At 35.3% G+C, this 144,179-nt stretch overlaps 11 protein-coding genes and 2 long non-coding RNA genes across 17 annotated transcripts; 5 read left to right on the top strand and 8 right to left on the bottom strand.

Moving 5' to 3' along the window:
- Positions 1–2,742: 2,742 nt before the first annotated feature.
- LOC115951961 lies at positions 2,743–4,163 on the bottom strand. Its single transcript, XM_031069069.1, has 4 exons — positions 3,642–4,163; positions 3,333–3,473; positions 3,024–3,254; positions 2,743–2,823 (listed from the first exon to the last, which is right to left on the bottom strand). Exons 1-4 carry the CDS (start codon positions 4,161–4,163, stop codon positions 2,743–2,745), a joined length of 975 nt encoding a protein of 324 aa, XP_030924929.1.
- Positions 4,164–28,941: 24,778 nt separating this feature from the next.
- On the bottom strand, positions 28,942–34,736 carry LOC115951361 (phosphoinositide phosphatase SAC8). 4 transcript variants are annotated; one of them, XM_031068578.1, is made up of 20 exons: positions 34,395–34,736; positions 34,222–34,299; positions 33,564–33,691; positions 33,381–33,472; positions 33,171–33,228; positions 32,834–32,890; positions 32,580–32,639; positions 32,347–32,410; positions 32,150–32,256; positions 31,877–31,963; positions 31,695–31,772; positions 31,239–31,303; positions 30,967–31,065; positions 30,755–30,854; positions 30,483–30,591; positions 30,305–30,377; positions 30,119–30,212; positions 29,934–30,020; positions 29,326–29,392; positions 28,942–29,196 (listed from the first exon to the last, which is right to left on the bottom strand). In XM_031068578.1, exons 1-20 carry the CDS (start codon positions 34,555–34,557, stop codon positions 29,069–29,071), a joined length of 1,794 nt encoding a protein of 597 aa, XP_030924438.1. In that variant the 5' UTR covers positions 34,558–34,736; the 3' UTR covers positions 28,942–29,068. The 4 variants fall into 4 exon arrangements, with proteins under 4 accessions (XP_030924438.1, XP_030924435.1, XP_030924436.1 ...); XM_031068575.1 differs by having other exon boundaries at positions 32,347–32,427; positions 32,606–32,639; XM_031068576.1 differs by lacking the exon at positions 30,967–31,065 and having other exon boundaries at positions 32,347–32,427; positions 32,606–32,639.
- Positions 34,737–36,633: 1,897 nt separating this feature from the next.
- LOC115951360 (bifunctional monothiol glutaredoxin-S16, chloroplastic) lies at positions 36,634–40,794 on the bottom strand. Its single transcript, XM_031068574.1, has 2 exons — positions 40,259–40,794; positions 36,634–37,357 (listed from the first exon to the last, which is right to left on the bottom strand). The coding sequence occupies exons 1-2, from the start codon at positions 40,658–40,660 to the stop codon at positions 36,854–36,856; spliced, it is 906 nt and encodes a 301-aa protein (XP_030924434.1). The 5' UTR covers positions 40,661–40,794; the 3' UTR covers positions 36,634–36,853.
- A 3,271-nt stretch (positions 40,795–44,065) lies between these two features.
- On the top strand, positions 44,066–47,227 carry LOC115951359 (protein trichome birefringence-like 3). Its single transcript, XM_031068572.1, has 6 exons — positions 44,066–44,349; positions 44,533–44,770; positions 45,408–45,579; positions 45,731–45,930; positions 46,052–46,210; positions 46,706–47,227. The coding sequence occupies exons 1-6, from the start codon at positions 44,157–44,159 to the stop codon at positions 47,037–47,039; spliced, it is 1,296 nt and encodes a 431-aa protein (XP_030924432.1). The 5' UTR covers positions 44,066–44,156; the 3' UTR covers positions 47,040–47,227.
- Positions 47,228–49,275: 2,048 nt separating this feature from the next.
- LOC115951358 lies at positions 49,276–52,080 on the top strand. Its single transcript, XR_004083271.1, has 5 exons — positions 49,276–49,364; positions 49,572–49,672; positions 51,433–51,494; positions 51,586–51,644; positions 51,735–52,080. It is a non-coding gene; the product is annotated as an uncharacterized LOC115951358 (long non-coding RNA).
- A 1,131-nt stretch (positions 52,081–53,211) lies between these two features.
- LOC115951357 lies at positions 53,212–56,696 on the bottom strand. The gene is made up of 4 exons (XR_004083270.1): positions 56,540–56,696; positions 55,443–55,671; positions 53,359–53,812; positions 53,212–53,226 (listed from the first exon to the last, which is right to left on the bottom strand). It is a non-coding gene; the product is annotated as an uncharacterized LOC115951357 (long non-coding RNA).
- A 2,789-nt stretch (positions 56,697–59,485) lies between these two features.
- LOC115951356 (AMP deaminase) lies at positions 59,486–70,949 on the bottom strand. Its single transcript, XM_031068571.1, has 20 exons — positions 70,343–70,949; positions 68,407–68,588; positions 68,111–68,318; positions 67,332–67,510; positions 67,173–67,224; positions 66,952–67,079; positions 66,657–66,836; positions 66,356–66,423; positions 66,080–66,222; positions 65,125–65,186; positions 63,966–64,079; positions 63,652–63,792; positions 62,825–62,977; positions 61,927–61,980; positions 61,741–61,851; positions 61,489–61,662; positions 61,311–61,391; positions 60,618–60,716; positions 60,098–60,219; positions 59,486–59,987 (listed from the first exon to the last, which is right to left on the bottom strand). The coding sequence occupies exons 1-19, from the start codon at positions 70,734–70,736 to the stop codon at positions 60,151–60,153; spliced, it is 2,592 nt and encodes an 863-aa protein (XP_030924431.1). The 5' UTR covers positions 70,737–70,949; the 3' UTR covers positions 59,486–59,987; positions 60,098–60,150.
- A 23,453-nt stretch (positions 70,950–94,402) lies between these two features.
- LOC115953950 (chlorophyll synthase, chloroplastic) lies at positions 94,403–99,918 on the top strand. Of its 2 annotated transcripts, none has more exons than XM_031071784.1 (15): positions 94,403–94,658; positions 94,850–94,894; positions 95,016–95,107; positions 95,804–95,891; positions 96,504–96,589; positions 96,688–96,774; positions 96,888–96,953; positions 97,041–97,124; positions 97,238–97,299; positions 97,864–97,939; positions 98,026–98,088; positions 98,208–98,289; positions 98,427–98,503; positions 99,017–99,064; positions 99,434–99,918. In XM_031071784.1, the coding sequence occupies exons 1-15, from the start codon at positions 94,550–94,552 to the stop codon at positions 99,494–99,496; spliced, it is 1,128 nt and encodes a 375-aa protein (XP_030927644.1). In that variant the 5' UTR covers positions 94,403–94,549; the 3' UTR covers positions 99,497–99,918. The 2 variants fall into 2 exon arrangements, with proteins under 2 accessions (XP_030927644.1, XP_030927646.1); XM_031071786.1 differs by having other exon boundaries at positions 94,404–94,658; positions 95,019–95,107.
- Positions 99,919–101,057: 1,139 nt separating this feature from the next.
- LOC115953898 (protein SLE1-like) lies at positions 101,058–102,878 on the bottom strand. The gene is made up of 2 exons (XM_031071719.1): positions 102,663–102,878; positions 101,058–101,482 (listed from the first exon to the last, which is right to left on the bottom strand). Exons 1-2 carry the CDS (start codon positions 102,803–102,805, stop codon positions 101,257–101,259), a joined length of 369 nt encoding a protein of 122 aa, XP_030927579.1. The 5' UTR covers positions 102,806–102,878; the 3' UTR covers positions 101,058–101,256.
- Positions 102,879–106,739: 3,861 nt separating this feature from the next.
- On the bottom strand, positions 106,740–108,141 carry LOC115954181 (protein SLE1-like). Its single transcript, XM_031072087.1, has 2 exons — positions 107,923–108,141; positions 106,740–107,347 (listed from the first exon to the last, which is right to left on the bottom strand). Exons 1-2 carry the CDS (start codon positions 108,035–108,037, stop codon positions 107,121–107,123), a joined length of 342 nt encoding a protein of 113 aa, XP_030927947.1. The 5' UTR covers positions 108,038–108,141; the 3' UTR covers positions 106,740–107,120.
- Positions 108,142–110,981: 2,840 nt separating this feature from the next.
- On the top strand, positions 110,982–111,566 carry LOC115951960. Its single transcript, XM_031069068.1, has one exon. The coding sequence runs from the start codon at positions 110,982–110,984 to the stop codon at positions 111,564–111,566; it is 585 nt and encodes a 194-aa protein (XP_030924928.1).
- An 18,422-nt stretch (positions 111,567–129,988) lies between these two features.
- On the bottom strand, positions 129,989–131,041 carry LOC115951958. Its single transcript, XM_031069067.1, has one exon. The coding sequence runs from the start codon at positions 131,039–131,041 to the stop codon at positions 129,989–129,991; it is 1,053 nt and encodes a 350-aa protein (XP_030924927.1).
- A 7,990-nt stretch (positions 131,042–139,031) lies between these two features.
- On the top strand, positions 139,032–141,939 carry LOC115951265 (mitochondrial succinate-fumarate transporter 1). Its single transcript, XM_031068450.1, has 2 exons — positions 139,032–139,599; positions 141,137–141,939. The coding sequence occupies exons 1-2, from the start codon at positions 139,189–139,191 to the stop codon at positions 141,671–141,673; spliced, it is 948 nt and encodes a 315-aa protein (XP_030924310.1). The 5' UTR covers positions 139,032–139,188; the 3' UTR covers positions 141,674–141,939.
- Positions 141,940–144,179: the final 2,240 nt, after the last annotated feature.

Raw genomic sequence — 144,179 nt, 5'->3', positions numbered from 1 at the left:
GTCTTTCAAGTGCAAGGCAACATTAGATCTCTCCTCCTTCATGTTTTTTGGGCTTATGACACTACTTGATCCTTCCTTCCACTAGTCTTTCAAGTTCAAGGTAATATATGATCCCTCCTTCCTCATGTTTGTTAGGCTTTTGATCCCACTTGATCTCTCTTTTGACTAGTTTCCGGGCTTATTGTGCCTTTAAAATCTTCATTAAGCCCTAACTGTTTTAAAGAAATATATTTGCACATGATTACGCCCCCAATAGAAAATATTGAAATAATTCATTTTAAAAGCGCACGCGCACACTCACACGTACATATCAACATGCTGAAATCTAGGAATTAAATAATTCTCAAATGCTCGTAAAGAAAACTATGGATTATACGAAAGCAATATCAATCCATTCGGTTCTATTTTCAGTTCTCTCTCAAACTGATTGATAGAATTTGAAATCAGTATTCTCTCTATTATGAAAATGGTCCATTGACAGAAAATTGCACTTTTACCCAAAATACATATTGGAAAAAAGAATCGATTGCAAATGATTCCAGCCACAATAATGAAATAGTATGATTGTATTTGCTGCTGTTTCCACATTCTTACATTCTGCCTTTTTATTGTAAAAAACTAAAGGTGCCGCACAATTCCTAATTCCATAGAGGCTTCTATAACAGATTTTGGAAGAGCTATGAACATTAATAAAAAATAATAAAAATAATCATAGGATTCAATGAAGAATTATTATCCTATTGCAGACTTACAGAAGGCGCATACATTTTTCAAATTTTAATCTCAAGCAATGCAACAATAGCAGCAGAGAAAGAAGTAGATTGAACATACCAATCCAACCAGGCATCCTAATCCATGATGCATTGGCCATGAGGAGCAAGTGTATGCTTTTGCAGTGGCAGCCATCCCAGTTTGTTTGATTCCTGAAAACAAAATCACCTACTGAAATGCTAATAATTGGTATTTAATTTTATTATAACGAGTTCTTGTATATGTGAATAATCCATTCGTAATAAATTTCAAAAAATTAAATTTTTTGTCGAATTTCAAACTACTACAATACTCTACCTTTTTTAAGACTTAAAAACAATCTTGAGCAATATGACTCAAAGCACTTAAACAGACAAAGATAAAATTTTGACTGAAAGAAAAAAAAAAAATCTCAAATAAAAAGATACAAATGGCACTAAAATTTATGGGGCAATAAACACTTGCCATTCAATTGTAATTATATATGTTTTTGAAAGGCGAAAAGCTTCTAGTAAATCATTGATCCGATTTAGTAGTCTCCATGCCTCCTCAAAAATCTTTCTCATACTTTGATGAAATGGAGAGAATTGGGAAGGAAAGTGGGTTTGTTGGCTTGGCAACATGAGTATTGATGATGGAGATGAAATATGAAACATTGAGAACTGCAGAAACACATATTATGGAGGCATATTTATATCCAAAAGCACTAGACAAAAATTCTGGACTAGCAGATAAGAATAGCATATTGCAATTTATTATGTAGCCTATATAAGAGAGGTGTTCTTTCATATTGCAATAAATTTCGATGGACATGTCTTACATGCCAAATGCATTGAATTTGGCATGTAGAAACTATTCAATTAAATTTGTAGCCTTATATGGCAAGAAATTTTATACTCCAACCAAGCAAGGTATTTTCCCGTTTGCACTTTCTTTCCAAATAAACCTTGGAGTCTCAGGTTCCCTTAACTTCATTCTCAAAAAAAAAAAGAAAAAAAAAAGAAAAAGAAAGGTTCCCTGAACTTAATTGGTCATATTTGGTCATCAAATGTTAATACTTAAATCTGCTTAAGGGAAAGAGTCTAATCTCAAGCGTAGGATGAGCTCAGTGCTCAACTGTCAACCATTGATCTATTTATTACCTACCCAAAAAACAAAAATTACTGAACAAATATTATCTTGTGAAAAACTTGGAGGACAACCAGATACAAATTGATAAAATTTGGTTCAATATTCTTAAAAGTACAAATTAAAATTTTAAAAATTCTCATATATGTCTACTCAACTAGCACAAAAAAATCTGTAATTTTTTCTACTTACACTGAGGCTTCAATAACAAAACTGGAAGGTACATAAAATTGATATCATCATGTTCATCATTCATAGATACATCCTTAAATTAATACTTTATATATTTTTTCTTAGTGTAAATGAGGGGATTCGACACCTAACTAATCCCTACAAGAAGAAGGCAGATTCCATTATTTGTGGCATGCTTCCATTATATATGTGATCCTATTCTCTATGCATCTGATCCAACCATAACTCTTCAGTTACGCTTCCTATTCTCCAGATTCATTTTCATCTTCCTCATTGTTAGCTTCCACTATTCTTTCAAGTTCAAGGCAACATTTGATCTCTCCTCCTACATGTTTTTTGGGCTCATAACACTACTTGATCCTTCCTTCCACTAGTCGTTCAAGTTCAAGGCAACATTTTATCTCTCCTCCTTTGTGTTTTTTGGGCTCATGACCCTACTTGATCCTTCTTTCCACTAGTCTTTCAAGTTCAAGGAAAAATTCGATCTCTCCTCTTTTGTGTTTTTTGGGCTTATGACACTACTTGATCCTTCCTTCCACTTGTCTTTCTAGTCTAGAGCAACATTAGATCTCTCCTCCTTCGTGTTTCTTGGGCTTATGACACTACTTAATCCTTCCTTCCACTAGTGTTTCAAGTTCAAGGCAACATATGATCCCTCCTTCCTCATGTTTGTTAGGCTTTTGATGCTACCTGATCCCTCTTTTCACTTGTTTCCAAGCTTATTGCACCTTTAAAATCTTCAGTAAGTCCTTGCTGTTTTAGAGAAATATATGTGCAAAAGTTGTCTTCTCCTGATCTTCCAAAGCTAAAGGTATTTGACGGTACCCTTGAAAGGCGTCCAGGAAGCTCATCTGAGGATGGCCTACAATGGCATCAACCAACTGGTCTATTCAAGACATGGGAAAAGGGTCTTTGGGGCAAGCTTTATTTAGATCTGTAAAGTCCACACATACCTGCCACTTCTCATTCTTCTTCTTCACTACCACTATATTGGCCAACCACTCAGGGTAGAAAACTTCCTTAATAGCCCCAGAATGCTTAAGCTTGTTCACCTTCTCCTTAATAGCGTCAGAATGCTTTTTAGATGAGCGTCGAGGTGGTTGCTTCCTCGAGAGGACAGCTGGGTTAACATTCAGATGATGACAAATGAAGTATGGATCCACCCCTGGAGCTTCATAAGTATTCTATGCGAACACATCAATATTCCTCCTCAAAAATGCTAACAATTCTTCCTTCTCCCAAAGAGGCAACTGAGTTCTGACCTGAAAAAACTTCTCCGGATTACCATCTATAGCAATTTCCTCCAACCTCTCACACTTTGCCTCTTCCGATACTGCATCAATATTCCTCCTCAGAAACGCTAATAGTTCTTCCTTCTCCAAAGGAGGCAATTGAGCTCCGACCTGAAAAAACTTCTCTGGATTACCATTTATAACAATTTCCTCCAACCTCTCACACTTTACCTCTGCCAACACCGCATCCGCAGATAGGACCGAAATTCTTGATTGCTATAAGCCCCCCTCAGTAGAGGCCGAGGACTCAGCCTCAGGCTGATGTGTGATTTAAGCCACCAAGCACTGCCTAGCCATGGATTGACTCCCCATAAACTCTTCAATCTGGTCCCTTGACAGATATTTCACCTTCAAATGCAAAGTTGAAGAAATAGCTCCTAGGGCATAAAGCCAGGGTCTAGCCACAATGGCCGTGTAAGGAGAATAAACATCCACTACAATAAAGTCCACCTCCATTACCTCTAAACCTACTTGCACAGGAAATCTAATCTGATCTATTAGGATGACAACTTTCCCATCAAAGCTTACCAAATGTGAATCATAGGCTGTCAAATCCTCGAGCTTTAAGTTAAACCCTTTATACAAGTCAAGGAATATAATCTCTGCACCACTGCCCTGGTCTATTAATATCCTCTTCACATCATACCCTCCTATCCTGAGGGTGACCACTAAAGCATCATCATGTGGCCATATGGTTCCAATCTTGTTCTCGTCCGAAAAACTCAACGATGGTCGAATCTCCATTCTAGCCTTTTTCGGCTCATGATTAGAGTCTTCGGTGAGTAGCCGAGCTATAGACATCACCTTAGAGGGGTGAGAACTAGTTCTCCTAGAAGCAGTAAAGATGACATTAATTGTGCCTAAAGGAGGCCTCGAAGAAGCGTTCCCTTGAGCCCCTGACCTAGCTTGGTCTCCTTACCCATTGGGCCGATACAAAAACTGTTGTAATCTCCCATCTTTGACCAGTAGCTCCAAATGATTCCACAAAGTTCTATAGTCCTCGATGGTATGCCCTCATTCTTGGTGGTACTGGCAATGAAGACTTTGGTTATGCCTCATGGGGTCCCCTCCCATCTTATTTGGTCATTTGAAGTATGGCTCATTCTTGATCTTCTCCAAGACTTGATGTACTAGCTCTTAAAACACCATGTTAACCACCTAAGGAGCTGTAGACCTAGATTGCCTAGCAAAATCCCTTTGGGGCCTGTTATTATTGTATTTGTCCGACCTAAAATCCCTCCTATCCTGAGGGATAACCTTAGCCTTTCCCTTCCCTTGCTGCTGGTCTTCCTCAACCCGTTTGTATTCATCAATGTGATCCATAAGTCAACGCACACTCCTTACCGACTTCTTGGTCAAGGACTTTTTCAAATTATGCTCGACAAGTAGGCCGATCTTAAAATTCCTTATAGCCATGTCGTCAAAGTCCCCATCAATCTCATTGAACATCTCCCAGTATCTGTTCGAGTACTTTTTCAGGGTCTCTGTTTCTCACATGAACATGGACAACAGGGAGTCCAAGGGCCGAGAAACCCTACTGCACATAATAAAACGAGATCTAAGTGCCCGATTGAGCTCCTTAAAGGAATCAATGGAAATTGCACCTAGGCCATCAAACCACCTTATCGCCACATGCCCGAAACTGGATGGGAATACCTTACACATCAAGGTCTCATTCTTGGAGTGCATGACCATTCTTTGGTTGAAGTGGTTTACATGTTCCACAGGGTCTGTTCGACCATTATACATGGTGAATGTGGGCTGAGTGAACCACTGAGGAAGTCTCCCTCCCTCAATTTTGTGCGTGAAAGGTGACTTGTAAATTTGGTTGAGCACTCTACTCATCGTATCATTTCCCAAGCCTTCAGAAGATAAGTCCTTGCTTCTGCACTCATGGTGGTAGTCATCATCATACGAGGAAGACTCGTTGGGAGGAGTCCTTGATCTAGGTCTATAACTATCATCCTCTTCATTGTTAGAAGAGAAGTCAAAATTGGAGGGAGTTTGCCTTCAACGTTCATGGCGTAACTTCCTCTTTAAATGATCAATCTCTAGCTGCATGTTCCTAGCATTCTCCTCATGAGAGGTGTGACTCCTAGTTCGAGATTGACTTCTACTAGTATGAGTAGTATGCACACTTCCCTCCCAGTCCCTTCTTTGTTCAGGATGAAGGAAATGATCTTGACATCGAGACCTCATAGATTCCTCCTGGTGTGGACCTGAACCCACCATATTTAAATGTTAAACTCACCTTAACACCAGAAGTTCCCACAAACGGCGCCAATTGTAAGGTCACAATTTGGCTCCCAAGCCCAAAAGATGTATGAACTTAGGCCCAAAAAGCCCAATACAATGAATTTGTAAAGAATGAGTTGGAAAATTGGGTTTTAATGAGTCAAATGACAAGTAAAGTGGATTCAGATGACAAGAAAATGAAAGTAGACTGGTTGAATCTAAAGAAAATCGTCATGGGCACAGTCCGAGAAGATCAGTTCTTATATATTGATTTTCAAGTTTGATTACAAGTTCCACTCTTGATTGCTACAATCTTTTTCTCTCAATTTCTCGATCTCCTCTCTTCAGGGTCTTCTTTCCGTTTTATACTATCTTCATTCTTTCCTCTTTACCCTTTAAGTGTAGGGCAAATTGCTGGTATTGATCTTTGTTCCATTAACACCTTCGTGAAGACTCTAGTAGTAGTTTTAAGGTTAAAAATTACTGTTTAGGTATCACCTCCACATTAATGCGGCCAGTTGGGTAGGTGCAGAGCATTCAATGTGGTGGTAGTAGTTTTTTCTTTAAATATTTTAGGACTTCCCTCTATTCTGTGCTTCTGCGATGCTTATCCATATCAATAGAATCTCCTGGAACGTTGCCCTCGATGGTAGACCACCACTTTGGACCTTGGCTTTGATTAGCCAATGAGGCATTCATCCTCGGACCGCTCTTATGAACCCTTATGATCAAAATTAACTTACTCACTAACACAGACTCCTCTGATAATGTTCACCCCTCCTTGGACTACTTCATGTCCTCGGATTAGGCCCCAGTAAATCATAAAGAAGATTTTAAAATATTCACATGGCTTATAAATCATTATATGTGATTTACAAAAATATATATTCACTTATATTATTTTCTTTAATATTTAAAACAAAAATCTCAAAATAAGAACATAAAATAGGCCTAAACAGATAAATATTTGTTGAGAGAGTGGGGAAAACAAGTCGGGTTCAAGTCCGAAGATTCGAATAAGAAGGGAATGAATGGAAGTTAAAAACAAGTAGCACTAATGGTTCTTCTTAAGTCTGCCCGAGGGCAATTTTCTTACACAAGGATATACATTACACTCTCTCTTTCTCCCTATTATTCTTGTTCTAATCTCTTTTCCTTCATTTTTTTTAAGGATCCCCTCATCTGGAAGTTCTCTTCCTTTATATACTCCTATGCTTCTTGCATCCTAGCCCTCTATTTGCATCCCTTTAGGTTCTCCATAGGACACTTGTCCTATTAGACTCCTGCTGAAGGTGGTAAAAGGAGCTACTTAGCTGTGAATCTACTGTTCAAGTTTCATTTCCTCATCAATGCAGCTAATAAAGCTATTGCCAATCATTTAATGCGGAGGTAGTAAGTAAGCTTTCACAAGAATCTTCTTTCAAATACCTTGACTTTCTCCTTCAACGCCATTCTCTCCACTTAGGTTTACAGGTGATATTTTGTCCCTTCCCACCTTCTTTGTGAACAAACCCACTCTTCGGGTTTAAAGTGCTTCCACCTAATGAATGAATAATGGTCATAGCAATCTTAGTCTTTCTCGGTCCTCGGGTCCCCATAGAATCATTTAAATAATTCTAAAAATAATAATAATGATGACATCACATACTTTTATTTATAAGTACATTGATATATCAATGGATGAAAGTTGTGTGATTAAAAGAAATCATAAATTAAATGATTTTGATTAAAACGATTTTTTTTAGATAGTTTCAACCTATGGCGTCCGCTTCTGATGATAGCTCTTTATATCAGACCAAGACACCAATCAATTTTTGGTGTATGTGGGGATTGAATCTTAAATCTCTTATTCAGCTATCAGAGATTTTGCTCATTGAGTTAACTAGAACCACATTAAAATATTAGAAGCATGGGGTGTGATTAAAAAATAATCAACGTGGCAATAAAATATGTATATTTTATTTCTTTTTTAATATATTATAACCACCTTTTTTTTTTTGAGAAAATATATTAACCACTTCAATATTACTCCATACAAAGAGATTGTTTTCCAAGAATAAGAATATACATTGTGAATAGTTTAACGGAACAATATGTCATAGTTCAAAATGATTTTTTTTTAAATGAATTTTATTTTGAGAATAGTTATCTTTTAATGTTGTTGAAAGTTCAATTAGTGTATAAAACACCTTAAACGTTTAGACCCCCAATTTCCAAATTATCAATTCAAGCTTATTATCAAACAATTAATGTGCGGAATATGAATATAAGCATAATACAGAATTGATAAACAATCTAAACCAAATAAAATCACATTCATAGCAGAAATTAAATGGCAAAGATTAAGGGAAGAGAGATGCAAACATAAGGACAACACACGATGTGTTATCGAAGAGGAAACCGAAGCTCTCGACGTAAAACCTCTCTACCGCCCTCCAAGCGGTAAATAATCCACTAAAGAATGTAGTTGGGATACATGAATTGTAGAATACCTTCCAAGCCTAATTTACCCAGTATACCTAAGTCTAAGCTCCTACTCCAACGAGGTTACGCCAAACTTATTTCTTCTTTAACTTACCGGATTCCGCTATAAACCATAGCATCAACCAGTATGAAATCGGCCCCTTCCTAACTACTTCCTAAACACCAAATCGCCTTCTCACAGATGTGGGTATGGTAAGAAAAGGTTTTGGTAATGAACCTCTCAAGGATGTAACAATGGAGAGGGTGAAAGTAGAGGAATTTGAAGAGTCTTTTTGTGAAGATTGTGGACGAGTCAATCTTGTTTTTCTCTAGAGTTTTTCTCTCAAAATTCTCTTTAGAAGCTCTCTACATTTTGTGGGTATAAGGGGTATATATACTAGGGTAAGAGGAGTGGAATGAGAAGAGCCAGTTTTTCAAAATAAAGATGGCTGGCTGCTTAGCCTCGCAACTTGACTGAGCCGCGAGTTCCAGCCGCGAGGTAACTTAATAGCTAGACTGGACTTTTTATCCTGTAGTGCTACAGTTGGCATGATGGTTTAGTTTCTCTGCATGCTTGGCACGTGTGCAACTTTTGAAGGCTTGCACGCCGCGAGCTACCCGCGAGATCCAATCACGAGTCCCTGCTTCTTTGCACAATCTTGAGCATTTCTTCATACTCTCTCACACACTACCCTTACATGATTTCCACCTAAATACAGGGTTACTAATTACTAAAATACAAGTGAATTTGGCACGGAATAAAGTCAACAAGATGGTTGATAAAATTCAACCTTACAGTTGTGATATTTATTCCTTTTAGATGTAGAGTTATAATTAAATTCTATTTATATATATAAAATAAAAATTAAGAAGTAATATATTCATTTCTTTTTTTTAGAAGAACTTGAATTTTTTTATTAAGTAATAGGCAAATCTACCTGATAAGCTGCAAAAATTTGGATTGGAACATCCTCTATCCAAGCTAAAAAACTAGTGTACATGACATGTATGTCTAGCTAGGTTGTGTGCAACATAATTTCCATCCCTACCAGCATGTTGAAAACTAATACTAATAAACAAGTCTACCAACAAATGAGCATCACGAATTAAAAGACCATATAAGGCTACAGAAGGAGAGAAGTCCCTTAAAGCATTCATGACAATCAGCAAGTCTCCCTAAAGAATTGCTTTGTTTAAGCCTAGTTCTAGGGAGAGCTCAAATGCTCTACATGCTGCCAAAGTTTCCAAGTTCACGACTGAATGTGGGAGTGAAATATTTTGAGATAATGAAGCCATGACCATGCCCCGACTATCTTGAACAACCACTCCAATACCAGCGCTGTCTTCATCCTTAAACACTGCTCCATCAAAATTAATCTTACCTTACCCATGGTGGTGCTACTGCTGTCAACATCCTTGGTTGGATTGTTTGAAACTCCAAGAGTGAATGAAAGGCTTGCTGCACTATCTGATTCAGAGGCAAACCTGATGGAGCAATCCTCACATTGTTCCACCTAAACAAGATAGTCCAAGTAAGCATTGCGAAAAATTCACTACTACAACCTGAATCTAGTACATGAAGGAGCAATTGTGGGAAAGTTTGGAACCGTATGTTGCTCCTAAAGTTCCATTGCGGATTATCCTCTCAAACCTATGTTAAACCTGGACATGACCACAAAGAATGCAGAACGTCTTCGGGGTGTTGTGAGCAGAGGGGGTAAGTTGGATCATCAATAATACATCGACGATTGGTGAACCATGTTTGATTTTGTTGGGATAGCATTTTGGCATGCTCTTCACACAAAATTCCTCACCTTACATGGGACTGCCAACTGCCATATATTTTTCCACATTGATTTTTTCTAATTAATAACTTGGTGCCTTGGTGAAGATGAGCTTCGCACTTCAAATTTTAGGAAGTAATATCCTGATTTGGCAGAATATTGGCTGAACTGCACAAATGGCCAAAAAAGAGCATCATCACATGGATTTCGGCTGAGAGGGATTTTCTAAATTTAAGTAATATATTCATATAGATTTTAACATACAAGGAAAATTACTAATTATAAATGCATTTGTAAGGTTGAATTTATTCAATCATGTGTTGGCTTTATTCAGTGTCAAATTTGCTTGTAATTCAGCATGTAGAAACCCTATATTTAGGTGGGAATTATGTAAGGGTTGTGTGTGTGAGAGTGAGAAGAAAACTCAAGTTGTGTGCATTCAAGAAGAGTCTCACAACTGACTCGCAATTAGCAAGTCGCCAAAGTGACACACATGTGAAGCATGTAGGGAGCTAAAGGGTCACAATAGTTGGAGCACTATAGGACAAAAATTAGATTCTGGCCTGAAAGTTATCTCGCTACTCAAACTCGCAACTCATTCCAGTCGCGAGGCTAAGTCACCAAAATGCCCTGTTTGGATGAAAACTGACTTTTCACATTCCATCTCATACTCTACTATAAATAACCTTATTCCTATGATATGTAGTGTGGTTATTTAGAGAGAAAAACTCTAAGAGAAGTTTCTACAACACACCCACCTCATTAGAGAGAGAGCTACTCATTCTTAGAGAAAAATCTTTGTAGTCTCTTCTCATTCTCTCTCCTATTATTATATCCATTAAGAGGATATTTTTACCCAAATACTACCCACACCCATTTAGAGTGTTGAGTGTTTTTGGAGTTTTGGGAAGCATTGGAAGATGCCAATGATGGCGGATGCAATATGGGCTTATTGCGAGATCCGGTAAGCTTGAAAAGATAAGGTTTGGCGTAATCCTATTGGAGCAAGAAGCTTGGAGGGCTTAGGTGCACTAGGTAGATTAGGCTTGGAGGGTCTTTTGCTATTCATGTATCCTAACTTTATTCTCAAGTGGATTATTGACCGCTTGAAGGGCAGCGGAGAGGTTTTTTGCCGAGTACTTCGGTTTCCTCTTCAATAACACATTGCTACGTTATCTTTGTGTTTGCATCTCTCTTTCCTTTCTTTCTACCTTTTAATTGCTGTTATGTTTGTAATTAATTATGGTTTAGAGTGAGTTACCAATTTGGATATAGCTTTTATTCATCATTTCGCACATATATTGTTTGATTATAAGCTTGTGTTGGTATTTTGTAATTGGGGGTCTACACATTCATTGGTGTTTTACAAACTATTTGAACTTTTAGTATTATACTCCAAAATGACTAGTCTAGTCATGATCGAGACTTATTGTTGTTGTTTATAAAGCCCAAATTAACCCAATTATACCTGATGTGGGACTCAACACACACCCAAATATCACACACTTAACTAATTCAATTTCAAAATGGTATATCACATTATTATTCGTTAGGATTTTTTAATTTAACAAAATATTCATTACCTAAGTTTCAAGAAATTAAAAATTCTAGTCCAACTAAAATTCTATTAATCTTTGTCTCTAGAAAAAATCAATTTTTATCATTTATTGTTAGTTTTATTTAGGTTGAACTATGATATTTATGTTTCAAAAAAAATATTTTACAAATTATAACTGTCATAATAATTAGTGAACCACTTGAAACTCTAAATTTATTATCATGATACATTACATATATTGAGTCACTTGAAGCACAGACAATATGTAATGTCCAAAATTTATAATATTAAAATACAAAATTTTGATAAATTATTAAAAAAATATATTAAATATTAATTTAGATTTGTTGAAATATTTTATAATAAATTTTGAATTGGAATGAAATTTTTTTTTATATAAAATTTTCAATTAATCCATGTATCGTATGGAAATACTACTAATATTTAACCATGTACCAAAATGGTAGCACTCAAAATTTTCCAATGAAATTTTGTTTTACAAAGACTAATAAATTCAAAAAATTCTCATTCTCAAAAAAAAAAAAAAAAAAAAAAAAAAATCAACAATTCAAGTCAAGGTTTTTATGATTTTCTCCTATTGTCCTTTTCTCTTTCAATGAATCTTGTTCTTTTTCCTTCAAAATGAAAGATGTAAGGGCATGGTTTTGGTTCCTAAGCCCAAAGGGTAGAAGGATTCAGGCTCAAAAAGCCCAACACAATAAATTTGTAGAGAGTGGGCTTAAAAGTTAGGCCTCAATGGATCAGGCCACAGGTACAATGGATCAAAGATATTAAGAAATCAAAGGAGACAAGTTTAAAGCACGGAAATCCTTCCACAGTGAATTCCGAGGAGAATGATTGTTGAATTTAGTTCTTTCAAACTTGGATACAATATCAGTTCTTGTTGCTACAGTGTGTTCTACATATTTTTCGATCTCTTCTTCCTAGAGGGTCTCTTACATTATATAGCTCCCTTTAGATGATCCTGGCCCTCCATCTGTTAATCGTTCAGGCCACTACTTGAGTGCTTGTCCCATCAAACACATTCCCAAGTCCCTTGTGAGTTGGGACAGCCAAGACAGCACTATTTAGGGGTCTTCTCCACATAAATGTAGCCAGGAGGTTTGGTGGGATGCATTAAATGTGGTGGTAGCCATCATCCCTTCAGTCATGTCAGGGCTAACCCCCTTCTCGAAGCTCTTTCTTTACAGTATGACCTCCTCTGGTAACGTGCCACTGACGTGGCCTTATTGTCCAAGTGTGTGACCTCCTCAGCACGATAATGGACTCCTTGGCCATGGATATGACATGTGGCACAAGTACCTTATTTAAATTTTTGTGCCCCACAAAAGATATCTTTTCCTTGCATACCATTCAAATGTTATGCTTCTTTATACACACACACACACACACACACACACACACATTAAATTACATTTTGTATCATTAAAATTGAAATGGTATATTATGATTTTAATGGCTTGTTTGGATAGAGAGGGGAAGGAGGGGGAGTGGAGAGAAGTAGAGTAGAGTTGACTAAAAATAAGCTAATTTTGTACTAAATGTACTCTACTCTACTCTACTCTACTCTACTCCCCCTCCCTCCCCCTTAATCCAAACAAACCATAAATAGTAAAACAATAAAGCCAGCCATATATTGATAACCAATACAATTTTAGGCCCTTAGGAGCTGTATTTTTTTTATAAAATAAGCATATTCAACTTTCAACCAATCAAGTGGGTTTCAGTTAACTCAACTGAAAATATCTCTTGTTGTTAAATAAAAGATCTAGGATTCAATCCATGTGTATACCAAAAACCAATAGAATTTGTATTTAAAATCTTGAAAACCAACACTCTAGCTTCATAATCAAATTTTTTTGTCCCATTCTCCCTACTTCACCCTAATGACAAACTTACATGGGTTCCAAATTGCAATCGTATTGATACTCAAAATTTGCCCAATAAATTAGGTTGCTTTGAAAAATAAACTAAAATAAATAATAATAATAATAACCTTATTATAATATAAACAAATTAAATTCATAGATAAAAAAAATTCATTAAATTTTTAAGGGTAAAATTCAAGTACATTTTTTTTGGGTGATAATTTGATAGTTGGGAGATGAGAGATTTAAACTTTAAATGCCTTCGTTAAAAATACTAGGAGGTGTAATTTGAATTAAAAAACTCTTGATTCAACTACAATTCTGTAAGTAATATATCTTAGATTTCCAATTAACTTCAACTACGTGGTTGTATTCATATTTAATTTTTTAGTGGAAATTGTAAAATTAGTATTGTTATATATATCAACACAATTTTTAATAAGCTTTAAAAAAAAACAAAACACAAAAAAGTAAAGATAAAACTCTGGTAAAATCTATTGCCACTAAATAAGAAATTTGGGGTTATTAACTCCTTGCTCAATAATGCAAATTCTCCTCTTAGTATTTCAAACAACATCTCTATGTCTCGGATACAACTCTAGCAATTTTGAAGTATTTAGATATCTCATGTTCAATGCAATAGAAACAAAGTAGTTCATGTTTTAGCACAATATGCTAGTGACATTTACTATTTTGTCACTTTTTTTTTAGAAAGACCATTTTGTAACTTAGATAAAAGAAACTCCACTTATTATTAAGTGTATGGTTACTCAAGATGTATTGTCTTTTATTCTCATTATATGAAAATTTTTAGTTTCTTATAAATGATAAAAAAAAAAAAAAAAATTGAAGCTCATTTCTTAGCTATACAAAAAATTAATCGACACGGATATTAAAATTACTATCTCCGGAAAAAAAACAAAAACAATGATCAATATGTATAACACCTAAACTAAGGTACAAAAGAGTCTCCCAAACTCAGCAAAAAAAATAAAAAGGGAGATTCCCAAAGTTTTTGAACATAATTTTTTTTGTCCTTTTTTTGTCGTTGTTCTGTCCTTGTAGAGTGTGTTGATAAGTATAATAATACCACTGTATAGATTTCCAAAGGACTAAACCCATTATTGTACTTTTGGTCCCAAACAAGTCTGTAATATAAACCTCTCTCCATAGAAACCAGAAAGTATTCTCTTCCTCTTCCAATAAGAAAAAAGAAGTGAGTGCCCCTTTTCTACTCTTCTATAATTCTATCTTCACCGTTCTTCCTTCAAATCCCCTTTATTTTCTCTTGGGGTTGACTGTTGACTTTATACTTCGTCTGAGGATTCGGGTCTAGATCTGGTATGGGCGTGGATATGTTATATATAAGGTTGTTTTAGCTAATATTTTTCTAATGCTATTTGAATCTTTCTTTATCTCTCAAAAAAAAATTCCCTGGTTTCATTACTTTGCGTTTTATGCTTTGGATTATTAATATTAATTCTATTGTTTTATCATACCTTGTCTTTGTGACTTTATTTGCTTTAAAGGGTTTTCTTTTCTTGGATTTCTTGTAGTTTTTTTGTTAATTTGTCTGGGTTTTTTTTATCAGTATTTCAAAAAATGTTGGAGTTAAAGCACAAGGAAGCCATATAAAAAGATGTGGGGGGTTTTGGTTTGGTTTAAAATGTTTGTTTTTTCTATTAGTATTAAAGGAGCCATTTGCATGTCTCAATGGTTAATTTGCCCAGGAATCTTACTTTGAAAAGGTCAGATTTTTTTTCTTGAAAAAACAAATTGCTTTGATTTGTCTATTAATCTCTCTCTTCACAACAACAAAAGACAAACTTTAAGATCTCTTTGGGCTTTATTATGGAACACCGTTTTTTTTTTTTTTGGTATACTTAAAATGAATCCTTTATTTTTTTGGTTGCAAAATCTTTAGATTTTTGAAGAGTTGGTAAGTATACTCTTTTATGCAATATGGGCATCATTTTTTACCTTGTTTTTGAGTTTATTATGCGGTTCATGGAATGAATTGGTACTGATTTGGTGGTTGGTTTTTTTATGATGATTTACTTTAGTTGGAGGCTTGTATTCGGTTAAGATGGAGTCCAGTCTTTTTTGGTTGTTTCTATTTTTGGTAGTTTTGGTTATTTAGTGTTCAAGATGTACTCCTAGTTTGGACTTTCAAGGTTTTTGGTTAAGGTTTAAGGGTTTAATTGCATGTGATACTTCTTTGTACATGTTTGTGGCTTAGTGTTAGAAGGATCTTGTTTTTGTTGTTGAGAATGGAATACTAGCGTGGGATAAAGTCTAGGGTAAGAAGTGTTCAGATTATGACCCTCCAAACAAAAATTTCAGTCTTTAATCTTTGAAGTTGAAACTTAAAATAAGTTGATTTTTACTTGAGTTTGGCATTATAACATAGTTAGAACATCAGGCTTAGAAATGATCGGTTCTTGATGTATGAAAGTAAATAATTCAGTACGTAGTTGAAGGGAAGAGTTATCAAAGTGGAACAAAGGGAAGAAACATTAAAAGCCAACACTGGGAAGAGAAAAGAAAACCTTGTAAGTTATAGGATATGAATAAGTTTAGGGATATATTGAGATGCTTGGAGTTTGTAAATTGGATAAGGTTTGAATAGTTTAAAACATGAAAGAGTAGCTGGGGACTTGAGGGAATAAGTTGATGACAAAGAAAGTTATACTTATGGCTGGGTTAAAAGAGTCAGTTAACTGCTATAGGTTGTAAATTTTGTAGGCTTAGGGCGTTAGAGGTTTACTAAGTGGAAAGGAACACTCAAATGATCATTGCTTTAAACTTCAATTTAGAACATCCAAAATTTAATAGTCTAATAATGTTTGAAAAATATTACTTGCACTTTTTCATGTGTAGTAGCTTCCACATTAATAGCTAGCTAGACTCCCAATGTTCTAAACAAAGAAAGAAAAATTGTGCTAGACTCCAATAAATTTTGGTTTGCTAAGGAAATTTCTTGAAATGGTGAAGACGAGAGATTCACACACTTAATTACTATTAGAAGTGGAACATACGTTAGTCAAATAGATTTGGTCTTTACTTGAAAAGTTAATAGTAGATATTGTAAAGATTATGAGTTGATTTTATGAGAGAGAATAACCACAACACAAATTTGTGGTACTAGACATTTGTAGTATAACGTGGAAAATAGTAGATGTTAGAGGAACTTAGGATTTAGGTGGTGGGATTTGAAGGGAGAGAAACAAGTGTTTATAGATTTTTAGTTAAAGAAGGCAAGTGGAGTCTAGACAAAGGTGTTGATAAGAAAATAATGAATGAATAGCATTAAAAGGGGGCTGAAGAAGCACTTGGCGAAAGAAAAATATGTAGCCAGCTGATTAAGGAGACTTGGTGGTGGAATGAGGTGGTTTAAGTAGTTGTTAGATGAGAGAGAGAGAGAGAGAGAGAGAGAGAGAGAGATAGTGACCCACTTGTGAATATTATGAAGTGGCAAAGAAGCAAAGAAAGTTGTCAAAACGGCTAGATTTAAGGCTTATTATGGATTATAAAGCAAGTTAGTGACGAAGGATGTAGAAAAGAATATAGACTTGTTAAGACAAGGGAATGAAAGCAAGTGACTTGAATGTGTTCAATGCATTAGAAATGAAGATCAAAGTGTGTTAGTAGGAATAAGAGATTAAAGAGAGATGGGAGAATTATTTTGATATATTGTTTAATGGAAGCCACACAAAAGATTAGAGCACACCAAGTTTTACCCAACTAGGGATAGAAATCATAGGTTTGTTTAAAGAATTAGGATGATTGGGTAAAGGACGCATTAAGGACGATGGAAACAGGAAGAATTGTGGACCTAATGAATTAACCATTGTTGTTTGGAAGTGCTTGGGTAATGAGATGAAAAGATCTTTAAGGGATAACAAAATGTCTAGTGAGTGGAGAAAAACTCTCAAATATCCATTTACAAGAATAAGGAAAATATTCAAAATTGTACAAATTAATGTGCAACTACGCTTATGAGTCACACTATGAACTTTTGGGATAAAACAATATTGGAGATTTATTATGATTTTATTCCAAGGCAATCTATCATAGAAGTTATTTTATTATATGTCTAATGTAAAAATAGAGAAAATGTAGAGAAGCCCATAAAGATCTTTATATGGGTTTTATTGACCTAGAGGAAGCGAATAATAGAGTACCTATGAGATTTTTTGTGGTGTGTTTTAAAATAGAAATGAGTTCCTTTAGAGTAAATTAAATTGATTAAGACCAAGGAATTAATAAAGTTTTTATGTTTGACGTAGGTTAAACTAGCTATCTCATTGGATGAATTCAATATGAAGTCTTTTGGTGTATGCCTTTTGTAGATGATATAGTTATAGTTGATGAAATTTGAGATGGAGTTAATGTCAAGATAGAAACTCGTAGAGATGCTTTACAATCTAATGGCTTTTAGCTAAGTATAACTTAGTCAGATTACATGGAACATACATGTCTATTTGTTTTTAGAGTAGATATCTTCCACTGTCCCTTATTTTCTTAGTAAAAATGCCATAATAGTTGGATCTATTTTGTCTATAGTCATTTTTGATGCATTGCTATTATATGTTCTCTCTTATCTTTTGCAGATTTCTTCAAGCTTTGACATATAATTGTTTGACAATGAGAGAGAGCACGCTTGTAAGTATTCATGAAACGGTCGTGATTGTGTACATGCGTGCTCTTTCTCATTGTCATGCAATTTCCCAACTGCAGCAGGTTTCTTTGGTATGTATACTTGTTATTGGGTATTTGGGTAGCAGGTTGTTTTGATCTTTTATGTACACAAATTCAAAATATCGAATACTTATAACTCTAGGTCTATAGAACCTATATGGAAATTAAGAATGTTTGTGTGAATATAAAAATTCAAAAAATATAATACTTATAATTTTATATCTATAATGCCTATATGACAATTAAGTATGTGTATATGCATGTGTTAAGTTCAAGTTATACCTAGTGTTAGCTTAGTTAATATTAAATTACTTTTTATTGTATGTTGTTTTTGAAAAAAAAAAAAAAAAATCCATCATTGGATTACACTGTTTTCTTATACACTTATGCTTGCAAAATATTACAAAGTTTCAAGATGATTAAATACTAATTACTATTTCATCTATAACATTTAAAAAAAAAAAATCATACACAAATAATAAGTTAATATATGCTAACTAACCAAACTCTCTCTCTCTCTCTCTCTCTCTCTCTCTCTCTCTCATATATTATTTTAAACTTATAAAAAAATGAGGTTATATATTAGATAGTAAATACTATTTGATTACCTTATAATTTTTGGTGTACATGTTAAACATGTAATCCAATAGTGGGATTTGAAAAATATCTATTCAATTTAAGTGGTGTAACATTGTTAGGATGTTACTTTGGTGTAATTTGATCTTTACCATATACATATGGGCTTATGTAAGATCACTCACACCCAAGTGGGATTGATCGAACCCGCTGCCAAAGATGAAATCCCATTTTGGGCTACAGCTTGTTAATTGGCTTGAATTTTTATAAATATTAATGTGCATTTTGTAATTTATTTTGTTATTTTATTAATTTCATAGCTTTTGAATTGCAAACAACTTTTTTTGTTGTTCATAGCCTTTTTATATTTTTGAATAGGCAGAAAAAGTATTTTACCTGGTGATCCTTTTAAGAAAGATCGATGGATGATTTTTTAACACCAACCCCCCCCCCCCCCCAAAAAAAAAATCCATTTTTACTTGTTCTTGTGGTGGGTTGGAATTTAGGTAATTTATGGTTTAGAACTTCAAAAAGAATATTTGATAGAAGCTTTAAAGGGCTCTGATATCTCTTGGGTTTTGCCTTAATAGTTGGACTTCATAGAGGACAAACACACATTCTCTCTAGCCATGCAATGGTTGTGTCATTATAATGTCTAACTACTCTATAAAACATTAGAGGGGCTCTGTACAGTTTACAAACACAAGGTAGTTTTTTTTATTTTTTATTTTTATTATTAAGGGTTTAATAAGAAAGTGCAATTGGGGAGGGCACAACCCATGAAGTTCAGGTAAATTTGAAAAAGACTATTGTCTTGTGGCCTTCATCTAGATAAGGATCTGAGGAATAATATCAGGTCTGAAATTGGTATTTTATCACATTGTTTGAAGTTCTGAGTGTTTCCTTCCCTCCAAATAACCACATGAGACAATGAGGGATTGCAAACAATGAGAAGCTTGTAAGTTTCGTCCTGCCTATAGGGTTCTCTATGGAGATAAGGCTTTGTTTGCCCATATCCTAATATTTACTACCAGACTGCCACTATTGTTATATTGATTTTTTTTTCCATGTTTGTGCCTGTCATAGAATTGTTTATGGACAAATCTTTCAATGTTTAAATTTCTTTTCTTTTTTCCTTTGTTTCTGCTAGGGCATATACGTGTTATATTAAATATTTGTTTTCAAAGTTTGGGTGTTGGGGGCAAGAAACAACAATTTCGAAGGGGAAAATACAAGCTAGTCATGTTGAAAATGGTTATGCTTGAGATTTAAATACTAGTATTAAAACTTTGGGGAAGACTGGGGGTGGCACATCCCCTAAACTTGCCATTGTAACTGTTGTTGGTTTTAGTCTTTTAGATCATATTAGGTTTGTTATTTAATATCTAGAAATCTATCCTTTTCATCTCATTTCCAAAGTCCTAGTGTGTAAGAACTATTTCTTTCTAAGTTGGTTGACAAAACCTTGTAGATAGCTCTAAGTAGTGGTGCTGGTCACTGTGACTCATTTGCATCATGGCCACCCAACGTCCTCAGCCAAGCCCAAGGCCCAACATATAATTTTGGACCCCTTATCCCTACAGGTTTCTTTTATTGAAATTTTTTACAATTCTTTGAATTGTTTAAGAAGCTAGGGGAGATATCTTTGTAATCATTCTCAAACTTATGCTTTATATGCTTATGTTACATCTACTTTGCTGTAGAAGATTATCTGGAATCATTATTTATCCTTTATTTTGGCTAGGATGGGTTAATTAATTGTAGAAATAAGGTAGTGTTTAGTTATCACCATTTCGTAATATCTGAAAGCAAGTTTCTTAAGCCAAATCCGGCTTAGCTTTTGTGTATCGAGTAAAAATGGCCAATGGAAGAATGTTGTGCTTGTTTAAAACAATATAAAATAAAATAAGAAAAAGAATCATAGGGGAGAAAGATGGAAATGCAATCCATATAATTACAACTAATGGAACAAGAACCTTTATCATGGGGTTTGTTTTATTGTCCGTTTGGAAACAGTTTATTTAGTTTTTTGCTGAAAGTGTGTTAAAATATACTTGTATTTTGGAAAATTTTGAAAAAAAAATGTAAGAAAAAGTGAGATTTTAAAATATTATACATAAAAGTTAGAAGCTGCTTATAAACTGATGCCAATAAAAGCTCATAACCAATTTAAAATTTTTAATTAATTTGAATTATTTCAAACAGATATTCGTATAGAGCAAACAACAATAAAGCCAAGAACGTCTAATTTGAGATTGAAATAAATAATTAACCTTATAAATTTGAACATTTTAACCTTCTCTCTTCTAGAATTTTTAATTTAAATTATTTTAAACAAATATTTTCGTAGCATAAACAACAATAAAACCAAGAACATCTCATCTGAGTTTGAGATTGAGGTTGAAATAAATAATTAAACTTAGAAATTTGAACATTTTAACCTTCTCTCTCTCATATTTGTTTGTGTTTGTGTTTATGTTTATAATGCTTATTATGTTTATAATGCTTATGCGTTTGAATTGTGATACTGTTTATGTTTTTATATTTTCTATATTATCATTTTTCATATTACCGTTCGCATTTATTTTTTGTGTTTGTATTTATGTTTACTTTTATGTTTTTATTTTTTATATTGCCTCTATACTTGTGTTCTGGTGCTAATTAATTATATTTTCAGTATTTTTCTTTTTTTGTACTCCCTACGTGTGCATGAACTATTCCACTATCATTGCCATCAATGTACATTAGTAAGGAAAAAGAAAACTTATAAGTGGTAACCGAGTGGACAAATTAGTATATATAAACCTGAACGGAAAAATAGCTAAATAGCCTTAAATTTTAAACTATGTAACCAAACAACCCTCATTTCAAAAAAAACTAGGAGATTTTTATCTGTCATCATTTGAACAATTATCTGGGTAAAATTTTGCATTGCTAACTGCAATTCCAAAATATGTAAGATACTTATAACTAAGCTTATATACTTAAAATTTTATAAAAGCTTACTTTTTTTCACACAGAGAGATTTTGAAAGGTTCATTGTTTGTTTTAAAGCTAATGTCTGGAACATACTTCAACCAAACATAAAACCCCTTAAGACCAAAATAAAGGGCAAAAACAAACCTTGTATTTACTGTTTATTGATATTTGTGTATTAATTTAGTTGTTTTATATTAAATCTTAACATTTGTGCTTACACAAGCCAACACATACTCTTTCAATGCATAGGTGATTATAACAATTTTCTAACAAAACCTAATTAAACTTCTTGATATTTCATCATGTATATACAAGCCTTTAAAAAATATTTAATTATAACCTTTATTTCATTTTTGGATCACAGATGTAGGAAATTATCTTTACTTTTCAACTATTTTCCACTGATAATATTTTAATGTATAAATATATGTGTATTTGTATGTTTAGGGTTAAAATTATATTATATATTTATCGTTTTGTTATCAATTCTTTTGAGTTCACTGTTTTAGTTCTTATTACTTTTCAAGCAAAATGTAAGTCTATGGCAAAAAAAACTATTAATCCAAAAGAACTAAGATTTAGGTTACTAAGTTATAAATTGGGATGATGCTGGTCAACTGCCCTAATAGCAATGGCTATTAGGCAAGATTTGACTTCAAAATGGGAAAAATGTATAACTAACGCACATATATCTTCATAAACATATATATTGTGCACGCTTTATATAACACTTAACATCAATTTGGACAATAAAACGTCACTCATGTAAATATTGAATAGTATTTTTATATTATAAACTCATTAAAAAAATTAACACATCAATTATATTATGCTCATTTGTTTAGATTTTTTAATCTACAAATACATGGTGTTTATCTTTTTCATAATAATATTCCCACTTATAAGTTAAGGCTGTGATTTTTAATAATTATGAGGGGTAAAATGCCTTGACATCTCCTGAACTTTGAAGTCGTCGTATTTAAAAAAAAAAAAAAATTTAACTAAGGGCTTTATAGCTGAATCAGCATCTCCCTACATACTAAGTATTTGGGGGTTCAGGGGAGAGGGAAATGGTTCAAGGTGCCAATTTTAAACCATAGACATAGAGTAATCATTTGTTTGTCTGGACCTTTTAAGGATAACTTAAAAATAATATCAAAATTATGGATTTATTATACAATTAATTTCAAATTTTATTAATTATATATTCATTTTTATGAAAATTAACAAAATGATATATAAAGAATTTAAGCTCTTAACACTTTTTAAAATCAATCATAAAATGTAACAGTATACTTTCTTTTTTTTGGTTAAAACTTTTGCTTTTTTATTTTCCTTTTGATTTTTTTTTTTTTTTTGGGTGCCTATCCTTTTTTAACTTTCAAAAATTAAAGAACACTGATAAGATAGGAAATATTCTTTATAATTTTTTTTGATGAAACTTTGTATGTAAAATAAACATATAAAAATAAATTTAAAAAATATAAAAAATAAAATACAAAGGAAATTTTCGTGGGACAAGGGGAAATTGTCCCCCACAGTCCCTACTCCGCCATTATTTATTGGTCAATATAGTTCATTTACTCATCCAAATCATATATTAAATATAATATTACTATAAATTGCAAAAAGAAACAACCAAAACAATGGAACAGTGACGTATACTACACATCACACACGAAGAGCGTTGTAGCTGAATTAGCATGTGTTTGGGATAAGCTAAATTTTCAGTTTATCTCCACTTTCAACTTATTTTTACTACTATTCATGGGTCTCACTGTACTTTTTGATACTATTCATGAGTCTCACTACACTATTTAGCTAACTTTTACCTTTATCTACAGTACTTTCAGCAAAAAGTTTTCAGTTTTAACTAAATAAGCTATTCTCAAACGGATACTTAGTGTCCCTTTGGCATGATTAATTTCGCCAACTTATTTTGTTATTTAGCTTATGTTTACTACTATTCATGGGTCCCACTATACTTTTTGGTACTATTCATGAGTCCTACTATACTATTTCAATTAACATTTACCTTTATTTATAGTACTTTCAACAAAAAATTTTCAATTTCAATAAAATAAGCAGATCTCAAACAGACCCTTAGTATGCATTTCTTGAAATTTTCGATAGGAACATCCAGGATTTGAATCCTCCCTTCTCATTGTAACTATTGAATTATTAAAAAAAAATGGAAATTAAATAGACAAAACATAATAGGAAGAATATTGAAATTAGATTCTAAATTAAGTTAACACATACTTTAAGTAAGAATTAGATGCAAAAATCTTGAAATGTATGAAATGCATGAACAAGCGATGATTTAAAAATGAATTAACATAGGATAATAAGAGAGTGTTTCAATATGTATTATGTAATAATGGATGATGCTTAAGCATGTGACAATATGTTAATGCATAAATTATAAGAAAAATGGCTTTTAGTGACAAAACCTTTTTGAGGATTGCATAACACCCTTGCAAATATATATTTAGATAAATTACAAATTACATATTAAAGTTTGAGAGTGTTTGGATTTTACACCCTGAAATTTCAAATTTTAGATTTTATTCCCTGAAATTTGGAGTCTCAGGTTCCTAAACTTAATTGGTCATATTTGGTCATCAAATGTTAATACTTAATCTGCTCAAGGGAAAGAGTCTAATCTCAAGTGTAGGATGAGCTCAGTGCTCAACTGTCAACCATTGATCTCACTATTACCTATCCAAAAAAAAAAATTACTGAACAAATATTTTCTTGCGAAACACTTGGAGGACAACTAGATACAAATTGACAGAATTTGGTTCAATTTTCTTGAAAGTACAAATTAAAATTTTAAACATACCCATATATGTCTATTCAACTAGCATAAAAAAAATCTGTAATTTTGTCTACTTACACTCAGGCTTCAATAACAAAACTGGAAGGTACATAAAATTGATATCATCATGTTCATCATTCATAGATACATCCTTAAATTAATACTTTATATATTTTTTCTTAGTGTAAATGAGGGGATTCGACAACTAACTAATCCCTACAAGAAGAAGGTAGATTCCATTATTTGTGGCATTCTTCCATTATATTTGTGATCCTATTCTCTATGCATCTGATCCAACCATAACTCCGCAGTTACGCTTCCTATTCTCTAGATCCATTTTCATCTTCCTCATTGTTCTCTCAAATCAAATATGACTGGAATTCCTATATTTTTCTTCTTTTGGGGGGGAAGGGGAAGGACAACTTCGGTTTGTCCATTAAAAATTTAATCAGAGACAATTCCAAAAAAAAATTGACATGGTTTTTAAACATCTGAAAACCAATGTAATAAGGCCAACTAAGCTAGACTAGGCCAGAATTTATGTTTTTTTTTTTTAGTGAAGATTCAACCAAAAAAAATTTATCATTTTGCAAACAGTTTTGATTAAGATAAAAAAAGGCAATATAGTTAGTGTTACCCAAAATTATCATGATAACTTCTTGAAAAAACATTATATATTTTAGGTCATTTGGTAAAAGCTAAATAGGAACACTTATCCCAAATTTGGGTAAAATTATTCAGTACAAATAATGTATGACACATTCCTCTAACACAAAAGTGAATCCTAATGTGGGACCGGTAGATGAGATTCACATTTATTTGAGAGAATGTCTAGTATATCGGTAGTACTGAAATATTAAGTAGGAAAGCAATTGGTGCAAGTTTCCTATCTAACATTTTTTTTCTTCTTTTATTTGGCAAGAATAATTTATGCACAATTGATTATGTTGGTTTGCCTGGGTTTAACCACAACCGAAAATCCAATTTACCTTTACACCAAACCCTGCCAAGGTGGTGGAGGTCCAAGGCAACAAGATAAAACACTCAATCATATAAAAAAACGAGGCTCAAACTCAAAGACAAATGATAAGAATTTTCAATCCAATTATTAACACACATACAATTAATAATCTCTAAACATAAAATTGCCCACCAAAGAGAGAGAGAGAGGTAGTAATTTACATAACACTACAATTAAAGATTATGTTATCAGTTATCACATGAAAAATTACATTGATATTGCATATATATTAATTAAGCATAAAAAAGCTAATTAATACTAAGCACGAATAAATCAATACCTGAAGCCAGTAGACCTAGCTAATATATTTGTAGAGATACAATGGATGGTATTATCATAGTTAATAAAATACGGTACTAGTACAATATGGTAAGTATATGGACAGATACAATTTGGTATATTTAAGAAAAATACGTTTCAAATATTTGGCAGAAAAATATGGAAACGGAGAAATAACGGTACATGTATAGTACGTGTATAATATGTTTATAATTTAAAATTTCACTACAAAAAATATGGAAATATTTACCATATATTTTTATGAAGATAAATACAATAATCCAACATACTCCTAGAAGTAATCTCACTTTCCAACCCCACACACACACACATATATATATAGAGAGAGAGCGAGAGATACATTGGATGTTACATATGTTGTATTCTAATCTTCCATACATAACTAAACATATAAATTTGTTAACAATGATGATGGCTCATCACAAGGAAATTATGCTTTGGGATACTTCATACTCATGCTGGATTTGTGAGGTTGATATTTTTTGGGCTTATGACACTACTTGATCCTTCCTTCCACTATTCTTTCAAGTTCAAGGCAACATTTAATCTCTCCTCCTTCGTGTTTTTTGGGCTCATGACACTACTTGATCCTTCCTTCCACTAGTCTTTCAAGTTCAAGGCAACATTTTATCTCTCCTCGTTTGTGTTTTTTGGGTTCATGACACTACTTGATCCTTCTTTCCACTAGTCTTTCAAGTTCAAGGCAAAATTTGATCTCTCCTCTTTTGTGTTTTTGGGCTTATGACACTACTTGATCCTTCCTTCCACTTGTCCTTCTAGTCCAGAGCAACATTAGATCTCTCCTCCTTCGTGTTTCTTGGGCTTATGACACTACTTAATCCTTCCTTCCACTAGTGACTAGTGTTTCAAGTTCAAGGTAACATATGATCCCTCCTTCCTCATGTCTTTTAGGCTTTTGATGCTACCTGATCCCTCTTTTCACTTGTTTCCGGGCTTATTGCGCCTTTAAAATCTTCAATAAGTCCTTGCTGTTTTAGAGAAATATATGTGCATGATTGATTATGCCCCAAAGGAAAATATTGAATTAATTCATTTTAAGAGAGCACGCACTATCAACTTGCTGAAATCTGAGAATTAAATAATTCTCAGATGCTTATAAAGAAAACTATGGATTATATGAAAGCAATATCAACCCATTCGGTTCTATTTTCAGTTCTCTCTCAAAGACCTTGATAGAATTTGAATCAGTATTCTCTCTACTATGAAAATGGTCCATCAACGGAAAATGGCACTGTTTACCCAAAATACGGATTGGAAAAAAGCAATTATTGCAAATGATTCCAGCCACAATAATAAATTTGTATGTTTGTATATGCTGTTGTTTCTACATTCGTATGTTCTTTTTTATTGTAAATAACTAAAGGTGCCGCACAATTCCTAATTCCATAGAGGATTCTATAACTGGAAGAGATATCAACATTAATAAATAAATAAATAAATCATAGGATTTAATGAAGAAGTATTAACCTGTTGCAGACTTACAGAAGATGCATACATTTTTCAAATTTTAATCTCAATAGTAGCGATGAAAGAAGTAGATTGAACATACCAATCCAACCAGGCATCCTTCACCATGATGCATTGGCTATGAGGAGCAAGTGTATGCTTCTACAATGGCAGCTATCCCAGTTTGTCTGATGGCTGAAAAGAAAATAACCTACTGAAATGTTAATAAATTGTTGTTTATGTTTTTATAACAACAACAACTTGTAATTTGTAAATGTGAATAATTCATTTGTAATAAAATGAAGAAATTAATTTTGTGTTGGCTTTCAAACTGCTAGAATACTCAAACCTTTTTTAAGGCTTTAAAACAATCATGAGCAATATATCACTCAAATCACTTAGACAATTCAAATTTTGACTTTGGGAAGGGGAAAAAAAATTTCAAATAAAAAAGATACAAATGCCACTAAAATTTATAGGACAATAAGTACTTGCCATTCAACGTTAACTATATATATGAAATTAATATGAAAATCTTCTGGTAAGTCATTGATCCGATTTAGTAGTCTCCATGTCTCCTCAAAAATCTCTCTCATACTTTGATGATAGGGAGAGAATTGGGAAGGAAAGTGGGGTTGTTGGCTGGGCAACATGAGTACTGATGATGGAGACGATATATCAAACATTAAGAACCGCAGAAACACATATTATGGAGGCATATTTATACCTACAAGCACTAGAAAAAAAAAATGAATCAATCACATTACTTCCGAGGCAATTTTGGAAACATCTAAGGTGTGAATTTCCAATTCTGGACTAGCAGATAAGAAGCATATTGGAATTTATTATGTAGCCTATATAAGAGGGGTGTCCTTTCATTTTGCGTTCAGACAACGAATATCTCATGACCATCACAAATAAATTTTCGATGGACATGTTTTACATGCCAAATGCATTGAATTTGGCATGTAGGAACTATTCAATTCAATTTATAGTCCTTATATGACAAGCGATTTTATACTCCAACCAAGCAAGGTTTTTTCACGTTTGCACTTCCTTTCCAAATAAACCTTGGAATCTCAGGTTCCCTGAACTTAATTGGTCAATTTAGGGGACAACCAGCTACCATCTTGTGAAAAACTTGGAGGACGACCAGATTGAAATTGACAGAATTTGGTTCAATTTTCTTAGAAAGTACAAACTAAAATTTTAAATATTCCCTCATATATGTGTTTACTCAACTACTAGTACCTCCACCCAAAAAAAATAAAAACTGTAATTTTGTCTACTCACAAGCAGGCTTTAATAACAACACTAAATGGTACATAAAATTGATATTATCGTTCACCATTCATGGATACATCCTTAAATCAATACTTAATTTTTTTTTTTCTTAGTGTAAATGAGGGGATTCTAGTCATTCGACACCTATGAAATCCCTACAAGGAGGCAGATGCCACCATATTATAAGGTTAGTGGCATTCTTCCATAAATATATGATCCTGTTCTCTATGCATCTGATCCCAACATAAATCCGGAGTTATGCTTCCTATCTTTAGATCCATTTCTGTCTTCCACATTGTTTTCCCGAGTCCAACATGACTGGAATTATTATATTTTCTTCTTTTGGGGGAACGGGAACAAAAACTTTTGAGTACATGGAATAAACTTCAATCACAATTTATGTTAAAGGTTGGCTAAAACTCATCTGGCAAGCAAACCATGCAAACACCACACCAACTCATCTAAAAAAAAACCATTAAGATTACCTAATTTGAAAACAAGTTGCTCGCGATCAACCAACAGAACATATTCAGCATTAATTATAATAACTTAGAAGGTTGGAACATTATCAAGCTAGTATACAATCTGTACCATTTGCAAACCACAAATGGGACTAGTTAAGAACAATTTACAGAAGACCACACAATCGAGGCCTAGAACAGAACTGCCTTCCATTAGCTTTAACCACTGCCATAACTCCAGCAGTTACTCCAGCCCAGATTACCGAAGACATAAATTGCTGTGCACTTCGCCCAACTATATCACAGACAATAAAATTAAATATCTTAGTGAATATCATATAGGAAGGATATATATAGAGAGAGAGACACACACACACGCATGTATAAGTCCCTTGTAGTACACTGAATATAATATAAATGATACCATTCTGAAGTGTGAACGATGTCAGCGTCAAGCCTCCAACTATCAAAGCTGATGCCGCTGGGAGATACTGCAATTTTTCAGTTTGTCCAAAAAACATGTAATCAGAGACAACTCCAAAAATTAACATGGATTTCCAACATCTGAAAACTAATGTAATCAGGCCAACTGAGCTGGACTAGGCCAGAATTGATGTTTTCTTTTTGGTGAAGATTTAACCAATATTTTTATTATTTCAGAGACAGTTTTGACTAAGATTATAAAAATAAAAAAATAAAATTTTAAAATGTCATTAGTGTTACCCAAAATTATCACGATGACCAAACCAACTAATACATTATTTTCACAGGGTCAAAGTAACAGGTTCTCTGAACTAAAATCACCTAATGTAGAATTTTTTTTGATAAGTAAAATCACCTAATGTAGAATTACTAGCACAATTGAGAGGATCCTGAAATGTATGTTCCCCCTTCCCCACCTGGCCCCCCCCCCCCCCCCCACCTTCTCCCAATTAACGGTAATTTGAATCTATTGCCACTTTTCTTGATGGTAGAAGGCAGCAAGTAACGAAAATATCATATTTAAGCTATAAAGACACTTATATTACTTACAGAGAGTGACTCAAATCCATTTAGCCGGAATGGTGAAGGACTATTTCTATTGACAGTATAGTGACCACTTATAAGATCCATTGCATCCTGAGAAAACATAAAATTCATTAAAGCATATTAGCAATACTGGTTTCTTTCTTAAAGAGTGGTATTCATAATCGAAAACCCAAAAATAGGCAGCTTGCCTGCCGAACCCCATCGTGAAAATTATTCAAATAATATCTTGAAATAGCACTCATTCCATCTTTGATTAGTCCTGCTACAGTCTGCTTTCCATATCTGCAGTATTTTGGATCCAAGATGTATTATACACAATATGGTGAACACTTGACATTGATTTTTGAAAATCATATATTGAAATTAGATTTTACCTAACCAGGTCCCCTTTCAGGGCATTAGTCCCAGCATATTCAAGACTGATCTCATCACCTTGCTCAGCCCACACTAAATCAGCAAAATGAAGTTTAGAATGAAACTGAAAACACAATTTCACAGGAAAATTCTGACTCAGAGAGGAAGATAGAAGCAGTAATATTAAGAATTCCATACATGTTCTAAATTTTCCATATTCTTCGGGAAACATAGAAATACCCTCTGAAGATGTAAGCACTCCAATCCTTTGCAACTGTATGTTTAATGACTTCTCAGCCAGAAAACTCTGTTAAGAATACATGGAGGGAGCTCAGAAAACTCTACACTAAAAAACATATCATTCTTAATTACTGCAGATACGATCTACTATAAGATGACAAGGGCGTATCAAGGAAATGTAACAGAACGAGAGATAAGAATCAAATATACTAAATACTGTTTCTGCAAACCTGGGTGACATTTGTTCGATCAAGGCAATCAATGCAGTTATTTCTAATAACTCCTTTCTGCTCCTCTAGTATGTTTCCTTCCATGTCTACAAGGAAGTATCTGCTCAGCTGGAACAGTAATGATTAAAAAACAGAATTATGGATAGCCTACATACCTAGATTGTAGAACAGTAGTAGCAGTTTATATGTAATATTCCATATGTTTAGATTACCCTTGTTTTTCAAAATCCTCTGAGATTTGGTCATACAGAACATTAAGGTTATCAAAGTTTGCGTTGCCATTATAGCGATGAAAGTCAAACGACACATATCTGCAATAAATTGTGAAAACAAAATTAAGTTTTCCTCTGAAGAACCTTAGTTCCTGAGGAAATATACAAAGCTAAAACAAAGCTAGAATCGAAGTCCATAGAGAAAGGTTTTAGCATTTTATAATACAGAGTTAAGTCAAAATGAACAAATACCATAAAGTCTAAAATGTCACCTTACATCTCGCAGCTTTTGCATTTCAGCAGCATATGCCGCACTTAGTTCACCTTCATCACCATGCTACAAAAGTTAAACATACAAAATATCCATTAGTTATAAATAAAAAACTTTCCATTGAACAGAAAAGCTTAAAACTTGTGTACTAAGGACAAAATTAAAGAATCCAATCATTTCACTAGCCAACTATGCACTAAGAACCAGCCAATCAGAATTAATATGCCATTTTTCTGGCAACATTCTGATCAATCAGTTCAGTGATGTTGCCCATATAAATAGATGTCAAAAGAAACAATTTGCTAATATTTTCTTCTTCTTTTTTTTTTTTAAATACACAATTTGCTAATATATTTTGTTCACCAAATTCTGCAAGTTCCAGAACTGCTTACAAGAAGAAAGTTTATAGGCCAGAATTATAATTTAGTACAAAAGAAAAGAGGGAAGAGACCCTTACTTTATCAGTTAGGTCAACTGCTACTATTTCTCCATATCTTTGTAAAAGATCATGGAAATGGCGCTCCACAACATTTGACTGGAGGTAGAATGCCAAATACACAAACATAAACAGGCACTCATTACAATAAAACTCAAGTACTCATCATGGAAAGAGCTCACATCCTGGTGTAGAAACAATACCGTCTGCTCATGGTTTATGATCCTAACTCGCGGTTTATAGCTTAGGTCAACAATCTGCTCCCAAAGAAGTGGAATTGAGCCTCGAATCTGAATTACATAACATTAACAAGTTTTGCTTCTTAAGTTGATACCCTTTTTGTGACTAACATGCATAATGAAACATAAAGAAACACCATGCAAAGATATCTAGTCTTATACTTATTGAGTTGTAAGTTAATGTGCATTTCAAGCACACAATTACTTCTCAACCCCCATCAGATACAGTAAAGATACCTGCAATAATGAGGATCTGAAACCTTCAAGCTCAAGCAATTGTTCAGTTTCAATAAAATTTGCTGTGTCTCCTTCAAGGTTAGCCCCTCTTCTCCACATCCTTGTCCCTAAATCAAATCCAATCTCAAAACTTCAAATCTGCTTGCAGATAGTTAAATAACAAATCATAAGAACCTATCATCTCCACAATGTTATACCTAGACGCCGTGTACACCTCCTTGAAAGTAATGTGATCGTCACATGTGAACTTTTTAAGTTCAGCTGTACAGACTGAAAGCTTAATCAACAGTTAAATGAAAACACTTGTTTTTGAATGGAATATAATGAATGAACTTATTCCAGCGTCTTATTCTCTCACATGCACATGACAAACACAGAGAAAGAAAAAAGAGGAAGAGGGAGGGATAGAGAATGATATTGACTAAACAGCATTAGGAATAAGAAATTTCAGGATATTTCCTTGTAATATAGGAATGATGAAACCGTCAAGCTGCACCAGAAAGATAAAGGCACATTAGGGGAAAGAAATTTGATCAATTAAAGGAAATTTAGTACATCATTTTTCCTTTAACCTTACGAAAAATTTTCCTTCTTATAAGAGATTAAATATTTCTTGCTTTAGCAGACAATAAAAGTAGTCCTGAAATCCTATGATGGATTGATCTAACAGAAGCAACATCTAACCTTAGACTCGATAAGGTCCTCTAAAAGATTTCTGTTCCAAACAAATCGAGGGTCAGCCTGAAACAGAATTAAATATCAGAAACAATATCAGCATGTTTGACCAACCATACTCATTCTTGAAATGGTAAAATACAATCTAACAGCAGAGAAATAGAAAAAAGACAAAGTGCTCACATACAATATAGCTTCATAAAATTCAAAGTGAGATTGGAATGTTAAAATTTTTAGGACATGGAACATCAAAGAGATCTTCCAAAACTCAAACTAGTAAGAAATCAATCTGTAAGCCCAAAACACAAAATCCTATATTCATAGCTGACATGGCATGCTGACTAACCTGCTTCCAAATTGGTTTAGTCATCCATCCTTCAGCTAACTTGTATCTTCTCTGTAAGCTGATAGACATGATCAAACGCATCTTCAATACATTATACATAATATGACACGGATTTGACTCTGAATACAATAAAAAGAAATAGCCCAAGACAATTATAAAAACAGTGGCAGTCTAGTTAAAGAGAGCAAGCTGCAAGGCAAAAGAATTTACTTCAAAGTTATATCTGCCTCGTATGAATAGTATAATCCAGGAGCCGATTCCACTGTTCTCAAAAGTGTTCTAAAGTATGCCTCGTCTTGTTTCTGCGTAAAATACATTATTATGACTAGGTTTTAGGCAAGAATCAAAATCTTAATCATTTCAAGAGATGCCTGCATAAGTTTAAATTATTACTTCTTGATAAGACGAAAACTTCAAAGCCTCATTGCAGGACAGGAACGTCATAGACATAACTTTAAAAATAGGAAAACCAAGAAAAGTCCCGACTTCTTTCCGAGAAGTTATTACGAGTACATACGTTCCTGAACCAAAACATGAAGAATTGAGCAGAAGTCTCATTCAACAACTTACAATTATCATATTGTCAAGTTAGCCAAGCTAACTAATTGGTAAAATTAGCTCAAGCCAATTAATATTATTACACACTTCGGATAAAACTTAGATACAGATCCTTATTTAGGTTCCCCAATTAAATTCAATCACGTCCTCACTCCATTGTGTAATTGTATAGTTACAGAACCGTGGTTGAATTTAATCACAGAACCTAAATTACAGCACAGGAACTAATAACACTTTTTAGCTACGAAGCACAAGCACGTACACAGGATTATAACATAAAATGGCCCGTATGACATAGGTACGCCATTCTAAATGAAGTGTCCGTGATTCCTAGATTTTTTAGAGCAGATTCAATAACAGAATGTATATCGACAAGAAGGGCATTTATTGATTACGTGCTACTTAAGCAAGTCATTTTGCAAATAAACTTAAAAAAACACATTTCCAAGAATATCAAAACTCATCCATTTGTCAAGGAAATAGTTAATACTACCTGCAACCAATCTAATGGTTCCAACAACTCCATAAATTGTAGAGACTTTTGAAGGATTTAGAGAACAAGTGTCATCACCTACGAAAATTGGCCAAAACTATTAATTATTAAACCAAACACGCCCTAAAATAAAGGAATTGGAAAAATGAGAATGAGACGGAAAATGTTTTTACCGGTAAGTGGTTCAACATTGCCGTCACGGCGGCCGATGGAGAAACCTTGGTTTGGGGATTCAATGGATTTGATCACGTACTTGTCCTGAAATTCCTGTAATTCTAGCTGATCGAAGAGCTTGAATCTACTACCTCCTGAAGAAGCGCCATCTCCACCGTCCATTTTTTGTTGAACCAATTTGATGGACGATAAGGTTCAGATTGATTTTTATTGTTTTTTAGAGAGAGAGAGAGAGAGAATGGAAAACGTGAATTTGATCGATCAGGGAGTGTGTGACCGATGGAGGAGGAAAGTGAAGAAACGTCAGTCACAACAACTCGTCAGCTGACTCAGCTCCAACGGATAACCAGTAGATTTTTTTTTCAATGTTGCTATTTATAGTTATAATTAAATGACGAAAATAGCCATGCTATTTTGGATAATTAATCAAAAACACTTTATTTTTATCTCAAAAAAAAAAAAAAAAAAAAAAAAAAAAAAAAAAAACAACAACAACAACAACAACATATATAAATACAACAAAATTTTAAAGATATTTTATTTGATGATAAAGAAACTTTAGTGAAACTAATTAGAATTTATATATGTTTTGATAATTTGGAATTTTTTATTTTTTTAGAATATTAAATATTTTTTTAACACACATAGGAAGAGGGGAGATGGTTTTTTTAAAGAAATTTACAGTGGTATATATTTAAAAGGACCTAATAATTTGAAAGTTAAAAGTAGGCAAATTAGAACCAATAATTAACTCGTGCTACAAAATTTTAGCTTTTCCTAAATTAGTTTTTTTGGAGAAAAAACTCCTAATTATTTAAGACTTAGGAATAATTTCAATTCTTTATACGATGGTTTCAAATTTTTCAATGACCATTTAAATATATACCTAAATTTTTTTTTTTTTTTTTTTTTTTGTGAAAGCAAACATATACCTAAAAGTTAAAACTATAATGGTCAAGAGTCTTGTAATTTAATCGGCATCTCTCAGCAAGCACTTTTTAATATTTGAAAAGCAAAAACTAAGCCTTAAAAGGAAAATTTTATCTTGAAAGAGTAGTGTTTGATAGACACCGATAATCCTTAATTGTTTTATAACTTATCAAGATGATAAATTATGATTAATATATATCGCTCTTACATTATTTTTTTTTTTTTTTTAATTAGAAACAACCACTCGCACATAGGTGATAGGTCTATGATTGATACTTTTTTTATTATTATATACTTACTTCTAACAATTGAGAAAATAATTTAAATTTTTAATGTCAGCAAACTTATTCGATTCCAATTGTTGTCATTTAAGCAAGGCATTACTTAGGCTCCATTTTTGTCTCTAACATATCACGGCAATCATGCTGTATAAGCACGGTCTAACCTCCACTAGATTATCACAAAGATGATTATGATCGTGGACCCCATATCCAAATGGTTTGGCAAATTGATGGGATAATCATTAATCATTGCGTGAACGGTTTTGACTTCATATTCAATCATGTTCGTATAAACATAAACCACATCTTTTTCTTTTTCTTTCCTTGTGTTTGAAACTTTTAATTATGTCGGTTAGTCAAAGTAGTAAAAAGGAAACGGCAATGAATATTGTTTAAAGTTAAAGAAATCACATGTAATTACAGTTGAAAGGTAACAATGATTTTGCAGTCTTTTCCGAGTTCTGTTCTGTTAAATATTTTTTTGAGATGGCATTAATAATTAATGTTTGACACATGCATTTAAAAACTGAAAATTGTTTGAAAATATGCGTGAAAATACGTGCAGGTAAAAAAGTATGTGAAAATACATGTAATATTGTTTAAAAACTGAAAATTGTTATTTAAAAACATGTACCAAACACCCCATGCACTAGAGCTTGAAAATGTTGCTTTCCATGGTATTTCAAAGTTGTTGAAAATCATAAGTTAAAGAACTGTGAAAGCCACACATTTTAGGCTTTTGGCTACAAGTCTATAACAACGTAACAACACCAATTGTTTGGATTCATACACTACGCTAGCTCAATTTAAAAAAAAAAAAAAAAAAAAAAAAAAAAAAAAAAAAAAAAAAAAAAATGGCTCAACTTGTGCCCCTATATAGTTTGTAGTCATATTTTTCTGTCATCGCTTATAGAAAAGGAATGTGCAATGCTTAAACTTAAAACCAATAAGTGGAAGCAAGTTGGGCTGAAAGAAACTGTAATAAAAAACTAAAAAATAAGAGAGAGAGAGAGAGAGAGAGAGCAAATGATCATGCACAAAACATTTTCTATTTCATACTTATTCAACTTTACCTGACCAAATTCCAATTATATTTGGTCAAATTGATAAGCTTACAAACTGTTCAGTACAATTGAACCATAGATGGACCTCAATTACCATATTCATGCTCCATTTTCTTATCCCTGTTCTGTTCTCCTACACCATCCCATTCGACAAAAAGACAAATTGCTGAGAAACTCGAACGATTACTTCTTGACCAAAGGAGCAAGTTCACCCTTTTCATACATGGACGTCAGAATGTCGCAACCCCCAACCAATTCACCATTGACAAAGATCTGTGGGAATGTAGGCCAGTTACTATACTTCTTCAGTGTCTCCCTCAATCCATAATTATACTCTTCATCGAGCACATCAATGCTTTCATAATCCACCCCCTCGCCTTCAAGGATGCCAACTACCCTTTGTGAGAATCCACACATTGGTGCACTTCTTGAACCTTTGATAAATGCCACCACCTTGTTCTCCTTGACCAACTTGTCAATGAGTTCCTCCAGTGGGACTGTCAGTTGGACATGACGTCCAGGTGTCAGCCGAAGATCAGGCTTCTTCTTTGGTGGCTGCCGGACCCAGGTAATGTTTCCTGTTTCATTACCTGGTGGGATCTTTCCAGAGGCTTTTATGTGTTCCTCCATCCATGATTTCCAAGCTTGGGTAAGAGCTGCTCTATCAGGTTCATCTACTACCCCAACCTACAATTGAAACTTTTACAATAGTCACTAATAGGCAAATATTAGTATATTACTCTCTTAATTATTGTGCACAAATATAAACAGATCATATCGTCAACAAATTAAAAAGACTGGTAGGCATATCTACTTAGTGTGCGTTTACTACTATTCATAGTTTACTACTATTCATTGGCCCCACTGCACTTTTTAGTACTATTCATGGGTCCAATTGTACTATTTCAGCTAACTTTTACCTTCATCTACAGTACTTTCAGGAAAAAAAAAAAAAATATTCAGTTTCAACAAAATAAGTGGATCCCAAATAGACCCTGGGTTTGTTTGGCTAGCTTATTTTTTGCCAACTTATTTTACTATTCAACTTATTTTTGCAACTATTCATGGATTCCACTGCATTTTTTGGTACTATTCATGGGTCCTACTGTATCATTTTAACTAACATTTACCTTTATCTATAGTACTTTCAACAAAAAGTTTTCAGTTTCAGCAAAATAAGCATATCCCAAACAGACCCTTAATAGGTTGATTTAATGACCTTTGCTTTAAGATATATCAATCAGTCTCATTAGCAGAAAAACCTCATAAGATCCTTCCCTGTGCTTCTAAATTGATTTAATATCTTGTAACCTATTAGGGTTAATTAGATTCAATGATTTTGTTTTACTACTTAAAAAAAAAAAAATTCAATGATTTTGTAGACATCTGAATTCTTCATGATAGCTGAGCATGCCCACGGTTGTTTGAGTACCTTCAGTCTTCACACTCACAAGTGTTCTTGGGATCAGATCCCAGTACACAAGAATTCGGCAGGGTGTAATGGGGGAACATGATTGAAGGCAGGTATTTGAATGTTCAGCATGCTTACTAGAACCAAATCATGCTTTAGTGGAGCCTACGCATCATTGTAGCTGAAATATTCTTTCTCAAGCCTGGCTATTATAAGTTCAACCACACTTGACCCTATTATGTTAGTGCCGAAAGAAATATGTTCTTGTATTATACTTTTTAGAGTAAATGACGCATTACCTCCCTGTGATTAGCCCAGTTTCATTTACCCCTTGACTTTTCAATTGTTTCACATTACCCCCTGTGGAATGGACTAAAATGAAAATGTTTAATTTTCCATCTAATTTGATGGAATTTGGCATGTGAGAGGCACCTATGCCTTGATTCCACCTGAAAAACACCCTAGAAACCTGATGCCATAGAGGGAATGACTCCCACAATTCTTCACACCTCACAGCTAAAAAGTAGAAAGAAAAAGCTAGGCCAACTTTTTTTGTATACATCTGTGTTTTTGTGAGTCTTAGTTTCGTTTGGTTGAATTTTAGATATTCTTTGTTGCAAATATCTTAAAGATATTTCAAAGAGAAGATTATTGTCTTAGTATGAGAATTTTTGCTTTGCATTTAACCTTGTAACACTTAGGTATGATCAATTGGTGCCAATTACTTTTAATATTCCCTTTTTTGGACCTTAAATAATTTGTTATGTACTTATATTGGTTGAATTTGCTATTAGAATTTACCAATTTTCATCCATTTTGAAGAACAAATATTACATTCTTGATAAGATTTAATTTGAAACTTTTTGGTGAATTTAAGGGCATCAGGTTTCTATGGTGTTTTCCAGGTAAAAACAAGGCACACATGCATCTCTTATGACAAATTCCCTCAGATTAAGACGGAAAATTAAACGTTTTCATATTAATCCATTTCACATGGGCTAAAGTGAAACAATTAAAAAGGTAAGCCAAAACTGGGCTAAACCAAACAGAGATTATATGCCCTTTACCCTTTTTTTATTAGTACTATTAAAAAAGATAAGATATAACTCTAATACCATGTTAGACAAGGCATGACATAGCTTTGGTAGTATAATGAAGTATATGAGAAAATATAAAGAAGAAAATAAACAAGGCAGAGAGAAAGGAAGAGGTTGAAAGAGAACACATAAAATTTACGTGGTTTATCCTTAAGGACCAACATCCACAACAGAAACCCATTGATGGCTACATCTTCATTATTAAGCTCTATGTTACAATGAACCCACATAAGGGTATTTTAATTTTTGATAAGCACTGAAGGGTATTTATATTAGGCCAAATCCTAGACAAACTAGGGTTACAATACTTAAACTCAAAATAAGATTAGGATTACTTTTCTTGCATTCCAATAACAACAATAACCAAACCTTGGTGCCAAATTTTTTGGGGTCTGCCATGGATCCTTTCTACCATTCTATTCAATCCGAAGTCATACTCTTGGTTACTTTCTTACATTCCAAGTGGGATTAAATATACTGAATATGGACAAAGACTTGGGCCTTGATATTTGTAACAGGTCCACAAACCTATTGGGTTTTGAATCCACAATTTCACCCTCCCGCCATTCTTAATGTGTCATTTAAGCTATGGCTCATTCTTTTATACTTTCCCTAATGAATTATCTAGAAGTGAACTGAACAATGTACAATGGCTTCTCAATGCATTCGAGTCTAAAACTTCCCAAATATTAAACCCTAAGCAATAGCCCAAATGGAAAAATGCTTGTGTCCCAAGAAATTTTTCCCAAGCAAAGTTGCGTAGCTGACATCATATATATTATATTAAAGTCGCTCAATTAGAATCCAAACTAGTTTCTAAATGGGGTCTAATTTTGAGCCTCGTGTCCAATTTAGATTTTTTAATTTTGGCGTCAAGTTACCCATTCATAATACTTACCGCGAGAGCCGAAATAACCACAAATACAGCAACCAAGACTTCATTTCACGCTTAACCCAACATAATAAAAAATAACTCTAGGGTAATAGTGTAATTTTATGACTAAGAACCCTCCAGATAAGAAATTAATGCAAAAATTATTAACCAAAAAAAAAAAAAAACGATTAGAAAAACCGTTATACCTTAACGGAGGAGCAGAGCTCCGGCACTGATTTTAGGTGAACGGTAACGCTGGCCGCTATATCCCGTGATATACCAATGAACTGAAGCTCCTCGTTGTTATCATAAACGGCGTAAACGCCAGCATCAGACGGAAATTTTTCGTTTACTTCGTTAGGTAACGGCGGCACGGCGATTAGTTCCGTTTCCGTTAAGTTCTTGTGAGCTGAAGTGATTGTTGTTGTGAAAGCGCGAGGTTTAGTTGGGTTTTTGGATTTGTTGAGAGAAATAGAAGGGAAAGTGTGGGATGGTTTAGGGTGTGAATAGAATGAAAGGGAAGGGGCATTTTGGGAAGAGCGAGAAGAGAGTAAGCGAAGAGACGAGGTACTATGAATTGGAGAGAGGTTGATTGTGTTCGTAGCCATTGAGGTTGTTTGATTTTTTTAGTTGTTTTAGCCTCTGGTTTTTCTTTTTAGGTTGTTATTGTTTGTTTTTCTTGAAGCACAGAGAGAACTTGCTCAGGCTCAGGTTGTTTGGACTTGAAAATTGGGTTGGGTTTGATTTAGAAACTAGGCCCAATTCTTATATCAAAATAAAATAAAACAAAAGCAATTTTTTTTTTTTTAATTCTATAAAAATTATGTTATTAAACTTGTTTTAAAATTGATGCTTTTGAAGAAAAAGTTTGTACTCTTTTTTAATATTCTAAAAATAACTCTCAAAATCTGTTAGGATTACATATTATATTTTTGTTCCAATGTTATATCTAAGGTGAGTTTGGCATTAACTTTAAACTTTTAGCTTTTATGTATAGTTTTTTAAAACTTCACTTTTTTACATTTTCTCACTTAATTTTTTCAATGTATAAGTATGCTTTAACACACTTTTAATTAAAAAAATTTAGCAAAAAGTTAAATAAGTTGTTTCTAAACAGACACATAGTATAGTATAGATTAAGAATTTATAGGATAGAAGTAAGAATTAGACTCCGATAAGAATTATGTTGACTTTGATCAAAATCGATATCTTAAATCAATTCCTTTGTTACATGACCTAAAATTTTTCTTTCTGATGAATTTTTCTCATTTTCATAAACTATGCACATCCTATGAATGGTTTGTGCAAGATTTCTTTTCAAAAATTCACTCCCCCTTTTCTTGGTTATTTTTGGAATTAACCTATTTGGGGCTAATATTTCACAATCCGACACAATAGGCCTCACTAAATAAACTTCATGTATGCTGGCTCAAAATATAGTCAAAAGCCCAATCACTGCTAAAGGAGACGGAGTTTGCGTCCTACTACTATAAATAGGTGGAATATCATGTAAATTATTGATCAAGCCTGAAACTACACAAATGTGTAAATAAACAAGGCCAAATTAATTTAATACCTAACAATCTATCTACAACAATTTAGTAGGTTCAAATTGAATCTTCTCCCATTCAACAGTACCATCATAATTCCCTTTTTCACCTTTTCACCTAATTTTTCTCTTTCATCCATTCATATGAATTATTACTTATATTTAATTTACTCTTATATTCTTCATGGGTACCCAATGTATCACTAACATCTTCTTACATAAGGCTAGACTACCCACCCTTATGTGAGAAGGAAACGTAATGCTGATGTGAATAGTAGACTCCATCCCCTGACACGACCTTGGGTCCAAAAACACATCAATTTGAAAATAACCCATGATGAATAAAAATGACAACACAATTAATTTGTACTACGTATTTATTTTTTCCTTTTGAACATACCCAGATAACAACAAATATCAAGAAACTTCTTACTTCAATGAACTTGTAAGAAATCAAAGACACATTAAGGAGAAAAGGGCAAGAGGAAGGGAACAAACTGTATGGTATATTGGCCAACCTCCCGCCTCACCTAATATAAATGTTGATGTAGGACTTATGAACTGTTTCCACACGTGTGCAAATTTTGCTATTTATGTACTAGGGTTTAAGCATTGCAGCCACCTAAAATAGACTTTGCTTGGACAGTGCACAATGAAAAGATCCCTTTAGCCTTAACAACTGTTTTCCACACGTGTATAATTGAACTGTACAATTCGATTAGGCCAAATCCATTTTCCAAGGCATCGACATCATCTTCCATTACCTAGTTTTACCTAGATTTTGATTTGTGATTACCTAGGAGTCTAGGACTATCCATTCTATTCATCGGACAACAATGGAGGATTAGAAATTTGGAATTGTCCAATCTGGTTCATGTTTTTTATTGGGGTGAACATGAAGGATCTCCAGGTTGGGACCAATTTTTAGTTGTATTTGTTGCAGTGATTGCGTTGTGTGGGTTGTAATGTCCATGTCAAGCATATTTTAATCTTGAAAGCACCACCGGGAGATTACGAATAGCTTTGATTTGGAAGTAATTATTTTACAATGTAAATACAAAAGTATATGTTCTTGGCTGTGTACATTGCTGCACTGACAATTCTGTATATATCATTATTCCCCACAACATGATCTTTCAATAATAACTGAACCTTAACAGCCTCTATAGTTGGATTTAATGATTACCAGTTACATAGGACTCTAGTGGGATTAATTGATTAAAACCAACAGAGGAGGACAGCACATGCTGATCCCTTTCATAATTCGTAGGACACTTCATAATGAAGATAATTTAAGATAACTTCAAGTCATTTTACATATCTACCAATGAGGTTGTGACCCGGGTTTTTAATTCGGATATATTGAAGTCAATGAAAGGATGGTGATGGTTCCATTATCAACTTAATTATATTGAGCTTCATTAATGGAAGACATTTATGATCATTCTGAGTCCCCATTATACATATTCGATGACAAATTTTCTTACTAGTTTTTTACCTTGTAAAGATAACTTGTTATAATTGGTTTTGATAAAAATGTTGTCAATAGCAGACCTACATATCAACAATGGTAGCTTCTATCACAAATTACCAAAGGTCAAAGTTTGGTAATAAATTTAGTTGTATCTTAAAACTACAAGTCCACTCTATATTTTTTTATTTAATGTGAATTTTGACAGACAGATTCATTACTGGATTACATTTTTTTCTTATATCATCGATGGTTGTAAAATTCTAAAAAATCAAGATCAATAACTATGTTATCAATCAAATGTTTAAATTTCAAATTTTTGTAGTCTAAAGCATAAAAAATAAAATTATAAATCGAATAGTAAATAACATTCGATTGATATAAAATTTTATATGTATGTTAAGAACATAAAGAATACGCAATTTAATAGTTAAATTTTCAAAATATGTAAAATTGTTAATTTTTTTTAATAGGAATTGTAATTTGTAGCCAAACTTTGTCCATTACCAAATCAATCATGCAAAAAAATTATGAAAAATTTTGGGTGTTTCTCATATTCCATGTACCTTACCGGCAGGCTCCTCATTAGTCAGTGACAACTGATAAGCCCCCGGGCTTTATTTGACAGTGACCCTGAATCTTTTAAGGACAAGAGTCAATATCTACTATTATGGAAAAAAAAAATAAGGTAGAAATTTTTTTACTATTGCTAAAAATAATATGTGAATAGATCTATATAGAAGTCATAAGAGAGAGAGATAGCTTCCTCCCACCTAATATTGATTCTAAAGGGTCAATACCATGGCCATGGCACAGTTGTTGGAACATCTTTTAAGATTCCACTATGGGCGAAGAAAAAAAGAGCTCAAGATGTTAGCCTTTCAACTTATCCGCTCTAACCTCCATTATACTTTGAAATAGGTTAAATACCCAACCATATATACATGGCTTTAGCTTTACTCTTACTCAAAACCCTATAAAATATGTTACTCATAAACCTCTCTCAAAGTCTTCATCATTCTGTTGCACAAGTTGAAAATCTTTATTTCAACATTAATCTTTCTTCACCAATCACCCTCCTCCAATGAGCATAGCACCTTCTAGTTCAGGCACAATGAAACCCCCTAGAGGAAGGCCACTTCTTCCCATTATTATTGCCATTGTCTGTGCTTTTGCCATCTTAGTTCTCCTCTACACAGAAACAATTACTTTTCTTTCTCCCACATCCATTTTCAAGATCAAATCCTGTTCCAGAAAAAACAATGTCAAAAAATCCAGTTAAGTCCACAACTGGTTTTCTATTTACTGATACTTTCCTGTTGAATTCAATAGAATGACAGAAAAGAATACATGTGACACATCGATCCGTAATAGTCTTTTAGACTTGATTGCTGTCGATACTTTCCTGTTAAAGATTATATCATTGATTACTCTAATGTTGTCATGTTATATTCCTACAGATGATAAAACTGCAGAGAATAATGTGGATGAGTCCCTTGTAGATGATAGATTTGAGTTCGACCCTGAAGAGTGCAATGTTGCTAATGGAAAGTGGGTGTTTAACCGTTCAATTAAACCCTTGTACTCAGATATAAGTTGCCCATATCTGGATAGGCAAGTTTCTTGTGTCAAGAATGGAAGGCTGGATTCTGATTATCGGCACTGGGAATGGCAGCCAGAAGATTGTACTTTGCCTAGGTTGATAAGTACAACAGTTTAATATTCTGTTATACAATGCATGTTTCTGATTGGCTATTATTTTTTTAAAACAGTTTTTGTTTTGAAAAACAAAAAATAGAAAATGCATGGTTTTGTAAATGAGATTTGCTTTGGTGTTTTATTGTTTTTATCGGTTTCTAACAACTTTACTCATGCATTATAGTTTTCAACTTTTTTATAAATTAAAACACCAAAAAGATCTTTACATTGATTTGTTTTCTCTGAAATTTTGAAAAATGAAAAGAATTGTTTTCTCATTAAGTTTAGAACCCATAATTCATGTACATTTAAGTTTTAGAAGACAACAAAAATATGTTTTCACTTTTCCCTTTTCCCTTTTTTTTTTTTTTGAATACTTCGAGCAGGAAATGAATTTTTTTCTAATTAAGTGCACCATATTCTGATTTATGTGCACCATATTCTGATTTATGTGCATTCTCACATACACATACTAATGCATGGAATCTCACATACACATACTAATGCATGGAATTCTATGTCTTCTATCTTTTTCTTACCGAGTTTTTAATGATAAGAACTGGACAATGTCATTGAACCACAAGACTCTTGACCAAAATTCTCTTTTTACTGCTATCATTGATGTCTTAAAACGTAGATTCAATCAAGAACTTGCTCTTAAGAAACTGCGAGACAAGAGGCTACTGTTTGTAGGAGATTCACTACAACGAGGCCAATGGCAATCCTTAGTCTGTATGGTCGAATCCATCATACCTGAGGACAAGAAGTCCATGAAACGGGGCCGTTCTCATTCAGTCTTCAAAGCCAAGGTATAGACAATTGATTTTTGTAGCAGGAAAAAGCAAAAGCTAAAAAAGCCATCTATGAACAACCTTTATATATAGGTGTTTCTAATTCGAGCAAATTATGATGTGCTAAAGCAAAATAAAAGCTAACCTTCTTTCCACCAATATTTTTCAGGAATATAATGCTACTATTGAATTCTATTGGGCCCCATTTCTTGTGGAGTCCAATTCCGATGAACGTATTATAGGAGATCCAAAGCAGAGAATACTAAAAGTGGATTCTGTTTCCAAACATGCAAAACACTGGTTAGGAGTGGATATCCTTGTGTTCAATACTTATGTTTGGTGGATGAGTGGTCTTAGAATTAAATCACTGTGAGTGTTGGAACTTATTTTATTGATTGAACAAATTTTGAGTTATTATGCATCATTCTTTTCCTTGAATTATTCAAAATAATGAGTGACTTTCGTGTTAAAAATGACCAATTGAATGCAGATGGGGATCATTTTCAAATGGGGAGGAAGGGTATGAAGAGTTGGAAGCACCAGTTGCTTACAGAATTGGTTTGAAGACCTGGGCCAATTGGGTTGACTCCACTGTTAATCCCAACAAGACTCGTGTCTTCTTCACTACCATGTCCCCAACTCACACAAGGTCTGCCTCTCTCTCTCTCTCTCTCTCTCTCTCTCTCTCTAGAATTTGAAACTTATGATGTCTGTTCTATAATTACTTCTTAATATAAGAATAAGACACCAATTACTCTTTTAATGTAGGTAAAATTTAAATCTATATCACTTATTCAACGACAATAAGATTTTTTTACTATTTAAACTAATTAGAATCCACTTTTCAAATCTTAGGAACTAAAGAAACCAGAACTTCTTGTTCGATGTCAAATTGGACATCTTATACCAATTCAAGCCCTTTGGATCACTTGATTCACTTGCATCTCTCATCTACATCTACCACTGCATTTTTCTGAACAAATTTCAACTTTAAGAATGTCCATTCAATTTCAATTCTCACATGGAATTTACACGATTGAGAGTCAAAACCAATTTCTATATAATGATCAAATTAACACAAGCATATATCATACTTTCTTCTTATAATGTGATTGTACTCACAATTCAAATCTCGTCTCTTCAGAAGCGAAGACTGGAACCGCAAGGGTGGACTCAAATGTTTCAACGAGACAAAGCCAGTCATGAAAAAGAAACACTGGGGAACTGGTTCCGACAAGCGGATAATGAGTGTGGTAAACAGTGTGGTGGGAAAAATGAAAGTCCCAATTACATTCCTCAACGTAACACAAATTTCTGAGTACAGAATCGATGCTCACTCATCAATTTACACAGAGAGTGGAGGTAGATTGTTAAATAAAGAAGAGAGAGCTGACCCAATGCACTATGCAGATTGCATTCATTGGTGTTTGCCTGGAGTCCCAGACACATGGAATCAAATATTTTTGGCACATTTGTAGCAGCTTGGATTAAAAAAATGGACAAAGATCTGTGTGGTTTATGTCGCAAAACAAGGCATCAATTCTAGCATTGCCTTTTTCTTGATGTCCTGATTGTTTGGTTTCATCCTTACATTTGAATTGTATAGCAAAGCATTTTCAGTGTGAACCATTTTATTTTGGTATTATAAAAAATTTCCATTCATTCATTCACCAAAACATACAGCTCCTGTGGCCATAAGGCGTGACTGTCTTACCTATAAATTGTGCGGTAATGTTTAGGAACCTGGAAACTTCTCAAAAAAGAAAATGATTAGCAACATGGTATATAAGGATTTTCATGGTGGTGATAGAAATAGTTGAAAGGGGCTCCATGCCAATTATAGAATCTAAATTATTTCAATGTGCTCTTGCCGCTACAAACTAAGTTTAAGCATCCGTTTGATACAACTTATTTCTCAGCTTTTTGAAAATTGATTTTTCGAAAAACTGTATATTTAGAGTGCGTTTGGGAAGCGCGTTTTGCTTCCCAGACGCACGTTTACGTTTCAGAAATTTTTTTTTTTTTTTTTTTTGGTCAAGCCGAACTTTTTGACTTTTTTGTTATAAACAGTGTTTTTATGCACTGTTTATAGGTCCCACAAAATACATTTTTCAGCAACTTTTTCATTAAAAATGAGTCCCACGATACTATTTACATATTTAAAAATTATTTTGCTACAGTGTTTTTCAGTTTTCAGTTTCAGTTTTCAGTTTTCAGCTGTATCCAAACGGACCCTTAGAAAACAAGAGATTTAGAAAAACTATACTTAAAAAAAGGTATGGTTTCAATACAAGATACCAAATGGACACAAAGCAACGTGCATAGTACAGTTAAATTTGAATATATGATGATAAATCTTGAAATTTTAAGAAAGTCTAGCTTCCAATCATATAATTATTAATTAGTACACCTCAATTATAGACTAACATTTATAGGTGATAGAAAAGGGATTATTCTATGAGAGTCCGGATACACTCAAATGGAACTTATTGTTTCATACTTTTTTATGTGAAATATTTTGCACAATGTCCATACTTTCACACCAAATATCCACATTTTTATACACAATATATGAAAAAATATTGAAAACCTGATGTGAGAGAATGTGAACACCGTTGGATATAAAACAATCAATAAAAAAAAATATTAGTGGAGTTAAATCCAGTGACATCATAGCTATTCTGTAATATCTTAAACGAAGTTGACATGAAAATTGAAAACATTTTATCCAAGTAGCTCACAAAATCTATGCAGGTATAGTATGCTTTATCCAATAACAAAAATAATACTTTCAGTCAACGATACATGCCAAAATTTTGAAAGTGGCACCCAAACTGTCTTATCAATTAGGATTTTTTTTCTTAATTAGAATTTTTTTTCTGAAATCACATGCTTGAGAAAATATTTCAGGAAAAAAAAAAAACAACAAATAAAAAATCACATGAAGATGCTTGTAATAAATTTCTAGTTATTTCAATAACATGACATGGTTATGGAGAAGTTATTTTATAATTAAAAAAAATAAATTATATCTTAAATTATATGCTTGGCCAATTGTTCTTATAATCTCAAAATTTTCAAATCAAAGCCTGCAATTTAAGATTTACAAATTAAACCTTATAATTTCATTAATTTTAAAATCAAGCCTCAGACTTTAAAATTGCATCCATTTAAATCCCATACTTTTTGGATCTGATTTTTAAGTTTGACTAGGATTAAAGTCATGATCAATATGATTTTAAAAATCTAAGATTTAATTTGAAACTCTTTTTGAGAAAGGTTTAATTTGTACTAATAATTTTAAATCTGTTTTAGTTTGAATTTTTTTTTTTTATATGAAATCGCCCCTATACATTTTAAAATGTACTTAATTCATTAAAAAAATTTAAAATAAAAATTGATAGAATATTTCTTTAAACCAGCTTAAAAGAAAGTTTGTCCAACTCACGATATGACAATTCAAAGAAACATCATCCACTCATATTTTAGTCACATGACCAACTTAATAAATAATAATATAATTTATTTATTACTCGTAAATGGTTTTATCTCTTATGAACAATCATATAATAAAAATTGTCAAAAACAATTTTTTTTTTTTTTAAGGCAAGTTTTATCAGAATATGGGCCAAGATATTGGGCCCATGGGCCTTAGGCCACCCTAGCCCATCCAACCTCAAAGAAATGTCGCCTATATAAACGACCCTCACAAATAATGCCTTACGCCGCAAAACTAGTGCCTGGCTTGATCGAGAAGATAGAAAAGATTTTTCTCTTTTCTTCGCTTTGCCAATACTTCTCAGGTGAAAAATCGATCAAACTTTCTTACACTTTCATCTCTCAGTTTCCAAACAAATCTTTAAATTTCCTAGGGTTTATAATCCACGGTTTTAGCTCTTCAATTTCTTCGATCTATTTCGATTCTAGACTTCCATTTCTAGGGTTTGGTACTTGCAATCTTTCGATCTCTATTACTTGTTTGGTATTGACTGTGTGTGTTTTTTATTTAGCTTACTGAAAAATACGATTCGATCATGGCTGGTGGAAATATATTTGGTAGAGCTATGTCTTACGTTCTCAATGAGCTCGTTGTTGACAAACTTGCCAACAGGTACATTGTCGTTTATTTCATTGAGCTTGTCGTTTATTATATACATTTGTATGTGAATCTAAGCTTCTTTCACTGGCCACCGGGAGTAAACTGTTACCGATTGGCTTGTTCCCTTGTAGCTAAAGAAATTCAAAGTATCTGATTTGGATTGATCTGGGGCGCACAAAATTTGAGAAATTTTTTTCTTGATGATTGTGATTATGATGTTATTTGGTTTATCATTATTATTTGATTCTTCATTTCAACCAATTAATATTGAGATTCGTGTTTTGGTGAAATTTTGATTTATATGATTCTGAGTGGATTATGATATTAATGGCAGTATTAAGATGTAAATGACACTTGGAGACATGGTTTAGAATAATGGCTAAGTGATAAAATTCACTATTTTCTAATAGCTTAAGCTAATAATGGGTGAATGATTAAATTCATAGAGCTTGTTGTGTGTGTGTGTGTGTGATAGAAGCTTCTTTCTCTGGCCACCGGGACTAAACTGTTACCGGTTGGCTCGTTCATTTGAAGCAAAAGAAGCTCAAATTATCCGATCTTGTTTGATCCGCGGTGTGCAAAATTAATGGGCACTGCAAGCTTAGGAAGTTTGAAAATTTTTGCTTTGATAATCATGATTTTGAAATTTATATTTGATTCTTCATTTCAACCAATCTTTTTCATATTAGTGGAAGATTGAACGTTGATATTCCTGTTTCCATGAATTTTTAATTTATATGCTTCTGGGTAGATTCTGATATTTTGACTTTAGAAGATTGCTAAGCAAATGACAATGTTAGGGTGTAAATGACACTGACACGTGGGTTAAATGATTAAATTCACAATTTCCTAATACCTTAATCTAATAATGGTTTAAGTTCTCTCCTTAAGCTTCTAGGACAAGTTATGGTATCAGAGCACGTGGTCATGAGTTCGACCTTCAACTTTTTAAGGTGGAGTTGGGTCATGTTTCACTGGACATGTGAATTATGTCTCTAAGTAGAAATCTTGTGATGTTAGAAAATGTCTATTAAAGTAATGGCTCTTTAAGGATGTCACTGATACACAGGTGTCAATGATATACAAGAACAAGAATCCCACTTCACTTGATATATGTTATTTAGTTGTCCCCACCCCCAATCATCTAATTTTTCTCCTCTGTATCTGCTGCCAAGGATGACCCTATCGTAGGCTTGTACTGATTGCATAGATGACTGCAACAATTAAACAACTAAGGGCTGAGGCTTTTTATTTTATTTTTCATACGGTGGTTGTTATTATTGATATTCTTTGTTTGATTGGATGAAGCATAATGCATTTGCATATCTGTTAACTAATGACTGTTGGAACCCTGAATGTTGGAATTTTATTTTTAAAGCTTTCTCATAGGCTATTTGGGACTAGTCTGTTCCTCACTAATTTGCATTATTACATGTGAAGCACTGCTACATGGGAAGTTTGAGTACTGTTGTGTTGAACATTTGTTTCTTCCTTCCTTTTTTTTATTTTAATTCTTTGATTCTCCATTTCCCCAAATTCACAATGTTGCTGGAAGATTAAATATTGAGATATATATTTCTCCTCCATATCTGCTGCCTATGATGACCCTATCGTAGGCTTGTACTGATTGCTTAGATGACTGCAACTATTAAAAAACTAAGGGCTGAGGCTTTTTGCTTTTATTTTTCAATGATTGTTTAATTGGGTGCTTGCATTCTAGCTTAACTGGTGATTCCTTATGTTTTTAATATAATTTTTTTTTGGTTTTTAAGTCACGCATTCCAGAGGTTTGCTGTGAGAACATCAAAGAATATCGATGAAATGATAAAGAAGGGTATGTTTCCTGTTTTTCCAATAATTGTAGTTTCCATTAGTCTGCACTTCTGAGCATTATTTAATCACTGGGTGATGGTTTGTTCATGCAGCTGCTTTGAAGCAGCGAGATGTCACCGAGCAGGTGAAGGAATTCTCTAAGAATTTTGAGGTTGGATTTGATGCTCTCATTTGATTTGAAATATTATTCAGTTGTTTTGGATTCTATATCTAATAACATTACCTGTGCATTGTTTTGCAGTCATTCAAAAATCAGTAATGTGCAGTGATGGAGTTGGTATTGTGCCCATATATGTATATGATTGCCCTAGATTCTTGTTCCTTCTTTGAGAGTGACGAAAATGAGCTAGTTATTTTAGGATGTTGGCATGTAAGATTGTCTCAAGGAAAATCTTTTGTACCTAAAATAAATTTGCCATTTTAAAGGTAGCTATTTTTGTCTTGATTAAAAAGTTACCTAAAAAGTAGCTAGTATTGCTCCACAGAATCATTTCTTCTCTGGGGAAATTGATATGTCAAGTAAATCCTTTTTACTCAAGGCTTTATGTTGAAATAAATTTCTGATTCTGCTAGTTGCTTTTTTTTTTTTTTTCTGAGAGTTGTGGGTGTCTGAAGTTGCCATTAAGAAAAGAGAGCTAGATTTTGCTCAACCATTTGTACGCCACTGTAACAAATTGGGAACACATTAACACTCCTTTTGAACGGTATGATGTATTTGTATTTCTAAGAAGAATTCTCATTCGGTTAATACATGTTTGAGGTGCTCCGCCAAAATCGTCTAGAGGTAATCAGGTGGTGGAATCATCATATCCAGTAAAGGCGTAGATACTAGATACTCCTTTGGAGTTCAACGTTACGGTGGTTCTATATTTATGAAAAAACTACGAATTTCATAACAAAAATCTTGTTTGCACAAGCAAGATAATACCGTGGAAATTTGCATTTATTTTTCCCTTCTATCTGAATGTGAAAAATTACTTTCTTTTAAATTTTGATAAGTAAAGAAAGATCAAACCTAATTTTCTAGAACAAAGAAAAATGTTTTGCTACTCTATCCTACGATAATCGACGAAGTGGTGAAAGTTACGCCAATCATCTAGAGTTGCTAACAAAGTAATAAAAACTTGTTTTCCATATTGATTATGTACACATTGACCAATTGAGTTCAAGTTTAATAGTTTATATGGTTATGCAACTCCATCCAATTATTCTTAACTTTCCTTTGAATTTCTTAGGCAATGATAAAAATACATACATTGTCAACAAAACTTAGGGCAGTAAATGACTTTTATCATCACCAATTGTCTCGGAAAGTTAACAGGCGGCTAAAATATAATAAAATCATTGTTTCTTAAATTTCATTATCAGAGCATGGTACGACTCTTTTTCATAGTAATATTAGCAAAATCCTTCTATTGTATGTGCGCAACCTTTCTACATCTGAGACCAAGAAACAGAAGCACAACTCTGTCCCATTCTCATTTTTATGACTCCTGCCTCTTTGTTCTTGCTTTTCCTATGTTCTATAACAATGATAAAATGTCATATTAAACCAGGCAGGGTACACGGGGTTATTGGACACCATGTTACCACTCATAAAATCACGTCTTCAATTGAAAACAGGTGCAGTATTTGATCTTTAGGCTTCCAGATTCGATATTTTGTTCTGTGCTAGGGCACATTGGGGCGCAAAGTTATACTGTGATGGTGGCTCCACTATGACGCGAAATTTACTATACAATATTAAAACATTTCAAAGTTAGCCCATGAACTTGCTCATTATGCCAAATGTAGTGGAGCAAATCAGGTGTGGAAGGGTTGTACCCCCCACCACCCGCGGCGATGATCCACCATCTAGAATGTACCTAGTCTGGGGTATAACTTAGCTCCCTTTGTTGTTTTCCAATTTCAGTATCAATGAAGTTTTTCTCATCAAAAAAAAAAAAAACAGTTAGCCACTCTACAATCTACCCTGTAACTTAAGTTCATGTAACGACACAAACAATCAAAGCTATTCTAAATTTGAGCATTCATACATTCCATGATATTAAAACAGAACAATCTTGTCTTGATTAGAAATCAATTAATTGTGGGAAAGCCACACACAAAAAAAAAAAAAAAAAAAAAAAAAAAAAAAAAGAAGAAGAAGAAGAAGAGAACTACTCCTCAAAGTTCTTCAAACAAAAACAACATGCATTCATCTCTCCAAATACACATGAGATTCAACAATTATTAGGTCAAGAGAATTATTTAGATAACACCTTTTCCCAAAGGTTTTGCATATTTGCAAGCATGCATGCCTAAACGATCAATATGCCCCTGTAAGAAGAGAAGATTCGCAATTAGTCAAAAGTGAAGTGTACTTACAAACTTGAACAACAACAAAAAAAGGGACGGCTGTTCACTAAAACCAATCAAGAACCCTTTCATTGTAGAGATTATGAAAAGGCAAAGTACGCCCAAAATACAAATTTCATAAATAAAACAACTGGCAAAAAGATAAGGAAAATGAAAAATGTTTTCTGTGTTGAAATAACCCAAAATCCTAATCAAAATACTTAACTCCAAAGACTCCCATAAGATTAAAGCAGATTTAATGAAACTCCAGGACATATCATTTGCCAATTTAATCTCATAAACCATGTAGTAAACAAGAACCTAATGCTGAAACAAGCTGATTCTGCTGCTATTTCTAACGTCTTAATTCCATGTTTTCTCCAGTACAGAACATGGTTTACTATAAATGAATCTAGGAATTGGCGAAGGAAGGGTCATACTTTAGAGATAGATTGATGGCAATGAGTCTCTCCTAAAAGGGATGGATATATGAAGGATAAAAGGCTTGTTTTTAAAGAATTAGAAGTCTTTCTTGCATACAAGTAGTCTCACAGTTGGATTCAGAGCCAAGCAATATATATATAACGAAAAGTTACTGACAATCCTCAACTGATTGGCTACTTTCCACAGAATCTCTACTGTCATCCCCATGTTTATTCATCAGAGGAGAGTGCCATCTAATTCATTCATACAAAAACCTCAATGTTTAGAAAGGTTCCAAACAACATCATGTTTGATAGTACATGAGATGCTACAAGGTAAGTGATTTTTTTTTAGTAACCAGACACTTTCCTCTGCATTATGTTATATGTAGAGGAAGTAAATCAACCACTCACACAGACACTGAGAGAAAGAGAGCACATTCCATATGCATCAAAGGCTTTGAAACCAATTATATACAATGACAGTGTTGAATTTAATCCATGTGGTCTATACTTGAAGATGATAATCTAACACTACTGTCTAGAAACCATAAAACCACACAAGAGATTATCAAACCAAAAAATACAAATTACCCTAACATCGTCCATTTGAGCTGCCCTAAACACAGGCTTTTTTTTTTTTTTTTTTGCCCTCAACAACTTTATCGAACCATACGTTGAGCATAACCCTCAAGCTGAGACAGACTGTAGGATCACAAATCACCTCAAATAATCATTAACAAGCCCCGAGCTTTTCTATATATCTTACTTGTGGCCCAAATTTAGTGAAGATAAGGAATCTATCAGTACCTCATCCTACAGTAGCCCAAACTCACCATTTTCAAAATTAAATGAAACCTTTTTGTATATTTTGCACCTTAGGTGGGGAAAGCAGGCTTATAAGGTGGGAACAGAATATCTCAAGCACAAACTTTGTGTAACTAAAAATCAAGAAATTGAGCCATGTACAATTTGTGAATAGGGGCATATTATTTAAAAATTAAATTCCATTCTCACATGTCATCCAAGACAGTCATTACCATTTACCACACACAAACGCAACCTCAAATAACAAGTCTTGGAAATTAGCAGTTTAGCACATACAATACAACTATTCACAAAAACCCTAACCCTATAAATCTATTAAAAATAAGAAAAAAGATTAAGAGAGGAAGAAGGAAATGACTGACCGAGATCTATTTCGACGACTTCTCATACTTGGTGGGGTTGTAGTAGGATGCGTAACCAGGAGGAGAGTAAATGACAGCAGCCGCCATGGCTCCCGGAAGAACCACGTACTTGGCCAACACTGCCAGCTTTGCCACCAGTGGCTCACCCCTCATAAACACCATTGTTGGATTGCTTACTCGAAGTATTCGATGATTGATCTCACCTTCTCTGCTATTGTATTGCTTGCTCCTGTAATAATATTAGTCCAATGAAATACATCTTATAACCAATAAAGAACAGCCTAATTTTTTCTTTTTCTTTTTACCTGAATCAAAGAAAAGGTACCCAAAAGGAAGTAGCCGGAAAAATGTAGGTATTACAGACAGGTTATTATTAGAATAAACCACAAACAACTCAAACAACAACCTCCAATTGAAAGTTCAAAAAACTAAAAAACATATACATGGTACACTACAGAGCAAGGTTCCGTTTGGTTAGGTGATTTGGGAGATTAAAAGAGCATTTTTAATACCCAAAACTCTGTTTTGCAAACACAAATCCTTGTAGCTATTTTACAAACACTCATTTTAAACTCAAAACACAGTTTTCTAACAGTTTATACAAACGCACTCAAAATTTAAAGGTGGGTCTTAAACAATTAAGACATATCCATATACAGTAAATACTTAGATTTATAGATGGGTCTTTACTCTTAACAATCAGGTTTTTTAGGCATGGCAAAAACTATATAATAGATTATAGATCAGAACCTTACATGAAGATAAAGCTGGAAAGACAAAAAAAAAAAAAAGTTCTTGTCCATAAATAAGGAGCCTAGCCTAGCTAGATATGTGGTTATATCAGGTGTGGGTTATGACTAAAGAAACGATTTTTTTTTTAACTCAGAAATGTCATTGGATCAACGATAGCATAAAAACCCAAAAGCCAAAACTAAAGTAAACTCAACCCAGAAAATTATTCTCAGAAAGAAACATAATAGAGTCAGATTAAGCATAATTCACACTGAAACAGAAAACTCCATTCGGGAACTCAGGATCAAATCAAGCTATCACAAAACAGTCAAATGAGAGAGAGAGAGATAACGGTTCAAACTGACCCGGAGACCTAAAGCGGGCCGTTCGGAGACTGGTGGCTGTGGACTTTATGGGGAGGTCCGGCTGGAAGGTAGGGGCTATGGGTTGCTCGTGAGAGATTGAAATGTGGAGAGGGGATCATGTGGGGAAATGTCTAGAAGTGTTTCGGGGATGCATTACTCCACGTGTTATAATTTAGTGAAACATCATTCCATTTTTTTCCACACAAAAAAAAAAAAAAAAAAACATTTAAATTAAATCTCAACATTTTTTTTGTTTCAATAAATAATTCTATTAATTCCACGCCAAAGTGTTTTTTTTTTTTTAATCCATGATATAACTTTTTCCTTATAATTTATGTCTCAAATTTAAACAGCAAAGAAGTTCAAGATTTTTAAAGTTAAATTGAGATTCAATTGGCCTTATAAAATCATAATTAATTTTAAAAAATAAAGGTATTAAATTAAAATTTTAGCAAAATTCTCTTAAAAATATCAACAAAAAATTTCAAATGAATTTCCCACTTTTATAAGATAAGAGAAAATAATAATGCATAAAAAAAAAGTAAAAAAACATAAAAATTGAAGATTATTTTCAAAGGTGTTGAGGTCTAAAAGGATCACAGTGAGAGAAGTCCAAAGAAGTGAGCCAAGCCCAAAAGAAAATAAGCCAAGCCCAAGGAAGCAGGTGCAAGGGGACCACGAAAGAAAAAGAAATGGCAGGCCTAAGAGGCTTGAAGCCCAAAAGAAGAAGCATCAAAAAAGAAAAGAAACCCACGGCAAGAGATTAAAGAAAATAGCCAGATCCTTAGCAATCACCAAGAGGCGCGGATTCTTCTAGGCGCATAAGCACAGTCAAAGGAAGATTAAGATAGCTCGAAAGAAAAGGACAAGAAAAGAAAATAAGAAACAGAGTAGAAGCCATAAGCTCCAAAAGACCCAGCAAAAAAAGAAGAAATAACCAGCGACCTCTCATGGCACAAGTGGGAAGCGTCTCGGGGAACCAAAATGGAGAAATACGAAAAGGGGAATGGCAACAGGCGACTTTCAAGTCAGCAGAATGGGATTCCGCCCAGACGGGAAAAAGGGCAAAAGGGGAACTGCCAAACTATGAAATCGAGAAGAGCATACCTCAGCACATCCCGAAATAGGTAACCAACCATGGACTTTCAAAGGAATCAAAGCTGAAAAAGGAAAAGAATGAAAAAACAGGAAATAGAACCTGCCAAGTGATGGGCACAGAACAAGCTCTGTTAACCATAAGACGAAACAGGGGAACCAATGGTTCCCCTGGGATGCCAGAATTTCACTATAAAAGGAAGGGTAGGTTACGAAGAAAAGGCAGAGATTTTTGGAGAGAAAAAACTATCAGTAAAGTTTTGTAAAAGAAGGGAAAACTGAGGGAAAGTTAATAATATTGCTTCCCGGTATCCTGTAAAAAGCCATTATTGCACATACTAGGATTCAAAGAGAATCAAATTTTGCAAGTTTTGAAGGCTGAAATAGCCATTCAAGACTGTAATTTTTGAGCTTGATTGAACCTTGTATCACGTCTTAGTGAGCATTCTGTAACCATAACAAAGAACATATTAATGAAATATGTCCCACTGATTTAAAGATCCTTATAACATTATTTTGTGTTCCTTTGTTGATCATGTTCTTTGAATTTACCTTATTGTTTTGATATGTCTTTCAATACGAATATCCTTACTTGTCATTTTACGTGTATTGTAGGAAGCATCCTTTGTGCATCATTTGATTCTTAAACAGCTTGTTAGCTGCGGTGAATCAAGGCCTAGTCCACCAAACCACTTATTAGGCCCGAGATCCTTGGGCCTGAGTGTCACAAAAAAAGGCACTCTCACAAAAGGTATAATTCTTAAATGACAAATAAAGTTAGCAAATAATTTAAGTTCAATGGAAATAATATTTACACACAAAGAGCAAATGAAAAACTATATATCCTTTAAAAGCAAAATTAATATAATAGGTATTCACAGATAATCAGTTAACCAAGCAATCCAATCCAATTTTAAAAACTAAATGTTTGTGTATTTTAATTATATATATATATATATATTTTTTTTTTGTATTCATATGCTATTTATGATTTTTTTTTTAACACATTTGATTATTATCTTTAAAACATCTACTTTCTCTCTCATAGCACTCTCGCTTCCCCTTTTTCTTTCATCTCTATGTTATCATTGTTAAAGTCACCTCAATAAGAAAGACAAAATACTTTCAATTCATCTCAACCTTAGCTTACACCACTCCCCCCCCCCCCCCCCCCCACAGAATTTGTCTGACCTAAAGAAAGGATGTGATGGGAACAAAGCACCCTCAATCCGACCCACCCCACCCTGCTGCCATCAACAGTTGATATCGTAGGTCGAGTTCAAGCCTATCTTACCCGTGATCAAGTTAGATTTAAAAACAAAGGCCCATTTGTTTTGATATAAAACAAACTTTTTTATGAAAATGTATTCCTCATTTCTTGTGTTCAACGCACGTAAAAATATTATTCAACCAGAAACATATTTGGTTAATCACAAAAAACAGGGTAGCAAGTGATTTTTGGTGGGTTTTTTGTCAACACATTTTCAGGTTCCAATCAAAATCCAAAAAAATAAATAGTTTTTGCCGAAAATGATTGCAACAAAGGAAAAATAGGACCGAAAAATGTAGTCTATTTCTTAGATTTCCCTCTTAAGATTTAGTTATATGACTACTTTAACTAAAAAATACACTTTTATTCCATGAAAAGTAATCCCCATGACAAAATCTTAAAAGAGGAACCTAAAAAACACCACATAAATATTGTACCTAAATCTTACCCTCAAATAAAAGGGGTACAATGAAACAGACTATAAACAAGGTAATCTGTATGACCATGTCATCCTACCATTGCACTCAGAAGCTCCAAATTGCATGAGCGTACACAAGCTTTATTGGAGACGAGCTCAATGCTGTAGCAGGGTGAAAATCGGTTTTCAGCTTTTAGTATTTTACTATCAATTAGCAAAATGTATTGATTGTAGGAAACAGTTCATCTTGTATGGGAACAGTACATTAGTAAGAGACCAATTTCCCTTCTTGCCATGGGTAAGCATTACATGATAGCATTTTACATATAACTTTGCTGCAACAGCCAAAAAAAAAAGGCCTAAGATGTATCTAATTATTGTTCTAAACTCTGCCATTGTTACTACAAAACCACTTCCATTATTTGCTCAGAGAAGAGATTGAGATCTTGTTGCTATAGGCTATATTCCAGATTGAGAATCTGCATGAGATAATGCGGATCGGCCATAATACAATACCCATGATGTGCATTGCTACCTCATCTTCAGACCAGGTTTAACTTCTGTTATCATGCCACTTGTGCCAAGCCAAATTTCAGCTAGAGCGTCAGTTTCATATGTATTCTCTTTTATGCAGATGAGCAAGTGTAATGCAAGTTCCTTGCCTCCTGCAACAAACAAGACACTCAGATTAACCTATTTATTTCCATTGAAGAAGTTCCTAGTAACCGTTGTCAAAATTACTTTAATAGAGAATGAAATACAACAAGGAGGTCACCTCTAAAAACATATTGATATTCAAGGATGGATTAGGTTCATTTGCCTTGCACATCACTTGTCCACTTCTTCAGGGATAATCGGCTTGCCCAGATAAACTTGTCGCATCTCGTCTCTCCAGATCTGCAATCATCACAATCACATCATTTAGTTCTCCTTATACTCCTAGGTTTGATTTGCTCCGGTAGAAATAAGAACAGAAAAGGAATATCAATAACATAAGATATGATCTAGGAATGTGATGTTTACTGAATTATTCACATAACATTAGAGGAAACAATAAATAAACTGAAAAGATGTAACATGTAACATAATAAAGAGGAAGAGCAAGAAAGACATGGGTCAGGGAAAAAGGGGAGAAGGGGGGGGGGGGGGGGGGGGGGGAGTGGCGTTGTGGGGAGATTTCATTCTAAGTATTGCATCTTCAAGTCCTCTAAAATGTAGGGTGGCATAATAAAAAGGCATTACATGAGTAAAAGAACCAGATTGAGCCATGCATGAAACCACAATTAAAAGCATACCGTATCACGGAATTCCAACCGAATATGAGGCACATTAGTTCTATGTATGTCATTTCCACTTGGTCCTCTCTTGTAGTATTCTTTCCCAATCCAGTGTGACTGAAACAGAAATTCCAATTGGGTAAGATATAAAAATAGGCAGGCAAAAAATCATCTATATGAAATATTATTGACATTTGGAAACCCTGGAAGTTTCTTCCCCTTCTTCTCTAGAACTTAAAAGAACTAGAATTAATTTCAGCTAATTTCATTATATGATACAACCAAGCAAGCAGTGAATGGTCAACCATGGATCAGGAACAAAATGCATGCTGGACAGATGGGTGTCCACGAAAAAATAAAGTAATTTGTATATGTTTTGTCCAGAAAGCAATAATATGTCCCATTCTAACTTGCATTTAGAATCTATGGCATTTAAGTCAACTGAGAATGCAGAATAGCAAAAAGGCCTCCCACTGAGCCAGAGCCGTAATGAACTGCTGCTCAAGCTATGTAGTAGCTGCTTTACTACAGAGCACCTAACAAGCATTTCTAGCACATACACACCCAACCCCAAGGGGTTGACCTAGCGGTTCCTAGTTCCTAAGGCTCTATGAGATCCAGGGGAAGGTGATTGCCATGACATTATCTTTGTAGCATCAGTAAAGAAGATGAACCAAAATAGTGGTATAAGCTCAGGATGAGGGTATGTACCTTGAGGGCATGTGAGAAACCTGATTGGTAGACTGAATTACGGGCGATCTCACATAAATCACATGAACTGAGCTTCCACACCTGCATGAAGGTCATTAAAATATTTGGGCCTGTATCTAGGTATGAAATTATGTGCATGCATAACTATAAATGAATGTATTCAAGAAATAGAGCTCACTGAAGCAGCTATGCTATATTCTTCCACCAGAGGTTCTTTTGTTAAGTGAATTTGCAGTGGATCATCAGTTGAAAGTGAAACATTGAGACCCCGTAAGAAAAAAGTAGGAAAGGGATTCCGATGGTAGTCCAAAAATAACGAGTTGTTGCTCAATGGAGACATGGCCAGACCAATCTGATGCAAATATTGCAAATATTGTAAACAAATATTGCAATTAATCAAATCATAACATCAATCTAAAATAATTCCTACCTGTGCTAGATAATACAGATATTGTAGTACAGGCGATTTTCTCAAATTGATTCCATGTGCAATATTATGAGCTGTAAGAAAGGTTGCAGCAAGGTGGTCGATGTCACCAGCCTGGAAGTACACTATACATAAGGCATCCGTACAATTAAATATCTGTATTAATTAAAACAACTATTCCATAAATACCTCCCCAGAGTGCGGACGGAATTTTATTGTCGTCATGCCTTTAGATTCACGAAGCTGAAAATAGTAAACATCTGACAGGTCAGAATTCAATGCATCTAAATCAAGACACGGGCATCTAGAAACTATTGCACTTGTCAAGACTACAAAAGACCAACACAACCAACATGTTAAAGAAACATTTGTTAAGTCAGACTCTTAAAAAAAAAAAAATTAAAATTAAAAAAAAAAAAACCCAATTTGTTCTGCTTATTATCAAAATGATTTTTTGCTGATGCTGTCTACTCTATCTGGAAGGAAACGTATGCTAGGTTTTTAGACATGAGAGCATAGACTATGCTAGGATTCTGGAAGAGATCACAAGGAGTGCCAAAAATCAGGTTATCAACTTCAGGAAACTGCAGATAGATCAACAAAGTACATGATTGCAGAGATCTTGGCATTTCCCTTAGTCAATTTTTAGTACATAGCTATATCTGGTGTCTTGTTTTCTTTTGTTTATGTTCTTCTTTGAGCTTGTAACTTACTGTGTTGGCTGTTTCTTTTTTACATTTTTATTTTTTTATTTTTTTTCCTACAGCATGCCCCTATGCCTTTGTAAGCAATAAGCAATGGCAGCTAATAACACGTGAGTCCTGCAATTGCAACTACTGCTAATGTTAACAATTAGCAGTTACTATTTACTAGCACAATTGCTCAACAACTACAGCTTGCCAATCTCTTCCTTCTGATGAATGCAGCTCCTTTTTTTATTTATATAGTAATATGCAGCTTCCATAGTTACATTATTTACTTTCTAAAGAAGAAAGAAAAAAGGGGTGGCATAAGGGAAATAGTTTAAACAACCAGAAATTGTACTCATAATAAATTACAAGATTGCTTGTGATTGTAGAATGCATACCTTGTTTAGTGTGTATAGGTTAGCATAACAGTAATACACATAGTATGAAAATGCTGGATTGAATACATTAGTCCATTGAGCAGGTGTGGGCATGTGTTTTGTGGGACGTCTTTCAGGCTTACTTTCATCATCCACCAAATCCAATCCCACAACCTGAACAAGCAAATATATGAGAAGTCAGATATCTTAACAGTTAAAATCTTTTTACCTAGAGATTTTAAATATAAAACGACAAACTTAACCCAAACACAACATGCTTTGTTCAAATCTCAAAAAATATAACTACAGTTTTTAAGTATAAAATACTTCTTTTATTGATAAGTTACACATGCACTCAGTGGGTTTTGAAACCATGATCATTCCATGTTGCTCTTACAAGGGGAGGAGATGCCATTTGAGCTAGAGCTCATTGGCAAAAGTTTAATAGCTTTAAAACTAAATCTTTCCATCAAACTAAATCTTTCCACATTCTTTCATATTTACCCATTGATTAAGTTCTGCAGGGAAGGATGTATTTAAGCCTTCATGGTTGCAACGAATTAATCTGATAATCATGGTAAACCAAATCTAAGACATAGGAAGTAAAGTTCTAAAAAAACCAAGTTTCATGAATCAAAACAAAAAAAACAAGTTTCGCTTAATAAAATAGTGTGTTTGTGTGTAGCCCAGGTTCCTGGCATTTACAATCTAATAGATTTTTTTATTTCTACTTAGTGTCAAGGATTTAAGAGAAGAGATGTAATGATTGCAGAAACAATTAGTACAATTGTGGCTCAATAACCATATTTGCTAGATTGAGAAGATTTTACAAACAAGATTTTTCATACCTGTTTCAAGAAAACATGCAACTGAGGATGTGAATCTGGATCCACAGTAACCTCAAATAATGGAATAAAGATATTGTCGAGAATGTTCTGAAATGATGTCACAATTCCCATTTCCTTGTACACATTGTACAGACGTGGAAGCTGAAAAGATTTTGGAAAAAAAAAAATAGGCATTAGATATTGACAAAATACTCAATTTGCTGAGGATGTGCCCTCTCACATTGCTGAGGTGTTGACAAAATATCTAGAATTTTCATCTCACTAATGAATAAGATTAATTTTGTTATTTGATTCTGACAGATTCTTGTAAGTACCTGGATCAACCAAACAACATTCTCACTGTACAGTTCATTATTCACTATCCAACTAGCCATTTGGTCCCACTCACTTTGCTTCCTACCATATATTGAGATTCTGTATTCAGCCATCTGCAGCAACAAAATGGAGAAACAGAAATGAATATAGAGCGTTAAAACATGTATGAATGAATAGTTGAACACCCCTTTCCCTCCCCCCCCGCCAAAAAAAAAGGGTGGTTCTGACACCCATATTGAAGGCAGTGAACATTCCAAAATTACACTGTGCAATGGTCATTCAGTGCTGGAATATTTCTATCATTACACATCACAGATGCTAAAATGTGCAACTGGCATAAATGGTAAAAACATAATTTCAACATTCACATTGTGTCCACTGGCAAGAATGTTCAACATCTTCCTCAACTCTGACTCATTTTGCATTAAGCTGCTGCTGTAAAGAATGTTTAACAAATGCTTTATACACCAAAAAAAAAATTGCTCTATAAGAGTTTTTCTGAGAAGTCGATTAATTTATTAGTGAAAGAACCACTTCAAATTCATTGTTTACAATACCTATGATCAGTGACAGAATATCAAAGAGAATGAAATGAGATGAGAAAAAAAGAAAAGAGGAAAAGAACAATACGGTCAGCATGACTTAATACTCAAAACACACAATACTTTATTGACCAACTCTTCCTTGTTAGAGTACAATAAACCAAACCCTAATTGAATCAAAGCAAACCCACACAGAAACTCATAAAATAAGACTGACTTATTAAGAAGGCCCACAACTATGGCTCATACAAAAAAAAAAATTACAGAATTACTAAAATTCCCTCAACTCTAGAATAACCAAATAAAACACACACACACACACAGTGGACACTTATTCTAGGTTTTTGCCTTATCCTTAGGCTTCCAAAGTGGATATTGTTTCCCTAACCACACTATGGTTGCGCCATCATAAAGCTTGAGACCCAATCAGCACAACAATGCAGTACAATGCACCAGGCTCCTTTGAAAACAATTTTATCAACAATATATATATATATATAAATATATATATATTTGAACATCAAATGTTGACTCGTTCTACAATTTAAAAAGAAACAAAAAGAGAATACACTAAAATATAATAAACATATAAGTGAACAGGAAAGCAAGTAAGCACCTGATATTTACTCGCATCGAGATCAGAAAACACTTGCTTTGTCAGCTCGCCAAGGAAACGACCTATTCAATAAGAGATGACAGACAAATATAAGGATATAAGGATTGGTAATCAATAAGGGACATATTCCAAATATCAATCTAATCATCATCTTCTCTTATGAAAGAGGAGCTGACAGATTACAGAACATCAGAAAATAGAATTAAAACCTGCTGAATGAACTGAAATCCCCTATCATACAAAAGCTCTTAACAGAACAATTCTACAAGCTCATTCACTTATACCTTTCTCTTGCTAGAAAGGAGACAACTTCAAGATAAATAAAGTTCCAGTGAGAGGAAAACAACGAATTGCTCAATTTGGAAGGTACTTCAAAAAATGTTGTTTGACATATCTATCAATCTAGGTGAAGGGTGCAAATTTAAAGCGCATAGATATTCTCAATCCTTGAGAAAACTTATTGCCTAGAATTCAGAACTAATTTTCCCTTCCACAGTAAAATATATCGTGTATTGAAAAGTACACACAATAAAATGCATATTGTTCCAGCCTAATCAAATTTTTCATGCCCATCTATTGAATTTGTACATATATATGGCCATGAAACAAAGTAGACAGATGACATAATAATGTTAAAAAAGCCAAGCACCCTATGCTGTCAAACTCACAAACTACATCAACTACCCTCAAACTAAATATTGGAAGTCCTTGGTAGAAAAAAGTAAAAGTTCATTCATCACTCTATCATAGAAAATCCCACAGCCAACCAAGTTCCACATGATAATTGTTTTTTTTATTAAGTACAGAGTTTATTATAAAGGTGAAGATGGTCTCGTGTGTACCAAGTTCTACATGATAATTGACTCAGTTTTAAATAGTAAGTGGCTTGATGCAAGAGAATACAGTAAGGAGCAACCATACCTAGTAATCAAGCAAACAAGCAGGATGCACATACCTTGGATAAGATTATCTTGCTTAAGGAAAATCTCCCGGAGCCTACTTTGACCACAGGGGTTGTACTTAAGATTGAACTTATCAAAGCGATGAAAAGTACTCTTGTCTGCATGAACATCCAAAAGGTCAACATTCAGATCATACCTGTTCAAACAAATGCAAAAGTGAGATCACAAACTGTCTCCAAATATATAAATAAGTTTATTAACAAATATTTATGACAATGAGTAAAAGTATACATCTTCATTTGGGTGAGAGCAAAAGAAGATTTCTTTACCCAGTTAGATCCAAGCTCTCAAATACTTCTTTCAAGGTCAGATATGTCCCATCTCGAAAAATTACAACCTGGGAAAAAAAGTATAGGAAAGTCAAGGCTATGGAGAAAATTCAATGCATTGGGGGAAAAAAAAAATCTTAGTTCATGCTGGGAAGGGAACAAAAATTTCATTGAATTCAACAGGCGCCATATTTCAAATGAAAAGATTTCTTTTTAGTAAGGGATAGCTGCATTTAGAGTCAATCATAACCATCAGACAGACACATCAACAACAGATCAGCATAAAAATTCAAATTATTACCTCATCAGGCTCTTTCCTCAGCTTTGACTTTATAAACCTTAAAAGATGCTTCTGGTTCATGCACGCTGAGTGATGAACATGCGTATCAACTTTCCTGACATTATAGAAGTCACGATGTGGAGCACTTTTCTGAGCAAGAAATTCTCTATCCGCATTAAGCATCAAATGAAGATTGAATTTCTGGATTGCACACAAATGAGCACATTAATAAAGATATTATTATATGTAGTAGTAAGATATAAGAATATTATCATGCAGCACAATTACTAATAATCATCAATGGAAAACCATCTACTTGTTCCAGAAGATTAAGCCGATGATGACATAGAGTTCTAATATTCCCAGCTGCAATAACTCGAAGTATGTGATGCAGATCAGTGAAAAAGGTTGTTGCATCAGCAACAGGGAAAAGCTCTTCTTTAGCTGTGAAAAAACCAGGTAAACATGCATAAACATCCCAGTAGGTTAACACAAACTTGTAAAATATAACAAGCAAAAACTATCTAGCAATCTTACAATCCTTATTTGCATAGACATGAATGACCCCGTCTTGCATGTCAAAATAATGCTGCATGAAATTTGGAACATGTTAGAGATAACAATGGAATAGAAGTAGAATATCTTAAAGCAATGCATTATGGAATGCTATTATTCAAGAATCAAAAGAAAACTCACACCAGAATTTCCCTCAGGACTATAAGAAAACGGCTCAGGATTAGGCTTTGGAGTACTGGGATCAGATATAACTTCTTTTACCCATGGAGCCACTAATTCACTGAATACATATTTTTTTCGCATTTCAAGGCATTCTTGAAGAACCACGTAGGCCTCCACTTCATCAGGTGATGGCACCTCTGGTAAAATATACAGATGTTAGAAATAACAACCATTGAGACTTGCTCCTCAATTGCAGATCCTAATCTAGGATATAGTATTGAGAGTAGCAGGCTTAAAAGTTAATAGTACAGCCTTTTTTGAAGGAGTAACTATAAATCACTAACAACCCTGCTTGTGTCTGTGTTTAGTGTCATATATTTTCTTCATAGCCGGTGCCAAGCCTAGAAAAAGGAAGATTGTAGTAGGTTGATGGCCAACATAAAATTTAGCCACGTTATTATAAATGGAACCACGAAAAAGAATACGTGTACCCAACCCTAGTTAATCTGTTGAAGACCCAAAGCTGATCCGAAAAAATTTGGGAGTAAGGCTAAGGCTTGGTTCTCGTCATCATTGTTGTAACTATAAATCAACTAATAAAGGTGCTTACATAAATAATCATCAAGATTGTTATACTTATTATTTTCTAAGTCATTAACTAATTAAGGAGAAGGAGAGAAATAAATGAAGGCTTTATAGGTGTAAGTCTCAAGTCCAACCCAATAAGAGTACTCAGCATTAACACTATATATCTGACAGATAATTTACATTAAAGAGAAATGACAGGCAGTCCATACCACTAGGTGTTATTTTAAGCCGAGCAAAAATTTCTTGTTCTGGCTCCTTTCTCAGAATATCAGCTGCAATTGGGTCGGGCTGAACACCGTGCAAGTCACCAGATATACTATGGGAACGAATCATACTAGAAGCAACTATAGGCTTCTGTTCTCCACTGGCCTTAACGTGGTCTGGTAAATTCTCATATAGATTTTTACACTCTGGCCCCTGCACAAAGAGGTACAAAGCAAAACTTTCAGCTTCTGAATGGAGTTTCCTTCAGCGGAGAACAAAAAGTACTATTATATAAACTCACAGCATTTCCATTAGTGTGCAGATATGTAGTATCTAGTTTAGCATTGTCAGTCATGTTATCTTCATCCTCTGATCCATCTACACTCTCGAAGGCACTAGCACTTGCAACAGGAGACTTGGGAGAAGTTGGTCTGATAAAAGAACCGGTTCTCTTGGTTGAACTTACATGCCCAGCAGATTTCCCTGAAATAAAAGAATTCTTTCCTTAATCAGTAAAAGATAAATGGCATCAACTCCAACCCTGCTCTCTCAAAAAAAAAAAAAAAAAAAAAAAAAAAACAGAGTGGGATTAAGAAAACAATCCTAAAGACAGGAAGGACATCAAAACATTCTGTTTATTTTCCCAGGACCACCAGCAGTGTTGTTGTGACTAAATACCATGGTAGCTAAAATTAGTGTCGTTTTCATTGATTAAAAGCAGGTAAGCAATGAATATCTGATTCTACATTCTTTGACCATAGTACAATTAGGTGATTCCAAAAGAAAGGAAGGACATCAAAACATTCTGTTTATTTTCCAGGACCAGAGGAGTAGTTGTTGCTGAATACCATGGTAGCCAACGTTAGAATAGTTCTCATTGATTAAATGCACCAGCAATGAATTTCTGGTTCTACATTTGTGGGCCATAGTATAGTTAAGTGATTCACAAAAGTCAAAAGAGTCTGATTCTGATTCTGTAAAGAAATCAATAATGTTCTCTCTGCCAATTAAGCCACTTATTTGGATTCCGAGATGGGATAACTTGGAGGTAGATGCTACACCAAAGATGACAAATCTTCACCCATGAGAACTTCCTGATGGGAAACATTCTACCTGGGCACTCAGCTTCCCTTAAATATTTCAAGTGTTTTGCTATTATACCATTTATGCTGTGTTGTTTTCTTTCTGCCCCTCCATAGCATCTTCCTTCCACATGGTAATTTTTTCCCTCATTTAATAAGAAACTTTCATGATTCATCTTTTCATCGAGAATGAAAAGATAAAAATGGTATAATAGAAGGAATATATTTAATAAGAAACTTTCATGATTCATTTTTTTCCCTCAAATTGCAAGCTATATTATTAAAAAATTCATCATTGCTTTGAACATAAGCAGTCTGCCTATGCTAATCAACTTATATAACAAGCCAACTGTAAATCCCCAGATGTCATCAGACATAGAAGGAATATATGTGTGTGTGTGTGTGTGTGTGTGAGAGAGAGAGAGATAGAGACTTAAAATATGGGAAATCTAAGATTGGGACGCAAGGTCAATGGGAGCTAGAAGAGACGAAGTCACGAAGGGGGAATTGAACTGATTCATATCCTATTAAACCCTTACACCAATTCAAAAAAAGGTTTTAAAAACAAAAAACCAAAAAAAAAAAAAAAAAAAAAAAAAAAAAAAAAAAAGCAAATGATGGGGTTGAATATGCAGAATAACATCTCTAACCATATTTTGAAACTAGTTTATTCCTCATTACTTCAACTCATACAATGTAAAGCATCTACACCAACAAAGCCACTAAATCTTTCCAATAAATATAGCAAATTAGACCTGAACATTTCAAGATTGACCATATACCACATAACAAGCATCCCAATAGCAATACCCAACTCAATCTCAATTTTCCTTAAAATATCCAATCCACCATGAAATTTGACCATTTTATAATATAGCAGTAAAACTTATTAATACCAAAAAAAAAAAAAAAAAAGAGGTTTCGCTTCTTCATGAAAATAACACTATTCTACACTATAATACTATAAATTAACATAAAATATCAAAATATATAATGCAAACAAGAGCCTTATAACTATTAAGTACATAAAAACGCTGCTCCAATAGAAAACCCTATCTATCAAAACCGTGACAACAATTCTCGAATATTCATATAAGCGAAAAGAGAGTTCAGTTCATGATCACTCTCCCGGGGAGTATTCCGAGTGAGGCATACCTTCTGGAAGCGTGTGGAGCCTCGGCAACCCTGCGGGAATCCCGTCCATGTGGATAGGACCGTTGCTCCGCCTATCATCGCCGTCGATTCCAGCCCCGCCTCCTCCGCTGCCAGGTCCGCTGGAGATCGCCGTGACGTCGGGAAGAGAAGCCGAGGCGCGGCGATAGTAACCGTAACTATTTCCCTTGCGTCGCGCGTGGCTCCGGCGTTTCTTCAAATGCTGAGTCGCCTGCGGCGAGTCGAGGTCCGAGTTATCGTCCCTGTCTTTCTCCACCGTTTTCGCGAAGTCAAGCAACTGAGTTAGGGTTTTCCTGTGCATGTAATAGGCCGAAACCGCCACCACCGATGCTCCCACCAGCGCAGCCATCGCCAAATGCAGCGCGTACGCGTCCATTTCTCACTCACTTTTTTCTCTTCTTCTACTGAGAGAGAAATGGTTGTTTGTGGTGAGAGAAAGCAAAGCGAAGCGAGAGAGAGAAACCCTACTGAGAAGTGGAGAGCAGAGGGAGGTACCACCTCTGTTTGATTTTTTAATCTGAACAATTGAGCCTTGCTCTGGTATTTATAGCAGAAGCAAAAGCGACGAGGAACTCAGCATATTTTGATTCTTTTTGTTTTGGGATAGAAAAAAGGAAAAAAGAAAACGCCTGTTTAATGTAATAGAGTTTTTACTGTATGAATTAAATATACAGTTTTTTTTTTTTTAAGGCAATGGCCTCATAGCCAAGTGGCACCTAATTCCTTTGTAATCTGTTGCTTAGAGATTCTACACCTTGCACTTATCAAGCAAAAAAAAAAAATATATATATATATATATATACAGTTTACGTTTATTTATTCTCAAAAAGGATAAAAAGGGTAAAATGTAAAATTTATTTTCTAAATTTTACCGTAATTCATTTTAGTCCTTTAAATTTAAATTTAAAGTTTATTCAATTTTTAATTTTTCTGTCACCTTTCGTTAACATTTAACAGAAGTTTATGTAAATATTATAATTGAATAAACTTGAAACTTAAAGAACTACAATGAATTCTAGTGAAAATATAAAGTAAATTTTGCATTTTAGCCATAAATAAATAATATATATATATATATAAAAGAATATGTTAATAGTGTTTGCAAACAGATTTGTGAGAGCCATTCCAAATAGAGTAATTGGGATCTCATAATGACTAAGATGTGTATCATGTATGAATCTCTTTATATATATATATATATATATATATATATATATACAACATATAAATTCTACTCTAACATAATTTAAGTGTATATATGCGTGGAGCTTTCTCTTGAAAACTTGAAACTCAATTCTTACCCCTTCACACCCCACAAACACTTATACTTATAAAATGACCATCGCACTAAAGGTGTGCGATAATGTGTATCATGTATGAATCTAACTAGGGTTTGCAACTTCGTTGTGGCAAAGAAACTAAATTTGCAAAACAAAAGTGGGATTCTAGTTTTAAGATATTTAATAATGAAATCGTCACTGGAATGGACAACATTTAAATATTCCTCTACTGCCCATTGTTGGTCTTAAGGGATTAAGGAGGCTAGATTAGTCAAAATATGATTATCAGTATAAGAACACAATATGCTCCTACCTTTTTAAGGTAAGAAGTCATAGAAAAAATGTTTGAAGCCAATGTTCGAGTACTAACACTGTTACCCTCTCACACTCTACAAACACTTATACTTATAGAATGACAATCACACCAAAGGTGTGCGATAATGTGTATCATGTATGAATCTAACTAGGGTTTGCAACTTCATTGTGGTGGAGGAACTAAATTTGCAAAACAAAAGTGGGATTCTAGTTTTAAGATATTTAACAATGAAATCGTCATTGGAATGGACAACATTTAAATATTCCTCTACTACCCATTGTTGGTCTCAAGGAATTGAGGAGGCTAGATTAGTCAAAAGATGATTATCAGTATAAGAATGCAATATGCTCCTACCTTCTTAAGGCAAGAAGTGAGAAAAAATGCCTAAAGCTAATGTTCGAGTACTAACACTGTTGTGCACTCATTAATGAGACTTCAAAGTCTCACCTCCATTGAAAAAGAACAACATTTAATAAACAAATACAATATCAAGTTGAAAATGACTTGATTCCCTATAAAATAAGTCAATCAACTCTAAGAAAATACCATTTGTACATTAGTTTTGTAATCTATAACCATATATTAAGGATGACAAAATTGGACACGACCTGTGAACCCAACACGACACGACATGAAATTAGTAAGTTATGGGTTGAGACTTAATGGATTCGTGTCATATTCGAGTTGACACGACTAACTCGTTTAATAAATAGGTTGTGTTAGTGTTCAACCCATGAAACTCGTTTAACCCGTCTGACTCGTTTAATTAAATAACATTTTACCAATATACCCTTTAAACCCTAGGTATATAAACTTATTAATTGTTGTGATTTATTTTCTTTGACATATTGCAATTGATTATTTGTGATATTGAAATATGTTTTAGTTTTAAATGATTATTTGTAGTGCAGTTACTTGTTAATTCTAAATTTTATATTAAAAATATTTATTTGTTTGTTTTTTCATAATTTTTTTTTTCATTTTGATAAAATCTGATAAACAAATCAACACGACTGACCTGATTAATAAATGAGTTATGTTAAGGTTAAAGAATCTTAACCCATCTAATAAACATGTTGGGTTAGTGTTAACTCATATACTTGGATACTCATGAGTTGACACGACACAAACCCAATATACAAACACGAATTGCCACCCCTACCTTATATATATATATATATATATATATATATAGAGAGAGAGAGAGAGAGAGAGAGAGAGAGAGAGAGAGAGAGAGAGTATTGTATTTTCACATACAACAATAATATGATCTTATTATTTATGTTACACTTTTTCTTTTGGAAAGGATTTTGTGTTACGCTTAAAAGTAAAAATCATAATATAAAGTATTATAAACTTGACGATGTAGGAAATAAACCTGAAATTCCCAACCTGTGAGAAGCAAAAAATAGAAAAAACACACGCTAAAGAAAAACAATCATATACATAAGACAATATTTACGTGGTTCAGCAATTTGCCTACGTTCTCGAAGTTACAGGGATTTCACTATCATCAGAGAAAATACAAAGTGCGGCTACAGTGTTTCACACTATTCAGGTGGTTAACCGGATCAAATACAACTAGGCTCTACAAATCCCAACAAACGATATACACAATAAATTAATATTGTGCCAAAGGGGGAAAGAGTTTAAATACTACACAAATCAAAATCGCAATGGAAATTTGCGTATCTTTTTCCTTATTTTTTTATAATTGTTTTAGGAAGTGATTTTCTTAATGGACTTTCTCTCTAAATTTTTGGACTCTTGTAAAGAGTGGAGGGAAAAATTAGAAAAAGCTAAAAAATGAGTGGTTTGCTTCGTATTATCGCCGCTTTTTTCCATTATAAAATGGAGTTATGGGGTATGGAGTATGGTTTAATTATTTTGATTTATTATCAAGGTGTGGCTTTTTGCTATAAAAAATAGACAGTGAGAGGTGGGGCGGGTAGAGTAGGGTATGGAGCTTGTCGGGTAGGGCAGGTAAGGAGGGTGAAGTGGGGCAGGGCTTGTGAAAAGGAAGGGTTTATTGCATGATTGGGGCAGAAGAGATATGGTTCTTGTGCGTAGAACTGTGCGGTGTGAGTCATTTTCGTTATCCTATACATTTGTCCCACACATGCCAGATTTGCCATGTAGCTTGCAAACACGTTGTAAAGGACACAGGACTGCAAAAGTGTGTTATCCACTTCATACTTCATAGTCTATTATAATCAAGATGTTTTTCGCCCCTTGGGGCATGGGGCGTCGGTAAGAGTTTTAAACTGGCATCACGTCATGTTTGTAACAGTATGCTGGTTTTGAGTCACACGTTTTAGTGAAAAAATGATGTGTTGTGATGTTGTTAGCCCTAGCGTATCCAGAAGTGTCCCACACCATATTGAATTCAGGTTTAAGTGAACAGGATCAACAAAAAGTCAAATAAAAATATGCCAAACCGGTAAATAAGAACTTCATTATAGCAAAGTGACGAAAGTTCACTGAATCCAAAACAACAAAAAACTAAACAACTTACAACCTAGACTTCATATCAATCGATGGAATAGGTCAAACACACTTTGAAAATTAAGTCAAGTCAATTGAAATAATTCTGGAATTGAATTGCATAATAATGAAGTTTAGGAAATTTCATAACCATGTTTTTTTGGCTTAAAAGATGGTATTTATAGTAGTTTCTTTAGTAAGGTGGGTGATCAATTCCATATAAAGTGGGGATCCTAATTCTTAATTGCACTTCATCTCCTCAAGTCAGTTAAGGGGTCAGGCTCTCAAAGCATTCTCATCAAATATGTAAAAAAATATAGCATTTAGTATCTCAAAACACTACTTTTATAATACATCCAATATCAAAGGTTTTATTTTTATTTTTACCACTTTATTAAAATATTATTTATAATTCCCTTTTTTTAATCCAATAAGAGAGAGAGGCACAAGAGAGAGTGAGAGAGAGAAAAAGAAAAAGAAAATAAAAAATTTTAGCAACTTGTTATAGTAGGGTGTCAAAGATGACACTTCACTAGCTATAGCAAAAATGCCAAAAAATTTAAGAATAACATGCTTGATGTGAATGATATTTTAAGGGAATGAGAGTTAAAATTAAGATTTAGCATTTTTCACATCTTTGATGTGAATGCTCTTAGGGTGCTATATAGTGAGGATTTATCTCATTACAATGAAAAGAGAGTGGGAGTTAGCATATGCTCTTAGGGTGCTATATAGTGAGGATTTATCTCATTACAATGAAAAGAGGGTGGGAGTTAGCATGGGCGGCACTAGATGTATTTCAGGGGGTTCAAATGAACCCCCTGACTTTTTATTAAAAAAATATTATGTATATAATATTTTTTTTACCGGTTTAATTTATCATTAAAAATATTTTTGCACACCGTGGCTTAAATCTTGCACACCCTGATCACATATCAACTTTACTATTTTTTTTTTCCTCAAATCACTAACTTTATAACAAAAAATTATTATAACATGATAACAATACACATACATGTATCAAACTCTCTGTATTTCCTGAATATTAGATTATATTAAGTTATATTATATTTAAACTATACATGTATTTATCATACTCATACACATCACAATTCACACAAATTACTTTATAACAAAAAAATAATAATAATAATGCACATATCATACACATACGCATAACAAACAAACATTCATTCTTTACTCTTAGAATTAGAGATATCAAGATAGTCAAATAGAGAAGAGAGATGAGATGAGATTCATGAGAGAGATTCAAGTATTTGATTAGTTAAGTAGACACTTAGTGTATTAGTGATGTATGGATGTGTGTGTGGTTGTGTTAGTTAATAATTCATACAATGCTAGTGAGATGAGTTTTTCCATTTAGTTTAAAATATTTTTATAAAAACAATGACAAATAGATAGTGACAATTGCATAAAAATTAAAATGTTATATAAAGTCAATAAAATGAAATAGTCATTGTGGGGCCCAAATAATTTGTGGGCCAGGCCCATTTGCCCGTGGGGAGTCCAAAGGCCCAAGCCGAGGAGGGCTATGGCCCAAACTCGATAAAATAAAGCACAAGATAGCCTTGGAATACAGCCGAGGACAGTTCATTCCTCGGCAAACCCAAAGTCCCACCGGAAAGAGGGGTAAAAGCGGTATAGGACTAAGCTTGAAAGAAAACCTAAAATATCCAGGGAAAGCTGCCTTTACTGCCATTCAATACTCTGCACCTGACAGAACCGTATTCTTTGGCTTTTACAACCACCCCTAACGACTTTGGGTATGGGCTGATGGGACAAGTATCAGTCTTGGAAAGGTTGACCCTATACGTGGACGAAGGACAGTGAACGCAGGCGAGTATAAAAGGAAAAATAAGTAACCTAGAGAAGGGGCTGGGAAAAATGGCCAAAAACCAGAGCCTCCCAGCCCACCTCTAGGAGAAAGACTCCAGGGGTGAAGACAACTTGACCACGCATGAACACCACGAAAAACCCACCGCCTGGTAACCAAGGCCTAGCCTTTCAAACCCACGCTCTACAAATGATATTGTTTGGGCCTTTTTACGTGCGAACCCAACACTGTTACAGTTCGTTACGAATCGTGTCCTTACAATTGGCGCCGTCTGTGGGGAAGGCTTGTGTGTTGGTATAGGCGGTAGGTCGAGAGAGTTCCTTTGTCATTTCTAACAACTGGTTATAGAGTGTTAGTGTAAAGTTCCGCTAGGGGCTACGCTTCTTGACTAGGGGCTACGCTAGGTAGCGTTAGTCGCATGGATAACTCTAGGGGCTCGGCCGAGGAGCTAACTCCCCTAAAGCCAAGGTCCCACGCAATGAGAAAACTGGGTTTTGGATAGAACCAAGGCATTGCATGGTCCTCGGACCCAAGCCTATGAGGAAACCAACTACTTGGATGAGAAAACTTGGTTTTGGACAGAACCAAGGCATTGCATGGTCCTCGGACCCAAGCCTATGGGGAAACCAACTACTTGGATGAGAAAACTGGGTTTTGGACAGAACCAAGGCATTGCATGGTCCTCGGACTCAAGCCTATGGGGAAACCAACTACTTGGATGAGAAAACTGGGTTTTGGACAGAACCAAGTCATTGCATGGTCCTCGGACTCAAGCCTATGGGGAAACCAACTACTTGGATGAGAAAACTGGGTTTTGGACAGAACCAAGGCATTGCATGGTCCTCGGACTCAAGCCTATGGGGAAACCAACTATTTAGATGAGAAAACTGGGTTTTGGACAGAACCAAGGCATTGCATGGTCCTCGGACCCAAGCCTATGGGGAAACCAACTACTTGGATGAGAAAACTGGGTTTTGGACAGAACCAAGACATTGCATGGTCCTCGGACCCAAGCCTATGGGGAAACCAACTACTTGGATGAGAAAACTAGGTTTTGGACAGAACCAAGGCATTGCATGGTCCTCGGACCCAAGCCTATGGGGAAACCAACTACTTGGATGAGAAAACTGGGTTTTGGACAGAACCAAGGCATTGCATGGTCCTCGGACCCAAGTGGGGCTGGATGAGAAAACTGGACAGAACAAGGCATTGTATGGCCTCAAGCCTATGGGGAAACCAACTACTTGGATGAGAAAACTGGGTTTTGGACAGAACCAAGGCATTGCATGGTCCTCGGACTCAAGCCTATGGGGAAACCAACTACTTGGATGAGAAAACTGGGTTTTGGACAGAACCAAGGCATTGCATGGTCCTCGGACTCAAGCCTATGGGGAAACCAACTACTTGGATGAGAAAACTGGGTTTTGGACAGAACCAAGGCATTGCATGGTCCTCGGACTCAAGCCTATGGGGAAACCAACTACTTGGATGAGAAAACTGGGTTTTGGACAGAACCAAGGCATTGCATGGTCCTCGGACCCAAGCCTATGGGGAAACCAACTACTTGGATGAGAAAACTGGGTTTTGGACAGAACCAAGGCATTGCATGGTCCTCGGACTCAAGCCTATGGGGAAACCAACTACTTGGATGAGAAAACTGGGTTTTTGACAGAACCAAGGCATTGCATGGTCCTCGGACCCAAGCCTATGGGGAAACCAACTACTTGGATGAGAAAACTGGGTTTTTGACAGAACCAAGGCATTGCATGGTCCTCGGACCCAAGCCTATGGGGAAACCAACTACTTGGATGAGAAAACTGGGTTTTGGACAGAACCAAGGCATTGCATGGTCCTCGGACTCAAGCCTATGGGGAAACCAACTACTTGGATGAGAAAACTGGGTTTTGAACAGAACCAAGGCATTGCATGGTCCTTGGACTCGAACCTATGGGGAAACCAATTATTTGGATGAGAAAAAGATTGAGATTTGTAAGGTTGGCTACTTAATAACAATTCTAAGTTACTCAATCCTCGGCTCAAAAACTGTAAAAGGTTAATGCCAATAGGAGTGTTAAGGAGATGTTGAAACGCGTCACTATTCAGTAGCCTAGGGGGGTTGTTCATTTTGCGGGTGATATGTCCTCGGATGGTTACTTCCTACACCGCATCGAGCATTGAGCTATCATCTCGGCTAGTTTGGGGGTAAGTATCGTTTTTCACAGGTCGGCATTGTTGTGCCAGACAACTCTATTAAGGTTATGGTGATATCTTTTTCTTAGCAAGCATTTTGGCCCTAAGTGTCATTGATTCAAATGCTATATTACTATGCCGAACAGCACTTGTAAATACATAATAGCGCCTTTCTCTTGAATAAGGGATTATGGCCCCAAGTATTGTACTCTAAGGTCGGCGGTATGGTGCTAGGCCGACTCAGTAGACCCATCATAATGTCCTTTCTTTTCCTGCCTAATGGGAGTTTCAGCCCTAAGTATCATTTGTTTGATTCAATATTATTAAGCCGGATTGTTTTTATAAGCACAGAGCAAGATCTTTCTATTAACTGGGACTTTGGTCCTAGACGTCGGCCACAGTTTAAAAATAAAAAAAAATTCACAAGATTGTATGTCTATTCATTGCGTTATCATTTCGGAAATATAGAGATAGAGTATGTGAAATAAAGTGATAACAATTTTCATTAATATAAAGATGTATTACAACGTACAAAGAAGGGCTTAAACAAGCCTATACAAAAGGTAGATTGCCAAAACAATAAAAAAAAAAAAAAAACAATACATTAAGTAAACAGTCAGGTCTCTTTTTAAACTCGTGAAGTCCTTTCAAACTCTGCCTCAGTAGCGCCCATATTGAGAGAAGGACCTTCTTCAGAAGAAGATGGAGGAGATGAATGAAGAAGATGGAGGAGATGAATGAAAAGAATGAGGAGAAGAAGAGAAAAGAGATGAAAAGAAAGAAAAAGGAGCAAAAGAGGGAGAAGGAAAAGCACCAGGATGGATCTGGTGGTGGAAAGAAGAAGAAAGAGAGGCAGAAGGAGGCACCAGTGAACGAAGAGAGGAAGAAGCAGGGGCACTTGGTCCCTGCCTCAGTCCTGACTCCTAATACACTGGTGCCATGTTAGGTATGCTCATGAGAGAACGGTTGGTACTGGTGATGGGTGTCCTCGACTCAGTCACGCCGAAAGTTTGACGTGACGAGTCCCTGCTTCGGATTTTGGCTGAAAGGAGGGTGAGATAGATTTTGAGTCTTCTCCATCCCTACCCTGACCGAGCCATTACGAGCTTTATTGGAACGTGGTGTTCACCGGGGGGGGGGGGGGGGAGGGGTATGGTTCCTTCATTACTCGTTGTTATGGTGAACGTATTATGATTTAGTGTATAACTAGTGGGTAAAGTAAACGCTAAGGGAGGCTAAGAATTTCAGATCTCAGAAGGATAAAAAGGGTCTCTGTACGAGAGCGATAGCCTCCTACTTGTCTTCTTATAGGAAGGGCAAAATGAAAGGTATTAAATTCGTCCAGGTTTCCAAAAGAATTTGTAAACAAGGATGTATCCGTTCCACTTCCCCACCTCATCAAACAAACCGTCGAAATTAAATAAGTCTCGTAAATAGAAGTCATTAAAAGCGCGTTTTGGATAACCAAACGGCGAGAACGCATTAGGAGTAAAATCAAAAGAATGTCTCGTAGACCGGTGCATTTCCTGGGCAGATGGAGAACCGCCAGCATTAGTGAAAGGCCGAATTAAATGAGCCATAATAAAGGCTCGGTGTTACCAAAACCCCCATTTCCAACCGAGAGGTTGGACAGCAGGATTTTGAGGGGCTATTGTGGGGCCCAAATAATTTGTGGGCCAGGCCCATTTGCCCGTGGGGAGTCCAAAAGCTCAAGCCGAGGAGGGCTATGGCCCAAGCTCGATAAAATAAAGCACAAGATAGCCTTGGAATACAGCCGAGGACAGTTCATTCCTCGGCAGACCCAAAGTCCCACCGGAAAGAGGGGTAAAAGCGGTATAGGACTAAGCTTGAAAGAAAACCTAAAATATCTAGGGAAAGCTGTCTTTACTGCCATTCAATACTCTGCACCTAACAGAGCCGTATTCTTTGGCTTTTACAACCACCCCCAACGACTTTGGGTATGGGCTGATGGGACAAGTATCAGTCTTGGAAAGGTTGACCCTATACGTTGACGAAGGACAGTGAACGCAGGCGAGTATAAAAGGAAAAAATAAGTAACCTAGAGAAGGGGCTGGGAAAAATGGCCAAAAACCAGAGCCTCCCAGCCCACCTCTAGGAGAAAGACTCTAGGGGTGAAGACAACTTGACCACGCATGAACACCACGAAAAACCCGCCGCCTGGTAACCAAGGTCTAGCCTTTCAAACCCACGCTCTACAAATGATATTGTTTGGGCCTTTTTACGTGCGAACCCAACACTGTTACGGTTCGTTACGAATCGTGTCCTTACAGTCATATATACCCACATTGACAATAGATTATAACGATTGATAATGAATTATCATGTGATGATTTCAAAATATGAAAACTCATAAAAGAATATTGTAACATTTTATATATTTACAACTGTTTTTTTTATTAAATTTTATTTAATTTAACTTTCTTAATGACCCCTAAAAAATATTTCGGGAGCCGCTTGGGAGTAAGTCAATATATTAAATTTTGACATGACAGGTCCGACAACTTTTCTTAGGTACTTCTATTGAGATCATGAAAACTCGACTATTGAGCTCTGAGGTTACTGGCCAAATCCATGAATTGCTCCCTTTAGTGCCTTCGACCGAACTCTTTTATCTAAATATTCTCAGTCGTGATTTTTAAGGCACCCTTGTAGTGTTGTAACTAATAGTCTAATACTTAGTTTTCCCATAGAGAATACATTCGGTCAGGCTGTGGCGTAAAACACTGGTTTTACGCCAGCCAATAGATTTCTGCCACGTCATTTTTATCACTTAAATACCTCTCCAGTCTCCAAACATGGAGCGAAATACAAAAAACCCACAGTCCTGCTTCCTCCCTCTTCCATCTTTGCTTGCCCAAACCTGCACCACACCACACACCGAAGCTCACCGCCACAGAGGTCGCCAGAGCTGTGCGTGGAGCTCGAAAACATACCGGAGCCGGAAAATTCATGCTGCACAAACGGTCATGGACCCTTGCTTCAATTTAATAAATACCATGGCTTATCAGACTCAAAACTTGAGTTTCTAGTTCATTAATTTCTAGTTTTTCAGCATTCAAACATGAACAAATTGAAAAACCACACAAAGCTACATCTGTAACAAATTGCCCACACAAAAACTTATACAAAATAACATGGAAAGAAACCAAGAAAAAGAAAACTATATTATGGGTAGAATTCAACAAAGAGAGACCAATAACAGTTCAACCAAAACTTTCACCCAAAAAATTGAAAAAGGCTCAGAATAGAAAACCCAGATTCAAAAAATAAACAAAAATAAAAACCCCACACTATTGCCTTCAGGAACAGATAAAAAAAATACTATCTTTTATAAAAAAATTTAAAAAAAAATCTAATCCCTAATCCTAAATTCAAACCAACAAACCCAGATTGATATATTACTCATTGAAATGAAAATAAAGTGAGAAGTGAGAAGGTATCTTCCTCTTGGAGACAGCCATAAGCTCCATAGATCCACCAAAGGAGAAACTTGGGAACTCAAATTCGAATACAGATGAAGCAACTTGCTTTCCAGATGAGTTTGAAACCAAAATACATAAAAAAAAAGACCATAAATCATTCGGTCATGAGGCTCCAAAAAAACCCATAAACCCAGAAAAACCCATCAATAATTCGAAATCCTGAAAAACAACCCTTTGGATTGTGGCTCACGGCGGCTCCGGTATGTTTCCGAGCTCCACGCACAACTCCGGCGACCTCTGTGGCAGTGAGCTTCGGTGTGTGGTGTGTGGTGTAGTGGAGGTTTGGGCAAGCAAAGATGGAAGAGGGAGGAAGCAGGGCTGTGTGGGTTTTCTGTATTTCGCCGTGTGTTTCTAGACTGGAGAGGGATTTAAGTGATAAAGATGACGTGGCAGAAATCTATTGGCTGGCGTAAAACCATTGTTTTGCGCCACAGCCTGACCGAATGTATTCTCTTTCCCATAAGCTTTAGATCACAAGAAGTCATACCTTTGTAAGTGTGCGATCTTTGAAATTTTTAATTTATTTACTTATATATAAATTTTTAAAACATCAAATTCTTGTATGTACAATTATGTTTTAACCATCTATCTTTTCTTTTTAATTAATGTGTGTACATATATATATATATATATATATAAGAAAAAGTTACTAAATGCCTTAAATGTGTTAGTTTAGGAATTATTTTTAAAAAAATTTATGAAAAATAATTAAAAAAATAACTTTTTCTCATTTTTTTTTTTATATTTTTCATGAAAATGATGTCAACATTTTCTTAAAATAGTTTATTAATAATTACCTTAAGGGCACTTTTTAACATGATCCATATATTTTAACTATTAACAAAAAGATGCATATTTCCAAACTGTAAGCCTAATCATCATATACACCCAACAACATGTTTTATTTTTAACTAATAAACAATTGTAAAATGGATAATGATGAATTAACTTTATCAACCCATGCATTGACTTTTGCTAAAGATGTGTGGGTGTTCATGGCTTTAGATTTTGTATTAATTAATTAATTTAAAATTTAAAAAAAAAAAAAAAAGAAAGAAAGAAAGAAAAAACAGTATAATTCGAATAAATTTGTAAAATGATAAGAAATTAGCAAAAGTGTTTCCTAAAGTTTCAAGGGATAACCGGATAAATGAGTGAGTTCAGTATATGCGCTTGCACAGTGTTTCTCATAATGACATATAAGCATTTCTTTGTCACATATCCTAATTCTCTTGGCCACCTGGGCAAAACCAATTTGGGATAGTTGGATCTCTAATGCATGAATCATAATAATTATGACGCGACGTTTTTAGATTCGTGCATGATAAGGAAGTGAACATCCTCACTCATTGGCCAGAAATTTGACAAAAAGTATTAAGCAATCCTTCATTATTAGTATTTTTTTTCCTACCAGAAAGAGAGAATTAGTACATAGGCCAGATATGCCTTTCTTTTCTAGCTTTCTTTCTCCTCCTTCCAAGCATCTTCAATGCATATCCAAAATTATTTCTATTTTGTAGAAAGTAAAATGAATGATGTATTTCTTTTTTCTTTTTTTGAAAGCATGTATTTCTTTTTTTGAAGAGTTATTATTCATTAGCAAAATATTTTCTTAGCTTCAAAAAAATTAAGAAAGTATACAAAGAATAAAAAGTGTATTTGAAAGAATGAGTAAAAAAAAATGTTTAATTAGAATAAAGAAATGATAAAGAATTTGTAACAAAGTAAAAAAGTGGATTTTACTTTCCAAATTGGTTGAAAATATATTGCCTCATTTGCGATAGATAAGTGCTGCCTCTACATTTGCATTTTATAATGTGGTATAGAAATAGAAATACTACACCATATTATTCCTTGAGAAAATCCTGGAGAATTTGATCTCACACGTTTCTAATATGGTTTAGTCATTTTTTTTCATCTTTAGTGTTTTAAGAGGTAAAGTTTTATTCTTTTTATTTTTTGGACTTGAGTGATTGAAAAGTTTTTGTACGGACCGAGAATACCAACCCATTATCGAGCCATTCACCAGATGGCCTCGGTCTATTTTGACACTAAACCGAGCCCAATTAAGCCTAACTGAGCATTTGGACGGTGTACCCCCCCTAACACGTGTGAACATGGAATAACGCCTTGGGAGAATCTACCCACCAAGCATTAAATGGCGTCTGGTGCAAGTTCCAAGGAGATCGTATCAACAACAGGCTATAGGTCCCATCCGGTCGGGAATAATGTAGAGGAACCCACTAACATGGGAAAAAAAACCCCTCATCATGACAACTCCACTAAAGGGAGGCTATAAATAAAGAAAGAGAGATAGGGATCTAGAGTTGAAAAAATTGGGGAGAGAAACACGAGTGAAGTACGGAAACACCCACGTCGGGAACAAAGAGATCTTGCTCAGATCTCAGGGAAAGGGCACGGTTGCATGATTGTAGCCTCGACTAGGCCATGAGAAGGGAAAATAAGGGTTAAAATAACATTTCTATTATATCAATAAAGGATGAAGCCACTTCTTCACCTCCCATTGAGGGAGCAGCCCAACCCATAACACAAATAAATTAAGGATCTGAGCCCAAAAGCCCACAGTGATTGAGTTATGGCCATCATAGTTTCTTTTCTAATTCTTTCAACACTTATAAACTTTCAATTTCCACCTTTTCAATTTGTTTTTGCACATATTCTCCACAATCCAAATGATGCATCAAAAGTTATCATTAGAACTTAGGAGGGTGGCAACTATATATATAAGTTGCGCTCAATGTGTTAGGCATAATTTTATACTTTTAAGGTCCGTTTAGATACAACTTATTTTTGCTGAAACTGAAAACTGAAAATACGGTAGCAAAATAATTTTTAAATGTGTGAATAGTGCCGTGGGAGCCATTTTTAATATTTTTTTTTATGAACAGTGCACAAACAGTAGTGAACAGTGCACAAACAGTGCATGAATAGTGCACTATCTCCTAAAAAATTGTTGCGCATGAATAAAAAAAAAAAGAAAAAACACAAACGTGAAACGCAGCTCAACGTGGATCCAAACACTCATTTAGTGTATGTTTGGAAAATGAATATAAGCTGACTCTTTGCATTTTATATACTATTTGACGGGTCTTACATTACTTTTTGTCTCAATTTTATTTCAAATAATCTAAATTCTAATTTTTTAAAAATAAGCTAATTTTTAGTTTTTAATTTTTTATCTCATATTATGTAAATAAATTATTGAAAATAATCAATTTCGTCAAAAAAAGGCAGCCGACTTGACGTAGAAAATACAAGGATACCGGATCAAATCAAAGCATGGTATTTGGATTGAGGCGACAAACGTATATGATATGGGACATACCTATTCGATTTTGTCCATGTACCAACAATTGAACTACGCAAGGACTGTGACTTGTCCGAATCTTGAATAATACAAGGTAGGTACTCGTTACTATAGCTAGATCCAACCAAATAAAACAAACAACACTAAAATAGTGCTGTTTACCATAATTTCACGTCAGGTGATGTGTTTCCCACTTGGTCACGATGTCATGGAGGAGTAGGGATAAGGAGAATAGTGGACTAAAACAGTCAAAGGCTCAAAAGGAATGTAGATTTTAGATAAGCTAGCCTATGTTCACGCATGCGTGTTCATAGACTCTTCTATTATAATTTGAGATTACTACATTTTTTAATCATAAAAAAAAATCTTGGAGTGTGATGAAAAATTATTTCATTACACATAATACTCACCAGTATTTATTTATGACAATGATCAAGTTGAATTTAATCCTAAAATGTAGTATTTTAATCCTAAAATTTAGTAATTGTGGGGACTATGGCCCAAAACAATATATTGGGCATTGGGCCTTGTCCGAGGACACTAACAAGTCCGAGGAGACAAACATAACTTAGGTGATCTACGTTACAAGCCTCATCATTGGGAGACAAAGAAAAGAAAGTCCGAGGAGGAACTTCTCCTCGGACACAGCAGACCCAGAGCAAATGTATATTCAAACCGTTGAAGTACACTCCCTGAATACGTGAAAGAAAAGAAAACTCAAAATATCTAAGGAAAAGCTGCCACCACCACATTAAATACACTACAGCTGTTTTTCTGGCCGCATTAATGTGGAGAAGACCCCTGAACAGTGCTGTCTTGGCTGCCGCAACTCACAAATGACTAAAAGGGGTGTCTGATGAGATGGGTGCTCAAGTGGGGGTCTAGGTGATCAACAGGTGTAAGGTCCAGATGATTAGAGATAGCCTATATAATGTGGAAAAGCTCCCATAAAAGGGGAGACGGAAAAAAAGAAGAAAAGAATACTGTAGCATGTAAAAGAACCCTAATGTGGTGATCTGTAGTCATAAGTAAAATTCTAGCCTCCTCGGACAGAAAGTCCTTTGATCATGATAGCTTTTGTTCGTGTCTGGTTACTTCTAAATCCCATATAAGCCGTTACTCAACTCATTTAAACCTAGTTCTTTGACTCATACTCTACAAAATTTATTGTATTGGACTCTTTGGACCAAGATTCCATACAGTTTGGGCTTAGGCTCCAAACTTTGTCCCTACAGTAATGTAGTACACATCCATAATAAAAAGTTTTTTTAAAAAGTACATGTTAAAAAATATTGAATTAAATATTTTTTTTTTTTTAAATCCCACGTTCTATCCAAAAAAAACACTACCCGACCACCTTTTTTTTTTTCAAATTCAAAGTTTAAAAATAATGCACATTTGTGGATAACTACATGTACTGTTTTAATCCTAAAAGTTATCCACTTACTACACTTTCATAACAAAAGTTAAAAAGAGTTTAAATATCAAATATATTTCTTTTACGGTAAATGGATCAATTTTAATCCTAAAATATAGTGTTTTAATCCTAATAGTTAGTCACTTACTGCACATCCATAACAAAAGTTAAAAGAATTTAAATTTCAAAGATATCAACTACCCTTAAAACTGAGAAAAGGTACGTAACATTTTTTATGGAATAGTAAATTAATAATTACTAAATGTAAATTGAATTTCACATAAAATTATAAAAATGATAAATATAATTTATGTTACAAAAGAAATTTTTTACAACAATTACTTAGATAACAATCACTTCGTGTGAGGTTTAAATTGAAGAGCAAGACTTAGGTACAGTGCTTAGATACTATTCCTTAGGTTCCTCTTTTACGATTCTGCCATGTAAATTTTTTCTCATGGGATGTACGTGTATTTTTTAGTTAAATAGTCACATGGCTGAATCTTAAAAGCGAAACTTAATGAACAACACTTAAGTTACTGTACCTAAGTTTTGTCTTAAATTGAATAACCATTAACATGATACATCAAATATATAATAATACCCTCTAAAAAAAAGTTAGAGTAAATTTCATTTAAAAAAAGTATCTTCCTTTCTACACCTACCCTAAACCCCATACAACCTCACAGCAAGCATTCAAAATAGAACCCCAAAAATCCCTCATTTTTACATCTTCACTAACATAAAACAAAAAATCCCTCCTCTCCTTTACCAACACGAAAATCCCAGCCACCATACAATTAAACGGATATAGAGAAGCATTATGCTTATCTGATCCAATTCCAACACTAACACATTCAAAAGACTTCCTAATGATAGGGATAATCATAAGTTAACCTCTTATTCAAAAGGGTAACAACTAAAAAGAAAAGATAAAGTGATCCATATCTAATATGAACTTTAGACGCCATAGAATTTGTATGGCCGTGAGTAGAAGAAGCAGAATAATAACAAGGAGATTTTAAATAAAATAAAATTAAAAAAAAAAACACCGAAAACAACATCCAAACAAAAACAAACATGGATCTTGGATGCTTTTCATTTATCAAAAATAAAAGACAAAAATTTCAAATTCCAAATTCACAAAATAATATTATTTTACCATCAAGTAGGCACAACATTCAACATCAAACAACATTGTAAATAAGGCCAATTCATACAATAAGTAGTAACTTACCTCAGTAGCTCTGGTAATTCCCTACTTGATGTATCATCAAGTGTGTTCTACGTGATTGCATCAGAAAACGCAATAACAATTAGGACAACTATCAAACAATTCCAAACAATAGAATCATAGTTACACAGCCAACACCTCCTCACCAATGGACTGGATGTGCAAAGCAGATATATGTGTTAATAGGATAAGAGACCCACCACTGTTGAGAAATTTAACAAAATATACCATAGTCTCCTCACGTTGATCTCTTGTTATGCAAAAATCCCAAAAATAGCAATGCCAATAGACAATGTCTAAAAAATATGTTGAAAAAAATTGGATCAAAACACTCACCATCATTGTAGTAGCCATTAATCTAATGAAGAGGAAATAATAAGGACGGCCAATGTGAGAGAGAATGAGAAAATTTTTGTCAAAAGTGAAGATCTATCTTCTTCTTCTTTTTTTTTTTAGAAGAAAACTGAAGAATTAGGAGAGTGCACTATTCATTGAATTCGTGTTTATGTCCGAGAGAGTGGGCTCCTTTTTTCTGGGCATTTTTGTTTATGGGAGTTAAGATAGTAATTCACAGTTATCTTAAATTGAACATGCTGAATAATTGGTAGTTTTCTTTTTGAAAAACTAAAATTTAGGACAATAATTGGCAGTTTTTTTTACATATTTATCATCGTTGGTTTAAAACTTGTAAGTGAATAGTATGAGGGTACTTTGGGCATCCAAAATGAGGAATCCAAACAGGGAAAACCTCTTAAATAATAGTATAGATGAAACGACGATACATTTCACAAAAAATTTTAAATGACAATTTGTTGTTGCCTTGTTGGCTTTCATCCGAGTCAATCATTGAAATCATTTTTTTATTTACTATTAATGGTTTGTTACCTAAAATTTATTGTAAAATGTTATTGATGTAAAATTTTCCGAGATTTTAACATTAATTTTAAGTAAATTTATTGTACTGATAAGATATCCATGCATCTTATGCTCGCATGATTCCTTACAACAAGACCGAACATGGTGTGACATAATGATAAAAAAGATAGATTTGTTGCCAAATCACTAGACCTCTTGTGGTGGGAACATTCTTAAATAGATTCCTCTTTCATTAGGATTTTTTGCGATCTTTTTACACTTGTATCAAAGGTAGGGAAGTGCCCATGGGCTGGGTGACTAGGAATCACATTCCCTTTGAAGTGTAGGAATCTAACTGAAGGAGCATAAAGTTTTAAGAAAGCAAGAGAATTGGGAATTTTTATTAGAGCATGGTGGAGCATCTTTCTTGATGCTTATAATATTTGGCAAAGTTGTCAATAGAAAGGTGCTTGTTGCATGAAGCCTTATTAAGTTAGGTGAATCTTTACCAACACCACCGAGATTGAGGTCTGAGTTAAGCCCACAATCAGTATAGAATAGTTTTGGTATTTAGGTTTTTTTTTTTTTTTTTTTTTTTTTTTTTTTTTTTTTAAATTAGATATAATAGTATTTTAAACCTATTACATCTACTCTATAGTTTATAATAATTAGTTAATTACTCTTTATTATCAAGTCAAGACACCCATTGAATTTTGGTATAAACAAGGATTGAATCTCAAATCTCTTATTTGACAATAATAAATTTTGCTAGTTGAGATAATTGGAAACCATTGGTTCATTATAAAATAGTTATATAATCAATCAGGAATTCATGCATTGTGCTCTTTTCTAATAATGGATTCGATTTTTTTTTTTTTAATAAAAAAGTGCCCATTACTATTTTTGCTCATGTTTTAATCATTATGTAACCCTCATGCCATTTGGTAATCCTTAAAATAATCACTAATATCCAAACTTTGTCCTATTAAGGATTCCATTCGTCTAAAAAGGCTGATTGAATCTCAAATCTCTTATTCGACAATAATAAATTTTGCTAGAGATAATTGGAAACCATTGGTTCATTATAAAACAGTTTATAATCAATCGGGAATTCATGCATTGTGCTCTTTTTTAATAATGGATTCGAATATTTTTTTTAATAAAAAGTGCCCTTTAATGTTTTTGCTTATGTTTTAATCATTATGTAACCCCCATGCCATTTGGTTATCCTTAAAATAAATCACTAATATCCAAACTTCGTCCTATTAAGGATTCCATTTATCTAAAAAGGCTGGTGGGATGTGATAAACCTTTTCCAATCAAACTCCTTTTTAATTGTAATGAATTAATAGAGAATAATACCTTAAAGAAGAAACTATACTAACATACAACCTTAACATTAACATATAAGAAGAGGAACAAGATCCTCTCAATTTCAAGTTCAAGTTCTTTTCATTTTGTCAATTTTACTATTAAGATTTTAGTTTTTAGATCTAGCAGTACATAGAGCTACAAACTACCACTATCCCTTAAAATTTGTCATAGACATAGTAAAATATGATGAAATTTTGTAATTGAGTTATTTATTTTACGCAATAAAAAAAAAAAAAAAAATCCACTCTTATCGTTTAACCAATTGTGAGTTAAGGACCTTTCTCAAAAAAAAAAAAAAAAAAATTGTGAGTTAAGGATAGAATAAGGATTTCATTATATATGTTGTGCTTGTATCCCTGACAAGCCCAAACCATTGGGCTTCTATCCCTCCGTTGGGGCAACTTCTTATTTTCATAATTATCATTGTAGTTCATCTGGGCTTACGATGGATTGTTGCCTTAAGATCTCTGGTAGTTAGCATGTTGCTTGGGCTTAAAAGTTAGCCCAACCAACTCTTAGCAAGTCATAAATTATTATTGCAGGAAATAAATTCTTACTATTTCTCATCTAAGCTACCACTAACAATATGTTTTTACTTATTAATAACTATTCACCACATCAACAGTTTTTTAAAATAATTTGTAACTTTAGCATTTTTCCTAAAAAAATAAAATGAAAAGAAGAAGAAAAGGAAAGAATTGAAAGAAAATTAAGGGAATTCTATGTTCAAAATGGAACCTAAAAAAATTAAAATTTGAAGCCTTAATCAGCAATTAATAGTGGCCTCATGGGTCGGAAGATAGGCCCTTGATCTGTGGTCTCAACTTGAACAAGTGAACTTTGCCAACAGACAGTGTCGCACAAATACACGTGTAAAAGCTTCAGTAAGATCTAGTTGAGTCCAATCTTACGTGTTTGGATCACATCAACAGTTTGTAAAATAATTTGTAACTTTAGCATTTTTCCTAAAAAAATAAAATGAAAAGAAGAAGAAAATGAAAGAATTGAAAGAAAGAAAATTCAGGGAATTCTATGGTCAAAAAGGAACCTAAAAAAAAAAAAAAAATGAAGCCTCAATCAACAATTAATAGTGGCCCGATGGGCTGGAAGATAGGCCCTCGATCTGTGGTCCCAACTTGAACAAGTGAACTTTGCCAGCAAATAGTGTTGCACAAATACATGTGTAAAAGGTTCAGCAGGATCTAATTAAGTCCAATCTTATGTGTTTGGATTCCAATTTGGAGCCACTCAAGTTCAAATATTACAAATCATATATAGGGCCATACTTGATTTGAGCCCAATTTTCGTTAAAAGACTTAAAGTTTCTTAAATCAAATTAAAAAAAAAAAAAAAGGATTATGATTAGTCTTGATTCTCTTGAATAGATTGGCAATCCTTACGAGTTACTATCGAGTTTTTATTTTTTGGGAGAAATCGGCCAGGAAGGCTAAATTTATTGAAATGCTTGAAAGTCAGCCAAATAACAATTATAAACGTATGATAGAACATATTCCATCTAAACTAAAAAATGAGAAAAAAAACCTTGCTCTTTTGGTCAAAACATATGCTAAAATGTTACTTTGCTTACAAACATAAAAGAAAGAAATGCTTTGGAAAAAGCTAGTAGAAGACCAAATGTCTCTAATAATGTGACCAAAAGAAGAGTGCAGAGAAGTCTGATTGCGAATAGCATTGATGGATGTCTCGGAGTCCGGGAGTCGCCTTCAAAAATAAAGCTAAGGAAGCCTACTTCATGTGCAAACTGAACTGCATGCCTGGCTGCTAGAGTTTCTAGGGCCAGCACAGATTCTAGTATAGGTATCCTTTCAGTCATCGTTGCTAAGACCTCACCTCTATCATTCCGAACGACAACGCCAATCCCTGCTACATTGATATCCTCAAACATCGCCCCATCATAATTTATTTTTACAGAACCTGAATCCAGAGACTTCCACGCAGGTTTTTTTCTTCCTCATCTTCATCTTTGGGTTTGGCTGAAACCTGAGAAAATCCTGGAGCTGTTTCTGAGCCTCCTCAGCAACTTTGTTGAGCGGAACCACCACATCCCTCATCCTTAATTTATTTTCTTCGAGTCCAAATTGCCCAACTTCTCATGGCAAAGAGCTCCTTATCAAGATTAGAGCTGAGGTTACGTTCTGCTTAAACAAAATCCTCACTCCTCCAATGTCATAACCAATGTAATATAATTTTTTTTTCCAATATCAAGTAATACAATTGAAACATAGCATCATAGCATGTCAATTCAAAAAATTATTTTCTGTTAATTAACACAATAATGGCTTACATCTTCAATGACCCAAATGATCAAAATCACAAAATTTGAGTTCAATTAGATTTTGTTATTTTTAGATTTGAATACAAATACAATACTACAATCATACCCATCTACACACGAAAAAAGCTGTGAAAGCAAGAGTGCCCTTCTTCTTTCATACTGTAGTTTGTATGTAGAGAGACATATCATTTGAGAAATATGAGTAGCAACATAGCAAGTTGCCAACCTAGTTAAAACACAAGCCTCTTGGCCTATATGAACTTTATATAAATTTTAAGACAAAATAATTAATATATATATATATATATATTTATATAAGCCGGCTTTAAAGGGTTTAGGTAGCAAGTACATGATGCATTTTTTAGGAAATCAAGCAACTTTCATTTAAATGAGAATTTGTTTATTAGTTTTTGCTAATTCACAATGTAACGAGACTCACTAGATTCCTTTTAACATTTGTGTCACAGTACTCATTAACAAAAATCTTAAACTTCTAAGCTTTTGTTAACATCATTTGTTAAGAAGGAATTCAAAAGGCCTCAGTAGAAGAAACCAAAAAAAAACCTTATCCATTACAATAATTGGGCAAATTACAACTCACTTATTTGTGGTCTGGTCGAAATTTAAATTACCTACTTATGGTTTGAAAATTGACAGTTTATCCACTTGAGATTAGTTTAGTTAGAGTTTCGTAACCCACCTCGGGAAAAAACAGAGCTAAATATGTAATTTTGCACAACTTTTATGTTTCTGTCATCCAAAAACACAAAAAAATATAAAAATAAAAGATTAACTAAGATAAAAAGAATCTAAAGTGTCAAATTTCAAATTACAGGTAAACAATTTAAATTTCGGTCAAACTATGAATGAGCAAGTTGTAATTTACCCAAAACTCAAACTTAGCCCATGTTTGGATGCTTTTTTTTTTGTCACTCAATTTCCGTTACTTATCACTCATCACTCTAAAATACCATGTTTGTTTGGCACCATCACTCAATATTTTTCACACTATTTGTGGGCCCCATATCTGTCACCCGGTGCATTTTTTTTTTCCAGTACCCAAACTCATCGAACCTAGTGAAAAAAAAAAAAAAAAAAAAACCCAGAACATGAAGACCGAACCAGTGAAAGAAGAAAAAAAAAAGAAAGAAAAGAAACCTAGAACAGACCGAACCAGTGAAAGAAAAAAAAAAGAAAGAAGAAGAAACCTAGAACAGACCAAACCAATGAAAGAAGAAGAAGAAGAAAAAAAGAACCAAACAGCCAACCCAGGAGGAGAAAAGAAAAAAAAAATCAAAAGGTGGTCAAAAGATGCGACTGAGTACTATTTGTGGGTCCCATATGTGTATTTAATTACAATATTACCATTGAGTTATGAGTTATGGAAACTGAAAACAGTCAAAATGTGTTTTCAGTTTCTATAACTCATAACTAAAAAATCAGAGAATTGAGTGATGGAAATAGAGTTATGGATTTCTCAAACAACCTTTTTGCTTGGATCCCATCATTTTTAAGTTATGAGTTATGAAAACTGAGAATTGAGTTACGGAAACAGGCCATCCAAACAGTCCCTAATTTCGCATTAGATAATTTCACCCATGTTAAAATTGAGAGTAATTATTATTAACTTTGACTAGTGTTGTTTCTAAAATAGAAAAATAAGAAAGAAAGAAAAGAAAAGTAAAGAAAGGCGTTGAAATTTGTCCATTAAGGCATTAACTCTTTTTTGAAAGTCATTAAGGCATTAACTAGTAACTACCGCCGAACAATACTGTACTCACATCATGGGTCCTAAGAAAAAGAATAAAGAGACAATAGAACAACGCCACGTAAAAGAACACATCATAAATTCGAGTACGATGGTGCACACCATAGTCACGCCTCTCCGTCTTTGGTTAATATTCAAACAAATATTTGTTAGCAGGAGAGAAAGTTATCAACTAAAAACACCCAATAGCAGCACTACTCACAGCTCACTTCCTCTCTCTCAGTCTCTCTGCTCATTTTCTGTAAAAGTCTCTCTCTCTCTCTCGAAGCTTCCGAACTTCAATCCTCAAATGGCTTCCGTACTCAACACAGTTCCGTCCTTAAGATTATCGAACATCAACAACACCAACCGAGTTCGAACTCGGCAAGTTTTCACACGGAGTCCTGTGTCATTCACCAGTGAGTTCACCCCTCAATATTTTTTATACTTTGTGCCTTTTGATTACCCAAAAAACACCAGAGTAGAGAAGAGAAGCTGAAGCTACTGACCTCTTTACAAAACTATTCAAAAATTTCAATCATACTTGCTAAATTAGTTTTTTCTTTGTAACCAAACACGGTCTAAGATTGAGTTATTTGAATTTTTTCAGGGCGGAGACTTACGATTAGAGCAACTGAGACCGATGCAAATGAAGGTCTTTTGAATTGATTAGTTAATTAATTAAGTTTTTTTTTTTTTTTTTTTTTTTTTTTTTTTTTTTTGTGTTTCAAAATTTAAGTAGGAAGAAATTGAAGTTGAATTAAATGTGTGTTAAGCAGTTAAACCTGAAGCACCGAATAAGTCACCGGCAGCTGCCGGTTCAAGCTTCAACCAGCTTCTAGGCATTAAAGGAGCTGCAGAAGAAACTGTGAGTTTTTTTTTTTTTTTGGTGAATTTCATTTTGAGCTCTCTTGGTATTATCATTCTGTGAATTGTTTGAGATTTTACTTATATCAAACATAACTTTAATTACGTTAGGGGATAATTGATTAAAAAACAGTTATTGGAAATTATATATATGAATACTAAGCACAAACACGAGCGGAGTTATATGTTAAAATTGTTAAAACATAGGTTTGATGTCGGATTAGTTTTGATGTTGGAATTTAAGAGTGATAGTGGGAAGAGAGAAGTAGAGGGCGGAGGTAAAATTAACGTAATTCGGCCTGCACATAAGTTCTAGTACATTGAATCTAGACTAGTTACAGTAGGCTCGGGCCTTGGGCTTGCATTGTCATGAAACATAATTTGTTTTTAATTGGATCAACACTTCCAATTGAATGAGTATGAGTAATGGATCCATGGGTATATGGAGAAGGGGGTATTTCTAATTGTAACTAAATCTTCGATTTATGATTTGTATAAAAGAGATTGAATGTAAATAGCTATTGAACAATGGCTTTGGTTTACTACAGACATTGACGTAGTGTGTTGTTTTACCTTGGTGAAAACAAAATGCTTTTTCCTAAGGATTCCTTCAAAAAATAGAGTTTGAAGTAGCTAGAAAGATTGTTACAATCCTACTCTTGTAAGTAGAGTTGACATTGTGATTTGTATATTGCAGAATATATGGAAGATCCGACTTCAACTTACAAAGCCAGTTACTTGGCCTCCATTGGTATGGGGAGTGGTTTGTGGAGCTGCTGCATCTGGTACTTCCCTTTGCAAATTATGAATTCAGTAGCATTTTCTATCATAAATATTCTAATTCTTCTTTTTGAGCATTTTGTTTTTTTAAATAATGCTTTTGCTTTTCTCTAGTAAATACTACTTCCTAATCTTCTTCCCCCCGTCTTAGTATCTTTGTTGTAATCATAGATTTACTGCTCGTTTGGAGTTGCTATAGGAAGTGAAGCTTTAATAATAGAGCTTTTGTGATATAAAGCTTTAATTGAAAAGTTCTGTAGTGGTGTTTGACAAATTGAATTGTAGATCTTTTTTTCTTAAAGCCCCAAATTCAACTTTTGTCTCCAAGTTCTTTCCAGTGTTAAGGCCCCCCTTAAGCACTTTAGCGAGATTGCCAAACTTTAGGAAATTTCAGCTAAAAGTGGCTAACCCCCTTGAAGCATTGTTCAACCCCTCCTTAAGTAAAACCAGACATGCCCTTAGTCTCCACTTGGTTAAACACCATAAAAACCTATAAATTGGGATAATTGTAACAAATCTCTAATTACTAATTTTGATAAATATTGTCAAGCTTTGGCCCTACAGATCAATGTAGGATCCAAGAATGTCTGTGTGATTCAATTTTTTTTACATGACAGGAAATTTTCATTGGAATGTTGAGGATGTTGCCAAATCAATTGTTTGCATGATGATGTCTGGTCCATTTCTCACTGGCTACACACAGGTACAATTCATGGGAGATTTAAAATAGGGTTCCACTTTGACTGAATAGGAGCTTCAAGCTCATCTAACATAAAATTCTCTGTCTGTTACATTTTTCAGACACTTAATGATTGGTATGACCGAGAAATTGATGCTATAAATGAACCTTATCGACCAATTCCTTCAGGGGCTATATCTGAGAATGAGGCATGTAATTCAACTTTTATTTTTTAAAAGAATATAGTGACTTAACTGATTGTAATGTACACGTATAACTGCCACTAAGCTTATTTTCTTTTCTCTTCAAAAACTTTTCTCAGGTCATTACACAAATTTGGTTGTTGCTTTTAGGTGGCCTTGGCTTGGCTGGTCTATTAGACGTGTGGGTAGGTAATTTAAAATGGTTTATACATGTTACTCTTTTTATAAATATTGAAAGATGAATGTCAATTCCTGAGTTTTGTTCTTTGCAGGCTGGGCATGATTTTCCTATAATATTTTACCTTGCGCTTGGTGGATCCTTACTATCATACATATACTCTGCTCCACCCTTAAAGGTACTTTATGTTTTTTTTGTCTTCCTTGTCATTAAGTCAAGCCATTCTACTTTCCTTCATGTAGTAGTCAAAACTCTGCATAAGACATGACTAAGTTCTAAACATTGTTGCAGCTGAAACAAAATGGATGGATTGGCAATTTTGCCCTGGGAGCAAGTTATATCAGTTTGCCATGGTGAGATATCCTGTGCTTTATTGTCTTTGCTAAAATGATGTAGACAGATTGAAGTTTTTCCGGGAGTCGTTAACATATTGCAATTTTTTCTTTTATTGAATTATTCATTCGTTATTCTTCAAGGCATATCAACAGAGAAGTGTATGTCTTGTTGTAAGTGTTTGTCTACATGATGCACATGATGAGACCATGACGTATCTAATGGGAGATTCTTTTTGTAATGAAAACTGGCTTAATTGAACCACTATAATAACCAATTCATGATTTTTTCAGGAAAAAATTATAGGACTTTTGTTGTTTATCCATTGCTTACAGCCCAGGACTTTGTAAATTGGATGTTCATTACTATTGCTTGTTTGTGGGTCAAATGCCTAACAGTATGGGAAATCATTCAGGTTGTAGGTTAAATTCTTCCTTATGGGTTGTCTCAAACATGTTACTAGGATGCAAGTTTCATACAATAGGCTAATCAAGAACCGTCATAAGTCTAATTTTCTAGGTTAATTAACTTTAAAAAGCTGAATTATGAGTATAACTAGTTTTAATTTGATCTCTTATTGACAGGTGGGCTGGTCAAGCTTTATTTGGGACCCTTACACCAGATATAATTGTTCTGACTACCTTGTATAGCATAGCTGGGGTATGTTTTTTGGGAGAAGTTTGGTTATATATGTTACATGTGTGATCCAGTCATCACTATTTGATTATTGCTACATTACATTTCAGTTGGGTATTGCCATTGTCAATGACTTTAAAAGTATTGAAGGAGATAGAGAATTGGGACTTCAGGTATCTCTATTGTCTGTTACATGTTAATTATCTAAATTCTTGCTATCTTAGAAACACTTTATTGCCCATCCTTAGAAGTAGCTGTCACAACCTTTTGTATGGTAATGCTGTTTGAGCAGTCACTTCCAGTTGCTTTTGGTGAAGAAACTGCAAAATGGATTTGCGTTGGTGCTATTGACATAACTCAGATATCTGTGGCTGGTACATCATTTTTATCTATTTCCAATATTTATATTTCTTTAAAGATATATATTTTTTGAAGATATATTTCTTTAAACAAATATTGTTTGTTGCTGATGTTATGTCACAATGTATTGAACAATGGATTGATGTTACAGGTTATCTGCTAGGGGCTGGTAAACCATACTATGCTTTAGCATTACTTGCTTTGATAATACCACAAGTCATTTTTCAGGTAAAGCACTTACAAAGGTTCTCCACCGTAGAAGTTAAGGTTCAACATTGAATATTTAGTGTTTCCTTTTATTGTAGTCGAGTATTTGTGTGGTTATATCTTGGTTTAAAACTTAGTTACAATTCCTTAGGTGTTATACCTTAGGTTCCCCAATTAAATCAATAACGTAGTTGCATTGACCAATGAAGCATAAATGATGTTATCTTTTTCCGAGGATGATAAATTGATTAAAGTCAACCATGTGGTTCATTGGTTAATGCAACCACACGATTGATTGAATTTAATTGGGGAACCAAAAGTACAAATGGAACTGTACCTTAGTTTCACGGCTTTCACCCTCTATCTTGCTACTTAAATTTCTTTGCCTTCCATTGTGAAAGTTTGCGACGAGTATTAAACATAAAGTTTTTTGAACTGTCATGCTTATAATAATCTACTAATATACGATTTGTGTTTCATTTCATTATTTTAGAAAATAAGCACTCTGCTAATACCAATTCTTGTGCACTGCAGTTTCAGTATTTCCTCAAAGACCCTGTTAAGTATGACGTGAAGTACCAGGTATCCTCACTTATTGAATTACAGCTTTTCAATGATTTCCTGAAATTTAAACTTGACAATAAAGCAATTTCATAAAGGATATGACTTCTACTTTCAAAAAACTATTTAGTCAATTAGTACAAGATCAACCAGCACAAGTGGATAACTTTGCAGTTTAGTATGTCACATGAAGTAACAACTAATAAGGACCTCCAAAACAACCCATACAGGTGCTTTATAGGTGAACTATTCATAATGGTGTGGATTATAATAAGCTCTCAAGTCCTGGACATCCAATACCCTCCTAGATCTTCCATGTCTGATTCTTTTTTGATAATCTTCCATGTCTAATTCTTATCAGCATATGTTTATCCTATGTGTATGTTTCAGGCAAGTGCCCAGCCATTTCTTGTGCTTGGTCTTTTGGTGACTGCTTTAGCAACCAGCCATTGAATTTTCAATTGGGGTTTTGTAAAATGACGCTGTGGAGAGAGGCAAGAGGTGGACGCAGAGCAAAAAGCTCATTGAACACAGCTGCTTTGGTGCACAAACCACACCAATCGAATAATACTACTTTGTTAATCAATAGGCATGTTCTGCTGATTAAACTATCACGGTCACCCCTTTTAGGCTTTGCTTGAGGCGAGATTAGGCCTGTCAATCATTGTATGTCTATTTTATCTTGTCTACACAGTTTTTGCTTTTTTATTTTTGGTTTCTTGCTTTCAAGTCTTGTAAATGTGATGGTTTGTTGTAGCATTGTGCTTTATTAGCATTCTTCCTTGATTTTTACTTCTCAAAGCACGAGATGCCCAGAAAATGCAATCCTGAATTTACGTTTTGTTTCAAACGGAATTTCATCACATTTCTTAGTACGTCCACTGATTCCATTACCTTATTTGCTCAAACTTCAGAACTTTGAAATTCACTCTCTCGTGTTAAAGCTTCAGAATTGTGAATTTTGAATCTTCACTTCCTTATGTATCGTATGACACTTCTTTTACATCGTATGATACATCTCACACTTGTTCTTAATGAGTCTGTTCCATAAGCAATAAACACAAAGAAAAACAGCCCAAATCCTCATTTTAGGTTTGGACTGGATAGAAAGCCTAAATTCAAGCTGGAAGGTCCAAGGAGGCCCGAAATTTTGGGAATGTCCGAATATTTCGGTTTGCAAAGCCCAAAAAACTGTTGCTATCTATTGGGCTATTTTAGAGGTCAACAAACCGAAATCCAAAGTCATTTATAGAAATAGAGACTATATTATTAGCTTAATAGCTTATGGACAAAGTTTAGTTATAAAATTGGTTATAGTAGAAGGCTATAACCTTAATATCATTTTATTGAAGGTGAATTTTGATAAATTCACTATTGAATTACATTTTCTTCTTATATTTTTCATGCTTACAAAATTTCTATAAAATTAAAAAATCAATAACTATATCATCAATAAATTGTTTAAATTACAAGTTTTTGTAGTTTAAAATAATACATAAAATATAAATTTATAAATTATATAGTAAATAATATTCAATTAACACAAAATTTAACATGTATATTAAGAACATAAAGAACATATAATTCAACGATTATATTTTTAAAATATGTAATAATATAAATGATATTGAGTAAAGTTGTAACTTTAAGCTACAACCAATTTTGTCCCTTTGTTCATTCGCTTAACAAGTATAAAAGACAAGGAAAGCACAAGGAAAGCAAAATGAACAAAGCATGGATTGATTTCATTAACCATTTCCAACAAAGTAGTTCATTTTGCAACAACCAAATAGGGTCAAAGTTTTATCCCCTTTTTTTATATGGTCCGACTTCATAGACACCGAGATCATGAGTGTTTGCGTGTGTATATATATTGGAATGTTCCATGCAGATAACGAAGTTCAACCAAAAAGTTAGCATCAACTATTGAAAAGAGTACTAACAGGCCAACCGTTGCATAAAAAAAAGGGCACCATGAATTATTAGGTTTAGGGGGAAAAAAAAACCAACACCCTGAGACCATATATCACGCCCTTCCCATTCTAGCTAAGCTAGACTTCAGCAGAAACTTAAAACTAGGATAGAATACAAAGCACAAACCAGAAATTACACACCTACTAAACCTAAACCATTTCATTCCACAAAGACATAAAGATTAAGGAGACATCACACAAAGCCTAGCTAGCCAGAGTTCCAAAACTTGTTAGTAGTGATCAACGGCTCTTAGTCCTGAACTTGGACTCATCAATCTCGATGCCTTCCTCGGCAGCAGGATCTCCTCCAGACTTGTCCATGGTGCTGAGTCCGCCTTTGCGGCCCATCTCCTGGTATCCCTCATGTCCCATCTGATCTTTCCTAGTCTGTCCTCCTTTGCTGCCCAACTTCTGGTACCCCACATGTCCCAGCTGCTCCCTCCTTGTCTGCCCTCCACGGCTATGTCTCCTACATCGATCACCACCACCATCAACAATGCCAATTAGCACATCTTAAATTGAATCAACACTTAAAACTGTTTATTACAAAAGTTTAAGTAGTTAACAATGATCTACAGTATTTAATCATTAATTTCCTACATCGATCACCACCACCACCACCAACAACGCCAGTTAGCATATTTTAAATTGAATCAAGACTTAAAAACTGTTTATTCCAAAAGTTTAAGCCATTAACAATGATATAGCACATCTTAAATTGAATCAAGACTTAAAACTATTTATTCCAAAAGTTTAAGTAGTTAACAATGATCTACGGTATTTAATCATTAATTTCCTACATCGATGATCGATCACACCACTGCATATTTTGAATTGAATCAACACTTAAAATTGTTTATTCCAAAAGTTTAAGCCATTAACAATGATATACTGTATTTAATCATTAATTAATTGTTCTAATAATCTCCTAATAATATAGGAAAATGGTTAATGCACACAAAGTTAAAAAAATTATTACAAACAACTCTCTGTTGTGTAATATGCTGTGTAATAAACATTGCTTAATAATTAGAGTGTGTAAAAAACTTTGCTGAATAATTAGAGCGTGTGTCTTAACTTATTTTTTATATGTAAGATAATATATATTTTTTATTATTGAAATGATGTCCCCAAAATTTTCAGCATAACTTATTTTTTATATGTTAATTAATATATATATATATATATTATTAAAATGATGTCCAAAATTCTTCAGCACCTAATTAAGTTTCCCTCATACTTATGTATAGTCACACACCAGATTTTATTATTGATAAGAACCCATAGGATGACTTAAAATGGGTACCTACTATCTAGATATCATGAAGCGTTAAGTGATTAATCACAATTTATTAAAAAAAAAAAAAGTTTCAAACGTTTTAAGAGAGAAGTCATAATTTATTTGAACATGCATGTGATATGAGTTGTTCTATTCTTTACAGAACTGATAATTAATCAAATCATATATATCTCTTATGCTTCACTTTTTAAGAAAAAGTCAACTTAAAATTAAACTTTATATTCGAGAATGAAAATTTTATCATTAAGAAAGGTAAAGTGGAGAATTATATATGAAAGAAGCCCTACTACTTACATATGATAGCATGATAAATTATCGTGTAAGCTGAAAAAGATAACCAAAACACACGTAAAAAAAAACACAAATAGGTTTACCTTCAGCGAGGTGCTCCTGGGCTTTAAGGCTCTTCCCACCAGTTCCACCAGGAACAACTGTCTCTCCCTGCCTTGCCCTAGAGTCTAGTTCTGATCTTTCCTGTCCTGATGCCATTTCGTTTTTTTTGGTACTGATCTACTCTCACAAACTGTAATCGAGCTTAGTTTTTAGTTGCCAATTGCACTAATGGATGCTACGTACTACAATATTGAAGATCCAAAGTGTAGAGACTTGCTATATATACATATAGAGCATCCGATGGTGAAAGTAAAGGTGTGAGAGGGAAGTAAACTAGTAAGAAAGGAGTGGTACACTACGTAGACGACACGTTAATTAGGGGATAGACGCGGCAGAAGAATAGCAATGGAACGAGTTGAGTCAGTGAAAATGGTACCCATTAACAGCAATCAAAATGACACGAGTCCTTGGTTATGGTAGTTAAAGTCTTCCACGTGTTCTTTGTGTGTCTCACATTCCTGCACAAGTTCCATGGACGTTGGAACTTGGAACCACAAACATGACGCAAGGGTGAATTAGGAGAGATTATTGGGTACTCGGTAGTCTTTTCCCTCTCTCTCTCTCATGGAGGTGTCCCACTTACATGAAAGTAGGTCCTATTGTGGGACCCATCTTCATGTGATTGGGAAAAAGTATACTCTTAGATTATCTAATAAATTTTCATAAATTAGAAGCTCTGTACTGTACGGCCTGGAATTGCGATTAACTCATTAGTAACTAACTTGAGAGTGAAACTAGATTGAAATTTGGTGCAATTGCTGCTTTCGTCCTCTCACTACATTTTTTTACTTTTACTCATTTTTTTATATCCTATGGTTGACACTTTAAGTTGTTTATTTCAACTTTAAATCTTAGTCATTCATACTAATTGCATCCAGTCAATCTAACCAATTTTCACTTATAGAGAATGCAAAAATAGAGAGAACCAGAAACCCTGAGCCAGGCCCACCTCCTGTTCCCTTCCATGACCATCACCACGTGTCTCGGCATTGACAATGTTGTGTTGCATTCATTTGTAATAAAATAAAAATACGTTGATGGAAATATGAAAATGTGATTAACTTTTTTAACAATTTTCTAAATTTTTCATAAAAAGTTTTTTTAAAATGGTAGATTAATGTATACTTTGAAGCATACATTAATGAGACCCATAAAAACTTTTCAAAAAAAAAAAAAAAATGAGACCCATAAAAATACACGGTACTCAATGTTTGAAAGTCAAGTACTATGTAAATTTTTTTCCTAAAAAAATATTATGTAAAATTTATTTTAATTAGTTTTTTATTAGCAAATTTGATACATCGATACCTATTATTTTAGAGTTACATTCGTTAGTTTTAGGAATACTATTATGGATTAAGATTTAGAAAGTTTCATGATTTTAGAAAGTATTAGGAATACTTATTTGAAAGCTAATCTAGTTTTTGTGTTAACTTTTTTTGTGAAAGTATGCTAAAGTATACTTGTACATTGAAAAAGTGAGAAAATGTGAAAAAAGTGAGATTTTAAAACGATATACATAGAAACTAAAAAAAAAAAACTAAAAACTAAAAATTGAGTTTATAAATTGATGCCAAATAGACACTGTGGGGATCGTTCGATTAATAGGCCCATAGGATTCAGAATTAGTTCAGGATCGTTGGGCCAGTGGCCCATCCGAGGCTGTATACCCGTCCGAGGACACCATTCTCCTCGGCAGTACGCGTCCGAGGAAGATCCCGTCCGAGGACGATCAGGACGTGGTCTCGCTGCGATCAGATCTCAGAATTAGGTCATCTCAGATGGTAGAGTAGCCGACTAAAGATGAAAGAGATAAAGCAAACAAATATCTGAAACTACAGCTGCCTCCGCATTAATGACCTCTCAACCAACTCTCTGGCCGCATTAATGTGGAGGTGGTACCTGAACAGTAGGGGAGCAGCCTTACAGCTGCCCATAGGAAGTTCCAGGAGGTGCCAGATGGGACAGAAAGAAATCCTCCGGACATAACCTACACGTGTGTGGCAAGGATGGAGCGCAAAAGGGGGGTATATAAACTAAAAGAATAACATGAAGAAAGGGATCGGGAGAAAAAGAAAAGAGAAGAACATACATAAACTAGAAAGGAGAAAGGAAGAGAAAAAAAAAGAGATTTGCACTAATCACTAAAGAGAAACGTTCATTATACCAACTTTAAAACCGTGAACGGGCTTGAAAGTAAATCTTGGAGGTAGATATCACAGTTAACCTAGTTCTTTACACCCACGCTCTACAAATCATATTGTCTGAGCTTTTTACGTACGAACCCAATACTGTTAGGTTCGTCACAAAATCGTGTCCTTACAGACACTAATATAGATTATTAAATTTGTTAATTTATCATGCAGCATCTTTGATCTAAGTACTTCATTGTCTATATTCTGCCTTTTTTTTTTTTTTTTTTTCATTGGCATCTCTTGGAAATCTTGCAAAAGTATCTCCCTTTTGTGTTACATAGGCTTCACTTGATTATTATTATTATTATTTTTTTCTAATTCACTTGATTATTTTGTTAACATATTGAACTTAAGTAAATAATATTCTTTTGCAATCAATTCTTTTTCTTTCACTATTTTTTGGTAACACATTGTAGCTATTGTAGATGTAGAAGATCACTATAAGTATGTGTTAAGTGATTAGACTTATACACTGATTTACTTCAGATTGAAACTTAAACAGGCTGTGTAGCAAGAGGAAAAATTATGACTAGTATATTTCAAATTATTCCTAAAACTAACCGATTTAATTCCATAATAGTATTCCTAAAACTAAGGAATGTAATTCTCTTATAAAAAAAAAAAAAAAGGAATGTAACTCTAAAATAATAGGGATGTATCAAATTTACAAATTAAAAAATAAAAATAAAAATATAATATAAAAAAATTATTAAAATTTTTTTTACATAAATATCAAGTATCGTGTATTTTTATTTTACTAAAAAAAAAAAAACACAACGCAGCACACTCTCCATGACCATGCCCACATGTGCTCCCTCCAAAACCATTTCTACCTCCTCTCTCCGTGCCATGTCACTGGCATACCACATAATCCTCTGAGACAATGTGAGTGTTGCTGTTGCCAGAGCTCCGGTGGAGGAAAATATATTGCCAAGACACATGGCGTTGGTCATGGCTCAGGTTCTCCGGTTTTCTATATATTTTTTCATATTCTCTAGTGAGGAATTTTTTTTTTTTTTTTGGTTTTTCGTGTGTTTGTGATTGAAAGAGTTGTGGTTAGTAATAATGCAGGTGGAAGTTAAGTTTTTAATGTAATTATTTGAAAGATGATTGAGAGAAAAAATGGGGAGCTTATAGTTGAGAGGTGAGCATTTGAGAAACTATTTTACTTCCTTCAATTTTTAAGATAAAGATTTAGTTGTTTATTTATTTATTTTTTGGTTTTTTGTTTTTAAGAATTTAAAAGTGTTTATGGTGGTACTTTCAATGACTTTTTAGCATTCGTCATTTTTTTTTTTTGTTGGTATTAGATGGTTTCTTTCTTTGTCATGAAATAGACATTCGTAATTTCCGTAGCTTTGGTGTGCATTTGTAAGATGCTTGATCTATATTGAAGGGTATTGAATTGAATACTTAGTTATGTGATACTTGCAGAAATTGATTGGCATGGATTGGGGAGTGAGTGAATGATTACAAAGGACTAAGGGCAAAGACTTTAGATTGAGGAGACCTCCCATTTTTTTAGGAATTTTTCTTTACTCATTCTTGCCCTCACTAGAATTTTCTAGTAAGCATCTCAATCTCATGGCAAAGGTGGCAAAGGGCTCAGGTAGGAAATCTCATGGCAAAGATGGTAAAGGCTTTTAAAGCAGCTCATATCGAAGGCAGGAATAATTTAAACACCTGCTTGGAAAAAGTAGTTTGAGAAAATTGATAATGATATTAATGGATATTAGTTTTAGCATGTTCCACTTTTTAACTCTTTTAGATTGTCTTAGCTGACTATACTCAATTTATATAAGGGACAGTAGCTACACTACAGAGTCAGAAGCTTAAGGCAAAAATTGATACTCAGATTCACCACATCTTTCATCTCAGAAAACAAGGTTGTTGCTTTGTTATACACTTCCTCAAAAAGGCAAAAGTTGAGCACCAACCAATTGAAAGTACTAAGCCAACCATTGCTCACAAAAAAAGGGCATCATGAATCAAGCCCTTCCCATTTCTAGCTATCTAAGACTTCAAAGAAAAGTCTGGTTTATGACTATCCATCAGAAACGCACATACACTAATGGAACACAAGCACAAACCAGAAAAGCAACACATTATTCTTACACAACTACCAAACCTAAACCAGTTTATTCTACAAAAACCAGAAGAGAGACATCACACAAAGCCTAGCTAGCCAGAGTTCCACAACTATTTAGTAGTCATATTCAACGGTTCTTAGTCTTGAACTTGGACTCATCAATCTCAATCCCTTCCTCTGCTGCACGCTCTCCTCCAGACTTGTTCATGGCGCCGAGTCCACCTTTGCGACCCATCTCTTGATACCCTTCATGTCCAATCTGCTCTTTCCTAGTCTGTCCTCCTTTGCTTCCAATCTCTTGGTAACCCTCATGTCCCAGCTGGTCCTTCCTTGTCTGCCCTCCACGGCTACGCCCTTCATCACCACCAACAATGCCAAATTAGCACAATATGATCATGCTCACAACTTTAGGTTGATGCTAACTTAGTTGCTTAGTGCTTATTTGCTGCCTATTTTATTTGTTAAGAAATAATGCTTTCAGCTTAATTATTTTGATTAAGCAGATGAACTAACCAATTTGTTTTTAGTTGGCTGATTTAGTCTTTTTATCTTGTTATCTATTTGCCAAACATTTTTTTTTAGCTGTTTAGCTTATCAATTAATAGTATTTGTTTATCACAAAGTTTTTGGTTTAGTTTTTTAGTTTATTTACTTAAATACAATGGTTGAGATCTCACTTTTTTCTAATTACCATTGTATTTAACCAAAAACAAAATAAACAAAAAAACCAAATTAATTGGTACCAAAAAGACATCTTATTGTTATTCGAATGTGTAGAGTCCTTGTCCCACAAACATGATAATAAATCTTAGATGAGTATTATTAATGTCACGTATTTCTTTTATCTTTTCCAATTCTATTTAAAGTATTCACTTTTCACATGGAAAATTTATAGTACCCTAAAAGCAAAAAAAACAAATAGGTTTTACCTTGAGCTAGGTGCTCCTGGGCTTCAAGGCTCTTCCCACCAGTTCCACCAGGAATAACAGTCTCTCCTTGCCTTGCCCTGGAGTCAAGTTCTGATCTTTCCTGTCCTGATGCCATTTCTTTTTCTTAAGACTCTACTCTCACACCACAAACTGCTATAATCAAAGCTTTAGTTGCCAATTGCACTGATTGTTGCTAGCTATCATACGAATAAGTACAATGAAGATCCAAGTAAACACACTACTCCTTTATATAGAGGATCCAATTGTGAAGCTGAGAAAGGAGGGTAGAAGACACGTAAGGAGATAGACGCGGCAAAAGAGTAGCAGAGGAACTACAGGTGAATGACAAGTAGCAACCTGAGTCAGTGAAAACAGTATCTATTTACAGCAATCAAATTGACACGAGTCCTAGCTTCGTTTCCAGCCATTCGGTTGGCTATGCCTATGCTAGTTTTAATGTCTTCCACGTGTCCTTCGTGGTCTCCCATTCGGCCATTCCTTATGCCGCTAACAACCTACACATCAGTCCCATGGCCATGGAACTTCACACATGCTTGCTTGGGCAGAAATGTGACAAATTGCAAGTTATGTGAGAGAAAGAAAAACAAATGGAACAAACCTAACAGTTCATAAAACACATTTTCTTTTTCTTAAAAAGAACATATTTACTATTTTTATTTAAGAAATACGATAAAATTTTAGCTTATAATGTCAATTTTATGAGAATTATTTTTTATTATCAAATTAAGATATCAATAAGTTTTTTTACGTAAGCAGGATTGAATTCTAGATTTTTTTATTCGAAAATAAAAAACTTTACCAATTGAATTTGTGGGGGTAAAGCTCATCAGTCAACAGTGGGCCTTGGTGCCCATGCAGAGCCCAGCCATAATAGGAAGTGAGGACATGGCCAGAGGGCTTCCAGCCCAACCCTGTTGGGCCGGGCCAGGCTTGTTAAAGAGGCGTCCGAGGAGGATTGTCTCCTCGGACGCGCCAAACGGGAGTCCAATTCACACTCTTAACATGGTGAAAGGTCATCCAAAATCAAAGGAAAATGCTAGACGTTCAGGGGGCAACCACAACTACCGCATTAAATACAAGAGAGCTACTTTTCCAGCCGCATTAATGTGGAGAGGATAGGAGAACAGTATTATCTTGGCCAGTGCAACTCACAGAAAAGGGAGGAGGATGTCCTATGGGACAGACACTCAAGTAGAGGCCCAGATGATCAACAAGTGTAGGGTCATTATCATTCGAAGGATGTTATATAAGAGAAGAAAACCCCCATGATCAGGGGATCGGAAGGGGGAGAGCAAAAGTAAGGAAAGGAAGAGAGAGAAAGAAAGGAACTCTGTAAACAAAACTTTGGGTACAGCCCTAAGAACTGTTATCCCAGGAAACTTAATGAAGTATTCCCACGTTCAAATGGTTGCATGGCTTACTAACAATTACGTTTACTCTGTCAAGACCTAGTTCTACGTCCCACTCTTTACAAATTCATTATTGAGGGTCTTTTGGGCCAGAATCGCTCGCTCGCTGGGCTTGGGCCCCAAAATCTGTCCCTTACAATTGGCGCCGTCTATGGGAAGAATTTGTGTCTCGACAAGTGAACAGTAAGAAATGGAAGGATCAGGCCCGCGCCAAACCGGACATGCAGATTCTCAACGGTAGGACAATTTTTTAAATGTCGAACGAGGGAACGATCAAGACAACCAACGAGAGGGAAGCGTGAACACCTCTTACACGAGTAAAAGTCGTTCAAAGGGGAAGGATCATGCACCCCATGAGCAAAATGATCGAAAGGCTTTACGAAAAGAGATTGACGATTTGAAGAAAAAGCTACGCCGAGCACAGCAGAAACGTCCTTCACCCGGCTCGGGCTCTAGCAGTGACGAGGATAACGAATATCGGCGAAGATCAAGAACCCCTCCGAGGGAGACCTTTTCCTATGAGGAAGAGAGGCCTCGTAAACGCAGCCGCAAAAGCCTATCTTACCAAAGCCTGGCCAACGATGCCATGAGTAAGGCCCTGGATCGCATTTCCCAGTCGCCGTTTACACGTAGAATAGAGAGGGCAGTGCTTCCTCGGCGGTTCCATCAACCAACGTTTGCCATATACAATGGTCGGACCGACCCAGTGGAGCATGTGAGCCAATTCAATCAAAGATGACCGTCCACACCAGGGATGAGACGTTAATGTGTAGGATATTCCCATCTAGCTTGGGACCCATGGTGATGAGATGGTTCGATTCCCTCCAGCCGAATTCCATAGATTCCTTTAAATAGCTGACGCAGGCTTTTGGTTCCCGTTTCATCACCAGCACTAGAGTCCCTCGGCCCTTTGATTCCCTCCTATCCTTGTCCATGCGGGAAGGAGAGACGCTGAAGGCCTACTCGGATAGATACTGGGAAATGTATAACGAGATCAAAGGGAAATATGATGACGTCGCCATCAGTACGTTCAAAAGGGGCTTGCCGACAGAACATGGCTTAAGAAAGTCCCTCACTGGAAAGCCAGTCACCAGCGTGCGCCAACTCATGAACAGAATCGACAAGTACAAAAGGGTCGAGGAGGATCAGCAGATGGGAAAAGGTAAAGCGAAGGTCGTCCCTCAGGAGAGGAGGGACTTCAGGTCGGAACGATTTAACAACAGTAACAGACCGAGAAGGGATTATATAGAGCAGTCCGGATCTACTGGGGCTCAGGCAGTCCATGCTGTGTTCTGAGAACCTCTTCACAAGATCCTAGAGAAGGTGAAGTATGAGCCTTTCTTCCAGTGGCCGAACAAGATGGCTGGCGACCCTTTGAAGCGTAATCAGAACCTGTATTGCGCATACCATCAGAAGCCAGGTTACACTACTGATGATTGCAGGAACCTGAAGAACTATTTAGACCGGCTCGTCTGAGAAGGGAAGCTGAGACATTTGCTGCATCGCTCTGAAGGATGGCAAGAACCATCAAACAATGAAACCAGACAAAGTACGTTGAGGCCACCCATTGGCACAATTAATGTCATTCTCGCCGCACCTGGAAGGACAGGCTCTGTCCCCTTCAGGGTAATGTCAGTGAGTAGTTTCCCGACTAAGCCAGATGACAGGGAATCCAAGAAGGCTAGAATGAGCGCCACGCCATTAATCGGGTTCACAGAGGAAGACAAACAAGGAACTATCCAACCCCACGATGATGCCTTAGTCGTTACGCTCAGAATAGGAGGATATGACGTGAAAATGGTGTTAGTTGATCAAGGCAGCGCAGTGGAGATAATGTACCCTGATTTGTATAAGGGACTGAACTTGAAACAGGAAGACCTGTCGCCATACGATTCCCCCCTGGTTAGCTTTGAAGGAAAGGTTGTCATCCCGAGAGGCATGATTAGGTTGCCTGTGCAAACAGACTCAGATGTGGTAGAAGTGAACTTCATTGTCGTAGATGCATACTCCCCTTACACAGCCATCGTGGCCCGGCCATGGCTTCATGCACTAGGGGCTGTGTCGTCAACCTTGCACCAAAAGGTGAAATATCCGTTAGGAGGTCAGATCAAAGAGATAATAGGGAACCAGGGAGTAGCTAGGCAATGCATGGTGTCAGCAATCTTGCGACAGCAGAATTGCATAACTTCCACTTCGGCCGAGAACGGCTTATAGCAATTAATGACTGCGGTCCCAACTGCGGGCAGTGGAGGACCAGCCATGGAAGTGAACTGTGAGGAGTTGGAGAAAGTACTTGTTGGATCTGACCCTGAGAGGTTTTTTCAAATTGGTTCGGAATTGCCACCCCAAGAGAAGTCAGCACTGACTGCTTTCCTCCGACAGAATATAGACGTGTTTGCTTGGGACCCCTATGAGGCTCCCGGGGTCGACCCAGATTTCATCTACCATCGCCTTAATGTGAACCCGACCATAACACCTAAGAGGCAAGCTCCTCGACGACCGTCGAAAGAACATACCGACGCCGTGATAGAAGAGGTCACAAGATTAAAGAAAGCAGGGGCTATCAAAGAGGTTTTCTATCCCGAGTGGTTAGCCAACACGGTAGTGGTGAGGAAGAAGAGCAGGAAATGGCGGGTCTGCGTAGACTTCACCGACCTAAACAAGGCGTGCCCAAAAGATCCCTTCCCTATGCCCCGGATAGACCGGTTGGTAGATTCGACTGTCGGACATCCTAGAATGAGTTTTCTAGACGCTTTTCAGGGCTACCACCAGATACCCTTGGCCGCCGAAGACCAGGAGAAGACTGCTTTTGTCACCCCAGTTGGGAATTATCATTATAAAGTGATGCCCTTCGGCCTAAAAAATGCCGGGTCAACCTATCAAAAGATGATGACCAAGATGTTTGAGCAGCAGATGGGTAAAAATATTGAAGTGTACATAGACGACATGGTGGTTAAAAGTAAGTTGGCTCCCAACCATATTGATGATCTTGGCAACGTTTTTCAGATATTAAGAAAGTATAAGCTACGGCTGAACCCAACCAAATGTTCATTTGGAGTGGGATCTGGAAAATTCTTGGGCTATATGGTGACTCACAGAGGCATTGAGGCTAACCCCAACCAAATAAGAGCCATCCATAACTTGCAGCCTCCTCGGAACCCTAAAGAAGTCCAGAAGCTTACTGGTATGATAGCAGCTTTAAACCATTTCATCTCGCGCTCAGCAGATAGATGCAAGCCATTTTTTTTCCTATTACACAAGTGGAAAGGATTTGAGTGGGATGAGGAATGCGCTATGGCTTTCCAACAGCTAAAGGAATACCTCGCCCATTCGCCGATTATGTCCAGTCCCGAGGTCGACGAGGTTTTGTTTGCCTACATAGCAGTGGCCCTACATGCAGTAAGCTTGGTGCTAATCCGAGAAGACAACGGCACACAACGACCAGTCTATTACGTTAGCAAATCACTGCAGGAGGCAGAAACCCGTTACCTTCCCCTCGAAAAGGCTATCCTGGCCATCGTATAGGCCACAAGAAAGCTGCCCCACTACTTTCAAGCACACACTGTTATGGTGTTAACTCAACTCCCCTTAAAGTCCATCCTGCGCAGCGCCGATTATACAAGTAGAATTGCAAAATGGGGAACTACTTTGGGCGCCTTTGACATTAGATACATGCCTCGCACCACTGTAAAGGGCCAGGTCCTCGCCGACCTAGTGGCAGAATTTGCGGAGCCTGCACCAGAAGGAAAGGAAGTGTCGGTCTTACTGGGGGCTGGCGAGCGGGTGAGCAGCACAGTTTTCCCGTGTGGACTCACTTGGTGGAAAACATACATTGATGGCGCATCGAACCAAAGGGGCTCAGGGTTAGGACTTGTCCTGCTCTCACCTGAAGGGATAACCATAGAGAAGTTATTGAGACTCGGTTTTTTAGCCACAAATAACGAAGCCGAATATGAGGCGCTATTGGAGGGAATGGGAATGATTCGAAAAATGGGGGGGAAATCCGTAGACATGTTCTCGGATTCAAAACTTATTGTGGGGCAGGTAAATGGAGACATGGAGGCAAAGGACGAAAGAATGCAAGGGTATCTAGTTCGGGTTAAGCACCTGCAGAACCAATTTCATCACTTTCGCTTGACGCACGTACCTAGAAGTGGGAACACTCATGCTGATTCTCTCGCGACGTTGGCTACCTCCTCGGCTCAACCCCTACCTCGAGTCATTCTGGTAGAAGAGGTCCTCCGTCCACCAACAAAAAAGGCCAATGGGATTGGAATACATAACATCAGGGCAGGACCGAGCTGGATGGACCCTATCGTTCTGTACTTAAAGCATGACACCTTGCCAGACGATAAGGTTGAGGCTGGCAAAATCAGGAGAAGAGCTACTTGATTCTGGTTATCGGAGGACTCCAAGCTTTACAGACGCTCGTTCTCAGGGCCGTATTTGCTATGTGTGCACCCAGAGGCTGCAGAACTCATCCTGGAAGAGTTACACGAAGGAATTTACGGAAGTCACATAAGGGGTAGGTCTTTGTCTCACAGAGCCTTAACGCTGGGTTATTGGTGGCCGAGCATGCATAAGGAAGCCCTGGAGTATGTGAAGAAGTGCGACCAATGCCAGAGATTCGCTCCGAGCATACACCAGCCTGGTGGAGAGCTAAACCTATTGTCCAGTCCCTGGCCATTTGCGCAATGGGGCCTAGATATACTTGGTCCGTTCCCCAAAGCAACAGGGAACATAATATTTCTTCTCGTCGGCACCGACTACTTCACCAAATGGGTGGAGGCTGAGGCGCTGGCAAACATTAGGGACGTCGATGTCAAGAAGTTTCTCTGGAAAAATATAGTCACCAGGTTTGGCACCCTGCACACCCTAGTGTCGGACAACGGGTTCCAGTTTGACAGCAAAGCCTTCAGAAGGTACTGCAGTGAGCTGGGAATTGTTAACCGGTACTCCACGCCAGCTTACCCCCAGAGTAATGGACAAGCAGAAGCCGTCAACAAGACCATAATGAACGGACTGAAAAAGAGACTAGATGACGCAAAGGGAAGATGGGTAGAGGAATTAGCCCATGTCTTGTGGACATACCGCACCACGCCTCGTAGGTCCACAGGAGAAACCCCTTTTTCAATGACCTATGGGGCCGAGGCTGTCATTCCACTGGAGGTGAACTTCCCAGCCCAGAGGACCACCACCTTCTGCCCCGCTACCAATAACAAGCTTCTGGAAAAGAGCTTGGACCTCATCGATGAAAGAAAGGAGGGCGCGATGGTCCACTTAGCTAACTATCAGCAGAAGCTCAAGCAAGGTTACAACGCCAAGGTGAAGTCCAGACCGTTAGCGCCTGGGGATCTAGTACTGAGGAAGGTCTTAGGCACTGCGAGGAACCCCGCATGGGGAAAGCTCGGACCAAATTGGGAGGGACCGTACCGCATCACTTCTGTAGCCGGCATAGGAGCCTACTTTTTGGAAGACTTGGACGAACATGTAGTGCCACGCCCTTGGAATGTAAACAACCTGAAAATGTACTATTATTAATGAAAGATATAATTTTTAAATGCCGTGTTACTGTCCAGTTACTTACGTAAGTGTTAAACAGAACCCAAGTCCTACATGGCTCCTCGACCACAGACTTGGGGGAAATTAACCGCGATACTATTCTCACCAAGTGTTAAACAGAACCCAAGTCCTGCATGGCTTCTCGGCCACAGACTTGGGGGAAATTAACCGCAAAATGGTTCTCACGAAGTGTTAAACAGAACCCAAATCCTACATAACTCCTCGGCCACAGACTTGGGGGAAATTAACCGCGATACTATTCTCACCAAGTGTTAAACAGAACCCAAGTCCTGCATGGCTCCTCGGCCACAGACTTGGGGGAAATTAACCGCGATACTATTCTCACCAAGTGTTAAACAGAACCCAAGTCCTGCATGGCTTCTCGGCCACAGACTTGGGGGAAATTAACCGCAAAATAGTTCTCACGAAGTGTTAAACAGAACCCAAGTCCTGCATGGCTCCTCGGCCACAGACTTGGGGGAAATTAACCGCGATACTATTCTCACCAAGAGTTAAACAGAAACCAAGTCCTGCATGGCTTCCCGGCCACAGACTTGGGGAAAATTAACCGCAAAATGGTTCTCACGAAGTGTTAAACAGAACCCAAGTCCTGCATGGCTCCTTGGCCACAGACTTGGGGGAAATTAACCACGATACTATTCTCACCAAGTGTTAAACAGAACCCAATTTCTGCATGGCTTCTCGGCCACAGACTTAGGGGAAATTAACCGCAAAATGGTTCTCACGAAGTGTTAAACAGAACCCAAGTCCTGCATGGCTCTTCGGCCACAGACTTGGGGGAAATTAACCGCGATACTATTCTCACCAAGAGTTAAACAGAACCGAAGTCCTGCATGGCTTCCCGACCACAGACTTGGGGGAAATTAACCGCAAAATAGTTCTCGCTAAGTGTTAAACAGAACCCAAGTCTTGCATGGCTCCCTGGACCACAGACTTGGGGGAAATTAACAATTAAGCTATTCTTGCCAAGTGTTAAACAGAAGCCAAGTCCTGCATGGCTCCTCGGCCACAGACTTGGGGGAAATTAACCGCGGTGCAGTTCTCGCTAAGTGTTAAACAGAACCCAAGTCCTGCATGGCTCCCTGGACCACAAACTTGGGGGAAATTAACAATTAAGCTATTCTTGCCAAGTGTTAAACAGAACCCAAGTCCTGCATGGCTCTTCGGCCACAGACTTGTGGGAAATTAACCGCTGTGCAGTTCTCCCTAAGTGTTAAATAGGGCCCAAATCCTGTCTGGCTCTTCGGACCAGGGACTTGGAGAAAATAAGGTTCGCAGCCAGTGCGCCTAACTATTAACTATCGTTCTATTCACATATTCATTCACTTACGCTCGGTTATCAACAGTTAGTGATGGAATAGACATCCATTCATGATGAAAACAAAAAAAGAAGAAGGCAATAATATTTGAAAGAAAATAACCTTTATCATTAAAATCCAAAAGCAGTTCTGTTTACAAACACTGGCGAGGCAAAACAAAACAAAATATAAAAGATGAGACAAATAAATCCTACACTAGTCTCCTAAGACCCCTGAGCAGGAGTGGGCTAACCATCAACTGCTTGGGTCCCCGGGGCAACCTCCTTGGCCTGTGCGACGATCTCGTTAATGGAAAGGCTGTCCTCGGGTGGCTTGTCCTGCGCGGCCTGCTCATTGCCCCCAGCCTCGAGAATAAAGGAGTCTGTTGGAAGAGGCTCTTTGGAGGCATCCTCGTCAGGAATTTCGCGTACATCCTCTGGGAAGAAGATGTTCTCAGCCTTCCTGAGATCAGAATCCGCTGGGACAGCTGCCCGATCCAGGGCTACACCCCAGGACGTGGTGATGTATTCCCTGCAGACAATGGCTACCTCCTCGGCTAGCCTAGCCTCAGTATCACGAACTCCACGTTCATATGAGGCCGCCACAGCCTTCTCAGCAGTTTCCCTGGCCAAGCGGGCTTCCTCCTTGGTCCTTGCAAGCTCAGCCTTGAGCGTGGAGACCGCCTGCTGCTCCGCCGTAAGTTTCTCCTCAGATTGGCGGAGCTTTATGCGCAGATCATCAGCTTGCTTTTTGGCATTCTTAAGGCCGGCCTCCGCGCTCGCATGAGCCTTCTTCACCTCCTTTATTTCTTTATCCTGACGATCAAAATCCTGTTTGAGATCGCCAGCAGCCTTCTCGGCGGCATAGCGGGACTGAGCCTCCCTATGCAAGTCCTCGCGAGCCTTTTTGGCCCATTCCTCCGCAACAAAAATTTGTTGAGTGACCTGCGCTCGGAAGTAAATAAAAACCCTATTAAAACATGACGATAATAGGGTGCACAATATAGGGACGAGATAGAAGATTCCACTTACCATGGCCATGTCCCTCTTCAATGACATGAAAAGTTCTGGCTAACGAGTCTTTCTGAGCCCCTCCATATCATGAGACAAGAGAAGAGGTTGCTGCAGGGCCTCGACCAAGTATGATGCCTGCTCTTGTTGGGATTCCCATAGGGTCGCATCCTAGGGGATCGGGGCGCCGTCCAATTCGATCCGCGGCGACCATGTTCGTTGTTCCCTACGAGTGGCTGCCTCGTCTCAGGTATCAGTGGACCTAGTCCTCTTCTCTCGGGGCTCTTTCGTCTCCTTGCCCTTCTTCTGAGGCCTGGCCTTCTCACGGCCAATCTCTCCCTCCTCCGTTTCTTTTACCTGCCTTTTTCGCCTTAAGTTAGGCATAGGTTGTAGAGTCGCGTCCGACGAGGGGGGAGGGAGAGGAGGAACAGGAGCCTTAGTGGCAGCTTGTCCCTTCGAGACATCCTTAGAGGACTGCCCCTTGCTCATGTTGGATAGAAGGCCCCTGAGGCCAGTCCTCGGCTTCAAGTCCATTCCTTCTTCTTTAATTTCTTCGCTGGTATCAACTTGTGCGATGACTAAACCAGTATCAGGAGCCGCTGAGGCACGGTTTAAATCGGCGTCGGAGTCCGAGAGCTCTACTACCCTGGCCGACGCCTTTCCTTCCTTGGTAAATTGGAACTGGTCTATTTGTTCCTCTAAGGATGAATGCAAAGAACCAGCCTCCTCCTCCGGGATAACCACAGCGGGAAAGGCGCATTGGGGAGGCAGCTGAATAGGGGGTAAGTCTGTTGAAGCAAGGAACCCTGGTATGGATACGTCAATGCGTGCCAATCTTGGACTGCCAGCCCTTATAGCTTGGCCGGGGTCTACCAAGGATCGACTGAGGGGAACATAGTCCAAAATCAAAGGAGCCGGCCGTAATTGTCCGTCCTCGCTCACGAAAATCTCAGATCTTAGGAGGTAATTTAGAGCCGGGACGTTGACTAAGCTCAGCTGAGGGGATGTTCGCTCCTTGTCTGCAAAGGCCGTTAAAGGGTTTGTGTTAGTCCGAGGAGGCATGCAACCAAACCAACAAGTTTAAAATAGAAAGAAAAAGAAAGAAAGAAAGAAAGAAAAAAGGGAGGAGGGCTCAAAACTAAGGTCCTCCCCACGGAATCTAGTCTTGTGACACCCCACCTGGCGTTCCCGCCCTAGTCGGACAGTGAATGCCGTCATGCCATGGTCCGAAGACGATCAGATGGTCTTCCTTCAAGCCTTTGCTGGACTTGGGAAGGTAAGATATCAACCTCACTTCGTCAGTCCTGGACTTTAGGTAGTATGAGTTGCCGAGCTTATGGCATTCATAGAGATGAATCACGTTGTGCTATGAAAGGCCGAGGTTCATCTGGTCGTTTAAGGCGTCGGCGCACCCCAGGATACAGAACAGGTTAGCGGTACACTGATGGGGGGCTAATCTATGACTACGTAGGTAGTCCCTAGTTATTCTCCCCATTGGAATCGTCATTCCTCCTTCCACGAAGGCTATCATTGGAATTGCGACCTCCCTTGTTCTCCTCTTGAACAAAATTTCCTTTTGGTGGCAATACTCTAGGCCTACCTCCGGAGGAATACGATACTTCGCCCTGAAGCCCGCCATACCGGACAGAGAGTCTACCATTTTTTCAAGGCTACCCATTCCCCCTAATCCTAGACAACACGAAGGGAGTTTGCCTAAAGAAGAGTAACAGAGAAGGAGAAGGTAAATTACGCGCACTTACGGGAAAGGAACTCGGTGGAGTCTTCAAGAGAATGACGGCGAAGGTAAGAGCGTGCTGAAGGATAAGGCACTGAGACGTTCTGAATACTGAAGCGTTCGTCAAAAGTAAGGAACGGATGCCTTTAAAACCTTATATACTCAGAGGCAGTTGAACAGACATGCTCCCGCCCAGAGCAAATGGAATAATGTCCACCGTTGATCTGATCTCCAGCCGTTGGATTGGAAGAGCGTAAAGCTGCAAAAGCTGCAATTAATCCCCCCCCCCCCGGGTCATTAAATGCCTGCAGCATTAATGAGGCACGTGAGGGCACACCCCCGCATGGGTGAAGCGGGGATCCACAGCGAACTATCCAGTAGGTATCAAAATCCCGCCTTTCCTCCTCGGATCAAGAAGAAAGAGTCAGAATTTTGAGGGGCTATTGTGGGGGTAAAGCTCATCAGTCAACAGTGGGCCTTGGTGCCCATGCGGAGCCCAGCCATAACAGGAAGTGAGGACATGGCCAGAGGGCTTCCAGCCCAACCCTATTGGGCCGGGTCGGGCTTGTTAAAGAGGCGTCCGAGGAGGATTGTCTCATCGGACGAGCCAAACGGGAGTCCAATTCACACTCTTAACATGGTGAAAGGTCATCCAAAATCAAAGGAAAATGCTAGACGTTTAGGGGGCAACCACAACTGCCGCATTAAATGCAAGGGAGCTACTTTTCCAGCCGCATTAATGTGGAGAGGACAGGAGAACAGTATTATCTTGGCCAGTGCAACTCACAGAAAAGGGAGGAGGATGTCCTATGGGACAGGCACTCAAGTAGAGGCCCAGATGATCAACAAATGTAGGGTCATTATCATTCGAAGGATGCTACATAAGAGAAGAAAACCCCCATGATCAGGGGATCAGAAGGGGGAGAGCAAAAGTAAGGAAAGGAAGAGAGAGAAAGAAAGGAAATCTATAAACAAAACTTTGGGTACAACCCTAAGAACTGTTATCCCAGGAAACTTAATGAAGTATTCCCACGTTCAAATGGTTGCATGGCTTACTAACAATTACGTTTACTCTGTCAAGATCCAGTTCTACGTCCCACTCTCTACAAATTCATTGTTGAGGGTCTTTTGGGCCAGAATCGCTCGCTTGCTGGGCTTGGGCCCCAAAATCTGTCCCTTACAGAATTAATTAGAATCTACTCACATTTTCCAAATTAGTTGCATAGAATTTCTCTAGCTTACTTGAAATATAAATTAAAAGAAAAAACTATTAAAGACTTTCTGCTCCAGAAGGATACTATCTACTTCAAAAGAATCTATTTAACGGTTCATATTAATTATTAAATACCATAATTTCGTTTTTTAAAGATATATCAAGTAATATATAAAATTTTAAATGATATGATAATAGGTACACTATTATTATTATTATATGCCTTCAAAAAAAAAGTACACTATTATTATAGATAAGCCTAATAAAATTTGTCACACTTAAAATGGAGGGATTCTTTCTCTAAGTAAATTTTGTTCAATCTATTCTTTCTCCCTTTTGTTCTGTTTTTTTATTCTGATTTTCTTGGGTCTAGAGGGTTAATGAAAGCAGACTCTGCTTCTGAAGGCGATTTTTTTACTAATGGGCTTGAAAAAGCTTTGAGCAAATATTACGGGCTTCTAAGTGTAGCATAAGCCGAGAGTGAAAATAGAACAAGAATTGAATGGGCTTTATATGGTCTAACTTTAAGCAGGCTTGGGCATGGCAGGTCACACGAGTGAGTCGCTATAACAGCCCAACCTAAGAAATAAATAATCTTTTTTTTTTAATAGTTTTCACCTATGACGTATGGCAAAATTTTTTGTCATTAGACTAAGATGTTAATCAGTTTTTGGTGTAATCGAAAACTAAACCCAGATATTTTATGCTAATTGAAAGTCTGAACCGACAAGAAAAAAAAAAAAAATCTAAGATAGGTGCCTAGGTGGTCCACCAGGGCTTGCACGTGCCCAAATGTCTTTTTATAAATGCTTCCAAAGTTCCAAGTCCAAGCAGAAGAAGAAGATATTCGCATTTTGATCGCTATAGTAAATTACTCCACGTCTCCACATATTATATATACTTAGGAAGTGAATAATCTATATCTATACTATTATTTAAGGGACTTTCCATGTTTAGATTCCTCATTTTTTTAGTTTGAAAATACCCCTACACCCCTAAGTTTAAGTAGAGTTCTATGTTTGGATTCCTTATTTTTTTTAGTTTGAAAATACCCCTACACCTCTAAATTTAAGTAAAGATAAAATTAAAGGATAATCCGGTAAAAATGTAACTCTAACTCCTATTAAAATATTGCCTAAAAAATAGGACCACTATCCTATTAATTTTCAAATTGATTTATTCACTTATAAATTAAAATCTCAAAATAAAAATTATATATAAAAAAATAAAAAAAAACACAAATTTATTCTACAAAATAGGACCACTAACAAAAAAAAAAGGACTCATCGCACACGCGAAGCGCGTGTGATGAGGCTAGTATAAATAATAATTATTCACTTTTCTTCTCCGTTATGTATGTTTGTTTCTCAAAAATACATATGTAACATTCTAAATTAATATTAAATAAAAATATAATACTTTAACTTAATGTAACATTCTAACTTACTAACAAATAAATATAACATCCTAACTTAAAGTAATGTTTGTAATTGTATTGTGTTTTTGCCTTTAAGAACACATATATTATTTTTTTTATCATAAAAAGAACACAGATATTAATATTCACATGAAAAAAATAATGAATTCAATAATTGAAATGGTTGAAAACAAAATTAAGCCAAAACCTCAATTCATTAATGAAAAAATATCCAAATTTTTGAACTTAAAAAAAAAAAAAAAAAAACAGAGTTAAGTAAAGATAGACTTACATAGAAATTTGGACACAATTTGTAAGGACACAATTCTCTGGCGGCCCAATAAGGATGTTGGGCTCGCGTACGAAAGATCCCTCACAATATGATTTGTAGAGAGTGGGCTTGAAAAGCTAGCCGTTGGTCAAGTGGCGTTGTCCGGTCATGGCTTTAGAGGAATCTACGTAGAAAAAGGGGATTGGGTATGAACATTTAAGCCCTGAGGCGTCGTACCCCGTGGGATGGAACTCCTCGGAGTTGATCCGAGGACCTGTTGAGGTCTTCTCTCGGTTGCCCAACGACGGACTTTCTTCTATGAAGTTCGGTGTTCCTGAGATGTTTTCCCATGTCGTCTCTCTTTTTTCGGAGGTGGAAAAAGGGGGCCTCCTTCAGATCTACTTACTTCCTTATTTTATACTATCTTGCATTCATTGCCCTTCGTCCACGTGTAGGGTCAATCTTTACGAACACTGACATTTGTCCCATCAGTCCAATCCCGGAATTGTTGGGGATGGTTTGATAAAGCTGCAGAGTACGGCTTTGTCAGGCGTCGGGCCTTATCTAGAAGGGTAGTATGGATAACTTCCCCAAGATATTCTGGATTTCCTTACTAATTCGTCCCTATACCAGTTTTGCCCCTTTATTCTGGTGGGATTATGGATCTGCCGAGGACTAAACTGTCCTCGGCTGCTTCCCAAAAATTGTTTTGTGCTCTGCGTTGTAGAGCTTGGGCCACAGCTCTCCTCGGATTGGGCCTTCGGACGCTCTAAGGATAAATGGGCCTGGTCCACGAATTGTTGGGCCCCACAATATTAATATTACACATGAAAAAACAATGAATTCAATAATTGAAATGGTTGAAAACAAAATTAAGCCAAAACCTCAATTCATTAATGAAAAAATATCCAAAATTTTAAACTTAAAAAAAAAAAAAAAAAAAGGAGTTAAGTAAAGATAGACTTACATAAAAATTTGGACGGATGGACGTATTCTATCGTATCCAATTTCATATTTGACAACAACAAATTTTGCTTGTAATTAAAGAATATAGATTACATGGAACAAAGCACCAAACAAAAGCCATAACAAATTAAATCCATTATAAAATATTGATGTCAACAACAAATAATCATATAATAAGAAATTAAAAAATACAAATATATTGCTTGCTATATTGACTTCTAAAAAAAAACACTAAAATGTGTGATCAAACATAGAATTTCAGCCTATCTATAAAAATTGTTGATAAAAATCATATTATATATAATAAAAAGGTAACAAATACACAAAATCTATTCAATTTGATGAAAGAAAAAAAAAAAAATTACTTGCAATGTTGTAGGCAGGGCAAAGAGGAGAAAGGAAGAATATAGCAAATAATTGTAAAGTACATAGTAGAAATAATGAAACACCAAAAAACTATGTGTATATATAGTGGGAATTTTAGATTGTGAAGAATATGATATGAATAAAAAAAAGTAGTTTAGGTGAAACTCAAATACTTTTTTTTTTTAAACTTTATTATTAGGAAAAAGATAACATAAGATGCAAATTTATCAAAAAAAAAAAAAACATAGTAAAAAAAAATGCAAGTTGTATCTTTTTTTCCTTTTACCCTTTTTTGAAACTTATCATAAAAAAGAAAAAAGAGAAGTTTGGAATGTTTATCAGCTTTTTCATCTCAAATGAACTTGAATAGGAAAAAGTTGATGAATAATAAATTGGAGTTTACGGTTGCCGAAGCTGGTATTAAAAGAATCCTAAGAAAAATAACTAGTATTATGCCGTATAAAACTTGATTATTAAATTAATATTTATCATCTAAATTTTCAAAATTTTAATATTATTAAATTAATATTATTTTATCAGAATATCAGGCTACAAAACTTGATTATTAAGGGATAAGCACAATCCAAATTCTTCAAGAGATGATTAATATAAATCTATCCCAATAAACAGTATATATCTCCAAAAATTTGATAATCTCTATCTATTCCAAAAAACAGTATATATCTCCATTAATTTGATAATTTCTACGTTGATGACATTTAAAAAAAATATATATATATATATATATACATATATATATATATATATATATATATAAATTCCTTATAACTATCAACCACGTTCTCTTTCTCTCTCTTTTTTTTTTTTTAATTTTTTTTTTATATGTTACGTTATGTTGAATCAACTTTTTTTTTTTTTCCAATTCTATTCATATGACCTTTTTTTAATTCCAATTTTTATGGGATAAAAACAAACACATTGATTAGAAATCTTTAATTTTAATAAGATTTAAATGAATTATATTTCAAATGGAACTCTACCAATATATATAACCCTATATATCCTTTTTGGAATGAAACTTATTTCAATATGTGAATGCCTAAATCCCATGACAATGCAGGTATGCATTCTTTATTATTATTGTTATTATTATTATTATTTTGATTATTTTCTTTAGTGTTATTATTGGTTTTTTGTCTTCATGTGATTTTAATTAATGAATTCAAAACATTCGAAAACATTGTCAACTTTCTAAAGGCTCCTTCTTTGTTTTTGTAGTTTGTTTTTATTAAATTGATTAGGTTTTGCGTATTGGTTGCCTTTTGTTTAAACTAATTTTCTTAGCTTTGATCTAATTTATATGCTTAGGGTTAGGGTCTTATAATTAATGATTAAATATGGTTAGAATTAATAGATTAATTTTAAAAATTTTCTTATTTGATTTTTGTGTTACATCAAATTATCAAGATGTTCTACACGTGTATTCTTGAATTATCAACTTTAATTTTAATTTATAATATTATCAAGATTATATTAATTTTAGATTTATCAATTGTTTAGTACGTTTTTTTTTTTAAATAATTATCAATTTAAAATTCAATTTGGAATTATCAATTTAATTTAGTTTTAGGAAGAAATCTCACCCCTTATTTAGTGAGATAATTATTTACACTTGATAATTTTTTCTTTTATCTTTATTGAATCTATTAAAATATATAATTATTTATACATTTATTTTATAAGTTTTTTCATAAAACCATGTAATGCATGGGCCTATAACTAGTATTATAAGTATTTTCAGGACGGCGAGGAGGATCCACTGGAGAGTCTCATCTATCAAGACTCAAGTCATAAGCCATGTCCCAAGGTTTGCTTTCTTGATAACCACCTAGGCAATAAAACTTATTGCCAAGAAAGAGGGCATGGGTTGACGACATGCCATTAGGCATTGGAGGAAGAAACTCTTGCCTAGAATTTTTGGTATTGGTAAGGTCAAAGCAAGATACTAAATTGTCATGTCCAGAAGCACAAAGACGGTGGCCAACTATATGGTATAAAGTGTTGTTGGATCCTAAAACGGAACACTTCCTTCCTGAGGGATGTGCAATACAAAGTTAACGACTATATAGGTGACTATATACGTGTAACAACTAACAAGATTATGGTTTTAGATTTGTGACTATACTATATAGTATAGGGCATTTTTTTTTTAATACACGTATAGGGCACACTTAGCAGGATGAGACTTTTAGGAACTTTGTTGCCTTCCCTCAGCATGGTTCAAGATTTAGTAGGAATGTAGGATGAGGCTTTTAGGAATTTTAGTACAGGTTCAAGATTTTTAAGCTCGAACCGAGGTTGAACCATGATGACGGAATAATTAATTTAATAATAATTTAAAATATAAATAAATATATTAAATTGATAAAAATAGAAAAATTGACTAACATAGTCCAATTAAATGAATTTTTTATATCATCGTTTCCATAAGGCAAATATAAAATATAAAATCCTAAGCAAAAATAGATATTGAGTTTCTTAATTCTTAAAAGTACAAAATACAATTGCAAAAAATAAGCAAATAAACTCCAAATTACACATTAATTTTTTTTTTGAAAAAAGACACGTATTGCATATATATAAACAAAATAGTAATAATAGAAGTAGATAACTAGATAACTATTAGCCCTTTTTTTCTTTTTAATAATCTATTAACCATCAGTAGATAACTATATATCGGGCTGTTTAGTTTGTTTAAGAAGTATAGTAGTCCTATTAAAAAAAAGTATAGTAGTTAGTAGATAGTTGGGGTTGGGACCTCTATACCTACTGAAAAAAATATTATAAGTATTTTCGGGACGGCGAGGAGGATCCACTAGAGAGTCCCATCTATCAAGACTCAAGTCGTAAGCCATGGCCCAAGGTTTGTTTTCTTGATAACCACCTAGGCAATAAAGCTTATTGTCAAGAAAGAGGGCATGTGCTGACGACACGCCATTAGGCATTGGAGGAAGAAACTCTTGCCTAGATTTTTTGGTATTGGTAGGGTCAAAGCAAGACACTAAATCGTTGCGTCCAAAAGCACAAAGACGATGGCCAGCTATATGGTATAAAGTGTTGTTGGATCCTAAAATGGAACACTTCCTTCCTGAAGGTACAATCACTACGGGTTTGATATGCTACTGTAGGTGGGAGTTTACAGTAAAATGATGAAATATTGCTTGTAGAAACGGACTAGGACCAGGAGGAAGAGGAGCCTGATTGTGCTCAACATCGTCGGAGATGTTAAAGACATACCACTCCAAAGCCATATGAGAACCTTGTATGAGAATACAAGCAAATTTCTGGTATGGAAGAGAATCTTCATCACTCGATGGTAGTGAGAATGAAGATGAAGAAGGTAGAGATGACAAAGATGAAGACGATGATTTTGGTGTTGAAAATCTGGAATTCGACATGGCCAACTTTTTGTTTTCTTTGATTCATCATTTCGAGATTAAACCCTCTATCTCTCGGAAACCAAAATAAGTACTCTTTCAATAAAAATAAAAAAAGATAATTACTCTTTGTTTACTTAGGTGTACTGTTTCAATACTTTTTTTTTTCTTCTCTTTAGGTTTTCATCTTTGCAATTCTACTCCTTTATATACACTTGCTCATAGAATTTTACATCATCCTAACTCAAATACACACATGAGATTCTTCAAACTGGAAATGATGTTCTTTAGCTTCAACCCATCAACTACTCATGTCTAACCCCATCATGCCATCTCATCTATCCTTAACCTGTATGAGTTTACTACAACCAAAAAATTAATAGGCCTTGCAATTTTGATTTTGTGAAAACAACTTGTGGTTTTGATACGGAGGTTAGAGGTCATTGTAGGATGTTGTTTGGATGTGAAACAATTATTTATTACACTGAAGATATCATTGTAATAACTTGACTCAAATTATTTTTGTCAATTATTTGCAATCTATTGTAATAAAATTCATGAAATAGTAGCGCTACAAGATATTCAATGTAGTACAATTTTTATTGCAACATAAAGTATATTATTATATCAAAATTGTCATTAAATATTTAAAGTTTATTGCAGTGAAATTTTTTTTAGTACAAACCTATTACCTTAAATTTTATTGCAACTTTTTGCATAAACTATTGCAATGACTCTGATGTTATTGCAATGATTTTTTTGTTGTTGTAATAAACATTTTTTGTTGTAGTGGGCTGTTGTTTTTGTTGTTGATGATTGTTTTGACAATCTCTAGGTCCATACAGCACTTACCAAAGTGGTGATAGATCAATACTATCTTCACAAAAATTTGGATCTAAGGGAAGTTGATTAAACCAATCTGTCATATCTAAGGGTTTTACGTTCAAAGCTATAGTTTTTTTTTTGAAATAAGACTCATTCCTTTTTTGAATTTCCCACACCTTGTAAATAAATTTGCATCTCCTGTCCTTGTAAAAAAAAAAGGGATGGGAATAAGTGTAGAAAGCGACCTTCTTAACCTGTAACAAGGACATGCCTTCTTTTGCTTCATACAAGCTCTTACAGAACAATGTTACAACCTCTAGTTTATCAACAAAATCACATTTCTTTGTGACTGCATTCACCAAGTCATGAAGATCGGTAACATCCATATGAATTCCCTTTATCATTCCCTCTAACCTGATTGATTCGACCAATAAATTTCACCTCTAACCATTTTCTTCTTCCCTCTGTCATTGTTAAAATTTGCATGCTCTTCCTCAACGAACCGTTGAACTCATTTTTGCCATTTAAGTAATTAAGGTGATTAGTGACCTAAGTAAACCGTTGCACAAACATGGGCCCCATGCCAATAACAATGCCCATCGAGTCATCCTCCCATATGTCCATATAATTTTGTGATATACCCACTTGTCGAAATCCTGTTAAAGCACATATACCAAATAAAAAATATTTACAACAATTTGACCATGTTTTTAACAACCACAAAGGGCTTAGTTTATCGTAATAGAGCGATTTCATCACCGATAAAAATATATTTTTTTTGATGGAAATCTATAAAAATATTTGATATAAAAAAAAGACCAAAACATAAATAACCTTCACCTAAGAACTAAACTAATTTCTAAGTTTTATTTCCTACCCTATCTTTACAAACAAAAATACAATAACACAATTACAAAAGTTAAAAGGAGAAAAGTTAGAAAATCATTCTTATTAAGGTCACGCTAAAGAAAATAAGTAGGGAAAGAACACTCTGCATTCTATTTTCTCTTATTTTTCTCAAAAATCAAACGTAGAGCACAATAAGAAAATGATGGGATCATGATGTAACTTATTGAGGTAGTTTAGTCTAGGCTGGAACAGGAAAATGAAAGCTAAAATTCAGTGCAAAAAAGTGAACTAATGTTATAAGCAACAACATAAATTAACAATTACACTAAAATTTAATGCTCATAAGGTATATCATATACAATACAAATTTTTTTGAGGGATGTTCAATACAAAGTTAATGACTATATGGGTGACTATATACGTGTAACAACTAACAAGATTATAGTTTTAGATTTGTGACTATACTATATAGTATTAGGATTTTTTTTTTTTTTTTAATACAAGTATAGGGCACATTTAGCAGGATGAGACTTTTAGGAATTTTTTTACCTTCCCTCAACATGTATCAAGATTTAGTAGGTTGAGACTTTTAGGAATTTTAGTAGAGGTTTAAGATTTTTAAGCTTGAACTGAGGTTGAACCTTAATGATGTAATAATTAATTTAATAATAATTTAAAATATAAATAAATATATTAAATTGATAAAAATAGAAAAATTGACTAAAATAGTCCAATTAAATGATTTTTTTTTTTTTTATTTTATATCATAGCTTCCATAAGACAAATATAAAATATAAAATCCTAAGCAAAAATAGATATTGAGTTTCTTAATTCTTTAAAGTACAAAATACAATTGCATAAAATAAGCAAATAAACTCCAAATTACACAATATTTTTTTTGAAAAAAGACATGTATTACATATATATATATATAAAATAGTAATAATAAAAGTAGATAACTAGATAAATATTAGCCTTTTTTTTCTTTTTAATAATCTATTAACCATCACTAGATAACTAAATATTGGGTTGTTTAGTTTGTTTAAGAAGTATAGTAGTCTTATTAAAAAAAAAGTATAGTAGTTGATGTGCATGAAATATAAACAATAAAGTGCTCTCATATTTGCATTTTTAGCCTTACTTTTATGCTATTTTTGTGGCTAATTATAAGTTGTCTTTGATTGATTGGTAATAAAGGTTTTTTTTTTTTTTTAATTTTTAATTTTTATTTTTTATGGGGAACAAAGATTCATTGCCACAAGAAATTGAAGTACAACAGGAAAGACAAAAGAAGAAAAGAGACCTCTAGCTACTAACCTGCGAGTCCAAATCTTCTGTTCCACTTTTCTTGCTCCACTCTATACTCCACCAATAAAAATTTGCCACGTGATTACCCTAATTAATAATGGTAGTATTAATAAGTCAATAATAATAGTATTTAATTAATTAGGTGAACACGTGGCAAGTTTTTATTGGTGGAGTATAGAGTGGAGTAAGAAAAGTGAGACAGAAGATTTGGACTCCCAACCTGCCAGCGCAGGAACAACAAACAAAGAAGGCCCCTCCCAAACCTAAAAAGCCTATACATACCAGCCAGCTAAAAACTTATATACTATACTATTGAACTCCCTTTTCAAGAAGACAAAAACTAATAGAAACAAGAAAAGCCCAAGGATCCCAACTAAGCACCGAAAAGTGCAGCCAATTAAACTAGCTCAAAGACAGAGTCAGCTAAACCTGAGTTGACCGGTTCACAAAGGCACTTAGGAGCCCGGTTGTTCTCTTCCTCTGAAGCTTCATTCGCTCTCAAGTGCTTTGCTCCTATCTTCAACATTTGGGCGAGAGTTTGATCATCGCTTACTTTTCCTTTCGCATGGGCAACTTTTTTCAGACTGCCTTTACCCAAAATCTGTTTTCCTTTTTCATTAGCTTTGGCCTGAAAAATTACACCAACTTGGACAGCATTGGCCGCATTCTTCTTCACTAGGTTGTCTTTCTCATTTTTATCTAAAGGTGCTTTAGTACTTGGGCTCCCTTGAGAAATAGAGCCTTTTGGGCCTTGTGAAGTAGGGCTTTTTGGCCCATGAGAGAAAGAGTCTCTATGCTCAATTGAAATATCCTGCCTTAGATGATCACGTGAATTCTCACCAGAACCCAAAACACTCAAATCTTGCCCTGCCGCTTCACTCATTATCTGCTCTGTAGATCCACTAAAGACTTGTACGTCACCAGCAAGTTGTCCATCTGCACATGTGGTGTTATTGCTACCCCAGGTATTACCCTTCTCCAAGCTTTGTTTCCTGCCCTCAAGACCTGAACCCTCAAAACATGCTGAAGCAGAACCAGTCGTCGGCCAGGTCTTTCGCTGCATTTCTAACTCATCGGAGACCACTCGGATCGTGTCCTTGCTCGAGTTCCTTTCTTTGGCTGCCACTTTTGCGGTCCACCCAGCCCTTAACCAGTCCCCATATTGATGGCAAGCACTTTGCCAGACATCAGATGTTGGACAATGTTTTTTATCATGCCCAAGCTTCCCACAGATGAAGCAAACAGTAGGTAGCCTTTCATATTTGAACGTAAGCCATAGTCGTTCGCCATCAGAGCTTGCAATATAAGCTCCCCTTCTTAGTGGCTCATCAATCTCCAACTCTACACGAACTCTCATGAATTTTGCCTGATCAGATTGCCACGAACGCCTATCGACTTTAATAAATTTACCTAACTTGCTACCAATTTCGTCCCCAACTTCCTGTGACATATGCTTAAAAGGAAGACCCCAAATTTGGACCCAAAAGGGAGAATGGGTGAAAGAAATATTTGTGGAAGTCAGCCTTTTTTTTGCATCTACAGAGTAAGAGGAGGTTGTTATCAAAGCTCCAAGGCCCACACCTCTCAACCCACTCCAATTGATACTTTGAGCTAAACTTGAATTGGAGTATATTATTTCCAATTTCCACAATTCTTATGTTTGAACCCATTTTCCATGTTGATCTAAGGGTGTTCTTCAGAGCATGTTGGTTCTATTGCTGATCAGAGAGAAGCTGCCCAAAAAGACTTAGGGAACATTCTTCAAAGAGGCCTGAGCAGTGTGTGACAGTGATAGGAATAGCTTCTTTTTCTTCTTTTGTGAGTTGCAGGTTTTGTAAGCTAGAGAGAATACTTAGATCCATATCCAAAAATTATTGGCTCTTGCCTAAAGAGAACAAAAGAGTAACTATACAACCCCTAAAATAGAAGGTTAGGGATGGAGCAACTTGTATTCAAACGAGAGGAAATAAACTCCTACTAGGGAGAGAGAAAAATTGATTGGTAATAAAGGTTTTACATACAAAGTGGGATCAGACCAAATGTCAAACTAACTTTAGACCCAGATGTGAGCACGAAAGAAAAATTCAGCCCAAAGTAAAGATCTAGCCCAAGCGTGAATTAAAGAGAAGACCGAAAGCAAAAAAAAAGAAAAAAAAAAAAGAAAAAGCCCAAGATTCAATCCAACGTGGATGTAGTGTGCAAGGAAACAAAACTCAAGTCAAGTAATTCTTACACAGTCAACGTGGTGGGCTTTAGAGTCCAAATCAATAATTGTACTGTTGTTGTGGGCCTCTTGATTGGTTCACCGAAAGATCTACCTAGGTGTACTTGGGCCACGTTGGTTTTAATAAGAATCTTTTAGGTCCCAGCCATATAGCTGAATGTAAGTATAAATAGTGGGAAATAGAAACAAAGGGGCGGCAAAGAAGGAAGCTGAACCCCAGGCGAGAAGAGAGCTAAAACAGGGGACGACGAAGGCTGAAAGGCAGGAGCAAAAGAGCAGTGCCGCATATGGCTTTTTCTTCACCCTTTATCTATGCTAGCACTGTAAACTTTTCTCTTGCAAGTTCAAAGGTTCTGCAATGGGGGAAGTGAAGAAATACAGAGAGAGAATGAACGTAATAGAGCTTGAAAGAATGATTTCATATATTATAAATATCTGACTTTGCTTCTTTATATACCAGAAACAGAGCAACCACCTGACCAAGTCAACTAATACAATCAACCAATACAAACATGACAAGTGGCCTAACTAACTAAGTATGCTCTGTAAACTACACCTGTGTAATATACTGCCACTCTATGCTACTGTAGCTTAGCACTGCTATATACAAACTACAATACAAAACTACTAAACTAATATCTACAAGATATTCTATGCTGTGACAAATATCTACAAGACTCAAATATCTACAAGATATTTAACACTCCCCCTCAAGATGAACTGTATATGTTGACTAGGTTCATCTTGGATAACAGGTAATGAAATTGCTTATACCCGAGTGCCTTAGTAAAGAAATCCGCAATCTGGTGTCTAGTAGGTACCTAGAAGGTCTTGATTACACCAGCTTGAATCTTTTCTTTGATGAAGTGGCAGTCTAGTTCTATATGCTTTGTTTTGTTGTGGAAAACTGGGTTTGTAGCAATATAGATAGCTGCCTTGCTATCACAATAAAGAGAAGCTACATGATTGTGGTCTAGTCCAAAAGTCTTGAGCAAAGTTATCAACCAAACAACTTCACTTGTGACTGTAGCCATTGATCTGTACTCAGACTCTGTTGAAGATCTTGATACAACTTATTGCTTTTTACACTTCTAGGAAATCAATGACTCACCAAGAAAGACACAAAAGCCTGATATAGACCTTCTAGTATTTGGACATGCTGCCCAGTCAACATCATAGTAGGCCTTAAACTTCAATTCTGAGTTTGCAGAGAGAAACAAACCTTGACCTGGTGTCTTCTTTAGATATTTAAGAATTCTATAAGCTGCTTGCAAGTGAGGCACTTTGGGAGAACTCATGAACTGACTAAGTTTGTGTACTGAATAACATATGTCTGGTCTGGTGAGTGTCAAATAGAGCAATTTACCTATCAACCTTTTGTACAAGGAAGAATCAGGAACATCCTCACCCATTGAACTACTGAATTTGGCAGACTGCTCCATTGGCACATTAGCAAGCTTGCTAGCTAGCAAACCTGTATTGGACAACAGCTCCAAGGTAAATTTCCTTTGACATAAACTAATACCCTTCTCGGTTCTAGCAACTTCAAGGCCTAAGAAATAGTTCAAAGTGCCAAGATCTTTTAGCTTGAATTTGTTGTCTAGGAAAAGCTTGAAGGTGTTGACAACATCCACATTATTGCTAGCTATAAGAATGTTATCAACATTCACTAGCAAAATGATGATTGAACCTTTGTGGATCTTGGTGAAGATAGAATAGTCAGATTTGGATTGGATGAAACCATCAACAATGATAGTAGCAGACAACTTAGCAAACTACTGTCTGCTAGCTTGCTTGAGTCCATAAAGAGACTTTGTGAGCTTACAGACCTCCCCCTTGTTGCCAAATCCAGATGGAGGAACCATGTACACCTCCTCATCTAAATCCCCATGAAGAAATGCATTGTTGACATCCAATTGAGAGAGATGCCAACCATAAATAGCAGCAAGAGCCAACAATGTTCTAATAGTGACAAACTTCACCACAGGAGAGAAAGTCTCATAATAATCAATGCCCTCAGCTTGGGTGAATCCCTTTGCAACTAGTCTTGCCTTGTATCTCTTAAAAGACCCATCTGCCTTAAGTTTAATCTTGTATAACCACTTGCAGCCAATGGGAACCTTGCCAGGAGGAAGTTTGGTCATAACCCAAGTGTTGTTAGCTTTAAGAGCATCAATCTCAGCCTTCATAGTAGTTTGCCACAAAGGATTAGTCAAGGCTTGAGCATAAGAGGTAGGTTCCTTGGCAACAGTCAAAGCAATGGCAAAAGTCTTATATGAAGTAAACAATCTATTATATGAAAGAGTAGAAGAAAGAGGGTAAAGAATACTTGGACTGTTAGAAATAGAAGAATCATGAGATTGAGGTAGAGAAGCAGTGGCCAACACATGAGCAGATGCAAGATTACAATGATAGTCATGAAGATATGAAGGTGGCTTATGAGGCCGAGAAGACCTTCTAACAAGTGGTAACTTAGGTACAAGAGAAGAAATAGGATCAAGAAGTTCATTATGATCAGAATGAACAAAAATAGATGGAGAAGGAGCTGAATCAGAATGCACAAGGTTAGGAAATTCATCTAGGGGAACAACAGGATCAACAGAAGAGAAAGGAAGGGAAAATTCTATAGAAACAGTGGAAAAATCTACAGAAACGGTAGGAATAATATCCGAAACTGAATTCTGAGGTGGAAAAATAAGAGAAGAATTGGAAGTAGAAGATATGATAGGTTTAGAAGTCCAATGTTTGAAAGGGAAAATGGACTCCTTAAAAATAACATCCCTAGAGAAGAAAACAGTCTTAGTAGTTAAATCATACAATTTATAACCTTTGGTACCAAAAGGATAGCCATTGAAAATGCATGCTTTAACTCTAGGATCAAATTTTGTTCTATGTCTAGTTAAGATTGAAGCATAACACATACGGCCAAAAGACTTAAGATGATCATAGGTAGGAGGATGACCTAAGAGTTTCTCAAAAGGAGTAAGATTTTGTAACAATGGACTAGGAAGCCTATTAATGAGATATGTTGCTGTCAAAACACAATCTCCCCAAAATTTCAAAGGCAAATTAGCCTGAAATCTTAAGGCTCTAGCAACATTTAAAAGATGCCTATGTTTCTTTCAACCACAGCATTTTGCTGTGGAGTTTCAACACAAGACAGTTGATGAATGATACCTTTAGATGCATAAAAGGAAGAAAGGGCAAATTCAGGTCCATTGTCTGACCTAAACACTTTGATAGGAACATTAAATTGTGTTAAAATCATGTGAAAGAAGGATGGAATCAAGGTTAAAGCATCAGACTTGTGCTTCAACAAATATACCCAAGTACACTTGCTGTGATCATCAACCAAGGTAAGAAAATACTTTGATCCATTCAGGGAAGGATTGGAATATGGTCTCCAAATGTCAGCATGAACCAAATCAAAGCAAGATAAAGAAATGCTAGAAGAATGAGTAAAAGGCAATCTGTGCTGTTTAGCTAAAGGACAAATGTGACAATCAAAAGGCTTAGTATTATTGCAAGATTTGATCTCAGGTACAATATTATTCAACAAAGTCAATCTTTGTGAAGATGGATGACCTAATCTATAGTGCCATAACCTAAAAGCACTATCAGAAGAATCAAGATTACAAGAATTAACACTTTTGCCATGAAAACATGATGACAACATTAACAAAGCCTCAGAAACAGAATCTGGTAGAGTGACTTGTGGAGTGCACTGCAATGTGTAAAGGCCTCCTTGCTTTTTACCCAACCCAATCATCTTCCAATGCTGTAAGTCTTGGAGAAAACAATAATTGGAGAGAAATATATAACAAGAAGAAGAATTTTGGGTCAGTTTGCTAATAGAAATAAGGTTGAAAGAGAAACTAGGAATACAAAGAACATTCTCTAAGAGTAAAGAAGCAGAAACTTGAACAGTGCCTATATGAGTCACCTTGACCATATCACTATTAGGTAATCTAACAGAAATCTAAACTGAAGAAGTAATGGACTTGAAAAAAATGAAGAGAATGAACCATGTGGTTAGTAGCTCCACTGTGAATAATCCAATCAGTGGAGCCTATATGTGAAGTATTGGCACTAGAAGAAAAAACTAAATACTCGAAAGATGGAGAAAACCAAATACGTGACAGCTCTTGTCCTTGAGAACCAAATGGAGGTTGAGAAACAAGAGGAGGCTGAGTTATGATGCTAGCAACTTGATGGGTAGTGGCCAAACTTGCTTCTGGTGGGGCTTGAGTACCAAAATGACATTGTGAATTCAGTAAACCAACCAATTGTTGATACTCTGCTCTAGTGAGGGAGACAGGTTCATTAGAACTATCCTCAGTTGTAACCAAATTGCTTGCAAAGGTTTGAGACTTGTTCTTAAACTTGTACCCAGGAGGGTAACCATGTAGTTTGTAACATTTATCAACTACATGTCCCATGGTAGCACCACAGTGAGTGCGTTGAGGTCTGCTAGTCCTTGACTTATTGAAATTCTTGACATTACCACCAGACTTGGGTCCCAATGTTGTTTCAGTCAAAGCCTTCTTCCCAGCACTAACCTTTCTTTGCTTCTCATCTTGAAGCAAAAGAGAGAAAACCTTACTCAAAGGAGGTATGGGATCCATAAGAAGAATTTGACCTCTGATTACAGTATAAGTCTCATTCAGTCCCATCAAGAATGACATGGTACAATCCTCCACATGGTGTCCATAGGTATAGGTTCTATAGGTGGAAAATTCATCCTAAAGACCCTTAAACTTTGTGTAGTATGCATTTATACTTAAATCCTCTTAAGTCAAAGAGCTAACTTCCTTCCTTAATTCGAAGATCCTAGGACCATTGCCTTGTCTAAACCTATATTGTAGATCAAGCCGGACATCTCTTGTTGTCTTGAAATACACTATGCTTGATTGTAAATCCTTAGAAATAGAGTGAAACAACCAAGCTAATACTGTGCTGTTACATTTACAACAAGCTATGTACAGAGGATGGTCAATGGATTGTGGCTTAGAAATTGTGCCATCAATGAACCCTAGTTTGGTCTTGGCATCCAAAGAGATTAGAATAGCCCTACTCCAAGTGTTATAATTCTCCTCAGTAAGAGGTTGAACCACCAATGAAACACCAGGATTATCACCATTGGATAGGAAATATGGACTAGAGGAATTTTCCTAGGGTTGGGCAGTACGAGCAGTTGCACTAGATGTACTTTTAGTCATACTTAGTATAATGATGAAGATATAGAGTCCCAAACAAGAATTAGCAAAAGAAAAAACCAGAATTGACTTTCTAGAGAATTCTTCAAAGAATAAGCAATGAATGCAGTGATATGATGTACAACCAAATCAAATCAAGATTCAATTTACAATCTTGATGAAATCACAACAGAGAACAGCAAATTGGGAATTGAAACCCTAAGACTGGAAAGAAATCAAATCAAGACTCAATTTACAATCTTGATGAACTCACTGCAAATTGGGAATTGAAACCTTAAGATTGGAAAGAAATCAATTTCCAATTATGAAGAAGAGAATCTAGATTTCAATATGCTAAAGAAATCAAGATCTAGAAGGTGGTGAACTTAATGTAAGAATCAATCAGAAACACAATGAAGAAAATTTCTAATTGATCTGAAAGAAGTACCAAGAAATCGAAAAACGAAATTGAACTAGGAAGAATCTAAGAAAATTTCTGCAATTTGTTGTCGTCACTTGGTACAACCACGACGTCTAAGTCCAATTTTTATTATATATAATATGATATGATATAATAATGATATGATATATATATTATTATAATTATATATATAGTAAGTATATCAAGAAAAATTATTCACGTCTCAACCATATTGAGCAATCATTGATTCATTATTATTTACTTCAAAAAAAGAAGAAGCATATTTTATAATCCGAATCCTGAATTAGAAACTTTGGTATAAAAAGCCTCTAGACGCACATGCATTCCCCCCCCCCTCCCCTCCCCTCCCCTCCCAAATTTTATAATCCGAATCTTGAATTAGAAACTTTGGTATAAAAAGCCTGTAGACGCACATGTAATTCCCCCCCCCCCCCCCCCCAACAAAAAAAAATTACCCACGTGAAAATATCTCATTTATGCATCACTCCTTTTAGTTACCTACCATTTCCTTTCATTTCTCCCATTTAAGTCTTTTTAATTCTTGGGAATCCAAACTGTATATTTTTTTCACTTAATAATTAGTGCATATTTTTTTGGGGGTAAGCTGCTAAGAAAGAAAACAAATTAATAATTATTAAAGGGAGGCTTTGTCCTATTTGGTCCAAAGAAAATTGGTCAAGCTATTTTAATAATCATTCACTTTTATTTTATGATTGTTCTTAATGAGTACTCTCGGGATATGGGTTAAACCGCATTTAATACTACATTGAATAATATATATATATATATTTTAAAATAGTCAAACTATGCACAAATATCAAGAAAAATGCCAATTATTAAATTTATGCATTTAAAGGGTGTGTTTGGATACCGTTTATTTATTGAAAACTGAAAATTTATTATTGAAAATACTGTAACAAAATAATTTTTAAAGGTGTAAATAATGCTGTGGGACCAAAAAATGCATCAGTATACTCGTTTTTGCATTTTTAGTTGAGTTGTGAACAGTACTATGGGGCCCAACAACAAAAAACACAAACTATGCAAACGCCCCCAAAGTTTCAAACTATTAAATTATTGACAATGTCGCTTTCCTTTCTTCATTCCGCCCCTTTCTTTCCTTTGTTCCAATAGAGTTTAAGGCAAAGCAAAAGTGATTTGTATGTCTACTTTACCTACTTGAGAAAAGGATATACACTTTCTTCCCGTTTCCAAGTTTATGAATTGGATTTAGTCAGCGTCACGCGATCACAACATAATAAAGGAAGGAGAGACAATTTGGTTAATACCCTTTATTTGTACCCCTTGAAATATTCCCTATTCACATGATATGTATTTCCTTTTTTTTCCTTTACAAAGAGGGAAGAGTCCAACCAAATTCTTGTAATGTCTAATATTAGATAATACTATTCACCCACAAGCCCTTATTAAAATCATTAACATCCCTATCAATTGATTGTTACCATTTTATACTATTTACTTAAATTTAATTACTATTAATCTAAAATAATTAGTCCTAATTCTTAAATTATTTTTGGGTTGTCAATGACTTCACATTGAGGAAAACAAGAAGAATCTCCTCATGGAGGCTGCTTTTAAAAACACACCTGAGAGAAGTCACTTCACCAGTACTAAAAAAAAGAGTAGAGAGAGGAAGCAGAAGCGTAAGAAACAAAAACACTTCTCTTCCTTTTCTCTCTACATTTCATTTTCAATCAGAAAATCCAAAATCCCAAATGAAATCCGAGGAATCCCAATTCCCAGAAAAGAAGCCACAGAGGAAAACGATCCCACCTTACATGAAAGCCATCTCAGGCTCGCTCGGCGGAATCATGGAGGCCTCTTGTTTGCAGCCGATCGACGTCATCAAGACCCGGCTCCAGCTCGACCGGTCCGGGAATTACAAGGGTATAATCCACTGCGGCACCACGATTACTCGCTCCGAGGGCGTGCGTGCCCTGTGGAAGGGCTTGACTCCCTTCGCTACTCACCTCACTCTCAAGTACACGCTTCGAATGGGCTCCAATGCCATGTTTCAGAGCGCTTTCAAGGACTCTGAGACTGGGAAGATCAGCAATAAGGGGAGGTTGCTCTCTGGGTTCGGTGCCGGAGTTCTCGAAGCTCTCGCTATCGTTACGCCTTTTGAGGTTAGTTTTGTTTGTTAATGCGGATTTTTGAATTTCAGTATTTTTCTCGGGAAAACCTTTTACTGGAAAATGTTTTTTTTTTACATGATTTGAAATTTCCATGTGTTTTAATTGATTCCAAATCCAATTTTTTGGCTTAGTGAAGTTGAAATCAACTTATTTGGAGCTAATATTTTCGTTTTGTTTTTGCTATTTAGCTAAGAATCACGGACACGGCAATAATGCTGAAAATAAATAGGACACGGCAATAATGCAGAAAAAAATTAGGACACGGCACGATGAGATACAAATTAAAACTAAGCCTGTGGCACTAATACATGGCAATTCATCCCTAAAAGTAACAAAAAAAAATGTATTATCGAGAAAATCAGGCTGGACTTTTCATTATCAAATGAAGATTACTGAAGAAAGTGAAATGTTTTCTTATTAATTCTTAAACCTTCTTAATTTTGTTCCTGAATCCTAAGATCTAAATGGAGAATGATTTGAGACTCTGCTTACTAAATGGAGTATTGTTATGCTCTAGGGAGGCCAGTTGTCAAATCATGATACCTGCTGTAATAAGCGTTCTATAGGTCTACCTATTTAATTTTCTCATTTCGCTGCACATGAGCACTAATTGGTTGGTCATCTGTGTTGGACTTTGATACATGAGTGCAAAATGTGATCAGGGGTAGTTGTTTATGTTCTCCAAGACTCTCTCTCAAACACAATTCTTCTTCTTTCTTGTCTTCTATCTCTTGATGTGAGATGTATTTACATAATTTGCTGTTAAAATGGGTGCACTAGCTCCCACTGTAAAATTGCGAAATGGGCGAGAAAGGGACTTACGTACTTTTGAAGGAAAAGGGTCACTGGTGGCATATCTCAAGACCCTATAGGAATGGACATTAGCAGCCCACTTTACTCCTTTTAGTCTATCAGACTTCATAGATGATATGCCCTTGGATGATAATGTCTGGCATATTTCAAGTTTTCAACTCTTCAGACCTTATATGAATGAACATCATCTGTAGATCACTTTTCTCCTTTTAGTCTATTGGACTTCCTTTTAGTCTATTGGACTTCATATATGCTAGTGTCTTGCTTATTATCTTTGTATATTTTCCTTGTCTTAATTTAGCACTTTCTTTGCATATTTCTTGTGTACTAGGATTGCACCTCTTTTGCACTTTTTAATGAATTTTAGTTAAGAAAATATTAAATTGCAATCTCAGTTATGTCAATCATCAATGCTCACAATATTATTTCTGTGTAATCTGCACATAGATTGGCCTTGGGGCGAACTTGTTATTAACAAATAGATATTTGAAAGTTTTGCATGGCGTGTTGTATGTTTAAACAGCTTGTTTATCAGAATCAAAATGAAAAGAAATCAAGAAGTTTAGTTTTAGTAATTTGTATGTGTTGAGGAGATACTACCGTGCTTTTTGTAGTTGGATGGAGTGATTGGACTTTTAGCTTTGACTGTAGAGGCATTACCTACCTTAATGCATTCTCTGTGTCTTATGAGGAAATTGGGGATTACTTGGTGCAGGTGGTTAAAATTAGATTGCAGCAACAGAGAGGTTTGAGTCCTGAGCTTCTGAAGTATAAGGGTCCTGTGCACTGTGCTCGTATGATCATCCGGGAAGAAGGCATCCTTGGTCTCTGGGCAGGGGCTGCTCCAACTGTTATGCGTAACGGGACAAACCAGGCTGCCATGTTTACAGCGAAAAATGCTTTTGATGTACTATTGTGGAAGAAACATGAAGGTGATGGGAAAGTCCTCCAACCTTGGCAGTCTATGATATCGGGATTTCTTGCAGGTACAGCAGGTCCTGTGTGTACTGGACCCTTTGATGTTGTGAAAACAAGGTTGATGGCTCAAACCCGGGACGGAGGTGCATTGAAATACAAAGGTATGATCCATGCAATCAGAACAATATATGCAGAGGAAGGGCTTCTTGCCTTGTGGAAAGGGCTTTTGCCCCGACTCATGAGGATCCCACCTGGCCAGGCCATAATGTGGGCTGTGGCTGACCAAGTGACTGGGTTTTATGAGAGGAGATATCTTCGTGGTGCACCCTTGTAGGTATCATTCACATTGTTTTGCTTGTATGGTTTTCAATTCCATTGCAAGTATAGAGTTAAGAAATTGTTGTAACATTTTTAATTTCATTAGTGTGAACACCAGAATAAAAAATCATATCAATAATTTTGAGGTGCAAGCAAAGGGGGGAGGGGGGCTTTGGGGCAGTAATGACCAATCCCTCTAGCTTTGGAAATTTATTTTATGTAAGTTGAAGGAATTTTTTTTGATGTATTGATAATTTGAAGTGGAGAGATTTGAATTCTAGATATCTCAATTGAAGACATCATGATGTGCAAGTTGAGTTACAAGACTCTTGACAAGTTGAAGGAATTTGATGTGGCCAAAGAATGGATATGAGGAGGCAGCAGATGTCTTAGCATCCCTTTTTTTTTTATTTGGTTTCCCACAGTGTTTCCTCAAAACTTTCAACTAGAGACTAATCACTGTTCGCAATGGATGGACTCATAGCGGAGTAAATCGTTGGCCTAGAGAGTTTTTTTAAAGTGCCGGTGCTTGGACTTGAACTAGAGAGTTTCTAGTCAAATCCAAGACAGTCACTTTGAGACCAAGTGTCCAACCACTCGGCCAACTCCACTGGGTTTTCTTAGCATCCCTTTTGGATATTTGAGAAATCAGTACATTCTTAAGGCCCATCTGTGACATTGAACTTTTATTGAACTTTAATTTGGTTACTTCCTTAGTGGTACCTCCTTGGGGTTTCCGATTTCCTCATTCACTCGAAGGAAAGTATTTTTGTTTGTCTAGGTGCAGTGGGAGAGTACTACCTGACTAGAAAAGGTTTTTACTACCTGACTTCCTCAGTGTAACAAGCATTGAACAACTAGAAAAAGTTCAATACAAAACAAGCAACATCGTTAAGATACACATAAAATATGGATTCCAGTGTACTGCCAATAAAAGAGTTAAACAAATATCTGGGACAAGTATCATAAAGTACTTCCTTCTTCTGTTGTTGACATGTTGTTAACCCCCATTAGCCAAAATATGAGCACGCGGATTTGCCTCCAGTAGTGTGATTAGATTAGGAGCATAGGGTGGGGGGATGCTTAGCCTTTAGTGTTAAATGGTCATTTTGTGGTAAGCAAAGAATCTGCCTCAACTAAGACTTTCTTTAAAGCCTCTATTCTAGGTTAATAGCAACCCGAATCTAAAGGAGGGCCCATAATTTTACAATAACACTATTAGTCCATTAAGTATAAGAAAAGAATCCCAACCATGAGCAACGCAAGGTAGCAGAAACAAGGCCTCTCTTCCAAGCATCCCAAACGCAAGGTCTACGGTCTACCTTCCATTTACCATCTTTATTCCCTTCGAGCAACCATTGGTGTTCAATTTTGACTATGTTGGATAGAGGAGGACACCATACAACATGTAAAGTATGACCGATTTTATTGATAGAGTTATTTTTATTTTTATTTTTTATTTTTTTTGAGGAACAAAGTCATTGCAGAAAATAAAGCTATTGCGACCTAACCAAATAGTTTAGATGGTAAATAGAAAGAAAAATAATGCATCAAAATATGACTTTTTGAGTAGTGTTTATTACACACACCTTTACACGTGATAAATTGAACTGAAAACGTGACTTAAAGCCACAATTTTAAAGTCAACTTATGATTTCAATATAATTTTTGCATATGTAAATATGTGTGCAACAAATATTAAATATTTCCCTACCTTTTATAGCATCTAACCAAATAGTTCAAATAGTAAATATAAAAATGACGTTCCAAGATACATCCTTAATAGTAGAGATAAACCAGGCATCATATGGTGGGAGTTCAAAAAAGGCAAAATGTAGCATGTGAACATTTTAGCCCACACACAATCCATCCTTTATAACATGAAGAGTAGCTTATTTGTTGAAAGTTTGTGAAATTATAGTTATATCTATAAAAAGGTGATGCTCTAAAGAGTTGTACACAACTACACTCCCAATGAAGCTAAAAAAACTTAGGAAAAACAAAAATTGATTACAAATATATGATATAAAACACCACAAAGAATGTTACTTTTTGGTAATGTTACTTTCCATTACTAAAAATACAAATTATCATTACCCATTGGATTGTTACTTGAACTGCTCTCCCTTTATATATATAAAAATTTGCAAAATCGGCGTGTCATATATAAGCCAAGGACAGAAATTTTCCAAATATGTCATATGCATTAAAAAAAATATGTTATATAGTAGTAAAGACAATAAGACATTTTTTCAAAAAAAAAAAAAAAAAAAGACAATAAGACATATAATATATAGTATATACATCACACATCACTATTCAGTAACTAAAAACAATGTACTATTCTTCCTCAAAAAAAAAAAAAAAAAATGTACTATGCAGTACAATAGTGTAATAAAACGTTAAAATTCAAAGGTTTCTTTTAAAAAAAATAAAAATAAAAAAAAGAAAAAAGAAAAAAGAAAACCCTACTACCCAGAGGCCAAGCTGGTCCATAACGAAAAATGCTCTATATAAACCGA

This window comes from Quercus lobata, chromosome 7 (assembly GCF_001633185.2).
Source record: "Quercus lobata isolate SW786 chromosome 7, ValleyOak3.0 Primary Assembly, whole genome shotgun sequence".
Classification (NCBI taxonomy): Eukaryota; Viridiplantae; Streptophyta; class Magnoliopsida; order Fagales; family Fagaceae; genus Quercus; species Quercus lobata.
The sequence above is the reverse complement of the archived record's forward strand: the minus strand, read 5'-3'. Positions and strand labels throughout refer to the sequence as shown.

Excerpts from the sequence above, each read along its gene's own strand:
- LOC115951961 (XM_031069069.1), bottom strand. The coding sequence starts at position 4,163 with ATGTCTATAGCTCGGCTACTCACCGAAGACTCTAATCATGAGCCGAAA. Across the intron at positions 3,474-3,641 it reads CCATGGCTAGGCAGTGCTTG|GTCGGAGCTCAATTGCCTCC; the intron begins GTGGCTTAAATC and ends AAGTTTTTTCAG. Across the intron at positions 2,824-3,023 it reads AGAAGAATGAGAAGTGGCAG|CAAGGACTTACTGAAGATTT; the intron begins GTATGTGTGGAC and ends TCTCTAAAACAG.
- LOC115951361 (XM_031068578.1), bottom strand. The coding sequence starts at position 34,557 with ATGGACGGTGGAGATGGCGCTTCTTCAGGAGGTAGTAGATTCAAGCTC. Across the intron at positions 33,473-33,563 it reads AGTTTTCGTCTTATCAAGAA|AAACAAGACGAGGCATACTT; the intron begins GTAATAATTTAA and ends TATTTTACGCAG. Across the intron at positions 30,213-30,304 it reads CTGAAAGGGGACCTGGTTAG|ATATGGAAAGCAGACTGTAG; the intron begins GTAAAATCTAAT and ends AAAATACTGCAG.
- LOC115951360 (XM_031068574.1), bottom strand. The coding sequence starts at position 40,660 with ATGGCTACGAACACAATCAACCTCTCTCCAATTCATAGTACCTCGTCT. Across the intron at positions 37,358-40,258 it reads AGCTCTGCTCCTCCGTTAAG|GTTGGGGTAGTAGATGAACC; the intron begins GTATAACGGTTT and ends TTTCAATTGTAG.
- LOC115951359 (XM_031068572.1), top strand. The coding sequence starts at position 44,157 with ATGAGCATAGCACCTTCTAGTTCAGGCACAATGAAACCCCCTAGAGGA. Across the intron at positions 45,580-45,730 it reads ATTCAGTCTTCAAAGCCAAG|GAATATAATGCTACTATTGA; the intron begins GTATAGACAATT and ends AATATTTTTCAG. Across the intron at positions 45,931-46,051 it reads GGTCTTAGAATTAAATCACT|ATGGGGATCATTTTCAAATG; the intron begins GTGAGTGTTGGA and ends AATTGAATGCAG.
- LOC115951356 (XM_031068571.1), bottom strand. The coding sequence starts at position 70,736 with ATGGACGCGTACGCGCTGCATTTGGCGATGGCTGCGCTGGTGGGAGCA. Across the intron at positions 61,981-62,824 it reads ACCTATACACACTAAACAAG|CTTCGTGAATCTAAAGGCAT; the intron begins GTATGCATTCTA and ends TACTATTTTCAG. Across the intron at positions 60,220-60,617 it reads GGTTGGAATTCCGTGATACG|ATCTGGAGAGACGAGATGCG; the intron begins GTATGCTTTTAA and ends TGATGATTGCAG.
- LOC115953950 (XM_031071784.1), top strand. The coding sequence starts at position 94,550 with ATGGCTTCCGTACTCAACACAGTTCCGTCCTTAAGATTATCGAACATC. Across the intron at positions 95,892-96,503 it reads TTGTGGAGCTGCTGCATCTG|GAAATTTTCATTGGAATGTT; the intron begins GTACTTCCCTTT and ends TTTACATGACAG. Across the intron at positions 97,940-98,025 it reads CCTTGTATAGCATAGCTGGG|TTGGGTATTGCCATTGTCAA; the intron begins GTATGTTTTTTG and ends ATTACATTTCAG.
- LOC115953898 (XM_031071719.1), bottom strand. The coding sequence starts at position 102,805 with ATGGCATCAGGACAGGAAAGATCAGAACTAGACTCTAGGGCAAGGCAG. Across the intron at positions 101,483-102,662 it reads ATTTGTGTTTTTTTTTACGT|ACATAGCCGTGGAGGGCAGA; the intron begins GTGTTTTGGTTA and ends TCGATGTAGGAG.
- LOC115954181 (XM_031072087.1), bottom strand. The coding sequence starts at position 108,037 with ATGGCATCAGGACAGGAAAGATCAGAACTTGACTCCAGGGCAAGGCAA. Across the intron at positions 107,348-107,922 it reads CCAGGAGCACCTAGCTCAAG|GGCGTAGCCGTGGAGGGCAG; the intron begins GTAAAACCTATT and ends GTGGTGATGAAG.
- LOC115951960 (XM_031069068.1), top strand. The coding sequence starts at position 110,982 with ATGTCAGTGAGTAGTTTCCCGACTAAGCCAGATGACAGGGAATCCAAG.
- LOC115951958 (XM_031069067.1), bottom strand. The coding sequence starts at position 131,041 with ATGTCACAGGAAGTTGGGGACGAAATTGGTAGCAAGTTAGGTAAATTT.
- LOC115951265 (XM_031068450.1), top strand. The coding sequence starts at position 139,189 with ATGAAATCCGAGGAATCCCAATTCCCAGAAAAGAAGCCACAGAGGAAA. Across the intron at positions 139,600-141,136 it reads CTATCGTTACGCCTTTTGAG|GTGGTTAAAATTAGATTGCA; the intron begins GTTAGTTTTGTT and ends TACTTGGTGCAG.